Below are 112524 nucleotides of genomic sequence, written 5' to 3' on the forward strand. Positions count from 1 at the left end.
TCAGTCAGTCGACCCGTGGAACCTGGGTCTACCCCGTGACCTCCTGCCAGTGGGCATTCGACACTCCACGTGGCCTCAAGGTGCACATGTCCTGGCACAAGCGTCGTGGTGACGTCACCACCACTTAGTGGCGAATGGCGGTTGTTGTTGTTGTTGTGTGATATTCCACAAGCCATCTGCGTTATACGATCCTGGGGGCGGAGGGGGCGACCCTCTTTTTAACAAGCCATTCCTCACTAGAGTGTTAAATTATTTTCTCGTCCTGTGGGGAGAGACAAAGGCGGCCAGGATCTCTTTCTCTCTCTCTCCAACCATTGAGTGAGAGAAAACAGATACCCCTTTTTCACTGTCCTTCCGTGGCAGTCTGGAGATTTCGCAGATAACCTCTCTGCCCTCTCTTGGAGTTTATTATTCTATATATTTATGGCCTTTTTACGATTTCCATCTGTGTTTGTGTGTTGTTGGGTTTGTGTGTTTTATGCATTATTTTTCTTTATTATTAAAAAAAAATTGATATATATAACGGCAAATATTATTGTTAATCTCAATTTTGCAAACCCGCTGTTGGTAAAGTATCGCGATTGGAACCATCCTATTATAGTGCTGTTTCCTATAGCGGTGTCAGTAATGCAACTCCATTGGAACCCATTTTATAGAGGCCTCCTATAGTGCCATTTCCTATTCACTGTTGGTATGCATGTCCATTGAAAACCGTTTTATAGAGACCTCCTATAGCGCTGGTTCCTATAGTGCTGTCATTAATACATCTCCATGGGAACCTTGTTATAGTGACCTATTATAGCGCTGTTTCTCATGTTAAAATGAAACTCTTAAGTCAGTAATTTTGTGCCTTCCCAATTAACAGCGCAACTGTGGGGGCTAATGCCCCCCTCCCCACTAGGTGGGGGCTGATTTCCCCCTCACTCACCGCGAGCGGGTGGGGCGCAGCGTCTCCCCCCTCCCTCTCCACGCGCGGGTGGGGTGCGACGTTTACCTCCTCCACCCCCGTCCCATCCACGTTTGTCTCTCGGGGTCCCCCGCACCCCCGACCGGGTGACCGGCCCCCCGTACCAGTGTCCTCTCTGCCCGACATAGCTAGCGGCTGGCCGACACCGCCTAGGGGTTAATTACGCGCGCGCCCCCCCCCACTCACGCGTCCTAACCGCGCGGATTACGTAATATTGTTTGACTCGCCGCTCGCAGCTGTTTAGAGATAATTCTTTCCATTAAGCCGTTGTGTCAACAAGCCGACGGCACTCGGAATCAATTAATTAATCTCTGCGCGCTACGCTCGCTGCGCGGCCAAGCATCCCTCTATTTAATTATTTATTTGTATGTACGCGCGCGTCGTGCATATACTGATTAAAGTCACCCACACACGATCGTGCGCCGATCACTGTACCACCGCTCTTCACACACACACACCACGTGTCAAACATCAGTCTGTGCTAAAGTTTTATTCCCGGAGCGAATAGTGAACCCCTGTTTATGGTCCCCTCCAGCCAGCACCCTTCGGACAGCGCCTAACCTCCTATCACCTAGCCGTCGCAGAGTGCGTCTCTCCTCCAAGCTCGAGCTGCGAGCTGGACTGAATTGGCCCTCCCCCATACTTACTCACCTTTCCAGCTGCACGATGGGGGTTGGGAATGATGCCCGCCTCGGAGACTTTGCCTGGGCATTCGTTTTCAGCTGCACCCGGCAAGCGTCCCACGGACGCTGAGGGCGGCTGGTATTAGCCACCACTCCAGATGAACTCTGATCCAATTTGCCCTCCTTCCCCCCTTATGTTCCCAAAGCCCGTTAATCCCCGGGTCACATGATGTCATCCTGCACGTCAAATCGAATTCTTTTTGTGGCCGTTTTGAGCGCTCTGGCCGTTGGGGGGGGGGGAGGGGGGTCACGTCATCCCCCCCCCCCTTTCCATTGTCTCTTTACCTGCGTTCCCCGCCGCTGACTCACCGATAATTCCCTCGGTTCCTCTCTCTTAAATCCTCCTATATTCCTAGGGGCTTTTCCCTCCCACCCCACTGTTCACACTGCCGCAGGGTGCTCGCCTTGGGGTACCATCCCCCGTGTTGTGTATGCTTCATTGCGGCCGGCCTGTAAAGCTCAATGCCCCCTTTTAGGGGGGGCCGCCATGTAATCCGGTCTGGGGGGCTCAGCCAATCTACTGGTCCGGGGAAACCATGGAACGCCCTGCTAGTGGGGTCCTCGGGTGAAAACCCATCGTACCAGGTGATCCCTCCTCGAGACCCTACGGGGGTGCATGCGAGTGTTAAGTGGGGCGTGCGTGCGTTCGTGGGGGGGTGTGCGAGGAAAGGGTAGCGCTGGCCGAGTTGCTCCGCTGCGGTGGGACCACATTGCCCCCCGACGTGTCCGTTCCCATCTCGGGTTGACTGGAGCACCTCGCTTGGGTCGCCCCCACGAGGTAGGGCCGCGGAGTCCGCGAGACTCGCCCGGCCCTTGTTTCCGGTCTCGGGGGTGGTGGCTCCATTCTCTGGGGCTCCTGCGGCGGTCTCCTGCTCCACTCCAGAGGCTCCTCCCATCCCTCAGCATCTGCGGGCTGGGGAAAAATCTCAGGGGCAGAGGGGTTTAGGGGCCGCCGCCCCCGCTGCCTCCTGGCTGGGCCGGGTCCTCCCGGGGGTTGGGGTCCCACGGGGCCCATGTACGGTGCGAAACCCCCAAGTATGGGGGGCGCGGGGATCCCGGGGTTTCGGGGTACCCGACTGACGGGGGTCTCTCCCACCGGGGCTGCCCTCCATGGTTTTAATCGGCGGACGTTGACCACCGTCTCTCGGCCCCTCTCTTGGCCCTGGATCAGAACCATCCAGGGGGAGATCTGCCGCACCACGGTCCAGGGTCCACGCCAGTAGGTGGTCAGTTTCCCCACCTGTCCAGCCCCTACGCGGGGGTGTGCAGCCACACCTTAGAGCCCGCTGAGAAGAGGGGGGGCTCCATGCGGGGCCGGGTGCCCTTCTCTTGCCGCTGATGTGCGGCCTCCCCCTGTTTGTAGGCCTGTCCGCGGGCCCCTCACAGGGTTCCCATCAGGTGCTCTATGGGCTGGCTCCCTTCCTCTGGTTGGGGCGGGGGAACGCCGAACAACAGATCTGCTGGGAGGCGAGACTCACGACCAAACATCATTAGGAATGGGGTCTGTCCCGTAGATGTGTGTACTGTGGTGGCGTAGGCGAACAGGGCATAGGGGAGGTGTTCGTCCCGATCCTGTTGATTGGCGGTCACCATACGTTTGAGCTTCCCAGCGAGGGACTGGTTCATACGCTCCACCATCCCATTCGCCTGGGGGTGATACGCCGTAGTTCAGTCCTTCTGGATTCTGAACTCCCGGCACAGCGCCTGAAATAGCTCTGCCTCGAACTCACTACCCTGGTCAGTAATGACTCGTTCGGGGATCCCATGTTTAAGCACGTAATGTTCCACAAATGCCCGGGTGACCACAAGGGCCGTTTTATCTGGGATGGCTACCGCCACGGGGTAGCGCGTGAAATACTCCAATGCCACGAGGATGTACCGGTTGCCTCAGTGGGATCGTGGGAATGGTCCTTGTAAGTCGATCCCAACAAGCTGGTTCGCCCGGCTGACGCGGAACGGCCTCAGGGGCACCTGGTACCGCGCCGGTTTCTGCCAACACTGCTGACAAGGCGGCCACATCTTGCGCCAATTTGGGCCAAAGATACTGGCGACGCAGGGTCGCCCGAGTGCGCCGTTCTCCATCATGGCCCCCGAGCGGGTGGTCTTGCACCAGCCATAGCAGCTGGGGCCGCACCTTGGCGGAAACACAGATGCACCCCGGCTGCCCAGCTTCGGTTAGTTCCCACACCACTCTGTTCTCTACACACAACCGGGCATACAAACCACTCCAGGGTCTTGGTAGGGTGACCTTTTCCTCCCGTAGGTCCGCTTTCACCGCCACCAGGTCCGGATCCCACTGCTGGGTCTGTCTCAGCTGCTCGTCATTGAGGCCCGGGAATGCACAGCCAACGTCTTCTTGGATCCGACCGGGCGGGGTTGAGCGGCCCGTCGGGCCCCGGGGTGTGAGCTCCATGACCGCCAGGTGGTCCACTGGGTCCCTGGCTCCTTCTGCAGGGGTCTCCGTGGCACATACTGCACTTTCCCTCACCGGAGGGGGGTTAGTCTCAGCACGCTCCTGGGGGGCCGTTGCCTTTCGGCAGTGTCCCCCCGTGAAGCACGGGCAGGCCTCCTCCGCCCTCGTCTCGGCACACACCGCGGGCCGCCTTGACAAGGCGTCCACATTCGCGTGCGTCCGCCCAGCTCGGTACTCGATCTGCAGGTTGTATTCCTGCAGCTGCACCAGCCATCCGGCCATCTGCCCCCACGGTTCCTTGAATGTAAGGAGAAACTGCAGAGCATAATGGTCAGTGCGCACCCGACATTTTCGGCCGTATAAATATGGCCGGAACTGCTTACACACGAAGATCACGGCGTACAGTTCTTGACGGGTCACGCAATAGTTCAGCTCGGCCCCGCTCCGGGTCCTACTGGCGTATGCGATGACCCGCTACGTCCCATCCTGCACCTGTGACAACACCGCGCCCAGCCCACTGCTGCAGGCATCGGTGTCCAAAATAAAATCAGTGGTGAAATCGGGGAAAGCCAGGGTGGGTGAGGTGGTCTTTGAGAGTGGTGAAGGCCGTCTGGCAGGCCCCCGTCCACTGATAGGGGTTCTTAGGGGATGTGAGTTGGGTGAGGGGGCGTGCAATCTCGCTGAATCCCTTCACAAATCGACGATAATAAGTGGCTAGCCCCAAAAATGACCTGATCTCCGTCAGGTTCCTTGGCCGCAGCCATTCTACCACGGCACGTACTTTCTCCGGATCGGTGCGCACCCCTGCCTCGCTGACGCGGTGTCCGAGGTACCCCACCTCGTGCTGTGCGAGGTAACACTTACGCAGCTTGAGCTTGAGATGGGCTGCTTGAAGTCGCTGGAACACCTCTCGCAGCCTGGACCATTCCTCAGACAGAGATCTACTGAACACTATCACGTCATCCAGGTAAATTAGGCACTGTTCCAAGCCCCGCATCGCCAACTCCATCAACCGCTAGAATGTCGAAGGCGCATTAGTGAGTCCGAACGGGAGTACTCAGAACTCGAACATTCGCATCAGGGTGGTAAACGCGGTCTTTGGCCAATCCTCCTCCGCCATCTCCACTTGCCAGTACCCGGACGCTAGATCGAGGGTGTAGCGAGGCTGTCAAAGGTGTCATCGATGCGGGGGATGGGGAAGGCGTCGCCGAGGGTAACCACATTTAACTTTCGATAATCGACGCAAAACCGGGTTGATCCATCATTTTCCATCACTAGTACAACCGGGGCAGACCAGGGGCTCGCTGAGGGCTGGATTATGTTATCACGGAGCATATCCACGACTGCCTCTTTGATCTGGGCCCGTTCAGGCGCACCCACTCGGTATGCGGGGAGTTTGATGGGTCGGGGTGCACCGGTGTCAATTTGGTGCTTAACAAGGTCTGTCCGGCCCACATCTGAATCGTGCTCACTGAACACGTTGGCATACTCCCGCAATAACCCGCGCAGCTGATCGGCCTCCCCCTTAGGTAAATCTGCCCAAGGTACATGTAACGCATCACGCAAGGGGACGACCTCGGCTCGGGGAGTCGGGCCGACTCGCCAGGCCAGGTCCTGTTTGTTCTCGGGGCGGCCGGGGTCCTCAGCCAGAGTGCAAACACCGAGTCGTTAGAGTGGCACGTGTGCAGGGGGTGTATGGTGGCTACCGTGGTGCGTCATCGTAGCATTGCCGGGGTACCGTGTGGGTTAAATACCCGCATAAACAGTCGGCCCCCATCTGCGTTGACCAGCGTGGCTGATCCCACAACCCCGTACCGCGCCGCCAACTCCGGGTGAGGAGTTAGCATTACCTCACCCGGTAGTCGATGTGCGGGGTCGGTGGAGGGTGTTGCCACTGGCACCAGCTTCTCGGCGAGTGGCCCGATGTTGACAGCTGACACCAGGGTAGTGGCCACGGGTGCGAAGCGGGGGCGATTCGGCTCGGGTCCCAGGAACGGAATCCACTCCCCGCTGCCTTCCACGGCGGCGCATCGCTGGGGCTCAACGTGGCGGGGCTGCACGTTGAGCCCCAGCTTTTCCAGGAGGTCTGTACCTGCGATACACTCGTGGCACAACACACTCGAGACATAGAACTCTTGGTCACACACCTGGCATCCGAGACGTACTTCCAGGGTGACCCTCCCCAGCAGCCCTATCCCGGCTCCACTCGCCGTGTGCAGCACGCGATCCGGGGCCTGCAGGCGGCCCACGTCAACCCCGAGCATGCTGCAGTGTGTGGCGCTCACGAGTGAGGCCATCGCCCCCGTGTCCAGCAGAATCCGGGTGCGCCGCCCGTTCACCTGCCCTTCTACCAGCAACGTGGCCCCCGTGATTCCCGCCACCAGCTCCCGCAGCCAGTTGCACGTCCTCACCGCGTCCTTGGGTGTTGTTGCCGGAATCTGTGTGGAGGTCACTCGCTCGCCATTATCATTATTATCGTCTTTTTGTGTTGGGACCATGTCGATTGCAGCCCTAGTTGGTCCACTCCCTAGGGGGGCGTTGGAGTTTAACCCTGGCGCATGTCTAGCGCTGGCGATCTGAGGATAGTCTCTCATGAGATGCCCTCGACGGTCACACAGGTACATGCCCGGGGAAGGGTGGCGGCCCCGTAGGAGCCCTTCCGCCCGCTCCCTATTTCCCCTCTAGTACGCCGCTGCCCAGACTCTGCCTCTAGTCGGGCCACCCTCCCAGTTAGCCCTCCTACCTCGGCCTGGGACCGTCTCCACCGTAGTCTGCAGTGTAGTCATATGTGCCCGTAGTTGGGTTACCTTGTTGTCTACTTGGGTCGCCTTGTTGTCTATCCCCCCGATGCCCATCTGTATCCCCGCTACCCAGCCCGGGGTTGTCTCACGGGGTCCTGGTGGCTCCCTTGCCCGCCCCCTTACTGTCCTGGCGAGCTCCTCCTCTTCCTCCTCTGGAAGCAGGCTCACGATGGCGCGCTCTCGTACCAGCCCCCGAAGCTGTGCGCGCTCACTAGAAAGTCTCTCACATTTACGCGCACGCTCGACAAGGGCGTTAAAGAGGAGACATGCACAGCTTACGTCGGGCTGCCACCACGAGGTGCGAGCCAAGTACCGCTGGATGTTCTCGGCGGCGAGGTCCTCAATTACCTCAGTCGTGTACCCCAGGCGTGCGATCTGTGTTAGCGCGCGCACGTCCTTGGCATAGTTACGAAAGTCCTCGCCGGGTTGGCGGCGGCGTGCCTCTAAGGCTACCTTTGCCTCCTCCTCATCACGCGCACCGAAGCGCAGGTCAAGTCGGCGCATCAACTTTTCTAACTGGGTTTGCGCGCTTGCGGGTAGGGCCTCCACAAAGTTAGCTGCCCGCCCATCCAGATTCATAGTAAGTTGGCATAACGCCTGCGCGTCCGTCCAGCCATTAATATCTTTAGCCCCTATGATGTTGCGGGCCAACGTTTTCCATGAAGGGGTCCCCTGGCCGGTGAACACATACCTTATTTTCGCATGAAGTACCACGCATCTTTCCCATGGGGATGTGGGGGTTTGTACCACTTCTGACACCACTTTGTGGGGGCTGATGTCCCCCTCCCCACTCCCCATTAGGTGGGGGCTGATCTCCCCCTCACTCACCGCGAGCGGGTGGGGCGCAACGTCTCCCCTCTCCCTCTCCACACGCGGGTGGGGCGTAACGTCTCTCCGCGCGGATGGGGTGCGACGTTTGCCTCCTCCACCCCCGTCCCCTCCGCGTTTGTGTCTCTTGGGGTCCCCCGCACCCCGACCGGGTGACCGCCCCCCCCCCCCCGTACCAGTGTCCTCTCTGACCGACATAGCTAGCGGCAGGCCAACACCGCCTAGGGGTTAATTATGCACGCGCCCTCCCCCCCCCACTCGCGCGTCCTAACCGAGCGGATTACGTAATATTGTTTGACTCGACGCTGGAGGCTGTTTAGCGTTAATTAATTATTTCCACTAAGCCGTTGTGTCAACAAGCTGACGAGCTTGGAATCAATTAATTAATCTCTGCGCACTCCGCTTGCTGGCAGCCAAGCATCCCTCTATTATTTATTTGCATGTGCGCGCGCGTCGTGCATATACTGATTAAAGTCACCCACACACCGTTGTGCACCGATCGCTGTCCCACCGCTCTTCACACACACACATGCACCATGTGTCAAACATCAATCTGTGCTAAGGTTTTATTCCCGGAGCGAATAGTGAACCCCTGTTTATGGCCCCCTCCAGCCAGTACCATTTGGACAGCGCCTAACCTCCTATCACCTAGCCGTACCGCAGAGTGCGTCTATCCTCCAAGCTCGAGCTGACTGCGAACTGGGCTGAATTGTCTCCCCCCCCCCGTACTTACTCACCTTTCCAGCTGCACGATGGGGGTTGGGGAAGATGCCCTTCTCGGAGACTTTGCCTGGGCAATCGTTTCCGCTGAGAGCGGCTGGTATTCTCCACCACTCCAGAAGAACTCTGATCCAATTTGCCCTCCATCTCCCCTTATGTTCCCAAAGCCCGTTAATCCCCGGGTCACATGATGTCATCCTGCGCGTCCAATCGAATCCTTTTTGTGGCCGTTTTGAGCGCTCTGGCCATGGGGGGGAGGGGGGTCACGTCACCCCCCCCCTTTCCATTGTCTCTGTACCTGCGTTCCCCCCTGCTGATTCACCGACAATTCCCTCGGTTTCTCTCTCTTAAATCCTCCTATATTCCTAGGGGCTTTTCCCTCCCACCCCACTGTTTACACTGCCGCAGGGTGCTCGCCTTGGGGTACCATCCTCCGTGCTGTGTATGCTTCATCGCGGCCGGCCTGTAAAGCTCTATGCCCCCTTTTAGGGGGAGCCGCCATGTAATCCGGTCTGGGGGGCTCAGCCAATCTCCTGGTCCGGGGAAACCGTGGAACGTCCCTGCTAGTGGGGTCCTCGGGTGAAAACCCATCGTACCAGGTGATCCCTCCTCGAGACCCTACGGGGGTGCATGCGAGTGTTTAGTGGGGCATGCGTGCGTTTGTGGTGGGGGGGTGTGCCAGGAGAGGGTAGCGCCGGCCGAGTTGCTCCGCTCCGGTGTCACCACACAACGCTTAATGATACCAAATGTTATTAACAAATATATATTTTCATCATCTTTCTACTCCGTTTAACCTATTGATTCGAGTTGATCAAAATAAATAAGTAATTAACATTCATAGTAATGGAATAAATAACTCACTACAAGGCGTGACTCCATTATATTATTAGAATTCCCGCACATAAATGGCAAAGAATGTAATATAACTAAAAAATAAGTGAACATCTCGGGCCTACAATAGCGATCAGAGATACCCTCCACGTCACAACACCCCAGCTGAATCCCTCTGTTAATGGTATTAAGCATCAGTATTTAGATTAAGCATCAGCATTTTAGATAAATGTTTTATACAATGAAATCAACTTTTATATCAAAGTCTTGTGCTTAGTTTCATTACCACCAACTCAATTAACAGTCAATTAACATTACCGAGTTCCTGTCAGCCGATTGACATTCAAGTAATATCAATTTTAGTTATATATTATTGGAGCTAATGTAGAATGCAGCTTAGGGTCCAGAAGATAGACCAAATAAAAATTTGGGGCTTGCTTCATTCTCTCCTGTGCACATGGGGGCTCGGGATACGATCTCTGATCATCACTGTCTGATCTTATATTATCACTAGCTTTACTACCCAGCTTCGCCCGAGACTTGGATTATTGTCTTGGATTAATACACGGCCTACGCGGAGGGTTGGGGGGGGGGATGTGTGACGTCGGCAAGCACACTGCGTGACGCTGCCGCATGCAGGTGACATCACAGATGTGATGCCACCGCTCACTTGTCGTGCAATATATTACATCCATTATTGCGCCCCCCCCAAAAAAAAGATATATACAGAAGTCTATTTTAGACTTTTAGCATTGTGTACAGTCTGGAAGCTACCCACATGCCAAATTTCACGTTTGTAGCATGACGGGAAGTATGCTAAACGATTTAGGCAACTCGGGAAGGGAATGACGTGAGAGCTGAAAATTGTCGCGTTCCGTTAGGAATTCCAGACAGCATAAGTTGTGCAAATTTCATGACGTCAGAGCTCAGCGTTCGAGAGTTTTTGCTGCTTCACACAAACAGATGAATTTTCTGCTTTATATTTAAGAGCGAGCTGAAAATAGTCGCGTTGACTTAGAAAATTGAGACAGCGATGCCGCGCATTGGTGCGGGATACACGGCCTATGCGGAGGGTTGGAGAGGGGGATGCGTGAAGTCAGCAGGCACACTGCGTAACGCTGCCGCATGCGGGTGACATCACAGATGTGACGTCACTGCTCACTTGTCGTGCAAAATATATCCATGATTGCGCCCTCCCCCCTCTAAAAAAAAATCCAAAAGTCTATTTTTATACTTTTTGCATTGTGTACAGTCTGAAAGCTACCCACATGCAAAATTTCAAGTTTGTTGCATGTCGGGAAGTATGCTAAAAATTTCGAACAGACACACATTCACAAATTTCCCTTTTATATATACTGTATTTTGATTTGCATTACTACCTGGCTTCGCCCGAGACTGGGATTCTTGTCTTGGATTAATACACGGCCTACGCGGAGGGTGGGAGGTATGCGTGACGTCACCAGGCACACTGTGTAACGCTGCCACATGCGGGTGACATCACAGATGTGACGTCACTGTTCACTTGCAGTGCAAAATATATCCATGATTGCGCCCCCCCAAATACAATAGTCTATTTTTAGACTTTTAGCATTGTGTACAGTCTGGAAGCTACCCACATGCCAAATTTCAAGTTTGTAGCATGTCGGGAAGTATGCTAAACGATCTAGGCAACTCGGGAAGGGAATGACGTGAGAGCTGAAAATTGTCGCGTTCCCTTAGGAATTCCAGACAGCATAAGTTGTGCAAATTTCATGACGTCAAAGCTCAGCGTTCGAGAGCTTTTGCTGCTTCACACAAACAGATGAATTTTCTGCTTTATATTTGTAGTGCCGTGAATTCACTCGGACGACAACCGCCTTTCTTCCACCGTCACTTTTATTTCCATCGTTCCGCACACACACACACTATAATTTCACACACACTATATAATTTCTCCTCTCCGCGCTCCGCCAACTCGAACACTCGAATTCCCCTCAGCACCGTCCGCTCATGCTCCTTGTCTTCCCACACAGTCTCTTCTTCACTCCCCCCACACACAGTGGTTCTCTCTCTATCTCCTCACACACAGTGACTCATCTATCTCCTCACACGCAGTGACTTATCTATCTCCGCACACACAGTGACTTGTCTATCTCTTCACACACAGTGACTCGTCTATCTCTTCACACACAGCGACTCGTCTATCTCTAACTCTCCCTGTACCTATCTCTCCCATAACTACCACTCTGCTAACGCTGACTCTCCCTATCGCTATTTACTGTCCTTTGGGTTCGGCTCTCAATCTATTCTTCCCTAACATTTGCCGGCTCTCCTCTTCGCATCTCTCGCTGCTCTCTCCACCTCTCGCCAACAACTCCCCAACAACAACTCAACTCCCCGTCCAAATCACCTAGCGTTTTATCCCCTTTCCAATCAGCCTTAATTAATTGCCACGTGTCTCGCTTGCATTTTTCCGCCAGCTCGCACCTGTCCAATGGTCCAGACTTCGTGACGCCGCCACTTAACGCTAACAGCCTCTCGACCAATCACAGCCCTCGTGCCATGACTCCCTTAATTACTTTGGTTTGTTTACGCTACCCGTGACTTCACCACCTGCTCGACCTTATGTGACCCACACTGTTTGTATGTCTGTATGTACTGTATATGGCCAATTTACCCATGCGTATCTTTTACTCCACTACATCACCCCCCACCCCGTGATGAAAGAACCTAGCCGTCCCCGGCTACGCTATACTCGAATTGGAGTAGTGGAGTGAAGCGGACGGAACGATGATAACATATATACAGAATGCATTCGCAACACATAACCATTTTGTACAACCACCCGACACGCACCACACAACGACACTCACACAACACATTTATACAGAATTCCCAAACCCCCCCAAAGTCAACGTATTGTATTCCTCCTGGAACGGGTTCCCGCTGCCGGCCCATCTCCCCTGTACGGGACACCCTGCAGTAAGGGAGGGCCTCGCTCGTCTCGCCAATGAGGGGCGCTCCTGTGCTCCACCCTGCGCCCATCCCTGTCCCAGTGACACTCCGCTGGTGGGGCTGTCCGTCGTTCACGGTCGGGACGGGCATTGGTCCGGATCTGTGACCGTTCAATCGGCATCCGGTCAGCAACCCTGGCCAAAAGGGGCGATCCTGCAGGCACACGGGGGGCAGATCTCTGGGACACGCGCACTTGTGACCTCCCCACAGGTTCGTCGGACACATCCAATACAGGCCGCTCTCGGATGGGGGATGACGCGTCATATGGTAACACAAATTTCTTCAGTCGCGACGGGTGAACAAACCATGTCCGACGACCGAATTTTATTCGCACACTCTGATCCCTTAAAACCTCCACAATCTCAACGGGCCCCTGCCAGGGGCGGTGAAACTTCGGGGATGTTCCCACCGGCATCATGGGGCAGTGCAACCAGGCTTTATCTCCAACACTCCACGGCTCTCGTGGCTGCTGCCTGCCGTACAATCTTTCGTTAGCGGCTTGTCGTCGTGCCGTATTTTTCAATACAGCCTCCCGGGCTTCCCTCAGACGGTCTAAAGCCACCTGCATCGGAGCAGGCACCGTCGTAGATTTCTCCCGTTTTCGAATTCCCAATTTAACAATAGCTGGCGCTTCTGGTTCCCGTCCATACATTAGAAAAATGGCGAGTACCTCGTTGAGGCATGCAGGGCCAATCTATACGCGGCCAGCGTCGCTGCAACATGCAGGTCCCAATCATCTTGAGCGGTGTTTACTAGGTGACAAAGCATGGACGTCAGCGTCCTATGCAGCCGCTCGACCATCCCGTCAGTCTGCGGGTGGTACGGGGACGTCCGGATCTTTTGGTCCCCAGCGAGTCACACACGTCTTTAATCAATTTCGATGAAAAATGTCTGCCTTGGTCAGTAAGCAATTGTTCTGGGGCCCCCTTATCTAAGACGTATCCTTTCAAGAAAGCCTCAGCGATCGACGTCGCTGACTGGTCTACTTGCGGCCATGCCATCAGCCAACGAGTTAAGTATTCCACCCCGACGAGCAAATATTTGTGCCCTCGGGGGGTGACGGGGAATGGACCCAAAATATCTAGTGCCACAATTTCGTTCACTCTCGAAACTTGAATCGATTGCAATGGGACACGATATGGCCATGCCGGCACTTTCCTCCATGCACATTCCTGGCACGCTTTTACATGCTGTTTCACATCGTTAAACATTCCCGGCCAGTAAAATTCATTCCCCACTGTCAACGCGGTCTTCTTCTCCCCCAAATGCATCAATTTCTCATGTATCTCGTTAATCAGTTTCCCCCGCAACACCCTCGGGACAACAATACAAAATTTTTGTGCTTCCACATCCCAGCGAACAAGCAACCCCTCCCACAACATCAAAAATGGGCGATCCTCCGATCCCCTTGAACGAGAAGCACGCAGCCTCATCCTGGTCAGCGAGGAATCTTCTACCTGCAGTTGCTTCCACTGTTTCAATGACAACCCCAACAATCCAATTTCTGCTCCAGGGATTATCCCTGGCACCCCCGAACCCGCTGCAGCGACCGTTTGCGGAACCTCCTGCAGCGGCGGGCCGCAACGCAGCGAGCCCTCTGCGCACCGACACGTCTCAGCCGGTCGCGGAAACCTCGACAAAGCATCCGCGTTTACATGGCGCATTCCCAAAAATTTTATACATCTCCCCGACGGTAATTCCAAACAACTTTTTTCCACTGAAATCTTAATCGGCATCTTTTGCAAAAAATCCGTGCCCAACAAACACGGTACCACCAAGGCCGTTGAAACCAAAACACTTCCCGCCACAATCACCTCCCCAATTTGAATTGTCGCAACCACGCAGCCAATAATGCCCAAACTACCCCCGTTTTCCGCTACGCATGGCCCTTCCACTGGCCCCAACGATCCAGGCGACGTCGGCAGCGACCGAAAAGTTTGCAACGAAATGAGAGTCGCCGACGCCCCGGTATCTACAATAACCCGTACCATAACACCTTGAATGCATGCTATCACATCCGACGATCCCGGCGCGGCCCCCAACACACGATGTACCAACGCGCCCCACGTATCCCGGCCATGCGTACTGTATTGAATGCATCTCGACTTACCCGGGATCCTTGGTCTTGGGGGAACTGCCCGCTGTAGTTTTTCGGCGCCCATGGAGGACCACCTCTCCGTCTCCAGCAGTCGCGGGCGAGATGACCCCTCCGCCCGCACTCATAGCATGTCCAATGCACGCCGTCTCCATGTACCTCGGGACGACGCCGTCGTTCTCCGGTCGACACTCCGGCCGCCGCTGCCATCGGCGGCGTCTCGTCCACCACCACCGCCACCGTGTTCCCGGCTCCGGCAGGGGTCGTCAGCGATGGCTGCGCCACCGCCGCCGCTGGTTCGTCTCGTATGTCAAGGTTGACTTGTATGTTCCTGGCGATCAGCAACGATGACACGTCGTCGTCATCATCCTTGTCCGGGAGCGACAAGGCGACTTTCAGCTGCTTCGCCAGCTGTAGCATCTTCTCTTGCAGCAGGGAGTCCCAGCCCTCCCCGTCCATCGCCGGGTACGCAACCTGGGCGAGGGCCAGCAAGGCGCTGCGGAATGCCAAGGGGGACTCCGTGGCCTCCCGTTTCCCCTGTTGAAATCGACGTTTGGCGACCGACCGCGGCTCGTAGACTTTCCTCATTGCCGCAATAGCACCGTCCAATGTTTTTCTGACAGCGGCAGGGAGTCCATTAAAAGTCGCCAAGGAGTCATCATCCAATGCCGTCGGCAGTGCTCATAACGCGGCACTCTCCGTCCAATGCAGGGACTCGTAAGCCGCACGGAATCTTCGTATGAACGCCGTCCAATCTCCCACTTTGGCCTCAAATCGTGTAGCCGTCGTGGCGGTTCCGCCGACTGGTCGTCTTCGTCGTCAGAGTCTTCCACCCGCTCCGGCTGAGCGGCAACCTCCCGCGGTAGACCCGGAACGGGTAGTTGAATGCGGTTCTCCATCAAGAAGCTCCGGAACTCCTCTGACAACTTCTCCATCCTGGCCTCCCACTGGGTCATGAGGACTCGCCAATCCTCTGGCGATCCCGGGCCTTCGGCACCACCCGAACCGCTGTCCCTGTCCGGAGTACTGCCGGCCATCTGGCCGGGCTGTACATTGTCGTTGTCGCTGTCGCCGCCCGAGTCCACTGGCACATTTGTTTTCTTTGCCGCTTTTTTTGACATCGTGGCGTGTTCCGTACTTTTTCTGACACCATATGTAGTGCCGTGAATTCACTCGGACGACAACCGCCTTTCTTCCACCGTCACTTTTATTTCCATCGTTCCACACACACACACACTATATAATTTCACACACACACACTATATATCATTACACACACACTATATAATTTCTCCTCTCCGCGCTCCGCCAACTCGAACACTCGAATTCCCCTCAGCACCGTCCGCTCATGCTCCTTGTCTTCCCACACAGTCTCTTCTTCACTCCCCCCACACACAGTGGTTCTCTCTCTATCTCCTCACACACAGTGACTCGTCTATCTCCTCACACGCAGTGACTTATCTATCTCTAATTCTCCCTGTACCTATCTCTCCCGTAACTACCACTCTGCTAACACAAATTTCATGACGTCAGAGCTCAGCGTTCGAGAGTGTTCCTGCTTCACACAAACAGATGAATTTTCTACTTTATATTTAAGAGCGAGCTGAAAATAGTCGTGTTGCCTTAGAAAATCGAGGCAGCTATGCCGCGCATTTGTGCGGGATACACGGCCTATGTGGAGGGTAGGGAGGGGATGCGTGACGTCACCAGGCACACTGTGTAACGCTGCCACATGCGGGTGACATCACAGATGTGACGTCACTGCTCACTTGCCGTGCAAAATATATCCATGATTGCGCCCCCCCCCCCCCCCAAAATACGTCTATTTTTATACTTTTTGCATTGTGTACAGTCTGAAAGCTACCCACATGCCAAATTTCATGTTTTTTGTATTTCGGGAAGTATGCTAAACATTTCGAACAGACACATATATTCACAAATTTCCCTTTTATATATAAAACTCACCTGGATATGCGTAGCAAAATGGCTATCCGTAGGAAAATGGTTTCTCAGGTTCCGATATGCTATATAGTGCACAGTTATTATGCACTAGCCTTTTGCCTGTCCTAGGACGAAAACTGTAATATTTGTAGTGACATAGGACGTTACTACTGTGTCGGCCCATACGAGGGCAAGGGGCCCCAAGGGGGAGCCTGGGGGGTCACGTGGTGGAGGACCCGGACCTTCCCAGAGGTTGGGGAATGGAGGCGTGGCTTCGGCAGAGCCGGCCACGCCGGAGCGGTTATAAGCGGGGTGTGAACGCAGAGTGGGGCTGTTCTACCCTGAAGTGAAGACGCCATCATCGGTCCTCAAGTCCCGGGTCGTCGTCCATGACCAGGCAGCCCGTTGCCTGTCTGAGTCACACTATATAGTGTTTCAGAGTGTTAGTGAGTTGAGCAAGGTGGTCATCACCTTATGTACAGTGTTATATTACTTACCGTTCTAATAAATAGTGCTGCCTCCAAACTGTGTGTGTGTGCACCTAATTCGAACCCACTACATATTAAAGATTTACATTTATGTGTTCTTGTGTGATTGTAATTTTTTTTAGGAATTGTTGCACATGAATACATTTTTCTTAACTTAAAAAAATGAAAATAAGGACTTTGGAAGATTTCTTGGTATACGATATTTTGTGTGAATCTCTTGTCATTGTTCAAAATGTTTCCCTGCAGTTGACTATCCTTGATGAACACTTTGATCCGCTGAGGATTTTTAGATCTAGACAGAGCCACGTACAACTGTCCATCAGAAAATACGGGTTCATTGAGATAAATGCCCACATTTTCAAAAGTCTGACCCTGGCACTTTTTGATCGTCATCGCATATGTAGGGGTATCAGGGGAAGGATTCCCACCAATAGGATGTTTGGTGGGACGGTTACAGGAGAAGGGGGAGGGATAATCGAGGAGATATAAGGAGAGAACTGGCAGGAAGGGGCCTTGGGCGGGAAAGAGATTGAGAGACAGCTGGAGAGAGGTGTGGATGACAGAAGAGGAATAAACACCGAACCCCCTGCAACCCTTGTGTCGGCTCTCCTTTACATCTGGTGGCAGCGGTGAGATTCACAATGGCTACGAAGAAGAATCCCCGCGGAAGGGAGCCAACAGAGGAGGGAGCAGGGGCCGGGGATCCTCCACATCCAGGGCAACAAGGGGGCCCGCTACCAGGAACAGCAGTAGGGGTCGCGGACCCCAGGGATGACCCCATGGAAGACCGCATGGCCCGCGTGGAGAGGGTACTCCAGGAGCTGCTACAGCAGCTCCCTATGGGGGGCCCGCTGGCACCGGGACCCCCACTCCCACACATACCACGGAAAGAGGACCCACGGGACCTGGAGGCTGACCAGCCAGCCGGGCGGGAGCCGCAATCAGCCTCGTCACGCCAGCCGCCGCCACTCCCGCCAAAACCGCCAGGGCTAAACACCCAACATGGGGAGCAGGTGGCAGGACGGCTGCGCCGGCTTGGGGCCGTCCAGAAATTCGTGGCCGAAGGAGGGGATTGGGAGGCGTTTGTCCGCCGATTCGAGGCTGCCTTCCATGCCCTCGAGTGGTCAGAAAAGGAGGCAATACGAGCGTTGTCATCCGTTCTGGACGACGATGCGCTCGCCTCTTACAACTCCCTTCTCTCACGCAGCAAGACAACGCTACAGGCGGCCTACGAGGCGTTGGTAGAAATCTACTGCCCATCTGAGGGTGCCTTTAGACGATTCTAGGACCGTCAGCGGGGGGCTCGAGAGTCCCCTTTAGCCTACAGGGGTGCACTGCTCGTCTTGGCGAGGAGGGCTTTCCCTTGCCTGGATGAAGAAGCGCTCGAGAACCTCGTGGTCGAGCACCTCATCGCCTACGCTTGCCGAGCCGGCGTTGTGATGCCGGTGGTGACGCCGAAGGAATGCACATCGCTGTGGGCCGCCCGGATCCTACAAGCCCATGAACAGGTCATGGGCCGGGCGCTACCCGTGGGCCAGGTGGCTGGCGCGGCGGGGGGGAGCAGCCGGCCCGTTACCGCGGCACTACTGAGACCAGCGCTGCCAACCGCTGAACCTGCACCGTCGCCGCAGGCTGCCGATGTGGCAGCTGGGAGCGGACCTCCAGCGTCTGAGCCGGAGCCATCACTGCGGGAGGTCTACGCGGTGATCCAGGGGCTGGCAGAGCAGAGAGACCAGGGGTGCGACGCCGCCGCGCCGCTGGCAGCCGCCTCTACAGTACCACGCCAAGCCACACCGACGGAACGCCGCGTGGGTCTGCCACCATTGTGGTCGAGAGGGCCACGTGGAAAGGGAGTGCCACACGAAGCCAAAGGCAGCCAACGCCACCTGGAACCCGCCTGGGCCGAACCCCGACAGCCACCAGGCGAGTGACGCCGGCCCGGAAATACACACGCCCGACGCCGCGACCTCACCGGGGGCTTCCTCAGGGTGGGCGCCGTCGGTGTCGGGCCCAGGGCTCACGCTGGGTCCGGGGCTCGCGCCGGGGCCGGGGCTCGCGCCGGGACTTGCGCCAGGGCCGGGGACCGCGCTGGGACTCACGCCGGGGCCTGCGACCGAGTCGCGACCAGAATTGGCGTTGCGGACGGACGTGGCGTCGCAGACGGACGTGATGTTAGGCCGGACGTGACGTTGGGGCCGGACGTGGCGTTGGGCAGGGCGTGACGTCGCGGCCGGAAGTGGCGTCGCGGCCGGGGGTGACGTCACTATATACTGGCGACAACGGGGAGTCACCAGGGGCAACGGCGCCGGGGCTTAGACATCACACATTTTTGCCGGTGCGCCGTGGAGCAGTTTCACGCACCGCCTCACCCTCGCAATGCAGCGGACAGAGACAGCACCAGGGGGGCCACACCATAAAGGGGGCCCACGCCCCCACGACAAGGGAAGGGGAGGGGAGAAGGGGTGGGCTTACGGGAAAGGGAGGGCTGCCCCACACCACCAGGGGGGCCCATCCTACGTCACAAAGGGGGGAAATTCGCACCACATGAGGAGCCAAGCCCACACCCCAGGAAGGAGCCCACACCACATATCAAGGGCGCATTCACCCTGCTGCAACACACTCAAAAGGGGGGGAACCTCATCTTCAGCCCATCCACATCCATTCCCCGTCATCTCACCATGCACCGCAGGATAGTAAGCCGCCGCCTGGTCAGTGACCAGACTCAGCCACACAATGGAGGAAGCTGGCAAGGTGGGTGTTAGCGGCCACGTCAGGAACCTTGGTCCTGGTCGGTGAAATCGCGGGAGTATCGGCACGCATCTTGGTTGATACGGGGGCATCAGCCACGATGATCTCGAGCATCATGCACGAGATGCTGCTGGATAAAAACCGGCCTTTAGTTGCCATCAAGACGACGTTCATTGCAGCAAATTGAGGCAGCATGGGCTTCCTGGGCCAGGTTGAAGCCCCGATACAGATTGGGCAGCTTTCAGTAGCATGACCCATCCTTGTCTCAGCAACGTTGCCCGTACCCTGCCTGTTGGGGACGGACTTTCTGCGGATGCCAATGAAAATCGATCTGGCCAATGGGCGGGTGGAAGTCCAGGGAACTCATCTCCATTTCCTAAAGGCAGAGGGGGCCTGCCGGGGGGTACCCTACGTGCAGGCTCTGGTCAGTGAGTCTGTCTCCATTCCCCCGGCAGCCCAGATGCTGATTCTGCTGCGATATCGGTTTTCCCTCGTGACTACTCGGCCGGATTCACCCATTCTGGTGTCTGCGGCGTCAGCCGCCACGGATCACCACGCACTGGTGGGGGCCGAAACCATTGTCCAGAGGAACCAGCATCTGTTCATTCAGGTGCTGAACACCTCAAACAGAGCAGCGACGGTGCAGGCGGGAACGGTTCTGGCCCACATTAGTCCCTTGTCACTAGGAGCCCCCGGGATGGAGCCCGAGCTTGTAGGGAGCATCAGCCAGTCCGAGGACAGGGGGGCCGACTCGTGGATGGACCAGCTGGCGGGGCCTGAGCCGGGATTGCCACCCGACCAGAAACACCAGCTGCACTCGTTATTGCATGAATTCTCGGACATGTTCAGCTGGGGACCGTTTGACATAGGACGCACAAATCTGTCGCAGCACCGCATAAACACGGGAGACGCAGCACCCCTGCGCAAAAACACATATAGAATGAGCCCAATGGAAAAGGGCACATTCAACAAGCAGTGCAGGAGATGCTGCGGGCCAACAATTTCTCCATCCTCGAGCCCCTGGGGGGCACCGGTGGTCCTTGTCAAGAAGTCAGACGGGTCACTGAGATTCTGCGTGGCCTTCCGACGCCTCAATGCCGTCACGCTTGCCGACGCATATCCCCTACCACATATCGACGACTCACTGGATGCACTGGCAGGAGCAACATTTTTCAGTACGCTGGATTTATTGTCCGGATTCTGGCAGGTCCCACTATACACGGACTCCCAGCTCTTTTACAGTGTTCCAGACACCACAGGGCCTGTTCGAATTCAACTGCCTGCCTATGGGCCTCCAAACTGCACCGGCGACGTTCCAACGCTTAATGGAGTTGGCTTTAGCAGGCCTCCAATGGGAAACGTGCCTCATCTACCTGGATGACGTCATTGTCTTCAGCCGATTATTCGAGGAACACATCAACTGATTACGTCAGGTATTCCAGCAGTTCCGGAATATGAACTTGAAGCTCAAGCCATCGAAGTGCCACCTTATGCAGTTGTCGGTATGCTACTTGGGCCACGTCGTCAGTGAGTCTGGAGTGGCTACAGATCCGAAAAAGACGGCCTGCGTGAGGGCCTGGGCTGTTCCCACGACGGTTCCAGAGGTTCGCAGGTTTGTGGGGTTCGTGTCCTACTACCGCTGGGTTGTACCCAACTTCGCAACCATTGCGAAGCCCTTACACATGTTGACGGCGAAGAACCAGAGGTTTAATTGGGGCCCTCTGGAAGAGGAGGCATTCCAGCAGCTGCGTTCGCGTCTGACAGATGCACCACCATTGGCCTTTCCGGATTTTGGCCTCCTCTTTATCCTGGACACGGACGCCAGCGATGTAGGCATCGCCAGTGTCTTGTCGCAAGTCCAGCAGGGTTGGGAGGTGGTTATCGCCTACGGTAGTCGCGTGCTTTCATCAGCGGAGCAGCGCTACTGCGTCACACGTAGGGAACTCCTGGCAGTCGTTCACTTCGTGCAGCAATTTCGACCTTACCTGTATGGTCGCAAATTTACGGTCCACACTGACCACGCGGCCTTGCAGTATTCGCTCCGCATCGACCAGCCTTCGGGCCAACTGGCCAGGTGGATAGAGCGCCTGCAGGAGTACAGGTACCAAGTGGTGCATCGCAAGGGAACCAGACACGCCAATGCAGACACATTGTCCCGGCTGGTGCCCCAGGGCCCTTGTGCATGCACCACAGGTGGGGCACGCTGCAAGGAGGCGAGGCCGGAGTGAATGGTCATCGCTCCTGTACACACAGCAGAAGGCGCACAGGGTGAGGTCCAGCTGACCAACCACGACCTGGGGCTGTCCTTGGACGATTGGAGACGTCTACAGCTGGAGGAAGCCCCCCTGCGAGAACTACGTGCCTCAGCGGAGGCAGGGGGAGAGGAGTACGTTGTATGGGAGAACCTCCTCATGCGGTGGGACCCAGCAGGATGCCGGCGGTGCCTGGTGGTTCCGGAGTCGCTGCGTCGACAATTGGTCATGGATGTACACTGCCACCAGCTGCTGCACCTGGCGGGGCGGAAGACACTGGGCACATTACAGGGTCTGTACTTTTGGCCAGGCATGACCGCTGACGTGCACCAATGGGTGCTACCTGTGTAGAATGCGCGCGGCGGAAGCCAACACCCCGGGTAAGCCGGGCGCCCCTACAGCCCATCACGGTGACCAGGGTCAACGAATTGGTTGTGTTAGACATCCTGGGACCACTGCCGGTCACGCCACGGGGAAATAAATACCTGTTGGTTGGTGTCGAGTACTGTACGAGGTGGCCGATGGCGTGGGCCCTCCGGGACCAAACGGCACAGATCATCGCCGATGCCTTCGTGGGGGGCTATGTCTTTGATAAGGGGGCCCCAGAGCGGTTGATCACGGATCAGGGCAGGAATTTATCCTCACAGCTATTGAAGGACGTCTGCTCTATCCTGGTCACTAAAAAGGTCCGAACATCTCCGTATCATCCCCAGACCAATGGGATGGTGGAGCGGCTTAACCGCACCATAGCAGCCATGCTATCCCAAGTGGTGGATGAAAACCACTCCGACTGGGACCTCCACATTCCATCGGTCTTAGCAGCGTACAGGGTGGCCCTGCACACGGCAACGAGGTTCTCGCCATTTTTCCTAATGTACGGACGGGATCCCATTCCGCCTATTGAGGTGCAGCTGACGGACATTCCCACAAGAGCCGACGCATGGCCCAAGGCACTAAAGGCCTCCCTCATTGATTTGAGAGGCCCGCCAGGCAGCCGAGGCCGCATCGGCCACCAGCCAAGAGATCAATGTACGGATACCTGAGAGGACAGTGACAGCCAAGCCCTTTAAAATCGGGGACCAGGCATGGCTACACTGTCTTCAGGTGCCGGTTGGCCTCTCACCGAAGCTACACCGACCCTGGTCGAGGTCATTAAAGCACTCCGACCGCAGTGCGTCCAGATCCAAATGGGTAAGCGACGATGGTTTGTACACCCCACCCGCCTTAAGCCATACATCTCTTCATTATCATCACCGCCATCATCACCGCCATCGTCACTGCCATCATCATCACCCCTACCTGGGCCAAGGTCGCCGGCCACCACTCACTGACCGGCAGGGGGTTTGGTGCCCTGTGTTCCCTTGTCACCTACAGCGCCCCATGTGAGGCCTGACGGAGAGGCGGGACGACCGGGGGTCGCGGGGGCTGGAGAGACAGCAGCACCGGACAAGGCGACACCGGCGCCACCGAACCGGGGACCGTGTCGAGACGGCCTTCGAAGTAGGGGGCCGCCGAGGTCATCTGCTGCCTGTGGATGCCCGGGCTGTTACGGGACTCTGGCTGGAGAACCGGGCAGACCGGTTAATTGATTTTGTTGTATTGGATTGTATGGTTGTGGGGGGTTGAGGACGGTCGTCTCTGTCGGGGGGGGGGGGGGGGAGGGCTCGTGGGGAGACTTAAATGGGCCATGGGGTAGACAGAACCGAGGACGTTTTTTTTTTCTCCACGGGGGGGGGGGGTGATGTAGGGGTGTCAGGGGAAGGATTCCCACCAATAGGAGGGTTGGTGGGACGGTGACAGGAGAAGGGGGAGGGGTAATCGAGGAGATATAAGGAGAGAACTGGCGGGAAGAAGGGGCCTTGGGCGGGAAAGCGATTGAGAGACGGCTGGAGAGAGGTTTGGATGACAAAAGAGGAATAAACACCTGCAACCCTTGTGTCGGCTCTCCTTTACACATATGCAGGAATTATCAGAATTTGTCGTCGTTTCAGTACGAAGGGAAGAGTGACATCACTTGGAGCTAGGTCGATTCTCGGGATGAAAAGATTTTGCCTCGGTTGCATTCCTATACAATCTCTGTGGTGATTAAGTTATTTTGTAATGATTTGACCATCAAACGCGTTCCATTACAAAGACCATTATTCGGGTTCAGATTTCGCAGCAGCATGATGATAAGTCACGCCTGTCTTCAGTGCCAATGTGTGTGGCAGTATTCCTGAAGGCGTTTTATCGTGAAGAAATTCTGGAGGGTAATTCAATGCGTCCACAGGATCTTCCGACGCGATCGAGTCAGAGCTATAATATATTTGGAGATCTCCGGACAGCTGTGTGATGATGTTTCGATTCATTTCGAGAGTGTCCTTGTTGATAGGTGCCAGAATTACTCTTTCTGGTAAAGGGGAAGTTACCCCTTTGTATATACGTGTTATAATAAATGTGTTGCCTCTGAAGAATAACGTCTGCAACTCAGTTGGACTCACTACACGTGTAGTGGTATAGTGCTGGCTGCTAGCAAAAAAGGGGAACTGCGGTCTGCGGCAGTACTCAAGTCAGCAGGCCATGATATACACTTGAGGGGGACATCAAGGGGAAAGGTCACAGAGGGGGACCTATCGGGAAGCCTCGGGAACCTGCTAGTAGGTTCCAGAGAAGGGGCGTGGCTGGGGTGGAGCGAGGCCTAAAAGTATGAGGGCCCTCTGTGAGGCACCTCATGGCTGTTGCTGGAGTGGGATCCCTGTTGTGCTGTTCAAGATCATCGCCACCATCGCTGTCGTCTCGTCACCATCATCGCTGTCATCTTCACTCGATATTGCGCTATTAGATAGTTGTTGGCTGTCTCGGTTCAGCACCGTCAGTGCTAAACGGTTAGTGTTGTGTATAGGCTAGCAGCCAACGTAGAGTTGTGTATAGGCGAGCGACTGTAGAGTGTGTACCCACATCGGGTGTGTATTATACTTGTAGGCACTTATAAAATAAGTGCCTCCAAGTCTTATCGTCTCCGAGTAAGTCACATACGATTCATTACAGGTAAACTTGTACCGGCTACACTCGCCTTGTGGTCGTCCTGTCAGAACATTGAATGTGTTATTGATTAAAATGAACATCATCCTTTTAAAGCTGTCATCCGATATGATAATCATGGCAAAACAGTGATTTTTTTTGGCTTATAATATTTTAAGGCTTATGCTGCTTTTTTCTCAATTAATTTAAATAAAATCTACTTATCTGCGGCACAAAGTGCCCTCCCATCAAATTAGGGCACAGACTAAATAATGAACGTATTAGTAACGACATCTGTACCACGTGCAAAACAAGCGAGTGACAGCGGCGGCAGTAACATGGACAGCAGTGCCAACTGTAGAAAATTATCACTGAAGGCCTATAAGAACCTTATCTGACCCGGAATGACAGTTAATGTGCGCGTCACACCTCGATACGAATTCTACGAGGTGGATTTTGTTTGGATGTGCGAGTTCTAGTGGTATGGTCACTGTGATTGGTGCGTGATGTTTAACCGAGCGTGACCAAGGAATAACTCCGTGTGATGACACTGGGAGAAATGCCGAAAAGGCAACCTGCAAGCAGGGGAGATGTGCCGATGGCCGTCTACAGGCATTGGCAGGGCCAGAGCAGCCCAACTGCAAGGGTCATTGGGTGGTTGTGGACATTGTGCAGCAGAGAGAGACTGGTGACGCGCAGGCACTGCTTGCTTGTGCAAAGAATGTATTTGTGCAATGAGCAAAAAGGAAAGGAGCAGCACGAGGTCTGGCCGTGCAGGCGAGGGTGTTGGCGATCTCGCAGGTGATGGTCGGACTTGAACAATTGAGAGCCCCTGGGGTGGGAGTTACAAAGGAAGGACAGATGTGGGGTCAGTGTAGCTGTCGGAAGGATAAGGTGGAGTCGAGAGTGCTGCCAAGGAACTTGATGCGGTCGGGCATGATCTATTGTAGGGCATGGCCACTTATACCGAAGTTAGATTCCAGGAGGCCAATGAGGAGTAGGTGTGTGGGGGCTGACGCCCACCTCCCCGCTCCCCGTCAGCAGGCGGGGTGTGACGTCCACCCCCTCCACTATCCCCTCCTCCTCGGCCACTTCTTGCCGGGCCCCCGCCGATCGAGTGATCGACCCCCCCCCCCCGCACCAGTGCACTCTCTGAGGGACATGGCTAAGTGGCTGGCTCACCACCGCCCGGAGTTATCCCACACACCCCCACGTACACCACCGCTAATGCGGAGGTGGCTGCTTGCACGTGCATGCCCATGCAGGTACACGTTGCCCACCATGGCTAGCGCTAAAAATAGCCGTATGAATATGCACCCCTACCCTTCGGTGGATCAGCCTTAATCCTCTGTGCAAACAGATGTTAATGCTAGCGGGAAGGCGACGGCTGGGACAGGGCTGTATTAATATGCCAGCCTATCCTCCGGTGGATAAGCCTTAATCCGCGGTTTACCACTACTGATGCTACACAAAAAGGAGATGACCTGCAGCAGGACCCTGGGTGCACGTCTCGCCGTTAAGGCTATTTCTACTGTAGATTTCAAGCTTTCGTGACTGCAAGGATTCATAATCTTTGTTTTTTTCGGTAAAGTCACGTATGTAAAACAAAATTAACATAAAAGAAAGCAACTAAATCAAATCACGACGTTTCGGAGGCAACACAAGCTTCTGTCTTCAGGTGGAACAGTCACAGCAAGATAGCTGCATCAAGTGGTGAGCTCTGAGACCCTCGAGCTTATAAACAGGTTAAGGTCGGGGGGTGGAGCCAAGCAAGGAGCGACGACGGCGTGCGGGGCTAAGGTTAAGGTGGGGGGGAGGAGCCAAGCAGGGAGCGACGACGGCATGAGGGGCTAAGGTTAAGGTGGGGGGGAGGAGCCAAGCAAGGAGCGACGACGGCGTGCGGGGCTAAGGTTAAGGTGGGGGGGAGGAGCCAAGCAGGGAGCGACGACGGCATGAGGGGCTAAGGTTAAGGTGGGGGGGAGGAGCCAAGCAAGGAGCGACGACGGCGTGCGGGGCTAAGGTTAAGGTGGGGGGGAGGAGCCAAGCAAGGAGCGACGACGGCGTGCGGGGCTAAGGTTAAGGTGGGGGGGAGGAGCCAAGCAGGGAGTGACGACGGCATGAGGGGCTAAGTTAATCCGTCTTTGTTATGTTGAGGGTTCGGCGGAAGTGGTGATTCACTGCACGGGGGCAATGAAAAAATTGTAAAAAGGCTCTGCGCTTATAAGGTAGCTGAAGTTTTGACTTGGTTTATGACATCTTTCCAGTGGTTGCTTAATTTAAAATCATCCTCTCGGTTGAAGTTGTGTCTATGTTTGTATATCTGGATGGCTTCATGGACAAATCTTTGGTAATAACCGGGAGGTTTGCATAGTACTTTGGTGTCGGATAAAAAAAATGTCATGAGAACCCGCTGTGTTGAGACAATGATCAGCCACGGCTGAAGAATTCGTTCTGCCATGTTTCAAATCTGATTTGTGCTCGCGAATTCGGTCAGAAATATGTCGTTTCATCTCCCCGATATAGCAGTCACCGCAGATACAACTCAATTTGTAAACATTCAATTTGTAAAAACGCTCTCCCCACCTTAACCTATATATAAGCTCGAGGGTCTCAGAGCTCACCACTTGATGCAGCTATCTTGTGACTGTTCACCTGAAGAAGGAAGCTTGTGTTGCCTCCGAAACGTCGTGATTTGATTTAGTTGTTTTATTTTCATTTTGTTTTACCAACGTGACTTTACCGAAAAAAACAAAGAGTATATCTACTGAGTAAACGCGCTGCGTAAAGCGCGCTGTGCAAACACGCACACGAGCGCAAGCACGCGTAAACGACGCCGGCTCTGTGTGCTGCAGAAAACGCGCCTCACGCACACGCTCAAATCACTCGCAAACCGTCATGGTCGTAGAGATGGTAATCTACGCGCAAACGGCATGGAGTGGATTTAGCGCACCCCGACCCCCACCTTAATCACTCACGCGGCACAGCAGGTGCGCGTTTTCTACACACTCGAATGAAAACCCGCGTAAACAATTATGGTTGTATAGATGGTAATAGGGGCACACCTCACACACCAACCCCGTGCCAACACCCTGCAGTCCCGCGCTTGCTCTCTCACGCACCCCGCCCTTGATGCAGTCGCTCCACTCAAAAATAACAGACACCACGCTGAAGATCACTCACACACAGAAATCACACAACACCGATCTTCTGAACTGAAGTTGGCGCGTCTAAAGAAAACCCTGTGCGGCCCAGAGTAAATATTCTACGAGCAGCGCGTAGCCTATCCCTATTCAATCCCTGGGTGTACCCGCACTCTACTTCTCACCTCGCAGACGCACTCACAGTGTCCCACGGACGCTGTGGGAGTCAGAGGGACGAGGATCCGAGAGGTCTCTGCCAAGGGTCGAGTCGTAGCAGCACTCGCTAGCATCTCTCGGACGCTGCGAGCACCTGGGAGTCGGACTGGGCGGCTGAACGGCTGGAGGAGAACTGCTGAACGTTTTTCCGCTCCCTCCTTTTATGCCCTCGGAATCCAATGATCCAAGGTCACGTGGTGTTATCCTGTGCGGCCAATCGGGCACCTACCTTTCGATTTTAAACCGATGCCCACACCTACCTGGAGCGTTGCTTTCCATTACGCCTCGATCCATTGTCTACACCTCCGTCCTCCCCGGACTCAACCGGTTTGATCGGGGTGGTCGTCCCACAGAATACACATCTGCAGTGGGTCCAGGAATTTCTCTCCCACCTCCTCTTATGTGCTGCTCGCGGAGTGTTTGCCCTCGAGGCCCTATCTCCCTGTGCTGTGAGTGTCTCATTGTGGTAAGCCTGGTGAGCTTCGACGCGCCCATACAATTTGAAGCCAATTCACAGGGGCCGCAATGCAATTTGGCCTGGGGGGATCAGCCAATCTCCTGGCACTGGGAAGCCGTGGGACATCCCCACTAGGGACCCCTCGGGTAAAAACCCATGATACCAGGTGACCCCCTCCACGAGACCCTACGTGGGTGCATGTGTGTGTTTAGTGGGGGTGTGCGTGCGTTCGTGTGGAGGGGTGCAAGGGGATGGCGGCACCGCCGGAGTTGCTCCGTTGCTATGGCACCACAGGTGGTTAACGGTGATGAAGGCCGCAGGTACGTCGAGGCGGACGAGCGCTGGAGATGTTGAGATGACTGATGTCGATGCTGCGGATGTTTGGCGTGCCATGCTGGTGCTCAGGAGAAGGTGCCGCTGCCTGTGCTGATGGTTACAGGTGAAGGGTGAGAGGGTAGCGGACTTCCATGCGCCAGATGCGGGAGTGCTGTGTCGCATGAGCGAGTGGCTATTCAATGGAAACCATCACCTCCTACTGGCAAACTAATGGCCCAGCTCTTCCACGGGAGATTACTATCCTGGTTTCTTGAGTTTCCACTTCGTTACCTAAAGTAAACTTGAACTTAAAGTTATGTTTAAATCAGCTTGGTATTTTCCCCCAATAACCTATTTGTAAATGACCCAACTGTATTATATTTGGATATACACTTTAACTTTGCATGTATCTCATCTAAAAAAGTTCCATTGAAAAAGTTTAAGAACTGAATACGAGTTAGATGTATGTCTGCTTTGGCTATTCAATGCCATGGATACAAATTCTGGGCCAATCCGGGTCATTCTGCTGTGTGGTGCGGGAGGAAAGACAGTCTTTGGGAGAGTGGGATCCTAGGAAACCCAAACGGGAAACGGCAAGGGACCGAGAGTCTGGGATGCCCGCCTCTGATATTTGTGCACTTTGGTGGATGAAAAGGGATTTTGGATCTCTTGAGTCCTCACCTGGCTTATCCATTAGGGTTGTCGCAATATAACCTCTCAGAGCGGGAAGTAACTGACTGGGAATGTATGTACGTATGTTTGGTTGAACTTTTTTTCTCACCGTACGTAGCCAACCGTGCTAATCGGAGGTGCCGAAAAGGAACAACAAATTAAACACACAAAATGAAGACTCATAATAATAGAGTTTTTCCCCTTTTTTTCTGGCAACAAAACTGAAACCTTTTTACAAGGATTCATGTCTGCATTAACCACAATACTTGTAGTCAAAATGCAAACAAAAAACATACTATGATAATATATGCATTGTCCTTGAAACTTTGATAGTGCATTGTCTTTTGAGCTGTACGCCTTTTGGATTCCTCTGGTCGAGCACCAATTGGGTCGAGGCTCAAAAGAAAGCCGTCCCTTGGTGTGGACCAATCAGTTTCAAGGACAGTGCATATATTATCATAGTATATATTTTTCTTCTTCTTGGTTCTTTCGGTAAAGTCACGTAGAATGAGAATAAAACAATAAAACAAAATAAGACAATAAAATTCTCACGACGTTTCGGCCACAACACAAGTAGCCTTCTTCAGGTGAATGAACAGAACTGTCGGGACGACAGCGCTTCAATGAATGCTGCTAAGATTTGCAGCGTCTTTTAAGCAAGGTGGGAGAAGTAAAGCGCCTTGAAAAAGGAGTTTACATATCAAACAGGATAATTTAGCATTGAAATAGCTGTGATAAAGTGTTGGATCAGCAGGGTGTTAAAGTCATAAATTAGCATGTAACTGGGAGATTAGTATGATGTTAATGTGAGGGATTAGCATGTGACTGGCCACGGAAATAGCTATGTTAAAGTCAAAGTTTACATATCAACAGATGTATTTAGTATATGGACGCTAAAGGACTGCAACTACCCAACTATCATACAATAAACCGATGTGAAAAAACTAAGTATAAACTACACCAATATAATAAATGTACTCAATACATTCTTCAATAAGTTGAGCTATTAACATAAAGTAACTGGGTATACACTACACTATATAATGAATACCATATAGTAAACTAATAATAAAAAACTAAAATATAAACTACATCAATGTTATCAATAAACTCGATATACTCTCCAATCAGCTGAGCTACTAACAATAAGTCGTTATACATTACAATGCCATATGGCGAAAAAATGGGTGGCAGTTTTTTTATTTTCAACGTTAGCACCATGGACAGTGACGAGCTTTGTTCAGACGGACGAGTCCATCTATGCTCGGAACAGAAGAGGGGGGAGAAACAGCCACGATGCGCTGTTATACTCCATGTTATAAACCATACCATTAACCGTGGTGTGAGAGGTATTAAGAGGCAATGCCAGCGAAAGGGCTGGGGTCTGAAGGTCACCGTAAAATACAATTAATTAAGAACCGAAATGGTTTAAAACATCTTTACAATGGTTACTAAGCCAGAATCATTGATGAACCAGGTCTTCAATGATTGCGATGGTGTCAGGTATCGGAACTTTGGTGAATAAGGACACCACATCAAAACTGACAAGCAGGTCGTCTGGGGACAGGGAAATGCCCTTGATTGTCGATACCAGGTGAGTAGAATTTAATACCGCAGAGGTGGTTTTTCCGGTGAAAGGTCGCAGTATATCAGCCAGAAAACGCGCCAGTTTGTAGGTGGGGGAGTTGATAGTGGAGACGATGGGACGAAGGGGTGTATCTTCTTTGTGTATCTTTGGAAGGCCATATAATCTTGGTGGTCTGGCAGCAGAGGGTTTCAACGAGAACTGTTTGGTCTGATCAATTAATGCTGTTGAATCAGAGATGATTCTGTTCGTTTTGGTAACCAGGTTGTTGGTGGGATCTCTTCTTATTTTTGTATAGTTGCCATCGTTGAGGAGTTCTTGAATTTTGTTGTTATATTATATTTTGTCCATGATGACAGTAGCATTGCCGTTGTCGGCTGAGAGGATGACAATGTCATCTCTCTTTTTTAATTGAGATAATTCAAAGCGCTCATCTTTGCTGATGTTGCTAGGTGGCATCTTAGCGTTTTTGAGGGTTGCAGCGATTTCAGATCTTGCTACGTCTGCAGCGATGTGACCTAGGCCCTTGAGTGCAACGTTGACATGGGCAATGATATCATTAACTGGTATGTCTCGGTGTGACAGCAAAGTTTAGACCTTTAGCTAAAACGGATTTCAGGCCATCAGAAATGGAACTGTTACTGCGATTAATTACGACTTTGTTAACATCTATCTTTTCAGTGTGTGGATCCGATTTTTTGTTGGAAAGGCGATTTAATTTGGAAATCAAATTGTCCTTACATTTGGTCGACATAGTGGCAGCTGAAGAGGTAGTCATATTGTCTACATGTTCCCAATCCGATGTAGACATTGTTGCTGTCAATGTTAAGTGTGATTTGTAGAGTGTCTTGTCTAACTGATCTAGTTCGGTGTGTGTCAGTCTGATTTTTTCTGAGATAAGAGCTAGGCTAGTTCTAGCAAGAATTCGTTTTGCATTAAAAGAAGTTGCAGCAGTAGAGGTTAGTGTAAATGCGGTTGGTATTACCTTAGAGTCGCGGCATTTCTTCAGAAAGATGAGAGACTCGATTAGTTTAGCCTTCTTATCTCGGAGTTTGTTGAAGGATCTTAAGGTTGTGTAGAATCCCTCCCCGTAGAGGTGGTTAAATTCCGATTCATCTTCTTGGTTCTTTCGGTAAAGTCACGTAGAATGAGAATAAAACAAAACAAAATAAGACAATAAAATTATCACGATGTTTCGGCCACAACACAAGTAGCCTTCTTCAGGTAAAGGAACAGAACTGTCGGGACGACAGCGCTTCAATGAACGCTGCTAAGATTCGCAGCGTCTTTTAAGCTAGGTGGGAGAAGTAAAGCGCCTTGACAAAGGAGTTTACATATCAAACAGGAGAATTTAGCATTGAAATAGCTGTGATAAAGTGTTGGATCAGCAGGGTGTTAAAGTCAGAAATTAGCATGTAACTGGGAGATTAGCATGATGTTAATGTGAGGGATTAGCATGTGACTGGTCACGGAAATAGCTATGTTAAAGTCAAAGTTTACATATCAACAGAGGCATTTAGTATATGGATGCTAAAGGACTGCAACTACCCATTTTGACAAGTATTGTGGTTAATGCAGACATGAATCCTCGTAAAAAGGTTTCAGTTTTGTTGCCAGAAAAACGGGGAAACCCCCTATTATTATATTTTGGTACTGGCAAAGGAGGTCTAATGATAAAAATGAAGACTTCAGGAGCGGGCAAGGCTAAGGAAGTACTCAGCAGGAGCCAGGATTACTCAAAGGGACACCCGTGAAAGGCTTGGAGAGAAGAGCACGGGGCCAGGAGGTTCAGTAGGGATGTCGGTACCAACGGAGCGAGGAATATACAGGGTGACCACTGGGGTTCTCTCTCGAGTTTATTATAACTTGGAATAGCAGGGGCTGCACAGAAGTCTTCACGCCTGCGTATTGTCGCAGTGTTAACCAGTGGTTTGTTTACGTTCACGGACTCCATTGATATATAATTGTATGCTTATCTGTGAATAAAACCATCACTGAAAGAAAGAGGTGTAATGTCCTGGACTTCTTCGGGCCAGGGGGAAGAAGCCAATATATTAACAAAGAGAAATTAGGTAAAACAAGTTGTTTATACACACATTCACGTGCAGGCTGAATGTGCACCCTGCTAGTACTTTCAACGTCCGTACTCGGCGTGTAATTTCCAGAGATGCCGAAAGACCTAAGGACTATTCTAAAGCTGGCTTAGTGCAGAGACAAAGGCAGCCAGGTACAGTAGTAGACGCTTGTCCTCGTATGTTTACATACAACAGTAGTGCAATAATCACGCAAAATCAATTGGGATGTTTTTGTAACTCACTTTTACCATAACCGTAATGGTAAATGTCCTTTTGTAAGAGAACATATATTTAATTTTCAACGCCTCTACGTTTGTGCACTGTTTTTCTTGTATGTTGCGGTTGCATTTGAGCCAATCTCTATCTGGCCGTCTGCTCTGATTTCTATCTGATTGTCTGTTCTGATCTTTATCTGGCTGTCTCTGCTCTGATTTCTGTTTGGTTGTTTAGCCTGATTTCTCTTTGCTTTATTGCTATACGTTGCTGTGCTTTTTTGTTAATTTGGTGACCCAGGTCCCTCTTACAAATTAGACTGATATCCTTCTCTCTTGAGTCCTCACCTGGCTTATCCATTAGGGTTGTCGCAATATAATCTCTCACAATGCAATATGATACGGCCTTAAATATCCTTAAAAATGTAAGATTCTCATATCATGCTGTGACGATTTATCGTGGTTTTCCCTCAACTTTGTAATACATTTTCGCATCACGTCGTTACTTTGCGCTTTGCTTTTCTTCACATAAGAAATAAAGATCACTACACACAAATTCTTTAACTGCAGTTCACTCAATATTGAGGCTGCTATAAGTCGTAGAATCATTGTGACTTCACAGTCTGTCGCACTTGTCACGCATGCGCTGTCGGAACATGATGACATCACATAACCCCCACCCCCCGTGCCCATCAACCCGAGCAACGTTTTACAAAGTGCTGAATTAATGATGAGCAACTTCTTTTTCATGTATTATTATAGTTGTGAACTTTGTTTCTTGCTATTTGATATTTTATTATCGTGATAAAAAATTGGAAAAATGAAATGCGTGATATGACGATCTTTTGCAAAGCAATATAATCACTGTGCACCTCATATTATCGTAGTATCGCCGTGCAACCCTAGTAGCCATGGTGACCCAAGCAGCTGGTTCTTGGTGGTAACCCCGACCAGAGCCTCAATCAGAGAAGTCACTTGGGTGGCAGGACCAGCTTACTTGAGTCTGACCCGGAGAATCCGGGAATTTACATCTTTGTTAGATGGTCAGAAATCGATTTGTAACCGAGATCTGGCACCGATGTCACCGTGTTGGAACTATAGTGCAGTCTGCTGTGCTATTTTGATAACAGACCTAGGCTTACTGAGGAACGTGTCCCAGCTTGGTGTACCATGTAACAGATTTGGTGATCCTACTCTAGGGTGTGAGCGATGGAGCAAGTTGTCTGCGAGACCGAGATAGATTATCCTCTAACGTGATGCTGATGAGCTCACGTCCTGGTCTGATGGTGACTCCACAGTGCTAATGCTGCTGCTGCTTAGTTCTACTGTGCCCTGCTGGTCGGAGAAAAGGATAAGGTTGCCTTCTTTGGGAGATGCCTCCAACCTTTCCTTTTCGACAGCAAGTAGCAATGGCGTCCCGGTTAAAGAGCCGTTCACTACCTCCTCCAGTACCGCACCAGCCGTCTGCTTGCGAGCATTCAGAAAGCCCTGCGACTGCTGGCACATGGCGTTAATGAGGGAGAAAGACTCTTCCAGCTTCTGGCACGATGCCTGCAGGCTATCGAAAGCACTGTTGCGCACTACAGCATGCACCTCGGGCTCTGGCTGCTTCACTGACAGCTTACCTTCTGCTTCACTGACACTAAGTGCAACATTACCTGCGCGAGAATCGTCTTCGCCGGCTTCTGTGTTCGGGTTACCACCAACGTCTCGTTCCACCTTACCCGCTACCTCGTCTGGGTTTGCGCTGGTGGTGTCTGACTCAACCCTGCCAACTTTCGGATCAACGCACTTCTCCACGGTGTCAGTATTACTGACGTGCAGCGAGGTCAGTATTTGCCCTGCAGCGTTATCACTGAAACCGTCGCCACCTCTTCGCAATACCGGAGCAGGACACAGTGCCGGTAGCTGCGCTAAACCCACGAGCGGCTGACTACCGTCACCGGACATGTCTGGGCACTTCTCGCCGATCTCGTCGGGGGGGGAGCACAGACTGCTGGCGCCGTGCACGGGGCTTGGCATTGCTTCGCAAGCTGACGAGCCGGTGGCATCACAAACCGGAAATTTAGAATCGGTGAGCTCCCAGGAGAACTGGTCAAGCGCACAGGATGCAGAGTCCGTGAGAACACAAACCCCCATAGCCATACCAACGAGGTCGCCCGATACCAAACCGGCGAGCTCGTCCGCCTCGCTGCCAAGCTGGCTCGGCGAGCTGCACGCCGGCGCATCGTCTGCGGGGAGGTCGCAGCTCGCGACTGCTTCGCCGCTGGGAGCGTTGCCATTGATCTGGCTCATTAGTTGTTTGACGCAGGACGCCAGGTCGCCGCGCTCGCTCTGCAGGGCCCGGCACAGTCGCTCCAAACGCTGCAGCTTCAGCTGCAGGCATTCCATCTCCTTGTCACGCACAACTTTCTGGAGGAGAGGAAAAAGATAGAGACGAAGCAAAAAGTGGGCGTTTGTAAAGACAGTAGATTATCCGGGGGCTTCGAGGGTGGGGGGGAGGGGGCGCCAGATTTTCAAAACGCTGGATAATTATCACTAATCGTTCTTATTGGAAATAGCTTATTTTTGCACATTCTTGTATGACATGTTTTTGTTGTTGTTTTATGTTTTAAATGGGTTTACTATATGAAGGTGGCATAAATAAACATACAAATAGATTTCGATTTAAAGCTTTCGTGACTGCAAGGATTCATCTTCTTTGGTTCTTTCGGTAAAGTCACGTAGAATGAGAATAAAATAATAAAATAACACAATACAATTCTCACGACGTTTCGGCCACAACACAAGTGGCCTTCTTCAGGTGAAAGGAACAGACCTGTCGGGACGACAGAGCTTCAACGACAGAGCTTCAATGAAGCTCTGTCGTCCCGACAGGTCTGTTCCTTTCACCTGAAGAAGGCCACTTGTGTTGTAGCCGAAACGTCGTGAGAATTTTATTGTGTTATTTTATTTTATTCATTTATTATTTTATTCTCATTCTACGTGACTTTACCGAAAGAACCAAAGAAGATACAAATAGATGCAAATAATTGGAAGACTCTGCATGGGGTGATGTATACAGTATATGTGCATTATTTTTATTGTTTATGTTGTTGTGTGTAAGTGTATAATGTACTGTATTTAATATTTAACACTTAAATCAAGCATAGCTACTTGGTTTGTGACGCTACACGTGGTACCAATAGCTGGAATGGATACAGCCTTTGCAGCGGTTTTGCCAGTTTTGCCGGATCGGCTCAGGACCGCCAGAAGGCAGATAATCGCCACAATGATAGGGCATATTTTTTGTTGTCATGTAACACCTCCACCACCCGACCAAAATGGTCCGCAGGGTGGCGACAAAGCCCGTTTGCAGCTTGAATCCTGCAGCGAGGTGGGTCTCTGGCACGCGATGCCCACGCAATTCAGCAATTATTTGAATCATGAATTCAGCGGACGATGGATTGGGGAGAGGCTCTAATCTGATGTTGCTGCCACGAACCCCAGACCTGACAATAACAACAAATGAAGTGGGGAAGTGTAAAGTAATTGGAAATATTATATAAAGGGGAAGACAGTACTTCATACTTCTTTTGTCATGTAACGAGGCCAAGGTACAGCTCTGCAATGCCTCGCTTAGGCTATTCCTACTGAAAGGGCCTGCACGAGAGAAGAGCAATAGAGAGTTCGCCCCCCTCCCCCCACCTTCCTCTCGACGGTATTTGGCCTACTCTTCCACACTGGACAGAGGTGGGAGCGCGCACACTTGATCCCACCGCACGTGACCTGCTGTTTGACTTGACCCCTTTCTTACTGTTGGGTAGACGGAAGCGGGGAGGGGGGATTTAAGAAACTGAACGTCCTTCTCTGTAGCAGTGAGGGTGCGGAAAGTGCTGCCCCCTACCATGCGTGGACCAGAGTTCACCAGCAATTATCATCTCAGAGGCAGCTCTGAGATAGCTCTATTTTTATTTTATTTTACCAGGTAAGGCCCACTGAGCAATATAGCTCTTTTTAAGAAGGGACCTGGCCACAAACGATAGCTCAACGTAGTGATTTATCATGTGTAAAATTATCGCAGCCAAATACTCTCAATGCATGTTTTTTTTAAATGTGGAGGGGAAAACCAGAGGGATCCGGAGAAAAATCCAGGCAACCACGGGGAGAGGGAGACATGCACACTCCAAATATACAGCCGTCGAGGGCGGGATCAAACCCACAAATTCTGAAAACCAGGCGAGGTGGTTAACATCTTGCCACCACGGCACCCTCTGAGATATATCATCTTCTGTGGGCCATTCTCTAACACGAGGGTCACGCTGCCCCACGAGATATCCAAATGAAAACCAGAGGAAGAACGTTAAAAATCAAGCAAAAAAAGTGACAATTTTGCACGACGTTACACTGGAAATTACAACCAGCATCATCAGGGGTTACCAACCAGCATCATCAGCTGTTCACAACCAGCATCATCAGGATGGAAGATGGTAGCCTTCTTGCGACCCACCTGTTAAGTGCCTCATCACACGACAAATACCATCAATTCGGCCTTTTTGGAAATCGTGTATATTCGATTTCAAATATGTGCAAATCGCATTCAAAAAGCGGTCCTTTTAAGGGCCAAATGATCAGCCAAAGAAGAGTGGGACCTGCATTTCGAGTGTACCAACTAAACATGGAAGACCTCTCACGAGCAAAGAGTGAGGTGCTCGCCAAGTGTTGACATCAAGAACACATTGATGTTGTAGCACTCCAGGAAACCCACGCTGAAGGTAACCTACTCGTGAACTATAAAATCAATGGACATGACATATTCTTTACTTCTTTCGGTAAAGTCACGTAGGTAGAAATAAAATAAAACAAATCACGACGTTTCGATCGCAACACAAGCAATCTTCATCAGGTGGAACAACCACAGTAAGAAAATGCTGAAGTAGGCGAGAGAGCTGCCGTGGCAAGAGGTTATATAGGTAAGAACCAATTTCTCAACTACATCAATTCCATACACTCATCCATCAAATTCACCATGGAAGTGGAGAAGAATGGTAAGCTACCATTCCTGGATGTTTGTTTGAGAAGAGGCCTGACGGCTCGTTGGGACACTGTCTACAGGAAAGCCAGCCACATAGATTCATATCTAAAATCTGATTCCCACCACCATCCAGCCCAGAAGAATCCCCTCATCAAAACACTACACCATAGGGCCCACTGGATCTCCGACCAACACCACCTAGCCAGTGGACTGGAACACGTACACCAAGCCCTCAAGATGAATGGGTACTCGGACCGCATGATTCGCAAAGTTGTTTCTCCAAACATGGAGAAACAATCTCCTGAGAAGCCAATCAAAACCATCACTTTACCATACATAGCAGGTGTTACCAAAAATATTTCCAAAATCTTAAAAAAACACAAGATCCAGGTCCAATTCAATACAATACACAAAATCTGTGATCTAATCCCATCTGTGAAGGAGGTCATTCCTTACATGAAATACCCTGGAGTCTAAAAACGGAGTTGTAACTGCGGTGGCAGTTACATTGGGGAAACGAAACGACATGTCTTGGACCGTGTTCGCGAACACAAGGCAGATCTGAAACACGGCAGAACCAATACCTCTGCCGTAGCTGACCATTGTTATAACGCTTTGGGCTCGCATGATATTGTTTTTTTCCGAGACCAAGATAATCTGCAAACCTTCGGGCAACTATAAAAGGTTTGTTCATGAAGCCATCCAGATATATAAACATAGACATAACTTCAACTGAGAAGATGGATACAAATTGAACAATAATTGGAAGGATGTTATTAACCAGGTAATGTTTTAACTGGTTGCGGTTGTTTCCATCCTACCTGCCGTTTACTAGTAGATTCCCCCCCCCCCCCTACCATGTCCCACACTCAGCTTCCCACTTCTAGCCCCACCCACTTCCTCCCCCAGCCTCACGTCCTCTTCCCCTAGTTCTCATGCAGGCCTCCCTTCCCCTACCCAACACCCCCCCCCCTCTCCCCTTTGCCTCCCCCCTTTCTTACCTATATAACCTCTTGCCACGGCAGCTCTCTCGCCTACTTCAGCATTTTCTTGCTGTGGTTGTTCCACCTAATGAAGATCGTTTGTGTTGCGATCGAAACGTCGTGATTTGTTTAATTTAATTTTATTTCTGCCTACGTGACTTTACCGAAAGAACCAAAGAGTAAGGTTCAAAGTAAATAACAAAAACTATGACATTTCGATCGCAACACAAGCGGTCGTCTTCAGGAAAAGGGGGTTTAGCTTCCAAAGGCAAACTATTTATAAGGGTTTGAAATGGGCGTAGCGCAAATGTCAGCAGCCAATGTTAATGCAAGTGGTGGGCAGCTAACCCGATGGTGGTTGGTTTTACACCAATCAAAGGGCTGCCAGGTGAAAGATCGCAGAGCCGCAACCGAGGGGTCGGCGCGTGAAGTGGCTTTGTTCGTGTGAATCCTGTGAAAGCGCAAATTTGAAATGGGCATAAAGCACAACTAATATCGGAAGGTGGTAGGATGGGAACATCATAGCCAGTTATGACTTAAATTGGTTGATAATGTCCTTCCAATGATTGCTGTTTGTATCCATCTTCTCGGTTGAAATTGTGTCTGTGTCTATATATATGGATGGCTTCATGAACGAATATTTGTTGATAGCCAGTAGGCTTGCAAAGTACCTTCGTCTCAGAGAAATCTATTTTGTGTGAGCCCACCGCATTTAAACAATGATCAGCCACGGCCGAGGTATTGGTCCTACCGTGTTTCAGATCTGCCTTATGTTCACAAACACGGTCAGAGACATGTCGCTTAGTTTCAAATCACAAATTTTATGTACTGTGTTAAATCGAACCTGGAACTTGTGTTTGCTCATGGCAAAGTGATGGTTTTAATTCGGTCCTCAGATGGTTCTTTCCCAACGGTTGGGGTGAATATCCATTCATCTTGGGAGCTTGGTGTACGTGTTCCAGTTCACTGGCGAGGTGATGACGGTCGGAAATAGATCGAGCTCTATGGTGTAGACTTTTTATGAGGGAATTCTTCTGGGATGGATGGTGGTGGGAGTCAGGTTTTAGATCTGCATCCGTATGGGTTGCTTTCCTGTAGACAGTGTCCCATTGAGCCATCTCATCTCTTTTCGATTAAAAATCCAAGAATGATAGCTTGCTGTCCTTTTCCACCTCCATGGTGAATTTGATGGCTTGATAGCTGGTTTTATGGAATTGATGTGGTTGAGGAAGGGAGCAAAGGTCATCGCCCTGCTGAAACCTGGAAAGCCAGAAGATCAGGCCTCAAGTTACAGGCCTATCTCACTGCTGTCGACGGTGTACAAATTTATGGAGCGCATGCTGCTGACACGCATTGCGCCCACAGTTGACCAAACCTGCCCGTTGAACAAGCTGGCTTCTGACTTGCCAGAAGCTGCTGTGAGCAAGTCCTTTCCCTCACCAGCTACATCGAATCTGGATTCCAGCGAAGGCTAAAAACGGTATCGCTATGATAGACCGCTCATCCGCTTATGACACCGTCTGGAGACATGGGTTACTACTCAAGGCAGTGCGCATCATCAAGTGGCGTTTCAACAATGAATCTGCTTAATTCCGGGTACACCTTGCCGCTAACACAAGCCGTACAAAAAATGTCAACAACGGCTTACCTCAGAGATCAGTACTGGCTCCGATCCTGTTTAACATATTCACCAGCGACCTGCCAAAGACATCATCCTACAAATTTATCTATGCAGACGACATAGCAATGGCTACTCAAGGAATAAACCTGAAGTCCATTAGTGACACACTAACAGAAGACTTGTCTATATTAGAAGACTACTTACAAAAGTGGAGACTGACTGAATCCATCCAAAACAACTGTCTCAATTCACCATCTCAATAACCATGACATAAACGCCCAGTTGTAAATGACATTCTGTGGTAAATCTGTCAAAAATGACCAATATACCAAGTACTTGGGCATAGCACTAGACAGAAGGCTCACATTCAAAAAGCACATTGAAAAGGTGTCAAAAAACAAAAAGCAGAGGAGCTCTGTTACGCAAACTGGCCGGTACAACGTGGGATGCCGCCACCAAAACTCTTCGCATGACCGCCCTCGCGCTCGTGCACTCCAGCGCCAAGTACTGCATGTCAGTCTGGGCATCAAGCGCCCACACAAAGAAATTGGAAATCCAGATCAACAGCGTCCTTCGAACAATAACGAGCACACTGAAATGCACTCTCACTGAGTGGCTACCAGTTCTGGCCAACATTACACCAGCAAACCTCCGCCGGGATGCAGCAACAGCAAACCTATTGGAAAAAATCCGAGGCAGTGTACATTTACTATTACAACAAGACCTGCTTAACCCTCCACGAACTCGTTTGAAATCCTGGAAACCAATCTGTGATCGTGCAAGACAATTGGATGAAGCGGGGTCTATTGAAGACTGCTGGTGAACACTCTGGAGTTATGTGGACATTCCAAATAAAATCCTCATCGAGGACCCCATGATTGATATGCACGGTGTTGATCTGCCAATAAAACGATGGTGCTCTATCAACCATTTCAGAACAGCAACAGGTCACTGCGCACACCTCCTCCACAAGTAGAAAATTAAAGACAACCCAAAGTGTAACTGCGACCACCTGAACCAGACAATGGACCATACTGCGAATAACTGCATCCTACGCCCGCTCTCCGGCGGACCGAACAGTATTCGTCGCAATACTCCCGAAGCTATCACATGGCTTACATACTTAAACTGGGATGTGTGATTTGCACATACTTGCCATACGCTAGAGAGAAATCAGGTGATAATGCTCAGCTCTTTACATTCAGCATGGTCAGGGGAGGACAGCTGAGCGTTTGTTAACACCTGGTTGCTGATGCCGCTTGTAATCTCCAGTGTGTGGACCTTTCATCTTTCCTCCTCCTGTTTGCTGAAAAACCAAATAAATTGGCATATTTGCCCATAGACGTGAAAACTTAATTTTATTGGCCTGTCGCTGGGTGGTAGTGGAGGGTTATAGTAAAAATAAATATTTGACATTACACCTAAACGATGACCAATCCCAAAATACACTAATTATGAACCATGACATTGGTTGTGATAGCATTGTGTGTCGTGTCGTCACCTCTTCAGTCATGTCCAGCAGGGCCCGGCTGCTCTGCTGCCAGCGCTCCTTCCACACCATTGCCTCCTTCTCCAGCTTCATGATCTTCTTTGTCATCTGAGCATCACGTGCAAACACAAAGATCCACCATATAGCCTTAACAGACTGCAGGGGCAAGTGCTGTTAGCAAGCACCTATGAAGGCCGGAACGGTACACGAGGGGGTGGGTGGCCGGCACCACGCCTTTGTCTCCCTAGTGGCGATGTTTACACACCGCACCAGGTACTCATTTGAGGCTGAGACGACCTAGGGGAGGCCCGGGACCGGTTCAGATAATCGTCACTGGTGTTGGCCGTGAGCGGGAATCGAACCCGGATCGCCAGGTTCATAGCGCAGCGCGCTAACCGCTACACTATCGCTCCCCACTCGCAAACACACACACGGTGTCACACACACGGTGTCTAGCCCATGCTGTGTTTATTTAGCTCCCTCTATCCGGAACCAGTCATGAGCACACTGCCCAGTTATGGAAAACTCTCCATTCTCTCTACAACTGCCCCATAAGCAATTGGGAGTTGTGGGGGTGGAGTGTCTGATGGCACAAAATACCCAGGCAGGTGCTTAGTTTTGGTTGGGCTGATGGTAAGGCCCCACACGCTCCAGGTTCAGCAGCAGCACCTCCAACTCCTCGTCTGAGTGAGCAGCATTCACCAGATCATCAGCATATATAACATGGTTGACCAATAGGGAGGCAACCCTTGACCGCATCCAGGCATCGATCAGCCTCCCATTGTATCTGTACCAGATGGAAATTCCTCCGGTACAGCCATCAAAGGGTTCACAAACTATGTGGTCAAAATTGATGTTAAATAATGTTGGAGCCAGAGGACAACCCTATCACACCAGGGTGAACAAGGATTGGCTCCGACTCCTGGCCACGTAGTTTTACCCGGGCCTGCGCACCATCATGAAGGTCCTTAATGATTGTGAGCAGAGAGTCAGGGACTCTGAAAGCACGAAGAACAACCCAGAGCACAGGCCTACTGATGTTATCATAGGCCTTGACCAGGTCAATAAAGCAGAGGCCTAAGTCCCTTTCGAATTCCCTCCACCTCTGCTGTAGCAGACGGACAGAAAATATGGCATCTGTGCAGGTCTGACATTTCCTGAAACCACATTGGGGCTCCGCAAGCCTCTCCTCAGCTTGCCTGGCAAGACGATGTTGAATAATCCTTGCCAGGACCTTTCCTAGTGTAGTGTATATAGCACTGAGTCGCACACACTATAGTTGGAGGCAACACGTTGATTTGCACCGCTCTAACCACTTTGGGTTCTATAGCTAGATGTGGCTATCTGTTCACTATGTGCGTGCGGGTTACTGTTGCGAACGGGCCAGCCAGCACACACGCTGTCTGACCCACGATCTCAAGCTACAAGTTCCGACGAACAAGGAGCGAAGAGTGAGGACGAAAAAACGGGGGATCCCAGGCTGATCCCCACAATGAACCCCGATCCCTGTCGGGCCTCCTCCTTTATTTCCCTGGGCACGGGCTCTTCCCACCCTCGGTCTCGCCCCGCCCTCGGCCATGCCCCCTGCTGTATCAAGTAAGGAGCCTCCTGCTCCCAGTCACGTGTCCCTCCATTACCCGGTGCTCAGCAGCACATGTGAAATAGTGGCTGGCGCTAACCATAGAGTGACAACATTTCATGTCACTACACTAACACACTGAGGAAGGAGATGCCCCTGTAGTTGTTACAGTTTGTGTGGTCCCCCTTCTTAAAGAGGGGGACCACCAGGGCATCCTTCCAATCCTGCGGAACCCATCTAGTGGTCCAGCTTCATATTATGATGTCATCTAGGGCAGTCTGTACACAAATGTCACCCTCGCCCAACATTTTGCTTGGAAGATCATCTCTGCCCGGTGCTTTTCCTGGTCTCAGACTCTGGATTGCCTTCTGTACTTCCCCAAAAGATGGCACGTCAGCCAGCCACTCACAGGGGTGACTACTTCTTCCAATATTTGAGGCAAGTAGCCTCAGCAGGGTCATCCCCACTATGCCTCTTGATGTTTTCTAGGCTGAGGGATTTCCCCTCTCCCAAGACTTCACATAAATGCTCAGCAAATCTGAAAACCTGTTCTTGGGGGTAGAAATATCAGATCACCTTTCTTTCCCCTAATGATGGTAATAGGTGTGGCGCTGCAAATTATTTTTTTTGATCGAGTTAAAGAGTGATTTGTGATTGCAGGCTACGGAGGCAGACTCCACCTCCCCAGAAATCTGCGACCACCACCCATCCTTGCAGTGCTGCACGGCTCTCCGAACCTCTGAGCGAAGGCTGTGGTAAGCCTCCTCATTGTTTGACATGGGATGCTGTAGATGGTGAGAGTGGGCCTGTCGCTTTTTCTCAGCCAGCCGAAACCCCTCTTTTGACAGCCAGCATCTCTGGGGAGGTTTGAACTGTGCATCTACAGCAGCCATTGCAGCTGCATGGGCCACAGTTCTAAACCTCGGCCATTTCTCCTTGGCATCAGGAGGCGTGGAGGATGATGCCAACCCCAGTTGCAAGCGATGATGAAATTCTCACTTGCAACTTTATCAGCTAGCTGAGACCAGGACACTGTGGGGTTGATTTGGGTCCTGGATGCACACCTGCCACCGGAGTGGAAGAATGACAGATGCATCTTACAAATGACAAGCCGATGGTCAGTGGGCAGATCAGCTCCCTGGTTGGTCCTGGTGTCAAGCACATGGCCCTGCAACTGCTGTTCCGTCACAATATAGTCCAGCAGATGTTTTTTTATTGGACCCGGTATGCATCCATGATGTTGTGTAGATGCGCCAACACTGGAACAGTGTGTTGATAATTACAAGCCCATGCGCTGAACAAACATCAAGCATCCTCCTATCGTTGCTATTGAGCTGATCTGGTCCATGTCTTCCAATCACTCCAGACCAGGTGCCAGCATCATGACCAACTCGGGCATTGAAGTCACCCAACAAGATGACTCTATTCCGAGGGGCCACTTTAGCAAGCACCTGTGACAGGACGTCATACAAGTCATCTGACTCAACAGCCTTGCCTGCATCCTTCCACTGATGTTCATCTTCGGTGGAAGCATAAGTAACCATGACCACCACTCCTCGCCTCTGGTTGATGGGAAGGCGAGTCCACATTAGCTTGGGGCGTATAGCTTCCCACACCTCACTGCCATGCTCCAATGCCCCCTTCATTATTTTACTCAGAAGAAGAGCCACTCCCTGTTGTTTGGCAGTCTCCTGTCCCGAGTAGAGGACTGTCCACCCCTCAAGGTGGCCGGAGCCAGAGCCAGTCCACTGGACCTCCTGAATACTGCCGAGATCGAGGTGATACCAGTCCAGCTCCTGAGGAGTGGCAGCCTCTCCTGTGCAGTGAGCGTTGGAACATTCCACGTGGCCACCCACAATAGCCTTTTGCTGTTTCTGGAGGAATGCCGAAGGTAAGGATTCAGTCTCCTGGCCAGGAGATGTTATAGACGCCTGTCCCCCCAGGGCTTCCAGCACAAGGTTAATTCGATTTTTAACACGTTTTTAGTGGTAGTTAAGTTGAATGTGGAGGGGTTACCAGTCCCTCGCACCCATCCAGAATTCCCATTGGCCGTACAAACATACACACAAAGTGATGCACACACATGTTGTCTAAAGAATAGATCACCCCATATAGCCTTAAACAAACTTTTTGGGGCAAGTGCTCTTAGCGAGTAGCACCTATGAAGGCCGGCATGACACCAGAGGGGGTGGGTAGCCAGCATCACGCCGGGCCGCCTTTTTCTCCCCAGTGGCCATCAACCCCAATACGACCGGCCACATGCTGACGTGAATGCGTGCGTGCGGCATTATCATGCAATGACGAACCTGGTCCATTTCGCCGCGGAAGGTGGAGAAGCTCTTGCTGCTCTTGGTCAGCATCTCCTGAAACTCGGAAATCCTCTGCGTGTAAAGCAGCAGCTGTCGGCAAACACACGTGGACGCACATCCGGTCGCACAGGCACCGCAGAGTTGCTCAACCAACTATGAGTCCTCTGATGGAGCTCTCCGCCCAAGGGGCAGGTCCACAGCTCATGCTACCTCCCCCCCAATCCCCCCTAATCCCCTCCCCCCGCTTTAACTCAGGGTGCATGAGCCACACGTAGGGAACAAAGTAAGGAAGCAGACAACAAGACGATTCCTTCCCACATCCCATCAGCCTCACGGCCTTTCCCCTCGGAGCACATAATTTCAACAGCATTGGTTCGGTACGAGCAAAATTCTGTATCAGTATCGACGGTCAGTGTCTCATTAGCAGTCGGGCTCGCTTGAACCGGTGCTGCGGTGAACTGTTAAAGTTTATGGGCAAGGACTGTTTTCAATACCTAGTGTTTCATCAGCAGAGGCAAGCTTGCTTCAACAGATGCTGGTGAATGTTCATAGATGTTCACAGGGCAAGTGCCCCCTTTGGTTTAAGCCTGATTACTGATAAGCTTGAGCCTGGCCGCTGACAAAGACAAAATCGGTTGAGTTTGCTTGTGTTGAAGCAATGATGATGAAATTCTGCATTTGTTTTCCAGTTATAATTGGATCATCTGTAGGAGAGTTATCATCCCACCCACCACCACCCCGTGACAGACAGACGAACACGGACAGAACTCATGCATGAATGCTCTCAACCTGACTTGGAGAGCGTCAATAATCGTGGTTTCTCTGTGGGCAGGGCCGGGGACTGTGTGGGCGGTGGTGGTGAGCAGTGGTGAGCAGTGGGGCGCAGTGGCTGCCCCTCACCTGTCTCTTCAGAGCCTCCTCCTTCTCCTCCATAACCTTCAGCACCAGCTTGCTCTCAGCCGCCTGGTGCAGCAGCTAAGGACGGCAAAAGACGAAGATCCCTAAAATAGCCGTCACAGTCTGTTGGGGCAAGTGCTGTTAATGAGCAGCTTACGATGGCATGCACATACAAAGAAAAACATCCCCCGTACAGCCTACACGGAGTACCTATGAGGGTGGTTTGGCCAGCACCACGCCCTGGCCTTTTTGTCTCTCCAGTGGTGATGTTTACACACCATACCAAGTACTTGTTTACGGCTGAGTCGCCCAAGGAAGAGGCCTAGGATCTGTTCTGATATTTGCCACTGATGCTGGCCATGAGCGGGAATCGAATTCGGGTCACCAGGTTTGTAGCACATGTGAACGTCGCACGTGTGTTACGCAAGGTGTATGAATGCCACGCAGAACACTCTTGATGCATGTGAACATCACATATGGCCTATGCAAGGTGGGTGTGTCAGGTGCATCACACGTCAAGTGTGTGTGTCCCGCACAACACGTGAACATCATGCGTGCATGTTCTGCACGACACGTGAACTTCATTTGTGTGTGTCCCACATCATGTGTGTGTGTCCCACATTACGCGTAAACATCATGCACGCGTGTGTCTCACATGACACGTGAACTTCACGTGTGTGTGTCCCGCATAACGCATTAACTTCACACACGTGTTCTTGCACAATGCGTGAACCTCACGTGCGTAAGTGCGTGCATATGTGTGTGTGTGTGCTTGCGGTGGCCGCAGTGCGCGACGCACAAACTCCTTGTCACGTTCGTGCCGCTGCTCGCCATCGCGCCGCAGCTCCGACTCCTCCTGCAGCTTCACGGCCGATAGCTGCTGCTGCAGCTCCCGGTACTGGAGGATCTTCGCCACTTGCTGAGCGAGGGGGAAACACAATGAGGCGTCAACGCGTGGGAAACACGGCCGCGGGCTTCACGCTGGCGACTTGGTGGCGGCAGGCTCACCTCCTCCCGATGCGCATAGTCTCGCAGCAGCGTGCTCAGCCGCTCCGCCAGCTCCTGGTTTTCGCCGCGGAGCCGGTCGCTGCGGCCCTCGTTCAGCTCCATCTGCTTGCGGATGTTGTCGAGCGTCGCCTGAAAGTGTTCCGTCATCTCGCGCCGCTTCTTCTCCTCCGCGTGCACGCGCTCCAGGCTCTCGTCCTGCATGTGGCCACAGGAGGGGGGCGGGGGTGGGGGACAACCGCCATCCGTCAATTGCTTTGCTCCAGGCCCATTGTCCGAATACACAACCGTCGGCTAGTCACGGCGATCATCGGCGGCGTGACAATTAAAATGGTCGAGCGCGACAATGGCCGCGACCGCCGCCCGACAAACACGACTGTGACAAGGTCGATTGAAGACGCTGACCGCAAATTGGCCATCAGCGGCCCCAACAGTTATTTGTCGCCCGTCCAGTTCCCCATCCGTGACCCACGTGAGCGGAACGTCGGCTGTACCAAGGTTTGCGTTTAAAGAGTCTGACGGATGAACAGTGGAGGTCCTCACCAGCAGTTGCTTGTTGTTGCGCTGCAGCTCCCTGCACAGAGTCTCGAGTTTCCCCTTCATAAGCAGCAGGCGGTGGTTGTCAGTGCGCAGGAGGTCACGTTCGTGGGACGCGGCGGCGGCAAGCTGGCGCGATGACCGGGCCTGCAGAGACTGAGTGACAAGCGTGGTGACGCAGCAGAGACTGCATGGGTGACTCAGCATGGGCATGTGTGGTGTGCGCGCGGTGTGCGTGCACGGCGTGCGTGCGTGGCGTGTGTGGCGTGCGTGCCTATCACTACCATCTCTGTGTATCTGCTGCAGAGCGCCGCCAGTTTCTCCTCGGGGCTGGCGAAGTCACTTAGCGACTCCATGAGCTGCACTAGCAGCTTGGCTGCACACGCACGCACACAAAACAAAGACAAAAATCCCTAGTATAGCCTTAACAGACTGTTGGGGCAAGTACTGTTAGCGAGCACCTATGAAAGCCGGCCCGGCACACGAGGGGATGGGTGGCCAGCACCACGGCCGGCCGCTTTTGTCTCCCCAGTGGCATTGTGTACACATCGCAACCGGTAATCATTTAAGGCTGAGTCGACCTAGGGGAGGCCCATGACCCGTTTAGATAATCGTCACTGGTGTTGGCCGTGAGTGGGAATTTAACTCGGGTCGTCAGGTTCATAGTGCAACGTGCTAACCGCTAAACTATCGCTCCTCACATGCATGCACACACGCACACACAAAGACAAACGCACACACGTATGCACACGTAAGTGGGGGCCACCGTGAGACACGACTGATTGGACTCCCCTTTCTGGGTTTAGCCCCCACTCCGGGAATCGGCGTCTGGGTTCGGGTGGCACGAATTGATTTTGTACTGAGATCTTGTAACGGTGTCGTGTTGGACTTTTATTTACATAATTGACCCGCACCGAAGCTGGGGAAGACAACGAATGTATTTTCAGAAGCAATTTGATGCAGCTGGAAGGAGTGACTGATGCAAAGTTCTGGAGTAAAATATCACGGACATGCTCACTGACGTCGACCACTTAGAGGTCGACTAACACTGCCCATAAACTAGCGTTGTCCGTAGACTATCATTGCCCATAGGCTAGCATTGTAAAGATGCAGTGACATCGCTGGATGTCACCATGTTGTCGGTGCAGTACAGGCCCTAGAGAGGCACGGTGTGTGTGGAGTGACATCGCTGGATGGCACCATGCTGTAAGTGCAGTGCCAGCCCAGAGGGCACGCAGTGTGTGTGTGCCGACCTAAGAGAGAGGTCGGGTAAGGCCATGGAACTCTGGTTGACCTGGGAGGACACGTGAAAAGTTTGAATGACAGGGGGGCCCCAAGAAGGGGCTAGGAGGGTCACGTGATTGGAACCTAGGTTCTTCCCGATGGCTCTGGAAGGGGGCGTGGCCAGGGGCAGAGCCGGCCAAGCTGCAGAGGATATAAGCAGTTGTCCGTCCCGGGGAAGAAACCCTTCGTCTACGATCTCCGTTCTACGAGTCTTCCAGCACATGGACCCGGGCCGTATGTTGTTGAACCCGGGTACGGAGTTAACAGTTACTCAGTTGCCAGTGTAGTTAGCTGGGTGGTCACCACCCCAGGTTGTTGTCTTGTTAGAGAGGAAGTCACTCCGTTGTGTTGGAACTAAATAAATGCGCTGCCTCCAAGTCTAAGAGTGCGACTCAGTTGAACCCACTACACAGACTAGCATTGCCCATATACTAACATTACCCATAGGGTCGTCCATAAATAACGCCACGCGATTTTGGGCGATTTTTGACCCCCCCCCCCCCCCCATTCGTCACACGGGATCACAAAAAGTCAGACCCCGCCTCAAATAAAATATGACGTCACAAAGCTCTGCCCCCCCCCCCAAAAAAAAAACACATGCTTCAAATCGCTTTCAGCTATTGTCATTGTAGTGCGTATTTAATGTGCCGCTGCACTCTGATGTTGTAAGAGAAAACATTTATGAAAAAGTCAATTTAATTAAGTAAGACGTGTTGTCTATATTTATTTAAAGTTGCACATTTTGATGTGACTTCACATTTCTCCAACCAGCCCCCCCTTGTCACACATCGTCACAAATGTCTGACCCTCCCCCCCCCAGGTGCGTGACGTCATTTATGGACGGCCCCATAGACGGACATTGCCCATAGACTAGCATTGCCCATAGACTAGCATTGCCCATAGAGTAACATGGCCCATAGACTAACATTACCCATAGACTAACATTACCCATAGGCTAACATTGCCCATAGACTAGCATTACCCATAGACTAACATTGCCCATAGACTAACATTACCCATAGACTAGCATTACCCATAGACTAACATTGCCCATAGAGTAACATGGCCCATAGACTAGCATTACCCATAGACTAACATTACCCATAGACTAACATTGCCCATAGAGTAACATGGCCCATAGACTAACATTACCCATAGACAAACATTGCCCATAGACTAACATTGCCCATAGACTAACATTGCCCATAGAGTAACATGGTCCATAGACTAACATTGCCCATAGACTAGCATTTCCCATAGAGTAACATGGTCCATAGACTAGCATTACCCATAGATTAACATTACCCATAGACTAACATTGTCCATAGAGTAACATGGCCCATAGACTAACATTACCCATAGACAAACATTGCCCATAGACTAACATTGCCCATAGACTAACATTGCCCATAGAGTAAGATGGTCCATAGACTAACATTGCCCATAGACTAGCATTGCCCATAGAGTAACATGGTCCATAGACTAGCATTACCCATAGATTAACATTGCCCATAGACTAACATTGCCCATAGAGTAACATGGTCCATAGACTAACATTACCCATAGACAAACATTGTCCATAGACTAACATGGCCCATAGACTAACATTGCCCATAGAGTAAGATGGTCCATAGACTAACATTGCCCATAGACTAGCATTGCCCATAGAGTAACATGGTCCATAGACTAGCATTACCCATAGATTAACATTGCCCATAGACTAACATTGCCCATAGAGTAACATGGTCCATAGACTAACATTACCCATAGACAAACATTGTCCATAGACTAGCATTGCCCATAGAGTAACATGGTCCATAGACTAACATTGCCCATAGACTAGCATTGCCCATAGAGTAACATGGTCCATAGACAAACATTGCCCATAGACTAACATTGCCCATAGCGTAACATGGTCCATAGACTAGCATTGCCCATAGAGTAACATGGTCCATAGAGTAACATGGTCCATAGACAAACATTGCCCATAGACAAACATTGCCCATAGAGTAACATTGCCCATAGAGTAACATTGCCCATAGACTAACATTGCCCATAGCGTAACATGGTCCACAGCCACGCCACCACTCACCAAACTTCTTCTTGTTCACCGAATGTGGCAGCAGCTCCTGAACTGCAGACAATTCGGCTTCCTCCACTTTGCCAGGCTCTATCAACTGCGTGACTGTCTCCTCCAGCACAGCCTCTGCTGTCACTGCGGGCGGCCCCTCGGCCTTGCAGGGGGCCTCCTGTGGTGGCGATGCTGGGCCGACCTTCACAGACCCCGACGCCACTTCGGCCTCCAGCAACGCACTGCCCTCAGGAGCCGTCTCCAGGTTGCCAGGGCCTTTGGGGGCCCCGGCGACCTCTAGGGTCGCCGTGGCCTCCGGGGTCATAGGGAGGGAGGGGGTCTCGGGATTTGTGGGGTCCTGGGGGGCCTCCTGGCAAGGTGGGCACGTGAGCTGCTCTGCCTCCATCTGGAAGCTGTTGTTGGCCCTGTGAGCGACACGCACGGTAAAGACGAGATTGCCCCGTGTAGCTTACACGGGCTGTTGGGTGCAAGTGCTGTTCGCGGACACAGATGAAAGATCAGCACGGAGGTGGTGTGTGGCCTGAACACCACGCCCAGCCACCTTTGTCTTCCTAGTGAGGATGTTTACACACTCATTTGAGGTTGAGTCGACCTAGGGGAGGCCCAAGACTGGTTCAAATATTCGCCACTGTTATTTGGTCGTGAGCTGGAATTTTACTCGGGTCGCCGGGTTTGTAGCGCAGTGCAGCACGCTAACCGTTGCACTGCCAACCCACACACAGGAACACCTGACTCGAAAATGGTTATTACCCTTTCTTACAATCCTCGGGTTTTGATAACGCACGGAAAGAACCAGAGAGACGACGGGCATTAACACCGCACGCAATCTCCCCCTAACCCTCCACCCCACCAAGACAGCCGGGTCACCCTTCCAAGCGGCTGTAATCTTGGGCCGCTGCCACTGCCACCACCACCACCACCGCCGCCACTGCTATTCCGGGCTGGGGCACACGGAGCCCCCGCTGCTAAATATGGATCGGCAGGCGACAGCTGCGACGTAACCCGGCACCCCCCCTCGCAGTGTGCACGGCACCCCCCCCCCCAATTCCCACCGCCACCCAGCCCGCGATATTTATACCGGGCCACCAGTGCCAGGGCAATGACGAACCGATTCAACTTTAACTGCAGCGACGTTATCCGAGCTGCGTCATAGCCAATCGTGAAAGCGGGGCGGCTGGTGGTGGTTGTTGGTGGTGGTGGCCATGCCACACCTTGGCTGCTGCTGCTGCCTGGTGATCCAGCACTGTAGTGGCGGCGAGGGTTGGTGGTTCACACACAGACGCTGTTGTGAATCGCTCCTTCTTAGTCCGTGGGTGGACTATCGAGGAGGAGCCGTACCCCTGGTTCGCCGGCAGACGGCGGTAACGCAAAGTGTGTAGACTCATCGCACATCCCTTGATTACATCTCTACGATGGGAATAGAGTGTTGCCCCCTCGCGCAAGGCTTATCATCCTCCTACGTGAATAACAAACCATTCAACATTGTGTACTTTGATGTAAACTATAACAGCATGACAAATAAAAAAAACCCAATTGCAGCGGCAGGAGGCCCTTTAGAAAACGAGTTATATGACTCGGCGTGGCTCGCTTGGACATACACAAGGCACTGTACACAAGGCACTGTACACACAAATGTTGAGAGGCGAAGGCGCAGCCCTGCAACTGCTCGCTCGCAGTCACTCAGAGACGTGTAGACACGGTCACTCAGTCACTCACAAACACACGTGTAGACACGGTCACTCAGTCACTCACAGACACACGTGTAGACACGGTCACTCAGTCACTCACAGACACACGTGTAGACACGGTCACTCAGTCACTCACAGACACACGTGTAGACATGGTCACTCAGTCACTCACAGACACACGTGTAGACACGGTCACTCAGTCACTCACAGACACACCTGTAGACACGGTCACTCAGTCACTCAGACACACGTGTAGACACGGTCACTCAGTCACTCACAGACACACGTGTAGACACGGTCACTCAGTCACTCAGACACCCGTGTAGACACGGTCACTCAGTCACTCACAGACACACGTGTAGACACGGTCAGTCACTCAGACACCCGTGTAGACACGGTCACTCAGTCACTCACAGACACACGTGTAGACACGGTCACTCAGTCACTCACAGACACACGTGTAGACACGGTCACTCAGTCACTCACAGACACACGTGTAGACACGGTCACTCAGTCACTCAGACACCCGTGTAGACACGGTCACTCAGTCACTCACAGACACACGTGTAGACACGGTCAGTCACTCAGACACCCGTGTAGACATGGTCACTCAGTCACTCACAGACACACGTGTAGACACGGTCACTCAGTCACTCACAGACACACGTGTAGACACGGTCACTCAGTCACTCAGACACACGTGTAGACACGGTCACTCAGTCACTCACAGACACACGTGTAGACACGGTCAGTCACTCAGACACCCGTGTAGACACGGTCACTCAGTCACTCACAGACACACGTGTAGACACGGTCACTCAGTCACTCACAGACACATGTGTAGACACGGTCACTCAGTCACTCACAGACACACGTGTAGACACGGTCACTCAGTCACTCAGACACACGTGTAGACACGGTCACTCAGTCACTCAGACACACGTGTAGACACGGTCACTCAGTCACTCACTCAGACACACGTGTAGACACGGTCACTTAGTCACTCACAGACACGTGGACACGGTTACTCAGTCACCCAGACACACGTGTAGACACGGTCACTCAGTCACTCAGACACACGTGTAGACACGGTCACTCAGTCACTCACTCAGACACACGTGTAGACACGGTCACTTAGTCACTCACAGACACGTGTAGACACGGTTACTCAGTCACCCAGACACACGTGTAGACACGGTCATTCAGTGACTCAGACACACGTGTAGACACGGTCACTCAGTCACTCAGACACACGTGTAGACACGGTCACTTAGTCACTCAGACACACGTGTAGACACGGTCACTTAGTCACTCACAGACACGTGTAGACACGGTTACTCAGTCACCCAAACACACGTGTAGACACGGTCAGTCACGCAGACACACGTGTAGACACGGTCACTCAGTCACTCACAGACACACGTGTAGACACGGTCACTCAGTCACTCACAGACACTCGTGTAGACACGGTCACTCAGTCACTCACAGACACACGTGTAGACACGGTCACTCAATCACTCAGACACACGTGTAGACACGGTTACTTAGTTACTCACAGACACACGTGTAGACACGGTCACTCAGTCACTCACAGACACACGTGTAGACACGGTCACTCAGTCACTCACAGACACACGTGTAGACACGGTCACTCAGTCACTCACAGACACACGTGTAGACACGGTCACTCAGTCACTCAGACACACGTGTAGACACGGTCACTCAGTCACTCAGACACCCGTGTAGACACGGTCACTCAGTCACTCACAGACACGTGTAGACACGGTCACTCAGTCACTCACAGACATGTGTAGACACGGTCACTCAGTCACTCACAGACACACGTGTAGACACGGTCACTCAGTCACTCACAGACACACGTGTAGACACGGTCACTCAGTCACTCAGACACACGTGTAGACACGGTCACTCAGTCACTCAGACACACGTGTAGACACGGTCTCTCAGTCACTCACTCAGACACACGTGTAGACACGGTCACTTAGTCACTCACAGACACGTGGACACGGTTACTCAGTCACCCAGACACACGTGTAGACACGGTCACTCAGTCACTCACAGACACACGTGTAGACACGGTCACTCAGTCACTCACAGACACACGTGTAGACACGGTCACTCAGTCACTCACAGACACACGTGTAGACACGGTCACTCAGTCACTCACAGACACACGTGTAGACATGGTCACTCAGTCACTCACAGACACACGTGTAGACACGGTCACTCAGTCACTCACAGACACACGTGTAGACACGGTCACTCAGTCACTCACAGACACACGTGTAGACACGGTCACTCAGTCACTCACAGACACACGTGTAGACATGGTCACTCAGTCACTCACAGACACACGTGTAGACACGGTCACTCAGTCACTCACAGACACACGTGTAGACACGGTCACTCAGTCACTCAGACACCCGTGTAGACACGGTCACTCACTCACAGACACACGTGTAGACACGGTCACTCAGTCACTCACAGACACATGTGTAGACACGGTCACTCAGTCACTCACAGACACACGTGTAGACACGGTCACTCAGTCACTCACAGACACACGTGTAGACACGGTCACTCAGTCACTCACAGACACACGTGTAGACACGGTCACTCAGTCACTCAGACACACGTGTAGACACGGTCACTCAGTCACTCACAGACACACGTGTAGACACGGTCAGTCACTCAGACACCCGTGTAGACACGGTCACTCAGTCACTCACAGACACACGTGTAGACACGGTCACTCAGTCACTCACAGACACATGTGTAGACACGGTCACTCAGTCACTCACAGACACACGTGTAGACACGGTCACTCAGTCACTCAGACACACGTGTAGACACGGTCACTCAGTCACTCAGACACACGTGTAGACACGGTCACTCAGTCACTCACTCAGACACACGTGTAGACACGGTCACTTAGTCACTCACAGACACGTGGACACGGTTACTCAGTCACCCAGACACACGTGTAGACACGGTCACTCAGTCACTCAGACACACGTGTAGACACGGTCACTCAGTCACTCACTCAGACACACGTGTAGACACGGTCACTTAGTCACTCACAGACACGTGTAGACACGGTTACTCAGTCACCCAGACACACGTGTAGACACGGTCATTCAGTCACTCAGACACACGTGTAGACACGGTCACTCAGTCACTCAGACACACGTGTAGACACGGTCACTTAGTCACTCAGACACACGTGTAGACACGGTCACTTAGTCACTCACAGACACGTGTAGACACGGTTACTCAGTCACCCAAACACACGTGTAGACACGGTCAGTCACGCAGACACACGTGTAGACACGGTCACTCAGTCACTCAGACACACGTGTAGACACGGTCACTCAGTCACTCACAGACACTCGTGTAGACACGGTCACTCAGTCACTCACAGACACACGTGTAGACACGGTCACTCAATCACTCAGACACACGTTTAGACACGGTTACTTAGTTACTCACAGACACACGTGTAGACACGGTCACTCAGTCACTCACAGACACGGTCACTCAGTCACTCACAGACACACGTGTAGACACGGTCACTCAGTCACTCACAGACACACGTGTAGACACGGTCAGTCACTCAGACACACGTGTAGACACGGTCAGTCACTCTGACACACGTGTAGACACGGTCACTCAGTCACTCACAGACACACGTGTAGACACGGTCACTCAGTCACTCTGATCGTGTCTACACGCTTGTCTCTCGCAGTTACTCAGACGCGTGTACAGTCACTAAGACACGTGTGTAGAGACGGTCACCGACACGCATCTCACCTTGGAGCCCGCTACGTGCCCTCAGTGATGTCGAGCAGCAGCAGCAGCTGAGACTGCGAAGGTCGCTTTGAGGGGGCGGGGACAGTCGGGGAGAGTCACTACGGAGCCCGCGGGAGGAGCTGGGGGCAGTGGGTGCAGGGCACGGAACCCCCACGGCAGCTGGCCCGTGACTTCATCATCATCATCGTCTCACTCCAGCAGTGGTTCTTAACCTTTACTGCAGACTTGCGCTCCTTGGGTTCTCAATAGTAAAAAATAAAGCATGTTAATAAATTCATAGGTTTGATGAAACAAAGTTGTTGTAGCTTAGCTTGTTTCGATTATTTACTTTCTAAGCACTGGCAACCTCTTGCACCCCTCAGAACGGGGACTCCCGCACCCGAGTTTGAGAACCACTGCGCTAATGCATACGAGCAATGCTGCCAGAGTGGTAATCATGGTGAGCAGCAACAGCGGACTTACAATCCAGAGGATCGCCGGTTCGGTTCCATCTCCTGACGCAGGAGTTGAAATAATGGCGTTAATTTCTTAAATATATCCATCTCCCCCCACCTCCCCCACCCACCCCAAGCAGTAAAAATGGATACAGTTACACCAGTTAAGTCGAAAGGCAGGCCGCGTGTGGTGGGGTAAAGCGTGGGTACTCCCACATCTCCCATGGCTTCTGGCAAGGGTGGAAGAGGAGAGATAAAATACTCGAAATTGGTCAACCTGTAGAGCTTCCTCGACCTGTAAATGGATCAACTAAAACCCCCACCCAGATACGCTCTCCCCAGGACGATCAAAACAAGTTAAGAGCCCACAGGTGCAATGAACCATTGGTGTTCGTCCCACGTTTGACAGTGTGAATTGCCACCACTGGAAATTTCCACCACTGGAAATTCACACGGTCCTATGGCAGCAGGGGTGAGTCTATCCATTGGACAACCACTCCAAATCTGCTCCCATACAAAGTGGTACTTCTTTTATTGATCCCGGAGGGAGAGATGATGGGCCGAGTCAACCTCCCCCCCACCCCATTCCCCAAACCAGGATTTGAACTCTCAACCTCTGGATTCGCCCACTTGCTCTACCGCTATACTAACCAGATAGGGTTCAGAATAGCGCAGCATCGCCCCCCACCCCCACCCCCTACTGCCAGACCAATGCGCTCTACCCGTGGGACGCGATTTAACTTCCATCTTCGATGTGGAATTTCTACCGACGGTTCGGATCCACCATCGACCACGATTTGACCTTGCAAAACCTTCCAATTCGCGGAGCTGCTTGCTCTGCCGCTTGTGCCGCCACGGCGTGAGCGGAGAAAACAGAACCACAACCCTACGGAATAAAAAAAAACCTACAAATATTTTATTTTACTAGGTAAGGCCCACTGAGGTTCTCCCAGATGGTCCTGCAGAGAAGGACAGAGCTGCGTGTCCTTGAGCCTGTGCAAGCTGTAAATGTCAGCACCACGGAACTTGTGACACTGGTGGTGGTAGAGCACTCACCAACACGTGAATCGGAGACCATATATATTTTACATTATGGGGCGGATTCACGTATTGTATTTAGCTAATTTAGTATCGCGCCATTCTTACATATATTATGTTTTATTTTACAAGGCAAGGCCCACTGAGCAATATACTGTCGCTCTTTTTCTGAAGCGACATGGTTATCACAAATCTCTGAACGAAGTGGGTTATTGTGTGGACATTTATAGCAGCCAAAACACGTTTGTTGTTGATTATAAATGTGGAGGGGAAACACTGGAGGACCCAGTGAAAAATCAATGCGACCACGGGGAGATAGAGAAAGAAAACATGCAAACTCTCTATATACAGCAGCAGGCGTGAGGGTCGACATCAAACCCACGACCTCCTGTATACCAGGCGAGGTAGTTAACATCTTGCCACCGTTGGTGCCCCCTGCCCGGTTCGACGCTGCAGTGCCCTGAATTCCAACGATTCACGTGGGCAGAGACCAGGCGTGCGTGAAGAACAAAGAGAAAGCTCATGAAGACTGCAGCCCGGCAGAGAAAACAGTTTATTTTGAATTCAATCTCAAATATCTCCCCACTTCACCATCCCCCGCCTCCCCACACACAGGGGGTGACCCCACCCCCTGCTCCTGTCTCTGAAACCACATGGCGCCACGGTGGTCCACACTGGAAGCGCCCCACAGTCAGCTGCTCGCTACGCTGCACACGGCCTGCAAGCCAGCGCTGTGGAGGCGGCGGGGGTTGGTGGATCACACGTGCTTTCATGTCGAGGTCACCTTCTCCTGGCTGGCCAGGGGTATGGCAGTGCAGCAAGTGGGTTAATTGCTATCTGTGTTATCCACACTCGGGCGTGTGGGTGTTCTCCAGGTGCTCTGGTTTCCTGACAATTATAAAAAAAACCTCATTATTATTATTAACGGAGTTGTTTGAACATCTCGACATAGGACCACAGAGCTTCGGAAATTGCTGGTGCCATTTCTGGCTACCTTCCCTCATTTAAATTTTGATTTAAAGCTTTCGTGACTGCAGGGATTCATATTCTTGGTTCTTTCGAAAGAACCAAGAATATACTTTCCCCCACTTGTCTGTGATTCTCCGTGCCTCTGCATCATCCTCATTCTCTCCGTCTCTCGGACAGTAAACGAACAGCGAACGTTACAAATTCTACATCATCATCATCTTCGCCATCGCGATTAAAAACACACAAACGCATGCAGTGCAATTCTGCTCGCGCACCGTCCAGGAATTCATTTTAGTCATGTCTGTCCAGGTCGGTTGGCGACACTGAAAAAATCTTTCCACAACCGGCACACCACATCCAGTATTCCACCTCTCACTGTGGCCGTGGCTACGAATCACGGGCCACCTACTCCTCCAGTCTACCAGCGACCCAGACGGAGTGTCGGACCCGTTTCTCTACCCGCCCCCACAGCACCCCCTGCCAACCCGGAGCAGAGAGGAGGAAGCGGCGAGGGGGTTCCTCCCCACGTCGTCGCGAAAGGGGGCAAGAGGCGAGACAGCGTTCGTTTCGACGCCACCTCCTCCACCAGGGCGCCTCCCATTGCGGGCAGAGGCCGTGATGGTGCAGGACGCCCCGCGGGGCCCCGCCCGCCCGCTCTATACACCATGCACTCGCCCGCCCGTTCGTTCGTCTACGCACCGCCGTAAGACAATAAGTTACCGTTAAAAACGCGCACGCCGTTACCGTGACGGCGTCACCACGCATGCCATTACCGCGCACGGCTACAGCCGAGCGAACACCACCGCTCTCCCCGCGGGAGCCGGGCCCAGGCCATGCGAGGACGCGGGGGGAGCCACGATCCGGCAACCTAGCGGGCGTCGACGGGGCGGGTTTCTACGAGGGCACCGCGTCCCCACCGGCCTCGCCCTCGCCCTCGCGAATCGCCTGCATGGGAGTGCTGTGCAGTCGGCTGCGGTTGTTGTAGCGCCTGGAGCCGGCGCTCGGCGGGGTGTTGGATCGGCCGAGGCGTGGTGGCGGCGTCCCCGGCGAGCCGCCAAATCCCCCGCCGCCACCACGCGGGGAGAAGCCCTCACTGACGAAGCGCCGGCTCCTATCGCGCACCGGAGCGTCGGCCTCCGCGAACTCCGCCTCGTCCTCCGGCCGGTCTGGCGCCGCGGCCCCAGCGGGCGCGTTCGACGAACGCGCCGACCTCAGCATCTCCACGGCCGACATGCGTGTGCCGACGTCGGAGCGCGCGCCCTTGCGAAGCAGCAGCGCCTTGAAGTCGTCGCTGCTGGTGCTCTGCTTGCGACCTGGACGGCGTGCCGGGGGGCCTCGCGTCCCCCCGGGGGCCCCGCCGGGTGATGGGTTCCCCGGCGAACGCACGGGTGGCGACATGGACCGGTGTCGCAGGAAAGTGTCATCCGAATTGTGGCGGCCCAGATGGATGCGCTTGGACCTGCGGGGAGAGACGGCGGCGGCACCGCCAATGCAGCGAACCATGATATTGGGCCCCGAGGCCATCAAATTACTACATTTGCATGCCACCTGCGCTTCTCCCCGTGACACGCACATGCACATACGCAAACGCGGGCACATGCATGCACACACACACGTGCACGGCCTCACCTGTGGATGGCTGCGAAGAGGTCCTCCGTGGTGCGTGTGTGGCTCGGGGTGTGGGCCAGGGCTCCCGCATCCCCGGCACTCTGCTCCGCGCCGTCCCACCGCTCGTCGGCCTCCGCGTCGTTGTCGGTGAACACGTCCTCGGAGGCCTCGCCCACCGCCTCCTCCGCCGTCACCGCCACCACTGTAGTGCACGAGAGATTTGCGTGGCGAGTTCGCACCGCGCGTCAAAAAACGACTCGGATGGGCCATATCGAGAAACGCTTGCGGGGTAACGCCCGCGGCAATCCTGGGCCGGGTTGGCGGTATGGTTGCACATGCGGTGCGTGCGTCTGACGTGACGCAGCATACAGACGGACGGAGATGCGAGTTTTGTTGACGCGGCTCGAGCCTTCGGACAACAGGGCGTCGGAGTAAAGATGGCACGACGCAGGACAGGGGGGTGAGATAAGTTGAGACGCAGTGGGACATGCGGAAACACGGGAAGACGAGCGGAGACACGGGAGGACGAGCGGAGACACGGGAGGACGAGCGCAGACACGGGACGACGAGAGGAGACACGGGAGGACGAGAGGAGACACGGGAGGACGAGCGGAGACACGGGACTACGAGCGCAGACACGGGACGACGAGAGGAGACACGGGACGACGAGAGGAGACACGGGAGGATGAGAGGAGACACAGGAGGACGAGAGGAGACACGGGAGGGCGAATGAAAGCCGCGTTGCCAGCGTGCCACGCGTGTGGACGCCCTTACCCTGCAATTGCGACAGCCGCTCCTCATCTCCCGTCCTTGCCTCCGTACCAGGACAGCAGCGGCGCAGCGCCGAGTCTGTTGCATCAGACCCTCTTCCACCTCCTCCCGCTGGGTCTACCAGGACCACCGAGACCACCTCCCGCTCCTCCTCCTCTCCCGCGCCGCGCCCCACATCCGCACAGGCTGCGCCCGGCGATTGTCCGGCACTCGCGGCGAATTCCGCGGACGTGGAGCGGCGTGCAGGCGATGGCGGCGGAGTCCCCGCAAATCCCAGGGCCATACCGGCCGGCTCCGAGCACCGCCCATCGGCGGTCAAGGCCGGGGAACGGCCCGGTGCCCGCTCTGCAGGGGACGCCTCCGGCATTGGCAGTGGCGACGCCTGTGACGAGGGCCACGAGGAGGAAGGAGAGCATGACGGCACGCCGGACGATGAAACGAGCCTGAGAGATGACACCGTGGGCTTCTTGGCCACGGGGGGAGGGGGTTTCCTCCCTGCTGGGAGGCTGCTGGCCTGGTCAGGAAGCACTCTGGGCTGGATTTCAAGTTTGCTGGACTGGATGTCAGGTTTGCTGGGCTGAATGTCAGGTTTACTAGACTGGATTTCAGGTTTGCTGGGCTGGATGTCAGGTTTGCTGGACTGGATGTCAGGTTTGCTGGGCTGGATGTCAGGTTTGCTAGACTGGATGTCAGGTTTGCTGGACTGGATGTCAGGTTTGCTAGACTGGATGTCAGGTTTGCTAGACTGGATGTCAGATTTGCTGGACTGGATGTCAGATTTGCTGGACTGGATGTCAGGTTTGCTGGGCTGGATGTCAGGTTTGCTGGGCTGGATGTCAGGTTTGCTGGGCTGGATGTCAGGTTTGCTGGACTGGATGTCAGGTTTGCTGGACTGGATGTCAGGTTTGCTAGACTGGATGTCAGGTTTGCTAGAATGGATGTCAGATTTGCTGGGCTGGATGTCAGGTTTGCTGGGCTGGATGTCAGGTTTGCTGGGCTGGATGTCAGGTTTGCTGGGCTGGATGTCAGGCTTTATGGGCTGGATGTCAGGCTTTATGGGCTGGATGTCAGGTTTGCTGGGCTGGATGTCAGGCTTTATGGGCTGGATGTCAGGTTTGCTGGGCTGGATGTCAGGTTTGCTAGACTGGATGTCAGGTTTGCTGGGCTGGATGTCAGGTTTACTGGACTGAATTCCACTTAATTGAATGTCAGGCATGCAAGACCGGAGGTCAGGGGAATGGATGTCAGAGGCGCTGGAATTGCTTTCACCGGAATGGGACTCAGGCGTGTCAGCTCTAAGATCATTGGAATGGATTTCAGATGTTCTGGACTGCATTTCACTGGAATGGATTTCGGACTTGCTGGACCGGATCGCGCTGCAAGTGATGTGGGAGAACTGATATTGGGAATGTTTCGCCGGGATCACAGAGTCTCTGTCCACCAGCGCAGAGAATCCGCCGTCGTTCTTGGCAGAAGGCTCGGCACTTTCCTGCGTCGCACAAGCCGCGTCGTGTGCCGCGGAGTGTCTCCTCGCTGCGCTCTCCACCGGGCGGCAAGTACCTCCGGGCTTGGGTGCTCCGAGCGGAGCCTCTCCGCCGCACAGCTCCTGTCGTGACGCCCGTGCCGCCTCGTCCTTGGGGGGGCTGCCTCCCTCCGGGAGCCCCCCGGCGGTCAGACCGAAGGGGCGGCCGCATCTCCGCGGCGACGGCGGCTTGGGCAGGACCGGAGGTTTCGTCTTCTTCGGCGGCGTAGTCTCGCCGTTGCGCGTGCCTCCGGCCTCCATCCCCGGCTCACTCGCCGCGGCCGTCGCCCGCAGCGTCTCCACAGACGGCGTGCTGCAGGCTTGCAGTGCCGGCGGTGTCGCGCTGCAGTCCCGCATCCGGTTCCCTTCGGCGTCCTGAGGGTGCGCATGTCCCTCCGCCCAGGAGGCGGGAGACCACGGCGGAGAGGGCAGCGGAGGAGGAGGAAGAGCAGCGAAGGAAGACTCGAGGGGGGGGGAGGACCGGTACTGCGGCGGTGGAGCGAGGAGTTCAAGCGGAGGGGGTGGGAAGGATGTCGGCGAGGGCGGCCCCTCCTCCTCTGCGTTTGCGTCACCCGGCGCCGTCATCAGCGACGACCGGCGCTGCGGCACCGCGGGAGGCCTAGGCCTGTGACCCGGGGCCGGGGCAGCGCGGGAGGGAGAGGCGCAGCCCTCTCTGAGCCCCGGAGTGTCGCCGGAGGGCTGCGCGGGGAAGCCGCACGGCGTGTCGGCACGCGACGTCGCGGCACTTCCGCCGGAGTTCGAGGTGGCCGACTTCTCGCTTCCCGCGACGGAGCCCCTGCCGCGCCAGCTCTCCGCGTACTCGAAGCGCGAGTAGCCGTCATCGCCCGGCGTCGGGGTCAGAGGGCACAGTGAGTAGAGGAGGGGCGGCGGGACCCGCTCGAAGTCGCCCACGGCAGGTGACGTCGCCGCTCTGCCGCATGGGCTCCGGCGGCCCCGCGGGGGAGCCGCGTCGCCAGCGCGCGGAACTGCTGGGGGACTGCGGGGGAACCAGTCGCGCGAGACATAGCCTTCGCCACCATCCGCCAGGAGGTCGTCGTCAGGCGGCGGGGGCAGCGGCTCTGGCGACACCGCCGCATCCTCGTGCTGCCGGAGCGAGAAGTTTCTGGTGAGCGAGTCGGTCCTCCGCGGTGGCGGAGGCTTCGTCCTCGGCCTGCGGAGCGACACCGCGCGGAGCACGGCGCTGTCGCCGCTCCCCTCTGACAACCGCCGCTCCTCCCGGTGCGTCGCGAGGGTGGCCGAAGCGCCGCTAGCGCCTGCCCTGGAGAGGCCACAGTCCACGTGCATGGACGTGTAGAACCCGTCCGCGTCCACCGAGTACATGGAGCCGCACTCGGTGCCCGTCGAGGAGCCCCCGGCGCTCCCGTAAAGACTGTGGGCCGAGGATCCGCCACATGAGATCCAGTGTTGGCCGGGTGCCGGGCTCAGGCGGTCCGGGCACTTCGCCGCGGCCGGCCAGGGCGCCTGCGCTGACGGGCGGTACCCTCGCGCCGATCCCGAGCGGCCGGAGGAGGTGACCGTCGACTCGGAGCCATTGGTGTCGGACGTTTCCGAGTTGCTCGGCTCGAACATCTCGAAGCTCTGTACAGAGGCGCCGCTCTCGCTCCACGACAGGCGGTCGCCGTCGCCGTCGCCGCCGTCATCGTCCTTCGCCGCCGTGTCTGGGATCTCCCCGCCGTGCCGACACACCGGCGACCCGGTGCGGAGGTTTGCGTGGTGGTTTGGCCCAGGCCGCCCAGCCACCTGCGGCGCGATGACTCCCACGGGCAGCGACGGCGACTTGCTCGGCGCCATCTCCTCCGACCGAGGACGGGAGGCCGTCGCGGCGGCCCACGGGCCGTTGCTCTGCCTCGGCGCAGCCTCCCCGCCATCCGCCGAGCAGCCCGAGCGGTTGCACGGAGGCGGTCGCGGAGATGTCGCTCCCCGTGGGGAGCCTCGCCCGTTGCGGGGGTCGTGTAGCCCGGGCATCGACGCGGCCAGGTGAGAGGCCTCCGCGTCCCTCCGCAGTGCGCCCTTGTCGTGCCCAGGTGGGCACCAGGGCAGGCGAGGCAGGCTTTTGTAGGCTAGGGAATCGGCGTCGCCGTCGTCACCGGGCCCCGCACCGGGTGGGCGGCACATGAGCGCGGCGATGCCATGGCCCCGCTGGGCACGGATCCTGCGCATGGAGGGCGCCACCACGCGCACGGCGCCGTCCGTCTGACACTGCGAGTCTCGCTTTCCGCCGCCCCCGCTGCCTCCAGCTGCCACGTCGGCCGCGCTGTGCAAGTAGAGCGAGCGGCCGCGCTGGGAGCGCAGCTCGCTCCCCACGGAGGCTGCGGGAGACACGGGGGATGTGACTTTTAGGAACGGAGAAGAAATGTCTCCTCCGCGTCCTCGTCCCTCACAGAAAACTATTTAAAACTCTTTTTCAGAAGTGACCTGGCCATCACAAATAATATCTCAACGAAGTGGCTCATCACGTGGAAATGTATAGCAGCCAAATACTCTAAATGCGTGATGTTGATTCTAAATGTGGAGGGAAAAACTGGAGGACCCGGAGAAAAATCCACGTGACCACGGGGAGAAGATACAACTGGTCCTGGGTCTCCCCTAGGTTGCCTGGTGGAGATAAAGGGGCCGGGGTATGTGGTGTGCCAGCTTTCATTGATGCTACACCAACAGCGCTTGCCTCATAAGTCTGTAAAGGCTATACAGGGGATCTTTGTCTTTGTACATATGAGCATTCACATGCCGGCATGGGTGTGTGTCTGTGGGGAGCGGTGGGGCTCAGTGGTTAGCACTCTGCGCTACTAACCCGGCAAGGCGAGGTGCGATCCCTGCCCACGGCCGACATCAACGAATTCCTGAAACAGGCCAGGGCCTCCCCTAAAACAATTCAGATTTAAACGCAATACCCTTTGCGGTGTAAATATTTGAGCACTGGAGAGACAAAGACGGCCAGGTGGGTTGCTGGCCCACACCTCAACCCCTCGTAGGTGCTCCGTGCCAACCTTGGTCGTTGTTCGCTAACGGCACTTGCCCTAACCGCCCGTGTGGGTTACACAGAAAAGAGGGGGGGAACATGTCTTTGTGTTGTTACCCAAGTCTTGCTGCAGGCTCTCCGGGAAGCCAGAGATGGTCCTCCGGCGTGAGGACATCACCGCCACCGCAGACGACGAAGAGGAGGAGGCGCCGGCTTTGTTGTGCCGTCGTTTCAGGGTCCCATCCCCACCCAGGTATGAGCGGCGCACCGTGGCCTGGCGGTCAAACCCAAGGCCTACTCCGCAAACACCACAAACAGCCACACCGATTACAACCACACCTCACCAACGGCACCACCAAGAGCCACATCAACCATACTTTACCACCATCAAGTCACATAAATCACTATAAAGACGAAGATCTCCAGTATAGCACTGACGCAGTGTAATTCGTAAGGAACGTGCGGGGTGTTTCTGGACTGATTTGATTAAGTCTGCTCACAACTGTGCAGTACGCACACACGCACAAGAGACGAAGATCCTCCATATAGCCTTAACAGACTGCTGGGGCAAGTGCTGTTAGCGAGTAGCACCTATAAAGGATGGCACGGCACACGAGCGGGTGGGTGACCAGCACCATGGCCGACCGCCTTTGTCTCCCCAGTGGCGATGTTTACACACCGCACCAGGTACTCATTTGAGGCTGAGTCGACCTAGGGGAGACCCAGGACCGGTTCACACACACACACACCTAGACACAACAACAACAACCGCCATTCGCCACTAAGTGGCGGTGACGTCACCACGACGCTTGTGCCAGGCCATGTGCACCTTTAGGCCACGTGAAGTGTCGAACGCCTGCTGGCAGGAGGTCACGGGGCAGACCCAAGTGCCACGGGTTGACTGACTAAGATGACTGAGATGACTGGCTGATGCACCACCTGTGCCCCCTACTGTGCCAACCTGCTGTGCTTTAGCCACCCGGCGCTCCGCTCGTTGTTGTGAGCGTCGCTCCTCCGCCCTCCGTTGTTGTTGGAGGGCGACTGCCTCCAACTGCCCCGTAGCGTCCTTCACGAGCCTCCTCCACAGAGGCCGATCTTGACACCGCTGGTACCAGTCATCGGCAAGTCCACTCAGCTCCACGTCCTCCTGTACCACATCACTCCAACTATTCTCTAGCCCGTGCTGCGCCCATTTAGCCCCCTCGATCCGGCTGAACAAAAGCTGTTTCGGCATTCGGTGGCTGGGCATGCGGGCTACATGACCCAGTCAACGCAGCCTTGCCTGCCGGAGGAGCTTACCGATGGGACCTTGCCCAGATCTTTCAAGGACTTGTGAGCTCCTCACACAATCCAGCCTGGTTAAACCCAGGATGGATCGTAGGCAGGCTAGCCTAAATGTTTCTAACTGCCGAAGATGTTCCATTAGGGGGGTCCACGTTTCGCAAGCGTAGAGAAGGGAGGGAATGACCGTGGCCGAGAAGACCTGAAGCTTAGTGCGGAGTGACAGACCAGGTAGCTTCCACACAGCGTTACGCAACCGATGAAAAGATATTGCCGCTCGACTGATTCGGAGTGAGACCTCTGCTGTTAAACTGGAGCCGGTCATAAGCACACTGCCCAGGTATGGGAAACTCTCCACTCTCTCCACAACTGCCCCATCACCGATTGGGAGTTGTGGGGTGGAGTGTCCGATGGTACAAAATACCCAGGCAGGTGCTTAGTTTTGGTGGGGCTGATGGTAAGGCCCCATCTCTTAGTGGCACGCTCCAGTCTCAGCAGCAGCGTCTTCAACTCCTCCTCTGAATGAGCAGCTATGACCAAATCATCGGCATACATAACGTGGTTGACCAATAGGGAGCCATCCCTTGACCGCACACGGGCATCGATCAGCCTCCCATTATATTTGTACCAAATGGAGATTCCACCGGTACAGCTATTGAAGGCTTCACGAACTACGTGGTCAAAATAGATGTTAAATAATGTGGGAGCTAGACGACATCCCTATCGCACCCCAAGGTGTACAGGGAATGGCTCGGACTCCCGGCCACGTAGTTTTACCCGGGCCCGCTTACCATCATGAAGGTCTTCTTTGGTTCTTTCGGTAAAGTCACGTAGAATGAGAATAAAATCATAAAATAAAACAATAAAATTCTCACGACGTTTCGGCCACAACACAAGTGGCCTTCTTCAGGTGAAAGGAACAAACCTGTCGGGACGACAGAGCTACAATGTCAGGAGCTACAATGTAGCTCTGTCGTCCCGACAAGTTTGTTCCTTTCACCTGAAGAAGGCCACTTGTGTTGTGGCCGAAACGTCGTGATAATTTTATTGTTTTATTTTATTATTTTATTCTCATTCTACGTGACTTTACCGAAAGAACCAAAGAAGATGAATCCTTGCAGTCACGAAAGCTTTAAATCGAAATCATGAAGGTCCTTAATGATCATGAGCAGGGGGTCAGGGACTCCAAAAGCACGAAGAACAACCCAGAGCCCAGGTCGACTGATGGTATCATAGGCCTTGACCAGGTCAATAAAGCAGAGATGTAGGTCTTGCTGGAATTCCCTACACCTCTGCTGTAGCAGACGGACAGAAAATATGGCATCTGTGCAGGACCGCCCTTTCCTGAAACCGTATTGGGGCTCCGCAAGCCTCTCCTCAGCGTGCCTGGCAAGGCGATGTTGAATAATCCTTGCCAGGACCTTTCCCGGCACACTGAGGAGTGAGATGCCCCTGTAGTTGTTAGTGTCTGTGCGGTCCCCCTTCTTAAAGAGGGGAACCACCAGGGCATCCTTCCAATCCTGCGGAACCCGTCCAGTGGTCCAGACTGTTGTTATGATGTCATATAGGGAAGTCTGTGCACAAACGCCACCCTCCCTCAGCATTTCGCTTGGGAGATCATCTCTGCCCGGTGCCTTTCCTGGTCTCAGACTCCGGATCGCCTTCAGTACTTCCTCAACAGATGGCACCTCAGCCAGCCACTCACAGGGGGTGACTTCCTCCAATATATGAGGCACCGCAGCCTCAGCAGGGTCATCCCCACTTTGTGCCACGATCTTTTCCTGGCGGAGGGATTTCCCCTCCCCCAGGACCTCACAGAAATGCTCAGCAAATCTGCAAACCTGTTCCTGGGGGTCGGAGATTGGATCACCGTTTTTTCCCCTAATGATGGTAATAGGTGTGGCGCTGCAGGTTACTTTTTTGATGGAGTTAAATAGAGATTTGTGATCGCGGGCCACTGAGGCAGTCTCCATCTCCTCAGCAACCCGCGACCACCACCCATCCTTGCAGCACCTCACGGCTCTCCGAACCTCCGAGCGAAGGCTGCGGTAAGCCTCCTCATTCTCTGACGTGGGATTCTGTAGCCGATGACAGTGGGCCTGTCGCTTTTTCTCAACTATCCTGAACACCTCCTCTGTCAGCCAGGGTCTCTGGGGAGGTCTGGACCGCGTACCCAAAGCAGGCATTGCAGCTGCATGAGGCATAGCCCTAAACCTCGCCCATTTACCCTCGACATCAGGAGGAGTGGGGGACGATGCCAACCCCAGCCGCAAGCTATGATGAAATTCTCGCTTGCAACTGTCATCAGATAACTGAGACCAGGCCACTTTAGGTGGGAATGGGGTCCTGGGTGTACACCCACCACCGGAGTGGAAGAATGGAAGGCGCATCTTACATATGACTAGTCGATGGTCAGAGGGCAGATCAGCTCCACGGTAGGTCCTGGTGTCAAGGACATGGGCTCGCATCCGCTGGTCCGTCACTATGTCGTCCAGCAGATGTTCTTGCTTGGACCCGGCATGCATCCATGATGTTGTGTGGATGCGCCGATGCCGGAACAGCGTGTTGGTAATTACAAGCCCATGGGCTGCACAAAAATCTAGCAGTCTCCTACCGCTGTTATTGAGCTGATCTGGCCCATGCCCTCCAATCACTCCAGACCAGGTACCAGCATCATGACCAACTCGGGCATTGAAGTCATCCAACAAGATGACTCTATCCCAAGGGGCCACTTTAGCCAGCACCTGTGACAGGAGGTCATAGAAGGCATCTGACTCATTGGCTGCATCCCTCCACAGATGTTCATCTTCGGTGGGGGCATAAGTAACCACGACCACCACTCCTCGCCTCCGGTTGATGGGAAGGCGAGCCCAAAGTAGCCTGGGGCTTACAGCTTCCCATACCTCACCGCCACGCTCCCACACCCTGTTGTTTGGCGGTCTGCTGCCCCGAATAGAGAACTGTCCACCCCTCATGGTGGCAGGAGCCAGAACCGGTCCACCGGACCTCCTGAATGCCACAGAGATCCAGGCGGTACCGGTCCAGCATCCAACAGAGGAGTGGCAGCCTCTCCTCCGCAATGAGCGTTCGAACATTCTACGTGGCCACACGAAGTGGCTTTTTGTTGTTTCTGGAGGAGCCCCGAGGGTAGAGATTCAATCTCCTGGCTCCGCCAATTGGGGTTTGGCCAGGAGACGTCATAGACGACTGTCCCCCCGGGGCCTCCGGCACACGCTTATTAGTTACATGTTTTATTCGTGGTTTTGTGGTAAAAATGTTGAAGGTGGAGGGGTTACCAGCCCCTCGCACCCGTCCAGAGCCCCCGTTTATAGCCACTGTGGTGGTCACAGACGCCAAGAGAGGAGGGGCCAATCGGAATTGGCCCTCCCCCCACAGCACTGTCCACGACAGAGTTTCCCGTCTGGCACCGCGAGGAGGTAGGGGATTGTTTTGCCGGACCACACACACACACCTAGACACACACACACCTAGACACACACACCTAGGCACGCACACACATACAAGCGCGCGCATACCGGACACGTCGATGGCGACCGTGTGCGGGGGGAAGTTCTGCGCCAGGCGCCGCATCCGCTCCTCCGGAGTGGGAAGGAGCCCCCCGTGAGCGGCGTCATCATGCTCCTGGGCCCCCTCACCATCCTCCCCGGTCTGAAGCCAAACGCGGAACACGGAAACACGACGATCAACCCCCTCCCCCCACACACCAGCAGCAGTCCCACCATCGGTGAGTTCCTCGAGCAGGCGTATAAAGGGGGCTAAATGGGCGTGGCACGGGCTTGAGAAGAGCTGGAGCTGAAGCGGTGTGGGAGGATGTGGAGCCGAGTGGACTTGCCGATGACTGGTACCAGTGGTGTCAAGATCAGCCTTTGTGGAGGAGGCTCGTGAAGGACGCTGCTACTGGGTAGTTAGTTGGGAGGCATTCGCCCTTCAGCAGCAACGGAGGGCAGAGGAGCGACGCTCGCAACGTGTGGAGCGCCGGGCAGCTAAAACGCAAGTTGGCACAGTGGGGGAGCACAGCTGGTGCACCTGCCAGTCATCTCAGTCAACCCATGGTACCTGGGTCTGTCCCAAGACCTCCTTCCTGGCACAAGTGCCATGGTCACATCATGTGTGCGTGGAGGCACCAAACTAGTACCGAAGCACGGCCTCCGGGGAGACTCGCGAACGTGGGGCCCTGCGAGTAGAGGTCGGACGATGGGTGACCGTCTCCTTGCAACCAGTCGCACTCTGCACACGCACAAAGACAAAGATCCCCCGTATATCCTTAACAGACTGTTGGGGCAAGTGGACAAAACCACGCTCTGCCACCTTCGTCTCTCTAGTGGCGATGTTTACCACACACAGCACCAGGTACTCATTTGAGGCTGAGTCGACCTAGAGGAGGCCCAGGACTAGTTCAGATAATTGTCACTGGTGTTGGCTGTGAGCGGGAATCGGAACTCGGGTCGCCGGGTTCGTAGCGCCGCGCGCTAACCGCTACACTACCGGTACACACGGGTGATGTGCACACACACACAGAGAAGCATACGTAAAAAGACACATGGTTGACGCGCGCGCGTGTGCAGTGACGCGTTCGTGCACAGTGACGTGTGCTGACCTGTGAGCGCGGCTCGCAGGGAGGAGCGCGCATCACGGTGCAACTCCCACACGCAGGGTGGCCGCGTCTCTGGTGCCAGCACTCGCTCCTGCAGCTCGCGCCACGAGCGGTAGTGGTCGCACTGGCGGGCGCCCTCCTCCAGGCTTGACACAGCTGCTCACGCATGCACGCACATACACGCATGCACACACACACACACACACCGGCACGCACCACAACAGAAAAAAAAGATGGGTATTTAAAACGTGGGTGTTCATAGGAAACGCAATTAATTCAGATTTCTTTCTGGGCTAGGCTAGTTCCACTTAACTAGCCTAGCCCAAACATGTTGTACAGCGTGTACACTAAACATGGGGAATGGCTTTAAAAGTTGTATAATCTCCTGTAGATGTAGACACCACTGGTTCTTCATGTTCTGCAGATGTAGATGCCCCCACCGCCATACATTGTGTGGTAGTTGAACTTACGACTCTCAGTCTTGTTCATATCTCTGAAAGTTCGTAAGTCGAATGTTCATAAGTACAGCAGTCACTGTAATCCAAACTATGCACCAAAATAGGAAACCCATAAAAAGAGATGCACGGGGATACACAGAGGCTGACAGAGATGCATAAAGACCCCCAAAGACGCATAGAGTCATAAAGATGCAGAGAACAATTTAAAGGGAAGGGCACTGAAAATTGTTGTCATGCAACCCAAACTATTGACCATTTAGTAAATCACTGGAGTCTGTGCTCCTTCAAGAGAAGAACCACAAACTCTAATAATATTGTACAGGTGACAAACTCTACTAATTGGCTGTGTCGGGTGTTGGCGAGATTATCGACACATTAATATTGACACGATCTAACCCAAAAAAAATATCTGTTATGGATATTGGTCACGAAAGCGCTACGTGTTAAACGACATGAAAGTCTCTCTCTCGTCATGGCAAACAGCACGACCTCGACATTGGCATCGGGCTGCAGTGCTGCTGCCGCCACGATCCCCTGCTGCTACCATCATCGCCCACCAGAGTCTGGGTGATGCCACGAGGCGGAAGTGTTATTTTTATACTGTAGTTATTGTCATTAAGCCCTCCACCACCCAGCACAGTATTCTTGAACGCATACTGTGATTGCTTGCACACGCTGTTGTTATCACACAGCCAGACTATCCACTGCTGCATGAAAGGGGCTCACGGGCATTCACCTGCTCACCCACCCACTCACCTGCCTGTCCACCGACTCACTCATCCACCCACTCGCCCACAAACAAAATCTGCCCAATAAAGCCTCCTCACCGATTTTTTCAGACTTCTCACGACCGACTTTAACATCAACGACCACACGCACGCACCTGCAGGACGTTGCCGAGTGAGGTATAGCGGCTTGACAGCAGAATTCCCCATTCTAGACGAGACAGGCCGTCTTACCTCCAGCCAGCGTGGAGCTCACGCAGTCAGTACGGAGCTCACACAGGCAGCATTGAGTCCACACAGGCAGCATGGAGCTCACACAGCCAGAAGGTCCCAGCCGTGGATGTGAGCCACCATGTGGTCATGCATTATGCATGCGTGCAGCGTGTGTGCCACGTGCGTTCGTGTGAGTCGATACGTGCATGAGTGTAAGAGCTGCTAACCCCACACATGGGTCCCCCAGCCTCAAGGGACAGATAACCCCACTCACACAAAGGAGGTAAAACAAAGACAAAGATCCCCCATATAGCCTTTAACAGACTGTTAGGGCAAGTGGCGTTGTTTACACACTGCACCAGGTACTCATTTAAGGCAGTCGACTGAGGGGAGGCCCAGGACTGGTTCAGATATTCACCATTGGTGTTAACCGTGGACAGGAATCGATCTTAGGTCACAAGGTCCGTTGCGCAGAGCGCTAACCACTGCACTACCGATCCCAATCCTACGCGGACACACACAGATACATGGAAACACACACAGATACATGGAAACACACACAGATACATGGAAACGAACGCACAGACATCAGCACGTGTAAACACACGAACACAAAGACACATCAGCACGTGTAAAGAAAGATGTACATATAGACGCATGAGCACACATGGCCACGACAGCACATGTACACGCACGTGGATATGCAAGACACGTGGACAGACACGGAGGTGTGCGGTCTCCTTAGCACGGGTGGCATTGCGCCTCATGCTTCTGCTCCTCTCTGCGGCTCGGGACAGATGGAACGGATGTCACAGCACATTCTCATAATTTTCTATCCCCGCCTCCCCACTGGCTCCCCATGGCAGGGGTCTCGCCCCGGGGTCAGTGCCCCCACCCTCCCCCGGGGACGGGGTGGGGGTAAGAGTGGGGGATCCGAAGGGGACGAGGCCGATAGCGAGCCACGCTCACTGGGTGACTCCTCCTCCACTCACCTGGCTCATGCACCCCCTCACAGTAAACGCCTTCCCATCCACCCTCCCCCAGCACCACGCCCTGCCCGCGATGATGTCACTACCAGCCAATGGCAGTCACGCGCGTGTATGTGTGTATGTCTTTTAAATGTTCGCTCATAGCACTTGCCCCGACAGTCTGTTAATGCATTACAGGGGATCTTTGTCTTTGTGAGGAGCGGAAGCACTAAGAACCCAGCGACCAGGGTTCGAATCCTGCTCTCGGTCAAAACCAGTGACAATGATCTGAACCGGTCCTGGTACTCCCCAAGGTCGACTCAGCCTCAAATGAGTACCTGGCATGGTATGTAAGCATCGCCACTAGGGAGACAAAGGCGGCCGTTCACGGTGCTTGGCCACCTTCTCCCTCGTGTTCCGTGCCAGGCTTCAAAGATGCTACTCGCTAACAGCACTTGCTCCATTAGTCTGTTACGGCTATACGGGTGATCTTTGTTGTTGTGTGTGCGCGCGTATGTGCGCGTGTGTGTGCGCGTGTGTGTCTGTGCGTGTGTGTGCACATCAGCGATTTGCAGAGCCCGCAGAACAGGATAACGACAGCCAAGTTTCACATGGGCCAAAAGTAAAGCCATAGAAGCCCCGTATAGTCATAACGACTGTAAGGGTAAGTTCCCTCACACAAAGACAAAGAGCCACTATGTGTAGGCTTGGGGCAAGTGCTGTGAGCATACACGAGGGAGTAGGGTGGACAGCAGCACACCCGGCCGCCTTTGTCTCCCCAGTGCTGATGTTTATTCCACACAACACTCGGTAATCATTTGAACCCACCCACACACCCACCAACCCATCCACCCAAACACGAACCTACTCACCACCCACACACACACACACAAACCCATACCAACCAACCCACCCACACACAAACCCCACCACAAACCCATACACCAACCCAAAAACCCACCCACCAACACACACCAACCCAAAAACCCACCCACCAACACACACCAACCCAAAAACCCGCCCACCAACACACCAACCCAAAAACCCGCCCACCAACACACCAACCCAAAAACCCGCCCACCAACACACCAACCCAAAAACCCGCCCACCAACACACCAACCCAAAAACCCGCCCACCAACACACCAACCCAAAAACCCGCCCACCAACACACCAACCCAAAAACCCACCCACCAACACACCAACCCAAAAACCCACCCACCAACACACCAACCCAAAAACCCACCCACCAACACACCAACCCAAAAACCCACCCACCAACACACCAACCCAAAAACCCACCCACCAACACACCAACCCAAAAACCCACCCACCAACACACCAACCCAAAAACCCACCCACCAACACACCAACCCAAAAACCCACCCACCAACACACCAACCCAAAAACCCACCCACCAACACACCAACCCAAAAACCCACCCACCAACACACCAACCCAAAAACCCACCCACCAACACACCAACCCAAAAACCCACCCACCAACACACCAACCCAAAAACCCACCCACCAACACACCAACCCAAAAACCCACCCACCAACACACCAACCCAAAAACCCACCCACCAACACACCAACCCAAAAACCCACCCACCAACACACCAACCCAAAAACCCACCCACCAACACACCAACCCAAAAACCCACCCACCAACACACCAACCCAAAAACCCACCCACCAACACACCAACCCAAAAACCCACCCACCAACACACAAACCCAAAAACCCACCCACCAACACACAAACCCAAAAACCCACCCACCAACACACAAACCCAAAAACCCACCCACCAACACACAAACCCAAAAACCCACCCACCAACACACAAACCCAAAAACCCACCCACCAACACACAAACCCAAAAACCCACCCACCAACACACAAACCCAAAAACCCACCCACCAACACACAAACCCAAAAACCCACCCACCAACACACAAACCCAAAAACCCACCCACCAACACACAAACCCAAAAACCCACCCACCAACACACAAACCCAAAAACCCACCCACCAACACACAAACCCAAAAACCCACCCACCAACACACAAACCCAAAAACCCACCCACCAACACACAAACCCAAAAACCCACCCACCAACACACAAACCCAAAAACCCACCCACCAACACACAAACCCAAAAACCCACCCACCAACACACAAACCCAAAAACCCACCCACCAACACACAAACCCAAAAACCCACCCACCAACACACAAACCCAAAAACCCACCCACCAACACACAAACCCAAAAACCCACCCACCAACACACAAACCCAAAAACCCACCCACCAACACACAAACCCAAAAACCCACCCACCAACACACAAACCCAAAAACCCACCCACCAACACACAAACCCAAAAACCCACCCACCAACACACAAACCCAAAAACCCACCCACCAACACACAAACCCAAAAACCCACCCACCAACACACAAACCCAAAAACCCACCCACCAACACACAAACCCAAAAACCCACCCACCAACACACAAACCCAAAAACCCACCCACCAACACACAAACCCAAAAACCCACCCACCAACACACAAACCCAAAAACCCACCCACCAACACACAAACCCAAAAACCCACCCACCAACACACAAACCCAAAAACCCACCCACCAACACACAAACCCAAAAACCCACCCACCAACACACAAACCCAAAAACCCACCCACCAACACACAAACCCAAAAACCCACCCACCAACACACAAACCCAAAAACCCACCCACCAACACACAAACCCAAAAACCCACCCACCAACACACAAACCCAAAAACCCACCCACCAACACACAAACCCAAAAACCCACCCACCAACACACAAACCCAAAAACCCACCCACCAACACACAAACCCAAAAACCCACCCACCAACACACAAACCCAAAAACCCACCCACCAACACACAAACCCAAAAACCCACCCACCAACACACAAACCCAAAAACCCACCCACCAACACACAAACCCAAAAACCCACCCACCAACACACAAACCCAAAAACCCACCCACCAACACACAAACCCAAAAACCCACCCACCAACACACAAACCCAAAAACCCACCCACCAACACACAAACCCAAAAACCCACCCACCAACACACAAACCCAAAAACCCACCCACCAACACACAAACCCACCCACCCACCAACACACAAACCCACCCACCCACCAACACACAAACCCACCCACCCACCAACACACAAACCCACCCACCCACCAACACACAAACCCACCCACCCACCAACACACAAACCCACCCACCAACACACAAACCCACCCACCCACCAACACACAAACCCACCCACCCACCAACACACAAACCCACCCACCCACCAACACACAAACCCACCCACCCACCAACACACAAACCCACCCACCCACCAACACACAAACCCACCCACCCACCCACCAACACATAAACCCACCCACCAACACACTAACCCACCCACACACAAACCCACCCACACACAAACCCACCCACCCACACACAAACCCACCCACCCACCCACTAACACACAAACCCACCCAAGCTGCCCCGAGGCAAACGCAGCTGACAGAAGCTTTGGTGCATAGAGCGAGCAACAGCTCGCGTCTCGGGTGTCATGGAGCGTAGGTGTGTGCATGCTTACACGTGTGTGGTTGTGTGTGTGCGTACATGTGTGTGTATATGTCTACACGTGTGTGAGTGCTTACGTGTGTGTGTGTATGCTTACACGTGTGTGGTTGTGTGTGTGTGCATACATGTGTGTGTATGTTTACACGTGTGTGCGTGCTTACGTGTGCATGCTTACACGTGTGTGGTGGTGTGTGTGTGCGTACATGTGTGTGTATGTTTACACGTGTGTGCGTGCTTACGTGTGTGTGTGTATGCTTACACGTGTGTGGTTGTGTGTGTGTGCGTACGTGTGTGTGTATATGTTTACACGTGTGTGAGTGCTTACGTGTGTGTGTATACTTACACGTGTGTGGTTGTGTGTGTGTGCGTACATGTGTGTGTATGTTTACACGTGTGTGAGTGCTTACGTGTGTGTGTGTGCATGCTTACACGTGTGGTTGTGTGTGTGCGTACATGTGTGTGTATGTTTACACGTGTGTGCGTGCTTACGTGTGTGTGTATGCTTACACGTGTGTGGTTGTGTGTGCTTACACGTGTGTGTGTAAATGTTTACACGCGTGAGTGCTTACGTGTGTGTATGTTTACACGCGTGTGTGTACCGCCAGGTGAGCCGTGTCATTGATCCGGGCACACGCCCCAGTGAGACACTGACTCACCGACCCCACCACCATCATCATCACCACCATCATCACCATGCACATCCGGCGAGGACCAGATAAAGCCACACAGAGAGGGGAGACTTCTTCCCCTATCAGAGGGGACTCGAAAATTGCCCCCCCCCCCCCGTGCGCTATAAATACACGGGGGGGCGAGGAGACCCGGCCTGTCAAAGTCCACCCTGCCGCCTCCGACTGTGTGTCACTGCCGCTGTTATAGTGGTGCTGCGTGCTGCGAGCTTCCCGTGTACCTGTGTGTGTGCGAGCTGTAGCTCACAGAATGTTGCTACTACGACTACTACACAGATCAGTACACACCTGGAAACTTTAGCTACACACTGTGCAATATAATCACACAACAGTACACCTGGACACTGCGTTACACCTTTACCCTGTAACGACACACAGCATCACATCCACAATCTCACACCGGTACACTCCACGACAATACACACACACAGCAGACTTGCACACGACACAGCGTGACGCACAGCAGCACTACTATACCTGTACATACCGCATCACGCACGCTGTACAACAAGCGTAACCCCACGCGTACAGCGAAAGGCACACACACATGCGCGCACAGGTAAAAAAAAAGACTATTCTGACATGTTTGGTGAATTCAAGGGAAACTCACGGGACATAAAAAATGCGTGCAGCAGGAAACAAAAAGACATAATGACATGTTACACAAACACAGCACACCACACACGCACCACACCCATGGCCCAGTGTTACACAACATCAGAACAAAGGGTGGCATGGTACGAGGCGGAGGTGCGGCCAGTACCATGCCTGGCCACCTTTGTCTCCTTTGTGGCAATGTTCACACATCGTGCCAGATGCTAATTTGAGGCCTAGTTGACCCAGGGGAGTCCTAGGACTGGTGTTGGTGGCCGTGAGCGGGAATCGAACTCGGGCAACCAAGTTCAAAGTGCAGCGCGCTGACCGCCGCACTATCGCTGCCAACACACAAGCGTGTTAATTCTATACCATGGCTCAGACCAGGTGTACACACAACGTGTACACACACACACGTACACACGTGCACAGAAGTACGTGCGCACACAAGTACGTGCACACACACATAAGTACGTGCACACACACATAAGTACGTGCACACACACATAAGTACGTGCACACACACACAAGTACGTACACACACGTGCACACACAAGTACGTACACACACGTGCACACACAAGTACGTACACACACACAAGTACGTACACACACACAAGTACGTACGTACACACACGTGCACACACACACGTGCACACACACACGTGCACACACACACGTGCACACACACACACGTGCACACACACGTGCACAACGTCTCGCTGGCAGGCAGCTCCTCTCCGAGGATTGCCACCTTATTGCGGTGGAGAGATTTGCGTCTTCCAATGATCCCAAGAGCGAAGCTGTCAGGAGCCTCGTGCTCCTAGTAGGGTTACTCATGGAAGCAAGGTCAAAGGGAGGCTCCAAACTAAAAGCAATCCAAGAAGTCAACGGCAGAACAGGCAGAGACGGTGGGTCTCAGCGGCTGTGAAGGTGGACGAAGGCTGCAGTGGGAAAAGTGGCTTCAGTCGTCGCGGCTCGTCGTGCCACTGGGGCCAGCCACTAACCCGTCAAGATCATGTGGATCCCAGCCACGCAACCAGGGTCCCCGCGTAAATGAACTCCACATGCAGGTTTTTGTCAGGTTAGTGAAAAATCTAGAAGTCGACTCTGCATGCAGATGGTGGATGAGATGTCCTTTGGCAGCAACATCCGTGGCTGAGCAGTGCTCTTTAGGAGGCCCTCTGCTCCCCCCTCAAATTGGAGAAGGGGCTAGAACAGGTGACCTCAACATGGGCTATCCCACATGTCCTGGCTGGGTAACAGCACCCAGCGGGGTCACCATGCTTGTGGTCGAACAAAAACAAAAGAAAAAATTGAGGAAAAGAAACGAAAATAAAAATACGTTTTTTCCACCTGGAATGTAAGAACACTCATGTACAACATCAAGGCATGATTGCCCCGAACGAAGAATGGCCATCGTGTCCAGAGTTAGTGAAGCACAACATTGATATTGCTGCTCTCAGTAAAACATGACTTTCCGTAGAGGGGCAACTGAGGGAAGCAAGAGGAGGGTATTAAACTTTCTTCTGGAAGGGGAAGCTGGATAGTTAACCTCGGATCCATGGAGTTTGCTTCGCAGTCAAAAATAAAATTGCCGATGCGCTACTGGAACTCCCCACAGGTATCAACAAAAGGCTGATGACCCTCCATCAGAGCGACGGCATCGTTGACTCCCTCGCCGCCATCCCGAGGAGCGTCAAGGTCATTCTTCTGTGCGACTTCAATGCCCGGGTTGGATGTAACCACAGCATCTGGAGCAGAACCATTGGCAAGGACGGGGTGGGAAGAGTCAACGCCAACGGCATCCTCCTCCTGACCAAGTGTGCCCAACACGGCCTGATCATAACAAACATCGTCTTTCATCAGAAAGACCAACAAAAGACCATATGGAAGTACTCCAGGTCCAAGCACTGGCACCTCCTGGACTATGTCATCATCTGTGCCAGTGATCTCAGAGACACTCTTTACAGAGGCAATGAAGGGATCCGAGGACTGCTAGACCAACCACCGCCATCATGTGCGCTCTGTAATGGTCATTCACCTAGCGCTGAGACTCCGGAAGACCAGAAAGACCAGCCAGAGAAAGCTGAATCTTTCAGTACTAAAAGGCACTCGGATACCAGAACCCAGCACTGCGGATTCCACTTCCATCTGGGACCGCGTGCCCTCAATGCCCAAAGACCTGCGGATCCAGAATTGGACTCCTCAGCCACCTCAAGAGCGACCACTAAACCTGATGGACATCATCCTTGAACTCTGAGGGACTGCCGTTGGTGACAGCAGGCAGCTGTCACCCCACCAAACACGTGGTGCTGCTACTGCTGTGGTCAGCGGTGGTGGTGCTGGCACATTGGGGGGGGGGGGGGGCACAAGCAGGAATATTTTAGGGTGGGAGGGGTCCCCGCATCCCCTTCTTTAAATTCATAAACACCCAAATGAGATGGAGATACAGATTGAGTGTTAGAAATGGCGCGAGGTGAGATATATGTGGATTGAGATGAGAGTGAGAGAGAGAGACAAGCGATAAGTACTGTAGTGAGATGAGAGAGATTACGTATCATGTATTTATTACCATCTGAACTCCAGCCGATACTGTGTCTGGTGCATTTCTCTGCTTAGTGTCGCATTAACCTGAGTGGGGGTGGTGGGGGGTGGGGTGGTGGCGAGGTTACCCTTTCGCTCGTTGGGGCCACTTTGGCTTTAGCTTCCATTCTGTAGTTGAGTGCCACCACAGCCCCGTCGTGAAAGCAGATGCAGGGAGACCTCGGCCGCCAGCGGCATGGCGTGCGTGCCCACACACGCTTACCCAGTGACGGAATAGTCAAAATACAGTCACGGTAATAGTCATCGAGAGTCAATAATAGTCATCGAGGGTCAATAAGAGTCTTTGAGTGTCATCACCAGGGCTTCATTGGACCCAGGGCTTCACAACCCCCGGCGACCCGCTAAATATATTCCACCACCCCAGCACACCATATCCAGTATACCACACCTCCTCTCGCTACGGCTTTGGCTAAATGTGATCCGGGAATCACGTAGTTCACTCCGCTCGCTTGCTAACCAGCGGTCAGTGGCCTACTTGTCGCTCTGATATTGCTCCTAACATAGTTACTGTTGCCATCAACTCCACTCGCCGATTCATCCACCCGTGTGGTCTTGTCTCACATCACACTGTTCTACAACCACACTGCAGGTCACAACAGTTCCCTCAATAACTCTTCCACTCAATCACTCATTCACCCACCAACTTACTCCTCCACTCACTCATCCACTCACAATCACTCATTCACCCACTCAACCATTCACTCATTCACCAAACCAACTCACTCACGCACTCACTCACCCAGACTCACCACATGTCAGGTCACAACAATTCACTCACTCATGCACAACACTCATCCACTCAATCGCTGGTATACAGGAGTCCATGGGTTCGATCCAAACCATGACGCCTGCTGCTGCTGCTGCTGTATATGTGGAGTCCGCGTGTCTCTCTCCCTGTGGTCGCATGGATTTTTCTCCGGGTCCTCTAGTTTTTCTCTCCACATTTAGAAACAAGGGCTGAGGATTTGGCTGCTATAGAGTTCCACGTGATAAACCACTTCGTTGAGCTACCATTTGTGGCCAGGTAGAGTGTTAAAAATAGCTACATAGGTCAGTGGGACTTAAAGCTGTTAAGATAAAAATCGTTTAGTTTAGTTTTATTTACACGCCGACACACTCACCAATTCACTCACCATCACTTCATCTCACTTCTCTCCCTGTTTCTTCCCTCGCACTGCTCCATTCTGGAATTCCCTCCTCCCATCATCACCATCATCACCCATCGTCTATTCTCCCCACGGTTAAACACAACAATAACCTCGCTCAACTTAAAAAAACCTGTTGCACGAGTGCCGTTTGTTCCTTGACGTTTGGGCTTTTCTGGGCCTGTGCTCAGAAACTGCTTGAACGAAACAATTATTATAATAGAGAATTTAGCCACCGCGAACATATTTGGCGATAAATTAATTCCTGAAGAGCAGACCACCACCACCATGTCCGACAGCTGCCTACCCAACGCCACACGAGTTTCGTTCGTTCGTTCCCCCAACGCGACTGTGACATCACTACCGTCAGCATCGTAGTCGCTGCGCCGACGTGCCGCTTTTTCCACCACACAACCCGAACCATGCCAAGCCAGCCTTGGCGCAGCTTGCGAGACGCTGGCACGGGAGGAGCCAGCCCGTTTATCCACTGCACAAGCCGATCCATGCCGATGACGTCACACGACAGTGGCTGCGTCGCTATCCCCTGGCCCCGTCCACAGCCCAGGCCTTGCTTGGCCCCCTGCATAAAGTTTTCAGATTGCCTTCGCGTGATGCCAGCAACTTATCAACACGGCTGGCTACGTATGGTACGAAAGAAGTTCAACATACGTGCATACGCGGTTTGGTTCCAGCTCGGCAGAGACAACCATGGAATTACCAGCCTCTACCATAACAGTACCATGCTGGCACGGCTCGGATGTGCCAGTAGAAAAAGGGCATTTGAATCCATTTGGAAACTCTGGCAGGGGCGGCGTAATCATTCGCGTTGGAGAATGGCCCGCGGAAGTGGATATCGTCGAGTTACCTCTGAGATACCTTCTTCTTCAAGCTACTGTCTGGTCAACAGAGTGGAGGACATCACTTTCCCACCAGCTCTGCTGCACGAGACTAATGCTCGTCGCGTGACAGTCAAACCGATATCTTATATTCTCAGAGCTGGAATTCAGCCAAATTAAGCACAAGACCAGATAGAATGTGATTGTTTTTTTCGTGCAGGCATTGGTGACCGAGCTGAGACCATCAACTCACTGCACTCGAGAACCCAGTTTAATCACGGGTCGATCTGCGTGAGTTTATGGATGTGTATGTAAGTTTACGGGTCTCTGTGCGAGTTATTGGGTCTCTGCGTGAGTCATTGGGTCTCTGCGTGAGTCTATGGGTCTCTGCGTGAGTCATTGGTGAGAAGAGGGGCTGACACAATTGCTCACTAGACTTGATAATCCGGTTTAAACTCTGTGATTGGGGCTGAAACCCCAATTCGAACCCGGAATCCCAGCCGGTGCCGGCTCCGCGCTCTGATCTCCGAGCCACCCGGACTCCTCGACGCCCAGATACCTGTAACGATTTGCCTGACATTAATGTACATTTGCAAAGTGGCGCATTTCATCTGTAGATCGCAGCAATGCGCCACCACCATGGTATGGAAAGCCAGGAAATTAACAGAACCTGCATAAGGTAAACGACCAGAACTAGGCGGAGGGTTAAAGGCCAGTTTACAGACGCGAGTGTTCAAGTCAGGATAACTCCAACGACTCAAATTGTCTTATTACCAAAGTGACAAAGCGTTGTTTTACAGTCTGGCAGCTGAGCAGTGGCAACAGCCCCATCACCCCAGGAACAAAGCCTTGACCCCGGAGGCGATCCAAAGATCCCAAGGCAGCTCGTTGGAGAGTAAACACGGATCGGTTCCTGTATATATTGCAGGGCTGACCCGAGTGCCTTGCAGGTCAGCAGCAGCAGGATCGCATAGTCCACTCGGTATTTGACTGGTAGCCAGTGTAAGGACAAGAGAGTGGGTGTGTAATGTACTCATGATGTATATATCTATGTTGAACTTTTTCGCACCATACGGAGCCAACCGTGTTGATCAGAGGAGCGGGGGAAGGACAACAAACTAAACACAAAAAGCAGTTCTAAAAAATGTAGTTTATCAATCTAGATGATTTTAAAGTGCATAGCTCCAGTGGCTTCGCAATATCAGAAGAAGAGCATTCCAGACGGCCGTAGAAGCGCCATCTGAAAGCGCTGCAAGCAGACAACGAAGACAACGCCACACATTCCGTACCAACAACGCCGCCAACGCTGCCGCCGCAGGTGGCCTTAAAAGAAACAAAATATAGGTGACGTTTCGGGCAATGGCCCTTCTTCATGGTATGTAGATAGAGGGCTTGTAGAGAGACGGAGTGGATGACGATAAGAGTTGGGGACTGCACTTGTTTACACCAAGCGGCCCGATGATGATGAGAATGTGTTTTAATGTTTTCTGAAGACCAGTTTTGTAAATAAGGTTATAAATAGTTACACTAATTGGAGCTATTGAGTAAACTCATTCATATCATTCACTCCATCTCTCTGGCCCATCTACAATAACAAAATGGCTATTGCATGAAATGTAGCCTGTTACATATTTCCTGTTTTCAGGCCACGCGCACTGTCGCAGTGTAATTAGTGAGGAACATGCGGGGTGTTTGTGGACTGATTTTATTAAGTCTGCTCACAACTTTGCAGTACGCACGCACAAGAGACAAAGATCCCCCCCCCCCCGTATGGCCTTAACGAACAGCTGGGGTAAGTTCTGTTAGTGAGTTGCATCTATAAAGGACGCCACGGCACACGAGGGTGGGGGTGGCCAGCACCACACTCGACTGCCTTTGTCTCGCCAGTGGCAATGTTTAACACACCGAACCAGGTACTCATTTGAAGCCGAGTCGACCTAGGGGAGGCCCAGGTCCAGTTCAGAAAATCGTCACTGGTGTTGGTGGCCGTGAGCGGGAATCAAACTCGGGTCGCTGGGTTGTAACGCCCCAACAGTCTGTTAAGGCTATAGACGGATCTATCTTTGTGTGAGTGTATGGACTTTGTATGTTCTCCACCTGTTATGTATGGGTTTCTTTGGGTAATACCGGTTTCCCCTCCCCCGTAACAAAAAAAAACCACAATGTCAATCTCGGTAAAAATTTGCAACAAACATTTTGAGAAATGACCCGTAAATTACTTGCATAGCAATCCTCGCCAGCGACTGGGTAGTCTTACTGCCACGTCACCTTGTGCCACACAGGGGCAGATGCCTCTAGGGAGGCAGCTGCCGATAGGGGGGCAGCTGCCGATACAGGGGCAGCTGCCGATAGGCGGGGCCCCCCCTCACTCTGAGAGAGAATGGCACGGACACGGACGCGGGCTCATTCACTCGTCCAAAAAAAACGGCCCATGAATCACAGCGCGGGTCACCGCTAGTGACGGCCGCTGCAGAAAATCGACGGTGGTATTTAAAAATCAGTGGCCCCTGTGAGTAATCCCTGGTTCGAGATAGCAGAGTTGAGATTGCTTTTGATTTATAAATGAAACCCTCAGTGTAAGCGGTGTGGTTGATCTGTGTATATGATGTATTTGGCATCAATGTTATGCATTTACCCTGGAAAGCCTCACTCTGAGCCTCAAGATGCTTTATCGAGAGGGCTCTGCTGCAACGGAATGACCAACCAATGCCGTGTTGAGTGTTGAAGCAACGTTCTGGTCAATGATGATACAGACTTACACCCAGCCACACACCTTCGCGTGCACACGCCATTATACACACAACAACAACCACCATTCACCATGAAGTGGCGGTGACATCACCACGGCTCTTGTGCCATGCTAGGTGCACTTTAAGGCCACGTGACGTTTCAAACGCCCACTGGCAGGAGATCACAGGACAGAGCCAGGTGCCATGGGTTGGCTTCTGGGTCTGACTGAGATGACTTGCAGATGCCCCAGATTACACAAACACCTGTAAATACACACATCTTCACAAGCACACACCTGTACACACACACACCATGACACGCACACACACGTGTACACCTGTACACCCAAACACAAAAAGACAAAAATCCCCCATATAGCCTTAACAGACTGTTGGGGCAAGTGTTGTTAGTGAGCACCTGTGAAGGCCAGAACAGCACACGAGGAGGTGCGTGGCCAGCACCACGCCCGTCCGCCTTTGTCTCCCCAGTGGCGATGTTTACACACTGCACCAGGTACTTATTTGAGGCCGAGTCGACCTAGGGGAGGCCCAGGACCGGTTCAGATAATCGTCACTGGTGTTGGCCGTGAGCGGAAATCAAACTAGGGTCACCAGGCTTCTTAGCGCAGCGTGCTAACCACTACACTACCGCTCCCCAAAAACTAAAACACACACAGAGACACACGTCCACGTGTATCCCACTGTATTCTCAAGGCCACAACCTGGCTGGGCTCACCTGTGGATGACGTCACGGCCCACGCCCACCACTATTAGCCAGGCGAGGGCGTGTAATGGCATAATGGTGGGAGAGTCATTATGGGGGAGTGGGTAATTATTGTAGCTCAGCCCATTCAGTGTCTCACACACACACATCCACACACTCTCATAGTCTCACACACACACTTAGACCCACATAGTCACACACAAAGACCCCCCCCCTCCCCATATAACCATAACAGACTGTTGGGGGACGTACGATTTACGAGAAATTATGCAGGCTGGCACGACACACAAGGGGGTGGTGGTGACAATATCACGCCTGGCCGTCTTTGCCTTCCGAGTAGCGATGTTCACACATCGCACCAGGTACTCATATGAGGCAGAGTCCACCTAGGGGTAGCCCAGGACAGGTTCAGATAATCGTCACTGGTGTTGACCGGGAGCGGGAATTGAACTCGGATTTCCGGGTTCATAGTGCAGCGGGCTAACCGCTACACTAAAATACAAAGATCCCCTGTATAGCCTTTAACTGACTGTTGGGGCAAGTGCTGTTCGCGAGCACCTATGAAGGCCAGAACGGCACACGAGGGGGTGGATGGCCAGCACCACGTCCGACCGCCTTTATCTCCCCTGTGGCGAAATATTTACCCACCGCACCAGGTACTCATTTGAGGCAGAGTCGACCTTGGGGAGGCCCACGGCAGGTTCAGATACTGGTGTTGACCATGAGCCGGAATCGAACTCAGGTTGCCGGGTTTGTAGTGCAGAAAATGTCAGTTTATTATATTTAGCTTCTTCTCTCTTGGCCTTTGCTGATCCTTAATATTACAAGGCGCCTTGAGACATTCGTGGAAGGCGGCTTACAAATAAATGTAAATTATTAATATTATCTGCTACACTACCCACAGTTATACATACAGTACACTCAGTCCCACATACACAAAGACTCATACACTCAGCCACGCACTCAAGACTCGTACACACCACATACACTCAGGCACACATTCACACGCCACTCAGGCATCACGTGCCGCAAAGGACACACAAACTCACACGGATACACATCGCGCACACCAAGATTGCATACCAACAACAACAACCGTCGTTCACCACTAAGTGGTGGTGATGTCACCTGTACCAGGCTAGGTCCATCTTGAGGCCATCACGTGACGTGTCAAAGGCTCGCTGCTGGCAGGTCACGGAAGAGACCCGGATGCCCCCCTACTGTGCCAACTTGCTGTGCTTTAGCCGCCCGGAGCTCCGCTCGTTGTTGTGAGCGTCGCTCCTCTGCCCTAACGTTGTTGCTGGAGGGCGACTGTCTCCAACTGCCCAGAAGTATCCTTCACGAGCTCCTCCATACAGGCCGATCTTGACACCGCTGGTGTGAATCATCGGCAAGTCCACTCAGCTCCACCTCCTCCAGTACCACATCAGGCCATCTCTTCTCTAGCCCGTGCCGCGCCCGTTTAGCCTCCTCCAACACACAATCACACAGACACAAACATGCCTCGTATAAACTTTAGCAGGCTGCTTGGGTGAACGTCTATGAAAGCCGGCAAGGCACACGAGGGGCTGGGTGGTCAGTCACGTGCCATCTTTGTCACGTGTAATCTTTGTCACGACAGTGAAAATTTTTACACACTACAACCAGGTAGTAATTTAAGTTTTGAGGCGAACTAGGGGAGGCCCTGAAATGGTTCGGACGTTTTCCACTTTAAGCTGGCCATGAGCGGGAATTAAACTTGGATGGCAAGGTTGGTAGCCCAAAACGCACCATCGTTTCTCGCATTGGTCACACACAACTACCACCAATCGCCACCAAGTTCCGGTGACGTAATGACGGCACTTGTGGCAGGCTAGATGCACCTGGAGGTCAGATGCACATCACACACACATACACTCAAAGATACATGTTCCCAAATTACAAATACTTACACACCCACAACACACACACAGGCATCATGCACACAAAACACACACACACATCACACAGGCATCATGCACACTCACATCATACACTCGGAAAACACACACACACATCACACACAGGTACACATCACAGAGCATCTCACACCCGGCCACGGTGGGAAGCTCACAGAGCAGTCTCCGGCATTCACCGTCCCGGTGAGAGTAAACAGGCCCGCGCAGCTGCCCAAACAGCCGATGCCCCTCATCTCCCGCGGCCTACTGTCCACGTCACAAGTTCACGCAGGACCCACGAGGTGGGCGGGGGGGGGGTAACGCTGCGGGGTCAGCGTCGTTCACGGTGGAGGCTGCGGCAAGGCTGGGCCCGCCTTCTCTACTGGAGGCCGAACCCAGACGGATTCCTCAGTAAAGTTCGACTCACGGCGACACCGGTTCCAGGATCTCGGTTACAAACTCAATTCCGGCCGCCAGCCAAACAGGTGGGAAGTCCCGGACCGTCCCGGGTCGCTTCCAGAGAAGGTGGCAACCCTAGATGATGGTGAGTGAGTGAGCGAGCGATCGAGCGAGTGAGCGAGTGAGTGATCGAGCTGGTGAGTAAGTGAGCGAGCTGGTGAGTGAGTGATCGAGCAGGTGAGTGAGTGATCGAGCAGGTGAGTGAGTGATCGAGCGGGTGAGTGAGTGATCGAGCGGGTGAGTGAGTGATCGAGGGGGTGAGTGAGTGATCGAGCGGGTGAGTGAGTGATCGAGCGGGTGAGCGAGTGATGGAGCGTGTGAGTGATCGAGCGGGTGAGTGAGTGATCGAGCGGGTGAGTGAGTGAGCGAGCGAGCGGGTGAGTGAGTGGGTTGAGTGAGAGTGAGTGGGTTGAGTGAGAGTGAGCGGGCGAGGGCACAAGCGGGTGAGTTACTGAGTGCCTTGGCAAATTAATAAGTGAATTAACTAATGAGTGCAATTAATGAATGACAGAGCGAGTGGGTGGTAGGTTCACCGCCTTATCCACTGCCGAGCAAACCTGGCCGCGTTTCTCAGTCGGCACCGGGTCTACAACTAAATCTATGCAGAAAACAACTGCAATGAGGTTCAACACACGGCAACGCCACCAGGTACCAGATTTCGGTTACAAATCAATATCCTGGTGCCGCCATCCCGAACACAGAAAACGCCGATTCCCAGTCCGCCCTGCGTCAAACCCCGAGGGTCTGACAACCCCACAGGGGGCTCCTGTGCATGACTGTTAGCCCCGCTCCGCCTTTTCCACTGCCACATCCGAGCCGTAGCAGCACAGGGCCATCATCGATCGTGGTTCTGGCGGTTTTCCAACCGCGTACTTGCCAGGCTGAGCCGGAACCAAACCACGATCTTGTGACCTCTGGCTCGGGGCCAAGCAGGGTCACACCCACGTGCGCACGCACAGTCCTCTCGTCAATCCACTGCATGATGACGGATTCCCCCCCCCCCCCCCCCCACGTTGTGTCACAAGTCGCGGGAATTTGTTTCTGTACTTCACCATGCCGGTCATGCAAGGCAGCAGCAGCAGCAGCTAACAGACTGACACCTCGCAGAGAGGATCCATTACGAAATTTAGTTTTTTAATGAAGGGGGTGCAGCAGTCTTCCACTCGGAGCTTCCTTTCTCTCCTCCCCTTGCTGGCTCCCTCCCCCTTTCCCTGTGTATCTCTACGCCCCGAGATGTTCGTTACTATCTGGGCACGTGACCAAATGGAAGCTGCTGCTGTTGAATGAGTGAGTGGGGGAGGGGCGGAGTGAGTTGGTGAGTGCGTAGCTGAGGATTTGGTTGGGTGGGTGGGTGAGTGTGTGAGTGAGCCAGTAATTTAGTGAATGAGTTGGTGGGCCAGTGGGTGGGCGAGTAAGATGGTTAGTGGGTGGGTGAACAAGTGAGCAAGCGTGTGAGCGAGTGAGTAGACAAGTGAGCCAGTGATTTCCTTCCCGTCTCCTGCTCTTCTTCCTGTGATCTCTGCTCTCCCGGACGAGTATTTCACTCTGGCTGCATCACCATCACAATCTGCTGCTGTTGCTCACGTCAGGATAAACTCCACAGCGCGACGTGCAATGGGAGGAACCCGGGGGGGTTCAGCAACCTTAACAACGCAAGCGCCGAGTGGAGTCTCGGCGAGCTGGGAGGGGTCAGGTTTTGAGTCTCCCCACTCAAGACAAAGGCCCTCCGTATAGCCGATACAGACTGTAGGGGCAAGTGCTACACACACAAACAAGGCAATGATCCCCCCCCATATAGCCTTTTTCCAGACTGTTGGGGCGAGTGCTGTTAGCGCGTAGCACCTATGAAGGCTGGCACAGCACACGAGGGGGTGGGTGGCCAGTACCACGCCCGGGTGAGTGGGTGAATGCACGAGTAAGTGGATGGGTGAGTGAGTGGGTGAGCGGGTTGGTGAATGCGAGTACGAGTAGGAGGGTGGGTAAATAAGCGAGTGGGTGGTCAATGCTTATGATGGCCCATGCATGCATGCTCTCAAGAGTAATTTGGCAAGTGTTTACAACAGGAAGGTGTGTGGGCTATCGTCCGTTTCCAGGACACACCCCTCGTTTATGACCAATCCACGATGACATCACCACGTCCAGAGCCACTGAGCCCACCACCGCTCCTCATCGCCACCGATGCGTTCGGCCCTCCGCCAGATCTCGCAGCTGCCACACAGGTGACGCGCGGTGACCTCCACGATCCGCCCTGACCGTTTCATACCACCGAGGCCCACAGACTCACGTAGAGGTCCACAGACTCACCTAGAGCCATAGACTCACATAGGAGACCCATAGACTCACGCAAAGACCCATAGACTCACACAGAAACCCATAGACTCACACAGAGACCCATAGACTCACACAGACCCGTAGACTCGCACAGAGACCCGTAGACTCGCAGAGACCCGTAGACTCACACAACAGACTCACACAGACACACACTCACAGAGACCAATAGACTCACACAGAGACCCATAGACTCACGTAGAGATCTAGACTCATCTAGAGCCTTAAACTCACATAGGAGAGCCATCGACTCACATAGGAGAGCTACAGACTCACACAGAGACTTACAGACTCACACAGAGACCCAGACTCACACACAGACCCATAGACTCACACAGAGACCCATAGACTCACACAGAGACCCACACACTCACACAGACCCATAGACTCACACAGAGACCAATAGACTCACACAGGGACCCACAGACTCGCGTAGAGGTCCACAGACTCACCTAGAGCCTTAGACTTACATAGGAGAGCCATAGACTCACACGGAGACCCATAGACTCACGTAGAAGTCCAGACTCACGTAGAGGTCCACAAACTCACGTACAGCCCCAAGACTCACACAGAGCCATAGACTCGCATGGAGAACCCATAGACTCACACGGAGACCCATAGACTAATACAGAGACCCATAGACTCACACAAAGACCAATAGACTCAGAGACCAATAGCATCACAAAGAGACCCATAGGCTAACGTAGAGGTTCACAGACTCACATAGAGCCATATAGTCACATCGGAGAGCCATGCTCACACACAGACCAATAGACTCACACAATGACCAACAGCCTCAAAAAGAGACCATAGTCTCACGTAGAGGGTCAGAGATTCACATAGACTTAGGCTTGCAGAGAAACCCAGACTTGCACAGAGACCCATAGACTCATAGAAAGACACATGTACGCACACAAAGACCCGCACACACACACACATCTGCTCTTAGGCTTTCTCCTCCCCCTGGGTCGCCAGAATCGTGGGGATCGGTGACGACTGAATGGAAACTAGTCTTGGGACTTGGCAAGGCTTTCCTGGGTAAGCAGGTGGAGTAACAACAATAATAACCATAATGATAACACTGCAATTATGTTGGCACACTACATCCACCTCGACTTGCGGTGGCCTTGCAATAATTATTGTGTCCCTATAGGAGTATAGGAATATAGCGTACGATAATATAGGATCATTATAGGCAGCCGTACCTTGTACTCTAGTGGTAGTGCCTTATACTGATAAACCCGACTGCGGCAACAGCCTCGCAGCAGTGTTGCAGAAGACGTCGAGTGAAAGATCAGTCCCTGGCCACGGCCATTGTGAACGGGGGGCTCTGGCTCAGCACTAGCACTGGACTGGTCCCAGCAATAATAAGAATGACAATAAATATTGACTTTTCCTGATGACGAGTGCTTGTGTTGCGATCGAAACGTCGTAGTTTTTTTTATATTTTCTTTGAACCTATCTACGTGACTTTACAGAAAGACCCAAAGAATAGAATAACAATTAATTAATATATTTTTTGTAACGTTGTGAGGATTTAAGAGGCATGGGAGACCACTGACGAGTGGGAAAGCAGAGAGAACCAGCGTCAACAATTTGCTTGAGCTCTGTGGTCCGACATTGGGATGTTTGGCCAACTCCAACTACGAAAGGAAACCAGTGCCCGGAGAAAACGCACGCGTGCGAGCGGGGAGGTAACAACGCTCAATTCCCGTCGATATATGGAAACTAACCCACTTGCTGTACTGCAATAATCCCCTGACAAGCCATGAGATGGGGACCTCGATGCCCATGTGTAGTAAGGGAGGGAGTTTCACGAGTGTGTGTAAGTGTGTGTGTAAGTGTGTGTGTATGTAAGTGTGTGTGTAAGTGTGTGTGTAAGTAAGTGTGCGTGTGTGTGTAAGTGTGTGTGTAAGTGTGTGTGTGTATGTAAGTGTGCGTGCGTGTGTAAGTGTGTGTGATTACAGGCTATACGAGGGATCTTTGTCTTTGTTTGATCCGGTAGTGTTGCGGTTAATGTGCTGCGCTACGAACCCGGCGGGCCGAGTTCGATTCCCGCTCATGGCTAACACAAAAGGCAAATATATGAACCGGTTTTGGGGCTCCTCTAGGTTGACTCGGCCTCAAATGAGTACCTGGTGTCGTGTGTTAACAATCGCCACGAGGGAGACAAAGGGGATCGGGCATGGTGCTGGCCACCCACCCCCTCGTGTGCGGTTCTGGCCTGCATAGGTGCTCGCTAACAGCACTTGCCCCTACAGTCTGTTAAGGCTATAAGGGGTATCTTTGTCTTTTTGTGTGATCCGCCAACCCTGGCTGAGTGCACGGCGCTGGACTGCAGGCCATGTCCGCACGGCACGGTCACCAGTGCCTGTCTAAAGTCCCCAAGACAGCTCCCCCCTGCCAAGACTGTCCTCCCCCCCCCGCCTCCCCACCCCAACCCGGTCAGGAAACCGCGCCGCGCGCTCGAACCGGGGCCAGTGGCGACGGTCGACGTCGCCTAGAGCTGTCAAAAACACATTTCTCAACATCGCTTCATAATCCCCTACCCCAAACTACTTCACCCCCCCCCACCACCCCCCGCCATCGGACGCAGGAGCTAGGAGAGGGCATCAGAGGGGTACAGAGCAGAAGGGGGGTCACAACAGCATGGGGCTCATGGTGTCACCAGGCTCTCTTGTGTGCGAGTCCGTGGGTCTCTGTGCGAGTCCGTGGGTCTCTGTGCGAGTCCGTGGGTCTCTGTGCGAGTCCGTGGGTCTCTGTGCGAGTCCGTGGGTCTCTGTGAGAGTCCGTGGGTCTCTGCGAGAGTCCGTGGGCCTCTGCGAGAGTCCGTGGGTCTCTGCGAGAGTCCGTGGGTCTCTGTGCGAGTCCGTGGGTCTCTGTGCGAGTCCGTGGGTCTCTGTGCGAGTCCGTGGGTCTCTGTGCGAGTCCGTGGGTCTCTGTGCGAGTCCGTGGGTCTCTGTGCGAGTCCGAGGGTCTCTGTGCGAGTCCGAGGGTCTCTGTGAGAGTCCGTGGATCTCTGTGCGAGTCCGTGGGTCTCTGTAGGAGTCTGTGGGGGTCTCTGTGGGGGTCTCTCTGCGAGTGCAGTGGCCCAATTCCGCCCCCACCCCCGCTTTGTACCCCAGAATGGACCACTCTGCAGTTGCACTGCCTGCACACTCGAGAGCCACGCCGCTGCCATGCTGTAGCAATCACTTCAGACCGGTCCCCCACGACACCATGGGGGCTCACGGTGATCAATCAGCTCCTCGGCCTGTCCCTTCCTTGTTCCCACTGGGGATCCCCCCACCTGCCCCCCATTCAGCCATGACCCCCACTCACAAATTTCACCCCCCCCCCTCGTCCGTGGGTCCCGGTCCCCACAACATCAATGGGCGGAAGTCAGCGGCTTCCCGCACAGCCGGGCACCCGCATCCCACACAGACAATGGTCCCCCCGTGTAGCCTACGCGGACTGTTGAGGCGAGTGCTGTACACACACAAGGAAAAGGTCCCCCGTGTAGCCTTTAACAGACTGTTGGGGGGGGGGGGCAAGGGCCGTTAGCGAGCTTCTATCTAAGTTGGCCCACACACGAGGACGGGGGGGGGAGTGGCCAGCACCACGCCGAGCCGCCTTTGTCTCCCCAGCGTTGGTGTTTGCACAGGAAATCATTAAAGGGGATATTCGTCACCGATTTTGGCCATGAGTGGGAAGCGAACTCGGGTCGCCGGGTTCTTGGCACGGTGTGTTTTAACCAGTGTGTGCGCCGCTCCCAAAGCTCATGCACGCTCACATACACTTACACACAAAACAACCGCCATTCGCCACTAAGTGGCAGTGACGTCACCACGACGCTTGTGCCAGGCCTTGTGCACCTTGAGGCCACGTGAGGTGTCGAACGCCCGCGGGCAGGAGGTCACGGGGCAGACGCAGGTGCCACGGGTCGACTGACTGAGACGAGTGGCTGATGCACCACCTGTGCCCCCTACTGTGCCAACCTGCTGTGCCTTAGCCACCCGGCGCTCCGCTCGTTGTTGTGAGCGTCGCTCCTCCGCCCTCCGTTGTTGTTGGAGGGCGACTGCCTCCAACTGCCCAGTAGCGTCCTTCACGAGCCTCCTCCACAGAGGCCGATCTTGACACCGCTGGTACCAGTCATCGGCAAGTCCACTCAGCTCCACGTCCTCCTGTACCACATTACGCCATCTCTTCTCTAGACCGTGCCGCGCCCGTTTAGCTCCCTCGATCCGGCCGAACAAAAGCTGTTTCGCCATGCGGTGGCTGGGCATGCGGGCTACATGATCCAGCCAACGCAGCCTTGCCCGCCGGAGGAGCTCACCAATGGGACCTTGCCCAGATCTTTCAAGGATTTGTGAGCTCCTCACACAATCCAGTCTGGTTAAACCCAGGATGGATCGTAGGCAGGCCAGCCTAAATGTTTCTAACCGGCGAAGATGTTCCATTAGGGGAGTCCACGTTTCACAAGCGTAGAGAAGGGAGGGAATGACACACACTCACACGCACACGTACACGCAAACTCACATGCACACACACGTGTACACTCACACAAACTCACATGCACACACACGCGTACGTACACACACAAACTCACACGCGTACACACACAAACTCACACGCACACTCACACGTACACACACACAAACTCACATGCACACACACGTACACTCACACAAACTCACATGCACACACACGTACACTCACACAAACTCACATGCACACTCACACGTACACTCACACAAACACACACGTACACTCACACACAAACACACACGTACACTAACACACACAAACTCACACGCACACACAAACTCACACGCACACTAACACACACAAACTCACACGCACACACAAACTCACACGCACACACACGTACATAAACTCACACGTACACACACAAACTCACACGCACACTCACACAAACGCACACGCACACACACACACAAACACACACGTACACGTACACAAACTCACATGCACACTCACACGTACACTCACACGTACACTCACACACGTACACAAACTCACATGCACACTCACACAAACTCACACGTACACAAACTGATATGCACACTCACACAAACTCACACACTCACATGCACTCACACGTACCCACGCATTCTAACACTCAAGAGAGAAGCGTGATATTTCTCCCCCCCCCCACCCGCGGAGGAAGGAAGCACACAGATTCTCACGGGGCCCGGGTGTTTACTGGGATACGGGGAGCTATCCCAGGACCCCTGCTGCACCTCCCCTGCAACCCATCTACACATCCTGCCGCACTCTCATACACGCACACCCCACTGAACACATATCCAAGCAAACTCTCCTGCACATCCTGCTGCACACACTGCTACACTTTCACCCTGAAACCACGACTGAACCCATCCTGCACACATGCAGTGACCCTGCTGCACCGACAGACACCCCTAGTGCACCCTGAAGTAGAGCACCCCTGCTGCACACTGAACCAGACACCCCTGCTGCACGCTGAACCAGACACCGCTGCTGCACCACGAACCAGATGTACCCCTGCTGCACACTGAACCAGACACCCCGGCTGCACTCACCCCAGCTGCACTCTGAACCAGACACTCCTGTTGCACACCGAACCAGACACCCCTGCTGCACACACCTCAGCTGTACTCTGAACCAGACACCCCTGTTACACACCGAACCAGACACCCCTGCTGCACGCAGAAGCAGATGCCAGACGTCCCGCTGTGGCTGAGTGTGGTAGCGGCACGTGACTAATCTCTTGCTCACGCAGACCCAGCCACGGGGGGCTCCCAGAGTCAACACGGGGACTGTGCCGCGTGCAGTGGTCAGGGTGGTTGTACTCTGTGGTTGAGAATTGTTGTACTGTGTGGTTCTACTTGTAGTTGAAAGTGGCCTTAATGTGTAGTAGTAGTAGAGTGGTTGTACTCTGTGGTTGAGAATTGTTGTACTGTGTGGTTGTACTGTGTAGTTGAAAGTGGCTGTAATGTGTAGTAGAAAGTAGTAGAGTGGTTGTACTGTGTGGTTGAGTGGTTGTACTGTGTATGATGAAGAGTGGTTGTACTGTGTGGTTGTACTGTGTGGTTGAGTGGTTGTACTGTGTGGTTGAGTGATTGTACTGTGTGGTTGAGTGGTTGTACTGTGTGGCTGAGTGGTTGTACTGTGTGGTTGAGTGGTTGTACTGTGTATTATGAAGAGTGGTTGTACTGTGTGGTTGTACTGTGTGGTTGAGGGGTTGTACTGTGTGGTTGAGTGGTTGTACTGTGTATGATGAATAGTGGTTGTACTGTGTGGTTGAGTGGTTGTACTGTGTATGATGAAGAGTGGTTGTACCGTGTGGTTGAGTGGTTGTACTGTGTATGATGAATAGTGGTTGTACTGTGTATGATGAATAGTGGTTGTACTGTGGTTGAGTGGTTGTACTGTGTATGATGAATAGTGGTTGTACTGTGTGGTTGAGTGGTTGTACTGTGTATGATGAAGAGTAGTTGTACTGTGTGGTTGTACTGTGGTTGAGTGGTTGTACTGTGGTTGAGTGGTTGTACTGTGTATGATGAATAGTGGTTGTACTGTGTGGTTGAGTGGTTGTACTGTGTATGATGAAGAGTGGTTGTACTGTGTGGTTGTACTGTGGTTGAGTGGTTGTACTGTGGTTGAGTGGTTGTACTGTGTATGATGAATAGTGGTTGTACTGTGTGGTTGAGTGGTTGTACTGTGTATGATGAAGAGTGGTTGTACTGTGTAGTTGAAAGTGGCTGTAATGTGTAGTAGTAGTAGAGTGGTTGTAATGTGTGGTTGAGTGGCTCTGCGGGGTACGTTGGGTTGTGCCAGATGTCGGGGCTGTGTCCATTACGGCTTTACACTTCACAATCACGGCCGAGAGCAGAATATGGCACGAGGTCTGTCCATCCGTGGGCTACACGTGGGGCTCAGGTTAACAACTCCAGTAACACCGTCCGATATGAACGAAACTTCAGTGCGAAGTCCTGTTGCTATCAGGCACTCTACCCGTGCGAAACCCGGACACGTTGATCAAAGGGTCCCCCCCCCCCCACAACATTCAGCTCCCCACGTGGGAAATCTTCACAGCACAGCGGTTGGCACCTTATCGTCCGCTCTGTTGTGGAGCTCTGCGGTTCGACTCCACCAGTCTGCCCTGGTTATTACTGCGGTGTGGGATCTCCCAAACATAGCAACAGCCATCGAGTTTACCTTGTGCCGCACGGGGACAGCTGCAACTGGGGGAGGGGTGCCCCTTTCGAATGTGTTGGTGATGAGATGCGACTTTTGAAAGTCGCTTATCAGGTGTAAAGTTATCCGAAACGCTCCGGGGCGTAAAGCATGCCGGCAGCTCTATCATCAACAAAATCATCCTCAGGATTACCATCATTTACGGGAATCAAAACAACCAGCACACATCACCGAATCCTCCTCCTGGCACAGCTGCCGTGAGACGGGAGGGGCTATCCAGTGGTCTCCTGCACAAGATGCGTGGCCTAGGCTCGACTCCCTCCCTCTCTACTACCACGCACAGCGAGTCCACTACAGCAGCAGTGCACAGTCCGGCTGTGCGTGTGTACTGTAGTGTATAAGTTGTGTGTTGTGGTGTATAAGTTGTGTGTTGTGGTGTTTAAGTTGTGTACTGTGGTGTATAAGTTGTGTGTTGTGGTGTATAAGTTGTGTGTTGTGGTGTATAAGTTGTGTGTTGTGGTGTATAAGTTGTGTGTTGTGTATAAGTTGTGTACTGTAGTGTATAAGTTGTGTTGTAGTGTATAAGTTGTGTGTTGTGGTGTATAAGTTGTGTGTTGTGGTGTATAAGTTGTGTGTTGTGGTGTTTAAGTTGTGTACTGTGGTGTATAAGTTGTGTTGTGGTGTATAAGTTGTGGTGTATAAGTTGTGTGTTGTGTATAAGTTGTGTACTGTAGTGTATAAGTTGTGTTGTGGTGTATAAGTTGTGTGTTGTGGTGTATAAGTTGTGTGTGGTGGTGTATAAATTGCGTACTGTAGTGTATAAGTTGTGTGTTGTGGTATATAAGTTCTGTACTGTGGTGTATAAGTTGTGTTGTGGTGTATAAGTTGTGTGTTGTGTTGTATAAGTTGTGTACTGTGGTGTATACGTTGTGTGTTGTGGCGTATAAGTTGTGTGTTGTGGTGTATAAGGTGTGTGTTGTGGTGTATACGTTGTGTACTGTGGTGTACAAGTTGTGTACTGTGGTGTACACGTTGTGTTGTGGTGTATAAGTTGCGTGTTGTGGTGTATAAGTTGTGTACTGTGGTGTATAAGTTGTGTTGTGGTGTATAAGTTGTGTGTTGTGTTGTATAAGTTGTGTACTGTGGTGTATACGTTGTGTGTTGTGGCGTATAAGTTGTGTGTTGTGGTGTATAAGGTGTGTGTTGTGGTGTATACGTTGTGTACTGTGGTGTACAAGTTGTGTACTGTGGTGTACACGTTGTGTTGTGGTGTATAAGTTGCGTGTTGTGGTGTATAAGTTGTGTACTGTGGTGTACAAGTTGTGTTGTGGTGTATAAGGTGTGTGTTGTTGTGTATAAGGTGTGTGTTGTGGTGTATAAGTAGTGAACTGTGGTGTATAAGTTGTATTGTGGTGTATAAGTTGTGTGTTGTGGTGTATAAGTTGTGTGTTGTGGTGTATAAGTTGTGTACTGTGGTGTATAAGTTGTGTACTGTAGTGTATAAGTTGTGTTGTGGTAAATAAGTTGTGTACTGTGTTGTATAAGATGTGTGTTGTGGTGTATAAGTTGTGTGTTGTGGTGTATAAGTTGTGTACTGTAGTATATAAGTTGTGTGCTGTGGTGTATAAGTTGTGTTGTGATGTATAAGTTGTGTGTTGTGGTGTATAAGTTGTGTGTTGTGGTGTATAAGTTGTGTGTTGTGGTGTATAAGTTGTGTGTTGTGGTGTATAAGTTGTGTGTTGTGGTGTATAAGTTGTGTACTGTGGTGTACAAGTTGTGTGTTGTGGTGTATAAGTTGTGTGTTGTGGTAAATAAGTTGTGTACTGTGTTGTATAAGCTGTGTGTTGTGGTGTATAAGTTGTGTGTTGTGGTGTATAAGTTGTGTACTGTAGTATATAAGTTGTGTGCTGTGGTGTATAAGTTGTGTTGTGATGTATAAGTTGTGTGTTGTGGTGTATAAGTTGTGTGTTGTGGTGTATAAGTTGTGTGTTGTGGTGTATAAGTTGTGTGTTGTGGTGTATAAGTTGTGTGTTGTGGTGTATAAGTTGTGTGTTGTGGTGTATAAGTTGTGTACTGTGGTGTACAAGTTGTGTGTTGTGGTGTATAAGTTGTGTACTGTAGTGTATAAGTTGTGTGTTGTGGTGTATAAGTTGTGTGTTGTGGTGTATAATTTGTGTGTTGTGGTGTATAAGTTGTGTACTGTGTTGTATAAGTTGTGTGTTGTGGTGTATAAGTTATGTGTTGTGGTGTATAAGTTGTGTACTGTGTTGTATAAGTTGTGTTCTGTGGTGTATAAGTTGTGTTGTGGTGTATAAGTTGTGTACTGTGGTATATAAGTTGTGTGTTGTAGTGTATAAGTTGTGTGTTGTGGTGTATAAGTTGTGTGTTGTGGTATATAAGTTGTGTACTGTGGTGTATAAGTTGTGTGTTGTGGTGTATAAGTTGTGTGTTGTGGTATATAAGTTGTGTACTGCGGTGTATAAGTTGTGTTGTGGTGTAAAGTTGTGTTGTGGTGTATAAGTTGTGTACTGTGGTATATAAGTTGTGTGTTGTAGTGTATAAGTTGTGTGTTGTGGTGTACAAGTTGTGTGTTGTGGTGTACAAGTTGTGTGTTGTGGTATATAAGTTGTGTTGTGGTGTATAAGGTATGTGTTGTTGTGTATAAGTTGTGTGTTGTAGTGTATAAGTTGTGTGTTGTGTTGTATAAGTTGTGTGTTGTGGTGTATAAGTTGTGTACTGTGTTGTTTAAGTTGTGTTGTGGTGTATAAGTTGTGTACTGTAGTGTATAAGTTGTGTTGTATAAGTTGTGTGTTGTGGTGTATAAGTTGTGTGTTGTGGTGTATAAGTTGTGTGTTGTGGTATAAGTTGTGTACTGTGGTGTACAAGTTGTGTGTTGTGGTGTATAAGTTGTGTACTATGGTGTATAAGTTGTCTTGTGGTGTATAAGATGTGTGTTGTAGTGTATAAGTTGTGTGTTGTGGTGTATAAGTTGTGTACTGTGTTGTATAAGGTGTGTGTTGTGGTGTATAAGTTGTGTACTGTGTTGTATAAGTTGTGTTGTGGTGTATAAGTTGTGTACTGTAGTGTATAAGTTGTGTTGTATAAGTTGTGTGTTGTGGTGTATAAGTTGTGTGTTGTGGTGTATAAGTTGTGTACTGTGGTGTATAAGTTGTGTACTGTAGTGTATAAGTTGTGTTGTGGTATATAAGTTGTGTACTGTGTTGTATAAGCTGTGTGTTGTGGTGTATAAGTTGTGTGTTGTGGTGTATAAGTTGTGTGTTGTGGTGTACACGTTGTGTACTGTGGTGTATAAGTTGCGTACTGTGGTGTATAAGTTGCGTGTTGTGGTGTATAAGTTGTGTACTGTGGTGTACAAGTTGTGTGTTGTGGTGTATAAGAAGTGTGTTGTGGTGTACAAGTTGTGTACTGTGGTGTATAAGTTGTGCTGTGGTGTATAAGGTGTGTGTTGTTGTGTATAAGTTGTGTGTTGTGGTGTATAGGTTGTGTGTTGTGGTGTATAAGTTGTGTTGTGGTGTATAAGTTGTGTTGTGGTGTATAAGTTGTGTGTTGTGTTGTATAAGTTGTGTGTTGTGGTGTAGAGTTTGTGGTGGTGTGTGTATACGTTGTGTGTCTGTGTTGGGTGTATGTGTTTGTGTATAAGTTGTGCGTGTTGTGTATGTGTAGGGTGTGTGTATAAGTGTTGTGTATATACGTTGTGTGTCTGTGTTGGGTGTGTGGTGTGTGTAAAAGTTGTGTTGCGAATATGCGTTGTGTGTAAAAAGTTTGGTATAAAGTGTGGTATGTGTGTAAATATAAGTTGTGTGCCTGTATAAGTTATACATGTTGTGGGTATAAGCTGTGTATTGTCTCTATACAGTGCACACAATATGTAGTGTATTGTGTTGCGTGTGGAGCGTGTGGCGTGTTTGTTTTTATTCGCTGGAGCCGGTAGTTGGAAATGTGCGTGAGAGGTGTGAGTGTGAGTAGTGGTGAGCAGCTGTGAGTAATGGTGAGCAGCAGCTGTGAGTAGTGGTGAGCAGCTGTGAGTAGTGGTGAGCGGCAGTGTGAGTAGTGGTGAGCAGCTGTGAGTAGTGGTGAGCAGCAGCTGTGAGTAGTGGTGAGCAGCAGCTGTGAGTAGTGGTGAGCAGCTGTGAGTAGTGGTGAGCGGCAGTGTGAGTAGTGGTGAGCAGCAGCTGTGAGTACTGGTGAGCGGCAGTGTGAGTAGTGGTGAGCGGCAGTGTGAGTAGTGGTGAGCAGCAGTGTGAGTAGTGGTGAGCAGCAGCTGTGAGTAGTGGTGAGCGGCAGTGTGAGTAGTGGTGAGCGGCAGTGTGAGTAGTGGTGAGCAGCTGTGTGAGTAGTGGTGAGCAGCAGTGTGAGTAGTGGTGAGCGGCAGTGTGAGTAGTGGTGAGCAGCAGCTGTGAGTAGTGGTGAGCAGCAGTGTGAGTAGTGGTGAGCGGCAGTGTGAGTAGTGGTGAGCGGCAGTGTGAGTAGTGGTGAGCAGCTGTGAGTAGTGGTGAGCGGCAGTGTGAGTAGTGGTGAGCGGCAGTGTGAGTAGTGGTGAGCAGCAGTGTGAGTAGTGGTGAGCAGCAGCTGTGAGTAGTGGTGAGCAGCAGCTGTGAGTAGTGGTGAGCGGCAGTGTGAGTAGTGGTGAGCAGCTGTGTGAGTAGTGGTGAGCAGCAGCTGTGAGTAGTGGTGAGCAGCAGCTGTGAGTAGTGGTGAGCGGCAGTGTGAGTAGTGGTGAGCAGCAGTGTGAGTAGTGGTGAGCAGCAGTGTGAGTAGTGGTGAGCGGCAGTGTGAGTAGTGGTGAGCAGCAGTGTGAGTAGTGGTGAGCAGCAGCTGTGAGTAGTGGTGAGCGGCAGTGTGAGTAGTGGTGAGCAGCAGTGTGAGTAGTGGTGAGCAGCAGTGTGAGTAGTGGTGAGCAGCAGCTGTGAGTAGTGGTGAGCAGCAGTGTGAGTAGTGGTGAGCGGCAGTGTGAGTAGTGGTGAGCGGCAGTGTGAGTAGTGGTGAGCGGCAGTGTGAGTAGTGGTGAGCAGCAGCTGTGAGTAGTGGTGAGCAGCAGTGTGAGTAGTGGTGAGCGGCAGTGTGAGTAGTGGTGAGCGGCAGCTGTGAGTAGTGGTGAGCAGCAGCTGTGAGTAGTGGTGAGCGGCAGTGTGAGTAGTGGTGAGCGGCAGTGTGAGTAGTGGTGAGCGGCAGTGTGAGTAGTGGTGAGCGGCAGTGTGAGTAGTGGTGAGCGGCAGTGTGAGTAGTGGTGAGCGGCAGTGTGAGTAGTGGTGAGCAGCAGCTGTGAGTAGTGGTGAGCAGCAGTGTGAGTAGTGGTGAGCGGCAGTGTGAGTAGTGGTGAGCGGCAGTGTGAGTAGTGGTGAGCGGCAGTGTGAGTAGTGGTGAGCGGCAGTGTGAGTAGTGGTGAGCGGCAGTGTGAGTAGTGGTGAGCAGCAGCTGTGAGTAGTGGTGAGCAGCTGTGTGAGTAGTGGTGAGCAGCTGTGAGTAGTGGTGAGCAGCTGTGAGTAGTGGTGAGCAGCAGTGTGAGTAGTGGTGAGCAGCAGTGTGAGTAGTGGTGAGCGGCAGTGTGAGTAGTGGTGAGCAGCTGTGTGAGTACTGGTGAGCGGCAGTGTGAGTAGTGGTGAGCAGCTGTGAGTACTGGTGAGCAGCTGTGAGTACTGGTGAGCGGCAGTGTGAGTAGTGGTGAGCGGCAGTGTGAGTAGTGGTGAGCAGCAGCTGTGAGTAGTGGTGAGCAGCAGTGTGAGTAGTGGTGAGCAGCTGTGTGAGTAGTGGTGAGCAGCTGTGAGTAGTGGTGAGCGGCAGTGTGAGTAGTGGTGAGCAGCTGTGTGAGTACTGGTGAGCGGCAGTGTGAGTAGTGGTGAGCAGCTGTGAGTACTGGTGAGCAGCTGTGAGTACTGGTGAGCGGCAGTGTGAGTATTGGTGAGCGGCAGTGTGAGTAGTGGTGAGCAGCAGCTGTGAGTAGTGGTGAGCAGCAGTGTGAGTAGTGGTGAGCAGCAGTGTGAGTATTGGTGAGCAGCTGTGTGAGTAGTGGTGAGCAGCAGCTGTGAGTAGTGGTGAGCAGCAGTGTGAGTAGTGGTGAGCAGCAGTGTGAGTAGTGGTGAGCGGCAGTGTGAGTAGTGGTGAGCAGCAGTGTGAGTAGTGGTGAGCAGCAGTGTGAGTAGTGGTGAGCGGCAGTGTGAGTAGTGGTGAGCAGCTGTGAGTAGTGGTGAGCGGCAGTGTGAGTAGTGGTGAGCAGCTGTGTGAGTACTGGTGAGCGGCAGTGTGAGTAGTGGTGAGCAGCTGTGAGTACTGGTGAGCAGCTGTGAGTACTGGTGAGCGGCAGTGTGAGCGGCAGTGTGAGTAGCGAGGGGGAGACACTCACGGACTCGAACCCGCTTGGCATCCAGAACGGCGACGGCCGTGCCGAGCGCGAGCACGCGGGCCGCCAGGAGCCCCGCGCGGCCCCCCACGGCGCTCGCCTCCTCCTCGAGCCCCGCCAGCACCCCCTCGGCGTGCCGGCTCAGCTCTCCCAGTTGCCGCAGCAGCCCCACCAGACCCCGGTTCGCTCCGTCCCGCAGCTCCACGCCATGGCGAAGGGGAAGCGCCGCTTCGTCTCCCGCGCGGCGACCCAGGTGGCGCGGCTCGACCACGCGGCTGTAGAAGGGCATCGTCGAGACCGCGGCCACTTCACTGCAGCGCGTCCCGACGGCCACTTGTAGCACTCGCCACCGCCATGTTCCACTCTCCCAGCCCCGGGGAAACGAGGCGAGACCCTCTCCTTCTTGTTCTCCTCCTCTTCTCTCCCCTCCCCCTACCTCTAGCCAGCAGCAGCAGCCCTCATCCCGCCGCCGCGTCACCCTCCCCCACCGCGTCCCCCACGCGCCGCCTCCACTCACTCCTCCCCCACACCTCCCACTCACTCACAGGTGAGGCTCTCAACTTCCTCCCTCACTCCCATCAACTCTCCCCTACCCCCCACTCACCCTCGTCTCTGCCTCTCCCACCCACACTCCCTCACTCCTCCCCCACACCTCCCACTCACTCACAGGTGAGGCTCTCAACTTCCTCACTCCCATCAACTCTCCCCTACTCCCCACTCACCCTCGTCTCTGCCTCTCCCACCCACACTCTCTCCCCCCCACACCTCCATCCCACTCACAGGTGAGGCTCTCAACTTCCTCCCTCACTCCCATCAACTCTCCCCTACTCCCCACTCACCCTCGTCTCTGCCTCTCCCCCCACACATTCTCTCACTCCCCCCCACCTCCCTCCCACTCACAGGTGAGGCTCTCAACTTCCTCCCTCACTCCCATCAACTCTCCCCTACCCCCCACTCACCCTCGTCTCTGCCTCTCCCCCCCACACTCTCTCACTCCCCCCCCACACCTCCCTCCCACTCACAGGTGAGGCTCTCAACTTCCTCCCTCACTCGCATCAACTCTCCCCTACCCCCCACTCACCCTTGTCTCTGCCTCTCCCACCCACACTCTCTCACTCCTCCCCCACACCTCCCTCCCACTCACAGGTGAGGCTCTCAACTTCCTCCCTCACTCCCATCAACTCTCCCCTACTCCCCACTCACCCTCGTCTCTGCCTCTCCCCCCCACACTCTCTCACTCCCCCCCCCACCTCCCTCCCACTCACAGGTGAGGCTCTCAACTTCCTCCCTCACTCCCATCAACTATCCCCTACCCCCCACTCACCCTCGTCTCTGCCTCTCCCCCCCACACTCTCTCACTCCCCCCCCACACCTCCCTCCCACTCACAGGTGAGGCTCTCAACTTCCTCCCTCACTCCCATCAACTCTCCCCTACCCCCCACTCACCCTTGTCTCTGCCTCTTCCACCCACACTCTCTCACTCCTCCCCCACACCTCCCTCCCACTCACAGGTGAGGCTCTCAACTTCCTCCCTCACTCCCATCAACTCTCCCCTACCCCCCACTCACCCTCGTCTCTGCCTCTCCCACCCACACTCTCTCGCACTCCTCCCCCACACCTCCCTCCCACTCACAGGTGAGGCTCTCAACTTCCTCCCTCACTCCCATCAACTCTCCCCTACCCCCCACTCACCCTCGTCTCTGCCTCTCCCCCACACTCTCTCGCACTCCTCCCCCACACCTCCCTCCCACTCACAGGTGAGGCTCTCAACTTCCTCCCTCACTCCCATCAACTCTCCCCTACCCCCCCACTCACCCTCGTCTCTGCCTCTCCCTTCCACACCCCCCCCACACCTCCCTCCCAGTCACAGGTGAGGCTCTCAACTTCCTCCCTCACTCCCATCAACTCTCCCCTACCCCCCACTCACACTCTCTCGCACTCCTCCGCCCAGCTCCCTCACAACAGCCACCGGCTCTCCACAAAGTCGTCACTACGGCGCTTGTGCCACGCAAGGTGCACATCGAAGCCACGCGGGAAACTCGTTGGCAAGCGGTCACGGGACAGACCCTAGTGCCAATCCACGAAAGTAATGTTCTGAAACAACTGTCCTACCTCAAAGGGTCCTCCTCCACCGGAGCAGATAGTATTCCCGTCTTTGCTCTACTAACTGTTGGTCATCTAATATACAAACCTATAGCCCATATTTTCAACCTGTCCATCAAAGAAGCATCAGTTCCTCTAGAATGGAAACATTCCTATGTGGTGTGGCCGAAACCTCGTGAGAATTGTATTGTCTTATTTTGTTTTATTGTTTTATTCTCATTCTACGTGACTTTACCGAAAGAACCAAGAAGATGAATCCTTGCAGTCACGAGAGCTTTAAATCGAAATTCCTGTCCGTCCACTTCACAAAGGGGGCCCTAAAGATGATCCAAATAACTACCGACCTATCTCAATTTTGTCCCCGTTGATGAAATTTTTTTTAAATTATTGACCTACCAAATTAGCAGTTTCGTGTCCACCAACAATCTACTACATCTAAATTTTAGATTCTAAAACAATCTGGGTTCCGAAAAAAATACAGCACCACATCTGCTGCATTAGACTCTGAATCACATTTACAGTAGCCTTAATAATAAGCAGTACTGTGCCTGTCTTTTTCTAGACCTGGGCAAAGCTTTTAATACAGTAGACCACAACACCCTGCTTAGTAAACTCAGTTGCCTCGGTTTTTCCGAAAACGCAGTAAAATGGTTACAAAAATTACCTCTTTTCTCGCACCCAAACTGGATTCACAGATGGTTGGAGATCAAACAGTGTTAAGATAACAAAAGGGGTTCCACAGGGTTCCATCCTCGGCCCCTTTTTGTTCTCTCTTCATGTCAATGACTTGGGCACTGACCTGGACCATTCCAGGGTAAATCTTTTTGCAGATGACACGATACTAATTATGATTGCTAAGCTACAGGGTGATTTCAACAAACTACAACATCAGCTAGTTGCTTTTAAACTAGTCCTGAATACCTCCAAAACCAAGGTGCTATGCTTCTCACCAGGACTAAAGCAGGAAGTTATTTTCCCCAATTATATTCCTTAAATAATTATTAAATAGAGCAAGTCAAAATCTATAAGTATATTGGGGTCATCCTGGATTCAAAACTGAATTTTGAAGATCACATTGATTATATTGGTAAAACGACAAAAATAAAAATTGTTTTTCTGTATCGACACAAGCACTGCTTCCCCCCAATGTTCCGTTTATAATTGGGAAAAGCTACCATACTGCCTCTACTTGACTACTGTGACATCGTGTATAAATCAGCCCCAAGTACTGTACTGAAGAAGCTTGATTCCATCTATCACTCGGCCTTAAGATTTACATTGAACTGCCCATATAGGACTCACCACTGTGATCTCTACATTGGGTCAAACTTAACATCTCTTAATGTTCGACGGCTTGTGCACCAGATCTTATTTATTCACGATGTACTTACAAAAAAATCGGCAGACTACCTGCTGGATCTCCTCTCTGTTTCAAAGAACAAATTTGACCTCGGGTCTTCGCTCATTTATCAGCTTCAACATTCCCTATTGCCATACAAAAACTGGAGGAAGGGCCTTTGCTATTGATGCCCCCAGGGGTCTGGAATGCTATTGCCAATAAACTGCAACTTGAATCGCTACCAATGAGATCTTCTCTCAAAACTGCTCTAGAGGAGTTGTACACCCCTAGCTGCCACTGCTATTAATTGGCATAAAATAAAATAAAAATTTCGCTCCGGATGACGCTGCAAAGTATTATCTGTATTTTGATTTAGCGTGCTGATCTTAAAGGTGCATTGAAAAATTTGATACTCCGACTGATGCTTCTGTTGTTGTGGAGTAACTCATGCAGCCAGCTATGGCTCTAGGTTTTGGTGTTACATGTTATTTATTTAGTTTATTGTAAAAATTCGGTCACAGTCCCTGTGATCACTATTACGTTGCAATTATGGCTTTATTTTTTGGTGATTTCGAAAACGTTTTTTGGTTTGGACATGTTTGTTTTGTTGTAGTACAGAGTTAGACTGATGGCCTTAATCTAAGTTTTCTTGTGGTTGTTGTTGTTGTTGTTTGACTTGCATCCCACTGGGATTTTTTTGCACACAGCGTTGGTGTACGGTGATTTTTTCAGGAATATTTTGCTGTTTTTTTTCATGGATTTTCTGTTTGCACAGTCACATAGTCACTTTAAGATGTTTTTCTTGTTCGTGTTTTTTTGTTTGTTGTGGTTGCACCCGATTCAAGAAACGAATGGCTCACAGGACTATACCAAAATAAATAAACTGAAAAAAACTGATAAAAAACTGTGATAACTGAGGAACAACCACCTGTGCCCCCTACTGTGCCAACGAGCTCGTTGTTGTGAGCGTCACTCCTCCGCCCTCCGCTGTTGTTCGAGGGGCGACTGCCTCCAGCTGCCCAGTGGCCTCCTTCACGAACACCCTCCAGAGGCCGATCTTGACACCGCTGGTACTGTACCAGACTTCGGAAAGGCCACTCAGCTCCACATTCTTCTGCACCCCATCTAACCTACGCCGTGGCCATTTCGCCCACTCTATCCAGCAAGACAAACTGATTGGACATGCGGTAGCTGGGCATACGGGCTAAATGACCTTGCTAACGCAGCCTCGCCTGCACAATAGTCTGGTCAAACCCAGGACAGATCGCAGACAGGCTGGCCTGAATGTTTCAAACCAGTGCAGATGTTCCTTTACCATGACTGGACGTTTCCCAAGCATCGAGAAAAGCCATAGCTTTATTTGGAGCGGCAGCGCCATGTAGGTTCAGCACAGCGTTACGTAGCTGATTTAAAAACAAGGCCGTTTGACTGGTTCCTCCACTCCACAAAAGGCCGCTCAACAAAGACATCCAACATGACCCCACTGACCTATCTCGGAGTAAAACTGGACCTCACGCCAACCTTCCATGTCCACCTTTAAGAAGGCAGCGGCGAAGACAAGGGACATCCTGGTCCAGAAACTGGACTGTGGTCATTTCCAGAGAAAACCTGAGGACAAGTAACGACTCAACGCCCGATTCACTCCGCTACGCCTGACGCAATCATCTGGCTCAACCACCTCGATTTTAAATCATAGTTATTGTTCTACATCAACATTAGTCATGTGTCGGCGATGGGTCAAGTGCAGTTGGGAGGGAGTTACCCCTACAGTTTGTACTGCATGTTGAACTTTTTTCGCACTGTACATAGCCAACCGTGATAATCAGAAATAAGTTTAACACGTCGGCTTTCGCGACCAATATTCATAATAGAGGGCCTTTAGGGTTAGATCGTGTGAATATAAACGTGTCGTTAAACCTACCACCGCCATACAAAGCCAATTAGTGAGGTTTGTCACGTAAACAAAACATACCAATTCGTTACTAGTTCAGCACGCCGGTGTGTTGTGCGTTCTCGAATTGAAAATGTTGTGGGTTTACTCTCCAACACACACCGGTGTGTTGGACGAGTAACGAATTGTCATGTTTTGTTTACGTGACAAACCTTACTAATTGTCTTTGTCGGGTGGTGGCGGGTTTAACGAAATAAGCTCTCAGTGGCTTCCTGATATCGGAAGGAAGAACGTTCCAGACGGCTGCAGAAGCGCATCTGAAAGCGCGTGATGCACTGTAGTCCATGGGTCTGTGTGTGATGAGTCTATGGGTCTGTGTGAGTTTATGGGTCTCTATGTATGTATGTTTGTTGAACTTCTTTCCCACCGTACGTAGCCAACCGCGCTCATCAAGAAAGTCGTTCCAAATAAACGAGTTTGTCAATCTAGATGGTTTATAAAGTGCATAGCTCCCAGTGGCTTCCTGATAACGGAAGAAAGAACGTTCCAGACGGCCTTAGAAGCAGCGCGCGATGCAGTGACCGTCTTTGTTCGATGGCTTCCCCACAAAGACTCCCTTACTCCAGGGGGTTTTTG

At 52.7% G+C, this 112524-nt stretch overlaps 2 protein-coding genes across 2 annotated transcripts; both read right to left on the reverse strand.

Annotated features, from left to right (window-relative positions):
• Positions 1–32989: 32989 nt before the first annotated feature.
• On the reverse strand, positions 32990–58152 carry LOC116955536 (uncharacterized). Its single transcript, XM_076053215.1, has 10 exons — positions 57763–58152; positions 52244–52647; positions 49152–49243; positions 48874–49023; positions 48334–48528; positions 48125–48244; positions 47329–47403; positions 46426–46518; positions 42553–42648; positions 32990–35845 (listed from the first exon to the last, which is right to left on the reverse strand). The coding sequence occupies exons 2-10, from the start codon at positions 52626–52628 to the stop codon at positions 34682–34684; spliced, it is 2370 nt and encodes a 789-aa protein (XP_075909330.1). The 5' UTR covers positions 52629–52647; positions 57763–58152; the 3' UTR covers positions 32990–34681.
• A 1616-nt stretch (positions 58153–59768) lies between these two features.
• Positions 59769–107015, reverse strand: LOC116955473 (uncharacterized). Its single transcript, XM_032976573.2, has 8 exons — positions 106559–107015; positions 72984–73136; positions 72522–72613; positions 71902–72034; positions 67202–67378; positions 62586–66434; positions 61833–62013; positions 59769–61662 (listed from the first exon to the last, which is right to left on the reverse strand). Exons 1-8 carry the CDS (start codon positions 106842–106844, stop codon positions 61098–61100), a joined length of 5436 nt encoding a protein of 1811 aa, XP_032832464.2. The 5' UTR covers positions 106845–107015; the 3' UTR covers positions 59769–61097.
• Between the last annotated feature and the right edge of the window lie 5509 nt (positions 107016–112524).

The sequence above is a fragment of the Petromyzon marinus genome, chromosome 60, assembly GCF_048934315.1.
Source record: "Petromyzon marinus isolate PM22_M1 ecotype Great Lakes invasive population chromosome 60, UKy_Petmar_22M1.pri1.0, whole genome shotgun sequence".
NCBI classification, from domain to species: domain Eukaryota; kingdom Metazoa; phylum Chordata; class Hyperoartia; order Petromyzontiformes; family Petromyzontidae; genus Petromyzon; species Petromyzon marinus.

Bases quoted from the DNA above. Each gene is read 5' to 3' on its own strand.
- LOC116955536 (XM_076053215.1), bottom strand. From the start codon at position 52,628: ATGGAGGCAGAGCAGCTCACGTGCCCACCTTGCCAGGAGGCCCCCCAG. The intron at 49,244-52,243 runs GTGAGTGGTGGC...GTGCGTGTGCAG, and splicing joins GGTGAACAAGAAGAAGTTTG to CCAAGCTGCTAGTGCAGCTC. The intron at 46,519-47,328 runs GTGAGGGGCAGC...GTTTGCCGACAG, and splicing joins AGGAGGCTCTGAAGAGACAG to CTGCTGCTTTACACGCAGAG.
- LOC116955473 (XM_032976573.2), bottom strand. From the start codon at position 106,844: ATGCCCTTCTACAGCCGCGTGGTCGAGCCGCGCCACCTGGGTCGCCGC. The intron at 72,614-72,983 runs GTCAGCACACGT...GTGCGTGTGCAG, and splicing joins CCTGCGAGCCGCGCTCACAG to AGTGCGACTGGTTGCAAGGA. The intron at 62,014-62,585 runs GTAAGGGCGTCC...CGTGCACTACAG, and splicing joins GCGGCTGTCGCAATTGCAGG to TGGTGGCGGTGACGGCGGAG.